We start from the raw sequence: 124,153 nt of genomic DNA, 5'->3' as shown, positions 1-124,153 counted from the left end.
TTGAGTCTTTAAATTAAAGAGAATCTTTTAGAGTTATAATAAAAAAAAGAGGCCGGCCGAGTCAGTCAACGATTAAGGATGGCTCAGTGTGTGTGTGATTATGATCTCATATCAAATGTGAAATTATAAATTTAATTCTTTTTATCTTACTTAGTTGTTAATTATCTCTTCTTAAAAAATCAATAAAGAAAAAAATGATCATCCGAAGACTAGACATTTTATAAAGAAAAAAACACAAATTATTAATATATATATTTTTATTTTTTTTACTAATCTATCTCTAAGTATAAAATTAATATCTATCGATGAGTCTCAAATTAAAAATATCGAACTCATCAATGGGTTCAATTTCGTGATGGGTTTGATTTTGACTTCCTTGATAAGTTAATTTTTTGGAAAATAACATTTTCAGAACAAATTTAGAATAAAATTTAGTTAAAAAAATAAAAGAGACGATGATATCTCATCTTGTCTATTCGTTATTATTTTTATTTTTTTCTCTCTATATATTAGAATTCACTCGTCTTACACCAATTGTTGATGACTTTCAGTTAGAACTCACACTCGTAGTGTTGTAGTCAACCAGTTGGGACCATCAATGGCAATGAGTTTCGATTGACATTTTTTTTTATTTTTGATTATTTTTTTATTTAAACTTAATTATTATTTAATTAAAAATTTCAGATTAATTTGATGAAACTAATAATGAAGATAGTGTATTCATCAAAAACTAAATTATAAGAATTAGTAAAATTATTTATAAATTTTATGAGTGTCTTAATTAATAACTTAAACTACGAAAAATCTAAGCACATTTGACCTTTATAAAAAAAAAGTTTAATACCACTCAAATGCATTCTCTTTCAATTGAGGACAATAATTTCAAGTTGTCTTAAATTTTCTTACCAAATAATGTTATAAGTTGTGATTGATGACAATATCATTCATTATATAACATCATTATATAACATCTGTTCATTAGAGGATACTAAAGAAAGCATGTGTTATTGTCTCCTCCATCTATCTCTCTTCTAATAAGAATGACATTTTCATCGGTTATGATTCCTATCATTATTCTCGTTAAGTAGTTAATAAATTTTAATGAAAAATTAATAATATTATTAATGATGGTCAATGCATATTAATGATAATTAAATTGTGTTATTTTTTTGAATAAAAAGGCATAATTCTTTTTAAGTATTAAAAATAGAGAATAATGACTAACATTTTAATGTCTCACATATTTGTTATAAAAAGTTATTTGTACACTTAAATTTGACATTTGTGGTGATACTTTATATTGATATTTTATATTATGTATTATATTAATGTAGAATATTAATAAATATATCAAATTTAAGTGTCTATGTAAGCACCCCCGCCCGGATATCCCCAACCACCCGGACTACCCGAACGGGAGCTCCTACGGGAGGAGAAAAGTAATAAACACAGAGATAAAGACCACCCCGGCATGCATACACAAAAATAAGAACAACGGAAGCAAAGCTCAAGACATGCATGCATTACGGGTAACCCCGCTAACACAGCGGACACAACATAAGTAAAAGAATACAAACTCCTGTGCCGACACACACGAGACTCGAGAAAAGACCTGGCACAGTACGAAATAATAGAGTAAATTCTACTTAGACATCAGAGTGGATAAGGATTGACGAGACTGCCTGTACACCACACCGACTCGGCCGTTAAAGCTGACTCCCTTGCTATGGCCCACGCTGCCACTACCTGGAATGATGGAAAGCAAGGTGAGTCGAGAGACTCAGCAAGCATAAAGAAGAAAAGGCTGAAGGCTACACAAAACCAAAAATCTCATCCCAGAATAAACCCCCAGGTACACACAAGCCATGAGACGCTACAACACAACAGCTCAATAGCATAACAAAATAAAAGCACATACCGGTCCTTGGGGCCCACATAAGACACTTGGCACCCAAGTCCCATACCAACATGTCGTTGCCCTGAAAGGCAACAAATGTCTCCACAAACCTGCGCGCGCTGTCCCAGGCCGGTACTCCCATCACCTGTATCCGTCGGTACTCCCGACAACCGAGCCAAAGGCTCCCTCGGAACGATACTCCCGTTCGAAAACTAAATACTACCAGTATTCATGCAATGCACATAGAAATGCAATGGCGTAGTAAGCATCAACGTGATACAAGGCGCCCATACATCCAGGCATCAGGCCATGCTCCGCTCACATAGTAAACCACACGCCATGCATATGCTCGAGCTAGATGCAACCTAACCAAACTAGAATGTCCGTGTCCAAGCATTCTCAATAAATGGATATCCCAATATGCATCCCGTACCCATGCGCATATCAAATCATGAACAGTAATACAATGTATCTAATCATGCAGTAAATCACATACCGACAGAGCTAGTCAGCAGTGCCCGGCACCGGTCAACGGCCAGTGACTAGGGGTATCCACCCGACGGTCCACATCAGGGCCGTACCATAGTCTACTCCAACGTCACCAACAACCGACCCCTGCCCTACTGCTCGATAGCTCTAACCGAACCATAAATAAATCCGAGAAAAAGCTATAAATAAACCCGATAAAATCATAAATAAATCCGCCCGTCTAGGAACCTAATTCCCAGGCTGGTTCGGCATCATTCCCAAAGGGAGTGGGGGCGATACAAACCCCCATAAGCTCACAACAAATAAAACTCTAGAAGCCTCGGATTTAATTTAAATTAAAACAAATTAATAAGAATAACAAATAAGGTTAGGAGCCGAATTAGAGTAAGGGAGAGAATAAAGTACAGGAAATCACTTGGTGTTTCACGGGAATTAAAGATCAGGAAGAGAGGGTTAAGAGCTTGCCTTTACATGGCCGTTCCTTGCTTTTCTTACGCACCCGCTGTGAAGTAAAACATTCGCTGGTAATAAATAAAATCGCGGCTTTAATTAAATAAATCTATCGTGTAATATAATTAATTTAGCCGTTTAAAATCTCACGTAAGCGCACCACAATTAAAATTTCAACGAGTCTCATATTTATTTTAAATTAAATCACGCTAATAAAATCCTCGAAGTCAGCTTAATAAATTAAATTTAAATCAAACGACTCAAATTTTCATAATTAATAAACGAGTCGAAACAGACGAAAGGAGGGTATAAAATACGAGAAATCACAGGGTTTCTCACGGGAATTAAAGAACACGAGGAAAGGATTAGGAGCTTGCCTGAAACTAGCTGATTCCGACCTCTCTCAGGCTCCCGAGGCAAATTAAATCATTTCCTAGCAAATAACACAACCGGGACCCAAATTAATTAATTTTAATAGCAAAAAATTTATAATTTAAACATGACATGCTTCGACTAATTTTTACTCACGTACCTGATCACTTCCTCTGCCGAAAAATTCCAAAATCCTTTATTTTTCATATTTTTCCTCTTCTTTTATTTTCTTCTTCTTCTTCGCCCGCGCCCACTGCTCCAGCGCCTTCTCCTTCTCCTTCTTCTCTTCTTCTTTCCTTTCTTCTTCCTTTTCTTCTTTCTTTTCGTCTTCTTCCTTTCTTCTTCTCCTTCTTCTTCTTTCTTTCTTCCCCGCGACTGCTACCTCCTTCTTCTTCTTCCTGCAACCAGCACACCAGTGGCGCGGCTGAGCTCCACCGGCCGCCGCCTCGACCAGCGCCGCCTTGCTGCCATGGCCGAGCTTAGCAAAGCTCGACCAACTTCTCTCCCTCTCGAGCTCTCTCTCTCCATCTCAATCTCTCGGCTCCCCCTGCTCTCTCACAAATCCTCTCTCTCTCTTTAGATTTCAAATATCAAAGTAATGGAGGAAGCTTCCTGAAAGCTCACGAGCACCGCCATACTTATTAAACAAATTAATTTAATTTAATTTATTATTATAGTTATATAATTATCTCTATTATTTTTATTATCATTTTCAATTTCTTTTTTCTTGGGATATTACAGTCTAAATAACATTTTAGTAATTCTAATTTAGAATAAAATGTAATTAAACAAATTAAATTGAATGAATTAATTTATAATTTAATCAAAGAGGTGAATAATTAGTTAAAAAATCAAAGCCAATTAAATTGATTTGTTCGGCTGAGAGGCTTTTGAAATAGTCAATTGGATTGACTAAGGGAAGAGACATAAAGGCACGTGAGCAAAGAATTAATTTATTAATAAAAGGGGTAATTAATTGATTGAAAAGTGAAGGCCAATTAAATTGATTGGAAAATTGATTTTCGGCTGAGGTACTGGTGTGTGAGATTTGTGTTGCAGATAAATATAAATATTACTATTATTATTATTATTATTATTATATGAAAAAAGAGCAATTTTTTTTCCAAATTATTTAAGACAAATTATACATATTTCTCGCACCATTTCTTATGAGTCTAGTAGGCCAGCCCAATCGTCCAAAGCCTAATAGGCCCAGACAAACTTGTTAGGAAAGCTCATACGTTGTTGAAATTCGAGCTCAAATCGCGGAATCAAGTGAGCTCCCAACAAAACTTCCAACGAGTTCTCAACGATATACCCAACGAGCTGCCAACAATGCTTCTAACTCGTTGGCCTAATCGTTCAGCTCGCCGGTCAAACTATTCAGCTCGCATAACAACATTTTTGCTGAATAACTAGAGGTAAGTACTCACTTACTTTTGTAAGGCAAATCGGATCTCTGGTAATACGGAGCCCACTCCTGATTTTATGGAGATGATAAAGACATCTTGTCTCCCATGATATCATCTCTACACTTTTGTATTTTATGTAATTGTAAATATTCCTCACTATATAAATAGGGGTCAAGAATACCATTGTAGGAGAGAGAAAAATGATAATAATATACTTTTACTCTTCCGAAATATCCAAAGAACAATCGTAAAGTAGGCATCATTATGGTCGAACCACGTAAAAACCTCATGCATACTTTCTATTCTATTCCTGCTCCTTGCATTTGGAGTTATTTACTCATTGCGGGCCAATAAATCACGATTGGCTGATTCTGAATGTTGATATATTTTAATTTATTTATTATTAAATTAAAAAAATTCAGATTAATTTAATGAAGCTAATAATGAAGATAGTGTATTCGTCAAAAACTAAATTATAAGGATTAGTAAAAGTATTTATAAATTTAATGTCTTGATTAATAACTTAAACTATGAAAAATCTAAGCACATTTGACCTTTATAAAAAAAAATTAATACCACTCAAACAATAGTTTTAACTAAATAGATTATCTTTCAATTGAGGATAATGAATTTCAAGTTGGGTTAAATTTTCTTACTGACTAATATTACGAGTTATGATTGATGATAGTATCATTAGTTATATGACGTCTTCTCATTAAATGAGAGGTGAAGGAAAAGTATGTGCTATTATCTCATTTACTTATCATCTCCTTCAATGAGATGGTACCGTCATCCGTTATAACTCCTTTCATCACTCTTTGTTACTTGGATTATCTCACTTTAAGTAATCAATAAATTTTAATGAAAAATTAATGATATTATTAATGATGGTCAATGCATATTAATGATAATTAAATTGTATTGTTTTTTGAATAAAAAAACATAATTCTTTTTAAGTATTTGTTATAGAAAAATTATTTATACACTTAAATTTGACGTAGTGATACTTTATATTGATATTTTATATTATGTATTATATTAATATAGAATATTAATAAATATATCAAATTTAAGTGTCTAGATAGTATTTTAGTAATTTTGATTTAGAATAAAAATGTAATTAAACAAAAGAATGAGAATAAAATATTTGAATGGTTTAAATATATATATATATATATATATTTTTGGGGGGAGGGGGGGAGACATAAAGTGAATTTATTATTTTCTTAATGCCAGCCAGCACGGCAAAAGGGAGTGTTAAAGTAATGGCTGTTTAATAAATATTATATTCTCTGTAGGACACACACAGCACTAACGCAATTAAAGTGGAACTTTTTTTTAATTAGCTTTAATAATTCATCTATTCTGTTTTAGGAAACAGAAAATGAAAACGTGAAAAAATATGTAAATAAAAAAATATAGAGATTTTTTTTATAAATATAATTTTTAATAAATAAAATAATAAAAATATTTATTTAATTTAAAAATAAATATAAATTTTATAATATATTTAAATAAATATAAACATAAAATTTATTATTCATAAACTATGATTTATTAATTAAAAATAAATAATATCTTAAAAAAATAATAAAACATAATACGAGTAATAAATTAAAAAAAAATCAAATATAACCTGATTAGAGACAAAAAAATTTCTGTTTCTAACATATTTGTGTATAAAAATGTGTAATGTTCTAAAATAATCTCTTTAAAAATATTTTTTTTTGATGTTTTTTAACATTTGGATATTGAAAACATTTGGAAAATTGTAAAACTAGGTCCCCAAGTGTTTCATAATTAGAAACAACCTTCAAACTTGGGATCACTGTTATTGCGCAGCCTCTGTTACTTGTGCTTTTGATTTCGATAGAAAAGGTAAGTCATAGGTATGAGGGTTTGTCTCACTGTGTAAAACGAGAATCGAACTCATGACCCATCAATGTGAACTCGATATGTCGTTTATTCGACCGCTCGACCTATGTTTTAGAGGCAACAACCCTCAAACTTAATATTACTAATTGTTCAAGTATTTTTTTTATTTTTTAAAATATCCTTCCTACATTTTATTTAAAAAACAATATTTAAAGAATTTTTTTAATCTGAATATATAATTTTCATGTCATGATAAAATAAGTAAATTTATCATTATACCAACCCAGATAATTAATTAAAATTTTAATGTCAATGGGACTTCTCTAGTTGTGAAATAAACAATCATTACATGTAATTAAAGATTTTAATTAATTTTAATATTACCAACTGATTTCCTCTCCAAGGTATTTGCTGTAATTTGTGAAAGCAATCAAGGGCAAATTAGGCATAGAAATTGCCTGGTTCATTCCTGGCCTGGCCCTGGTTGTGGCTTTTCTTAACATTAACAGTAATATACACATAAATATTTGTTATGTCGGATTTCCGCATTATCTGTTGCCCACACACACTCTCTCTCTCTCCCCCCACTAAGGCCACGACTGGACCACGCGATTCTTCCATTCTTCCCTCCAATTGCATGCTCCCCGAATTGAAAAGAAAATTTATGGGGTTTGGGTTTCCATCTCCCAATGAAGCATCCCTTCTTTGATTAATCACTGTCAACAAGTTCCAGTTTCACAACCCTCTTGGTGGAAAGTCGACGAGATTTATGAACTGATTGAATTTCTGAGCTTAGTTAGCTTTATTTCTTGGTGAAACACCCACTCTCCATCTGTCAAATGTCCAGGGGAAAACCACGCGAAACCCGAAGTTTTTATTGATCTGTAGATGAATCAGTTTTGTTTGCAATCGATTTATTTCTTTCTTCTAGACCCCACAGGCAGCTTTCAATCTCCATTTTCGCACCTCTCTACAATCGATCCTCTTTCCGTATTAAACGTGGCCCAAACCCCTCAGAACCGTGACCCACTTGCAGTTCTTGGCATCTTCTCTCTCTCGTCATCTCCTCTTCCGAGCTCTGACCCCTTTCCTTCCCCAAAACCCATCTCCCAGTGGTTGGGAACAATCCGACAATCTTCAGCACAATGACCCAGTTGGAGTTTTTCAAGAAATTCAAGCGCTCAGCCCCTCCCGAGCCATCACTGCGCATTCTTGTTTTCTTCCTATTCTCTATTTGCTTCATTCTCTGCTTCTTTTACTTTGATTATCGAGTTGTAACCAGAGGGTTCAGCTCCCTCGCCCACTCGGGCTATGTTGCGTTGTTTGGCTTTAATGAAACCGCTGTTTCGATCAGCGAGTTCAGCCTGCCGGAGTTTCTGGAAAAGGGCGGCGATGGCTGCGATTTGTTTGAAGGTAACTGGGTTTGGGATGATAGTTATCCTCTGTATCGCTCTGAAGATTGCTTGTTTGTAGACCAAGGCTTTCGGTGTTCTGAGAATGGCCGGCCTGATAATTTCTACACCAAGTGGCGTTGGCAACCCAAAAATTGCAACTTACCCAGGTTTAATTTTTGTTTTATTACCTTTTTATATGTAGATAGATGGATAGTTAACTTGATTAACTTGTAAACATACTCACTTTGTAAAAACCTTTGGAGTTTCTTTTATATTAAATTAAAGGCTCTCTGAACTTTTATTGATTTAAAATATGGGCAGAACGTGTTAATTTGTTGAAGCAGAAAAATAGTATGAGCTTAATTTCTAGTTTTGGTCTTGCTACTAGTTGAATGCGTTTTCAGTGCCCTTCCCTTGTTTGCTTTCCCTTCTATTTTTGAGTCAGTGTGGCGTTTCACCCATTGGGTTCGTCCCGAAATCCTAGCATACAGTTTCCAAATGTTGAATTGTGTGGTTAGGATGTTTGTCTATGCGTATTCGTTTGTTAATATATGCTCATCAAAGAAAGAATTTTAGTAGTCAGACCAATGGTGTTTTCAATCTAACCCATGCTTTTTCAAAGCGGACAAATTTTATATTGCATGTTCCATTTTATATAATGAATCCGATGAAAGATGTTGAAATTTTGTGCCGTTTTCCTCAAATGGAACTAGATGAGCTTATCAACTCTTCTTAAATCTAAGTTGGCTTGCTTCTTGGTTTAATTTGGTACTGGTGCAATTGGTTGACATATTTCTGTTTCCATGCATCTTGCTAAAGTCTTCAAGTGTGCATTTAGAATTCCCTCATTTAAAGATAAGTTGATAACTGAAGTTTCCTTCACATTTCGTTATATTTTCAATATGTTGGAAGGTCCTCTCCCAACCCTTATAAATTGGAGAGTCTCGTGCACTAGGAAGGCCCTATAGTGATTATTGTTACACATGCATATCTGGAATTCTTCATACACTGTTTTGTAATTTAAGGCTGGGATTGGTTAAATGTTTAGAGAGAGATGTTTCTTATTGTCAGTTCTCCTACTCTGAAAGCAGATTTGATGCAAAGAACATGCTGGAAAGGCTGCGGAACCGCCGACTTGTGTTTGTTGGTGACTCTATTGGGAGAAATCAATGGGAGTCCCTTCTTTGCATGCTTTCTCCTGGGGTTCATGATAACACTTCTATTTTTGAAATTAATGGAAATCCAATTACAAAGCACACGGGTTCCTTGGTGTTCGTGTTTAGGGATTTCAACTGCACAATTGAGTACTACCGATCTCCATATCTAGTTCAGCAGGTTCGGGCACCGGCTGGTGCTCCAGCAAAGGTGAAGACCACTTTGAAACTGGATCAGTTGGATTGGAGCTCCACACAGTGGAAAGGAGCAGATGTGCTGGTTTTCAATGCGGGGCATTGGTGGAATTACGAGAAAACCATAAGAGGGTAATATAATCTTTGTGGCATTCTTTACTTGGGGTTAGTTCATTCATGCATATGTACTGTTTTCACATTTTCATTCTTGTTCACCGAGGGAAACTTAGGTATATTGATCTAGAGATGGCAATTGGGCCGGAGTCAGCAGCTGTTGACCAGGTTTGCGGTGGGGATTGGGGATTCCGTGAATTTGTTTGTATCATAGTCAGGATAAAAGTTCATATATGCTTCCTCTCTCTCTCTCTCTATATATATATATATATATTGAATAATATAAGAATAGTGTTACCGTGTTATGACAAGTTGTAAATTATTTTTATGGAGTTGTAAACGTTATTTATACTCATGACACTATGGTTTATTTCTGCAGTTATTTTAACTTTATTTATATTGATGACACTATGATTTACTTTTATTGGTTTAATGGAATCATTGTAAACTTTGTTTATTGAAAATCTTGAGTGGTTTTGATTTCTTTTAATTGATTTGAATGGTTTTTGAACTTAACTTTTATGATTATCTTATAAGTTTTTTTAGATTTTACTGTTTATTGTTAGGTGTTATAACATAAAATCGATTATGATATTTGATCTTTTATGGTTTTGTCAGACATTGTTTTTTTTTTTTTTTTTTTGTTTTATGAAATTGATGATGAAAAATCTAGATCTTATTTTTTTTTTGAATTATTATTTGGTGATGATTGTTTTAAGGACAAATTCAGGGATCCTTGCTCCACATTGGGGCGGGGATGGGACTTGTAATTTATTTCCCCCAATGGCATGGGGCAAATGGATATTAGTGTTGCCCAAACCTGTAGGCATAGGGGCAGGGTCAAAGGTTATTTGACCAGAGTTGGGTCAGGTTTAGGAAATCCCTGGTTAAGTTTCAATCGGGGTCGGGGGGGGGGGGGGGGGGGTGATAATATTTAACATCCCTACCCCGCCCCAAACTCTCTTTCTCTATATATATGTGTATATTATATTTATAAATAAATATATAATCTATTCTATTAAACATAAAAAATATATAACAATATAAAAGAATATTATCTATTATATGTGTGTGTGTGTGTGCGTGCGCGCATGAATATATAGATTTGGGGTTTGGGGCACGCTACCCTGCCCTGCCAAATCTTATGAGGGAATGGGTTTGGGGTGCCACGACCTTGCCCCGCGCCCCGCTGGGGCAGGGAATGGGGTAAAACCTTTGCCCTGCCGGGGTATAGGGCGGAGTATTGGGGTTGGGGACAGGGTAGGCCTGGCCCGCCCCATTGCCAACCCTAATGAGTATGGGGTATCGGGGTCAAGGGGGGCGGGGTGAGCTAAACTCATCCCCGCCTTGCCCCATTGCCATTCTGATTCAGATTTGTTTGCATGAAAGGATGGAGTTACTGTGATTTCAAAATACAAATTTTCACTAGTAATGAGTACTTGTTTGTGGTAGAAATCATTAATTGAAAGCTATGATCTATGCTCGCTAATGTTCAAATCTAGAATACAAATTTATGGCTAGTCTATCTGAAAATTGATTGTATTTAGCTACTTAATGTTGACAATTTTAGAAGTGATAAGTGCTTTACTTATGTATTCTCATTTCTATTTAGAGCCTCTATCCCTCTTGATACTGTCTGTTCTTAATGTTCTCTAGAGCTGGACTTTGCCTAAATTAATGAACCTTGTGCCTGATAGTTGGATTCATTCACCTTATAGGGGTTGCTACTTTCAAGAAGGGAAGGAAGTGAAGATGGAAATGAGCATAGAGAGTGCATTTCAGAGGTCAATCGAGACATTGATTCAGTGGATAGACAATGAAGTAAACTTGAGCAAAACCCAGGTCATCTTTCGGAGCTATGCCCCTGTACACTTCAGGTTTGTCCGGTCATAGTTACTTTTGATACTTCATTCAGTAATTGTCACTGCACCCCCACAACAATTGGCCTCTCTGAGAAGTTGAAAGTTTAGTAAGATGTAACCTATGCATCCACATCTCACTATTTAAGTTTACTTACCAGTATAGTCCTCTTTAATATAATGCAAGAATTTTGGAAAGAGATCCTTGACTTTCTAGAGCTGTTAACTGGGAAAGTGAAAAATATCCTGCAGAATAAATGATCATGTTGGACCAGAGAAAATGAAATGGCTATATGGGTTTTATGTATTCTGATTGACTGACTGTTACATATAATATCTGCAACTGTCATATTCTTTATTGTCCTCCATGATGGATATCAATTTTATGGATGGTTTTACAGCTTTATGTACGTTCTCTCTTATTTGAGCTCACATTAGGAACATAGTGGTATCTTCTAACATTAGGGAGAAGAAACAAGTAAAAGACAATTATGTATATTTTGTCCAACTGATCATGATGTGTGGAGACAGATATTAACATGAGACTGCTACTCATGTATGATCTTTGCGTTGATTTTGAATTTCTATTGTAGGAGCTCAAGAAACCTTCCACAAAAGCAATATTTTGTGGTCGTTACACAACTAAAAGGAATATAACTGCTACTCTCTGAGGCATTGATATCTGTAGGAGGGAATTATCTGTTATCATATCTATGTTGAATACTGATCTTATGAGATGCTTATCGACATATAATGGAGACTTTAACTTATGCATGACTTTGCCTCTAATTTTATGTTATTTCAAAGAAATATCAGTCAATATTTGGACAATGCATCAAATATTTAACTTGTCTTGTGATTGAGACTGGTATTTTTGGTGTGGTGTTTGGAGAAATATAATAAATTCCATTAGTTTTTCATAGTTTGAAAGGGTCCTTTAATAATTTGAGAATTAGAATAGCTGTTAATAGTTTGAAAGGGTCCCTTCTGACCACTTTATTCCATTGATTGCGAGGGACTATTCTTTCTCTTTTTATGTTGTTTTGTGCAATTCATTGAAGATTTAAACATGTATGTGGATAAATGATTCTTTTGCATAGAGTGTGCCCCTTTCTATAATTCCTTTTACTATGATTTTATTAATCAAAAAAGAAAAAAAAAGAATTATAATTGCAAGATCAAAGCTTGTCAAGTTTGGTTTTGAGTTTCCTTCCACATAAATACACATTATATGTTAGATAAAGGTAAATTGCACTCATATCTACTGTGGTTTGTGCCATTTCCATGGATAACCTTTGTGGTTTAAAATTGTCTCTTGGGGTCCTTGTAGTTTTCTTTTTCTTTTTTTTTTTTTTGTTTGGACACTCTTTCCATTAGTTTTCTACATGGATGACACCAGTACTTTGAAGAGAGAGAGAGAGAGAGAGAGAGAGAGAGAGATCTTCTTCTTCATCTATTCAACAACTGACTTCTAAAGATCTCTTCATCTTTCTAATACTATACATAAATGCATACATATATATATAAATCACACACGATGGTCATGACCCTGGTGTTCAGCCCTTGTGCAGCACCCCCACCTCTTTGAGGCTGAGGGGAGGAGCCAGCCTTACCCCTTGAATGACGAGCACTATAACATGCAAATAGGCATCCTGATGGCAACATAAAGGTGAAATAATAAATGAATTACTTAGAGAAGTTTGATCTGATGCCAATGAAGATGAATTAAGGGAGGTATGACCTTGTGCTTAAGGAGTCAAAGTTATGTGAATGACATGGAATAGTGTGGATTCAGTCTTGGTGAGTTGCTGAAGTATTTCAACTCTCTAACTGATGGGGAAATACTCAAAAAAGTGAAATCACTAAGCTACCCCTAAAGATCAACCAATCTCATCCAACCACGTGTCTGACAAGTAATAGAGAGATGACATGTGTTCCTTCAGCCAATTCAGCTTTGAAGGATAGGCATTAGAATCTAACTTCCAGATCCTAATCCTAGAGAATTCGAGCTCGACATTATCTCTATCTGGTTTGATGAACTCTTTGCCAGCCTTAGATAACCAAGCATGGGAGTATTGGAGATAACTCCAAATATCTCGGCTTATTTCATCTTCAAAGAATTCGAGCCTGTCATTATCTCTATTTGGTTTGATGAACTCTCTGCTAACTGTAGATAACCGAGCATGGGAGTATTGGAGATAACTCCAAATATCTCAGCTCACTTTATCTTCAGAGATTCAAGCTCGGTGTTATCTCTATCTAGTCTGTTGGATTCGCATCTAGTTCAAGGTAATCGAGCCTGGGGATCTTGGATATGACTCTTAAGTATCTCGGCTCACTTTGCGTATGTATAAAAGTCAGCACCTCCACATGTAAAGGAACGAACTTAGAGTGGTCATTACACATTTATTATACTAATTTGAGCATCAAAGGCCATACTGGGATATCCAATCCTGCCATTTCTTATAGGTGCTCACATTGAGGCAAAGCTATGGTGATGGATCCTTTACCATCATCACTAACAATTGTTAATGTAGATAAAATATTTAGCACCATGCACACAGAAATTGAACTTGTTTCTATGCCCTCATTTCTGTCTTCGCCAACAAGATGTTTTCTTTTACTGATGAAGTCACTGGCTCTGACAGGGGTGGGGACTGGAAGACTGGTGGTAGCTGTCACCTAGATACGCTACCGGAACTGGGCTCATTGCCTGTTTCAGCCCAGACGTTGGTTCACTTGAAGATTGTTGCTGATGTCTTATCAGAATGTTCAAACAAGTCGCAGATGAAGAAAGCGGTTTTGTTGAACGTGACGTATATGACATCACAAAGAAAGGATGGACATTCGTCTGTGTATTATTTAGGGTCCAAAAGTGGACCAGCTCCTCTCCACCGACAAGACTGTAGCCACTGGTGCTTGCCTGGTGTCCCTGATTCATGGAATGAGCTTCTCTATGCACTCTTCCTCAAGTGGGAGTACAGGAGGGCACAAAATTTCAGAGAGATTTCTCAAGCTCCAGTGTGATTGGTGATGGGAGAGCCCCATTGATCTTGTCAGCATGTCTTATGGGAGGTTATAGTGCCTGGTTAGATTGTGGCTCTTCTGCGGTCCATACATCTCTAGTTCTCCATGATCCGATCTTGTTTGCCACATCATTTTGCAGCTTCTGCTGAGAAAGGGGTGTGAAGTAGTGGAAGTTGAGGGGTTAAAGAAGCAGTTTTGCCCTTTGTGCAAATGTGAGGTCTTCTGTAGATTATTTAACAGCTTTATTGGAGATGCAATTAACAGAGATGGTGTAGAAATTCATGTTGTTAGATTTCCACTATTGCCAAATGCCAGCAGTTAGTTCTGCAAAGGCAAATGAAGTCGTGGGGCATTTGAATAGATTGAGTTTCTGAAGCAAATTCCATAGTGACAGGAGATACAAAGATACTGTTTGATTCTTGTTATCACATACTCTCATTCATACAGGCGTTAATATCAAAATATTGAGCAATCCTTGACATTCTCAACTGTATTTTTATATATGAAGTGATGTCATTATTATTTGTTTTTGTTCATACCACATCCATGAGAAAGCAAGACTGTAACATTATGATTATTGGGGTGTATTGGTTGCTAGTATACCATGTAAATTGTACAATAAGTTGAAGGATTGTTTCTATCTTTGGCCCATTTATATGGCAAGAATGCAGAACAAGCATTCAAAGTCTATCTTGCCCTATGTGATGTGTTAAAAGTTGACGACAAGTTGTTAAGATGGAGCTCTGAGGTACCCCACCAACACTGACCCTTGTAGTTTATAAACAAAAATTGTGAGATAGATGCTGAGGAACCTTTTCATTGTCTTGGGTCTGTGCTGCAATGGTAATATTCTCAGGGAATTAATTATGCCCATTTTTCTGTCAACATCAATAATTCTTTGCTATTTATGTTTCCTAATTTGAACTTTTTTAAGTATTATTTTAGTAGGTTTAACAATTGGTGAGCTAGAACTTAATAACTGACTCCACATGGTGGGATTAATGCTTGATATGTTGTTTTATTATTTTAGTAGGTTTCTTTATTTTGCATAATTTGAGTTTAAGTTTGAAGCCCTTGTTACCTGATGGTAGGGAATGTGTAAAAGTTTTATAAAGAAATCTTCTCTGCCCCTAAATCTCATTGCTGCAATGAGGATTGTTAGAGAACTCTGTACCATGTGTGCATTTTTTGCCTGGCAGAGCTGGAGGTAACTTGGTTTTCTTCTTGGGAAATCAACATAAAACATTACTGCAGGTACCTACAGATTGTGCAAGATTTAGTTATTCTTTTTTGATAAATAAGATACGATTATGCTTTACTTTTTCTGATTTTAGTGTATTATTTTTCTCATTGTCCAATTTTAATTCCCCTCATTGAGTTTATATTTCAATTTTACAGGTTTATTTCTGATTCATGTCTAGAAGCTAAAAAGAATTTTGGATCCCGTGAGACACTAATGATGGATGATAGCAAATGTATGGCATTAACCTTTCTACAGGTGATCAATGATATTTTATTGAAAACATGTTGTTTCCTTCTCATGGATCATTTATATTTTGATTCTCATATGGATTTAGCTAGCAAACCCTATTTCCCTAGACCTGGTTGGTGTTTCCCATTGCAGGATAATAAGCCGTTATTCACCAACATGAAAAATTGTCTCCAAGCATTCAACAATTGAAGAGCTTTAATTGGGAAGCAAACAGTTAATGAAAGGAAGGAACAAAATTTCATCGTAACAAGGTAGCTTATGCTTCCGTGTTTTATCGTGATTAGCAAAATTATTTCTACTACCTCTCAGGGAGACTAACCAGGTGGTCATCAAACAGGTACTGCTCATAGCTGAACTGTACAAACATGAGTGCAGAGTGAACTGCAATCTGGAAATGGAGATTTTAACAGTTTCTTAGGCAGGTGCTGCAATATGAACTGGATTTTTTTTTTATAATTTCATAAAGCATGGATATAGGCTGGTCTCTAGAATATGTGTTAAAGGTGGTTTGGGTATGTGAGATGATGATAAGTAGACACTCCTAAGGATAGTGGATGGAATGGCCAAGCTTGTAGCAAAAAAGTTAAAGACGGATACAATAACCTCTTACAAAAGATGTGCTTACGGATCAAGATGATTACAAGCTAAATCCATGCAGCCAACCTACCTCGGATTAAGGTTTGGTGTTTAAGCATGGCTATAAGCAAGCATTGGGCAATGAATGGATACCATCGCTACAGGTCTTTTTATTGGATTAACCCCGTAGTTGCTGAGGGTTCGCATGCTGATATTTGGATTGCATGGACCACTTAAACCTGGCAATTCATTTATAGAAGCAATCATCTTCGTAGGAAAAGCCGTCTTTGTTTCTTTGTTTTCCTTGCTCTCTCTTTCCAATGAGAGTATTTCATACTCAACTGGTAATCTAGGTTCTCGCATTGGTTCCCGCAACGGTGTGGGGACTCTAGTTATGAGTTCTTCTCTATTTGATTTTTTTATATTGGCGTTTCTCTTGTTTTTTATTGTGTAACCTCTTTATTTATCTAATGTAGTCTATTTGGGACAAATTATTTAAAAGATTTTAATAAGAGCCCATCCCAAATGTAACTGAAAGCCACAAGCTACATGAGAAAGTGATGGTGGTGAAGCACCAAACGATGTCGTGCAGCTTTGCTGAGTGGATGGTTGCATGTGGCAACTGCAAGTTGCCATGTGACACCTGTTGAATGGTAACATGCAGCAACCATCAGCTATTCCTTTGAGACGCCCGATTGTCTTTTTCTCGATTGCTCTCTCTACCTGTTTGCCTTTCTGTTGGAATAATTGATCGTGTTGCACGATCTGATCTCAGCCGTTCATCCAAGCTTTATGAGATGCAATCCCAGCCATCCATTGACGTTTTTAATCTCACTCTTCGGGATATGAATCGTCGGACAAAAAGAAAGAAAAGAAAAGGGGGGGAAAGAAAGAGAAAGATCGAGAGGGTTTTCGCCTTGGCTTTGGGCTAGGGTTTTTTGGTGGGTTTCTCTTCCGCATTCTCTGTAATTGCTCTTTATAGATTTATTTTGTTCTCTGGTTCGATAAGATTCGCCTCTAATCTGTATTAGTGATTTTGGGGCATTTTTGTTAGCGAATCATTGTTGTACAGAGAGTATTTGTGAGGGTTTGAGGGTGTAATCTCCGATTTATCTCTTTAGTGCAATGAGCTATTCTCACCAGAGCTTAATGTGGACGTAGCCTTATTTTAGGTGAATCACGGTAAAAATCATTGTCTCCCTTTCTTGTTTCGTTTCTGTTTTCATTTCATCTGTGTATGTTTGTTATTGTACTTCCTGTCTTTGCTATCTTCAATATGTGATTGAACGTATACTGTTATTACCCTAAAGTTTGTGTTATCAGTTCTCAATAGTGGTATCAGAGCCATGTTAAGATTGGCTCTTAGGGTTTTGTAAGTTCAATCGATTTTTCTTTCAAATCTTGGGTTGTCGTCAGTTTGTGGGTGGTCTAGGGTTTTTGAGAGTGCTTGTTAGCAAGTGTTTGTTGTGTTGGTCTCCGTCAGTGTTTAGAGCCCCTTAGGTTACCTTCGTGCAAGGTGAAGATAATGTCTCCCCGATTTGAAATCGGTATATTTGATAGTAAAGGAAACTTCAGAAGTTGGAAAAAGAAAATGAGTGTTTCTCTCTCATCATAAAGTGCTGATAGCACTTGAGGCGGATGATCGAAAATGGTCCGCTGATCAACTTGCAAGAATCGATGAGATCAGAGAGGAAGCCTTTAATCTGATCTTCATTCATTTTGGTGACAATGTAATTCGAAAGGTAGATGGTATGTCTAATCCTCTAGACCTCTGGAATAAGTTAGATTCATTGTTTTCTGTTATAATTGCACTTAATTTAGTTTACTTGAAAGGCATGCTGTTTAACTTTAAAATGAATACATCTAAGTTAATGGATGAGAACATAGACGAATTTACTAGGCTTGCATTATTACTTAGAGGTACTAATCAAGCATTAGGTGACACTAGTGAAGTTATGATTATGTTAAATTCATTACTTGATGACTATGAGGTTGTTAAGCATGCATTGAGATATATTGGCATTGTACCTAGTATGGATCTTGTAATTTCGGGCATTAAGGCTAGGGAACTGGAGTTAAGTACATCTAAAAAATTAGGAAATAATTTGTTTGTAAAAGGTAAGAATGAGAAAAAACACTTTATAAGTAACATTGATTAATCTGGTAGGTCAAGGCAAAAGGGTAAAAAGAAAGATAAGAAGGGTAGGCAAAAATGGAAATGCTATCACTATGGAAAAGAGGGACACATTAAAAAGTATTGCCATGATTTTATCAGAAAACAAAAACAAGGGGGAAATACTAATACAACTGCTAACAACTCAAATTGCTAACAACTCAAATTGCTTGGCTGAAGTACTTACTGTTTCTGATTTTTCTGTTGATAATGAATGGATTATGGATTGGGGTTGCTCTTTTCATATGTGTCCTAATATTGATTGGTTTCAAAATTTTAACAAAGACACTGGAATTGTGTACATGGGTAACAACTATTCCTGTAGTGTTAAAGGCATAGGTAATATATCTCTTAAATTGCATGACAACAAAACTAGAACCTTAACTGATGTAAGATATGTTCCTGGCTTGAAAAGAAACTTGATATCTCTTGGCACTTTAGATGAGCTAGAGTTTTCTTAGAGAGCAGAAAATGGGTCTATGCATGTGTTTAAAGGAGATGAATTAATCCTAACGGGTGTTAAGAAAAATGAATTATATGTTTTGAATGGTTGTTATTTTTCCTCTGTTAATATGTATTCTGCATGGATTGCTAAAATCGATAAGACAGAATTATGGCACCTGAGACTTGACCATATGAGCCTGAAAGGTCTTCAAGCACTGTCTAACCAAGGTTACCTTGGATCAGTGCCTGTTGGATCCCTCGATTTTTGTGAGCCATGTGTTCTAGGAAAGCAACACAGGTTGAATTTCCATAAAGAAACTCACCTAACGAAGGTATGCCTAGAATATATTCATGTAGACTTGTGGGGGCTTTCTCAGGTCCCTACTCACGGGGGTAACAGGTATTTTCTATCTATAGTAGATGATTTCACTAGGAAGGTCTGCGTTTTTCTATTAAAATCTAAAGATCAAACTCTAGAGAAGTTTAAAACTTGGAAGAACATAGTTGAAAATCAAATAGATAGAAAGATTAAAGTCTTAAGAACAGACAGTGGTCTGGAATTCTGTAACAAGGAATTTGATGAATTTTGCAATACCCAGGGAATACTTAGGCATAGAACTGTTAGGTATACACCCCAGTAAAATGGGGTAGCTGAAAGAATAAATCGAACCCTACTTGAAAAAGTTAGGTGCCTTTAGCATGCCTAAGTTCTTTCAACTGCTGCCCATTTAGTAAACAAAAGTCCTTCAACTGCCCTGAGGAAATATGGACTGGTAGGAAATTAAATCTTAATTACCTTAGAATGTTTGGTTGTGAAGCTTATACTCACAAGTCATAAGGTAAATTAGAACCTAGGTCCACTAAGTGTGTGTTTGTTGGTTACCAAGAAGGGACCAAAGGCTTTAGATTATGGGAAAGACAATCTGGTGGTGTCATATTTAATGAAGCCATTTTCCCTTGTAAAATTCAAAACATAGAAGAAACCAACATTCTAAGAAAATCAAATGATTATGTTATCTTAGGAGTGTCTCAAATTGAGGTAGAGCAAGCTGCAGGAAATAACAACTTGCCAGCTGCTCCCACTGCAATAGAACCTGATCTAGAAGGTGTGCCCTTGCCTATGTCTAATGAGAATCACACCTCTGATCATGATGATGATCAAGAGGAACAAGAAGATGACCCTGACATTGAGGTGGAGTATCATGGCTCACCTCAAGATTTCAGTGACTATTGGCTAGTCCGTGATAGGAGCAGGAGGGTTACTAGATCTCCTGCAAGGTATGCCTATTCAGACCTAGTTTATTGTGCCCTAGTTGCAGGGATAGAATTAAGGAGTGGTGAGTGAGCCTTCCACTTATGAGGAGGCTGTCAGCTCCAGGGAATGCACAAAGTGGCAGCAGGCTATAGATGAGGAAATGACCTCTCTTAAAGCTAATGGTACTTGGAAATTGGTCCCTCGACCACAGAAACAAAAACTGATCCAGTGTAAATAGTTGTACAAATTAAAGGAATGTATGTCTCTTACTAACCCAATTAAGTATAAAACAAGATTAGTGGCTAAGGGGTTCACTCAGAGGGTGGGCATAGACTACACTGAAATTCTCTCCTGTAGTTACATTTAAAACAATCCGCATGATACTTGCTGTTGTTGTTCAATTTGATTTTGAACTAGAATAATTAGACGTTAAAACAACATTCTTGCATGGAGACTTAGAGGAAAAAATTTATATGGTTCAACCTACTGGATATATTGACTCTGATAAGTCAGAGCATGTTTGTTTACTGAAAAAATTCTTATATGGCCTAAAGCAATCTCCGAGACAATAGTATAAAAAATTTGATAATTTTATTCTAGGGATTGGGTTTATTAGGAGTTGATATGATAACTATTTTTATTTTATTCTCTCTAATATCCCTGTTTACCTATTGTTATATGTGAATGATATCCTGTTAATTAGCAAGTCTAAGTCTAAGATCAATGAATTAAAACAAATGCTCAACACAAACTTTGATATGAAAGACTTAGGGTTACCTAAGAAAATTTTAGGAATGATAATAGAGAGGGATAGAGGCAACTTCAGCTTAAAGGTTCATCAAAATGACTATTTAATGAAAGCTGTTAAAAAATTTGATATGCACAATTGCAAGTCAATGAGTGTTCCATTAGCCGGACATTTTGTCCTAACTAAATCTCAAAGCCCAACATCTAACTCAGAAATTATTAAAATGGAAAATATTCCATATGTTAATGCAATTGGAACCATTATGTATGCCATGATTAGTACTAGACCTGATCTAGCTTATGCTATTTCCTCCCTTAGTAGATTCATGTCAAATCCTGGTAAACCTCATTGGGATGCACTTAAATATTTACTAAAACATATAAATGGTTCTGTAAATATTGGACTGAGCTATAAGAAAAGATATAATACTCTTGATCTTGTTAGGTATGTAGATTCTGACTTTGCAGGTGAAAAAGGCACTCGAAAGTCCACTACAGCTCTGTTTTTCACCTTGTGTGGAAACTTCATCAGCTGGAAATCACAGTTGCAGCCTTTGGTTGCGCTGTCTTCTACTGAGGTTGAGTATGTAGCAGTGACCAATACTTTCAAAGAGGCTGTGTGGCTTCAAGGCCTTATTTAGGAGATCCACCTGCTTCAAAGCAAGGTGGCGGTGTATTCAGACAACCAAAGTGTGATTCATTTGTCCAAGAATCCAGTCTACCATGAACGCACAAAACACATGGATGTCATGTATTATTATGTTAAGAGATTTAGTAGCTAATGATACTATAATTATACTGAAGGTGCTTACAAAAAACAACCCAGTAGATATGGGTACAAAGGTACTAACTGTAACAAAGTTCAAGCATTGCTTGAACTTGTTGCATGTGGGTATTGGTTGATCAGATCAGCCAGAGCTGTGAAGGTGAGAATTGTAGCATGTTGCACTGTGTGAGAATTTTGGGGGTTCACCTATGGTTTGATGCTTCAAGGTGGAGATTGATGGTGGTGAAGCACCAACGATGTCGTGTGGCTTTGTTGAGTGGATGGCCATGTGTGGCAACCGCAGGTTGCCATGTGGCACCTGTTGGATGGTAACACGCGGCAACCATCAGCTGTTCCTTTGAGGTGCCCGATTGTCCTTTTCTCGATTGCTTTGTCTGCCCGTTTGCCTTTCTGTTGGAATAATCGATCGTGTTGCATGATCTGATCTCAGTTGTTCATCCAAGCTTTATGAGATGCAATCCCAGCTATCCATCGACGTTTTTAATCTCACTCATTCGGATATGAACCATCAGATGAAAAGAAAGAAAAGAAAATGAGGGAAAGAAAGAGAAAGATCGAGAGGGTTTTCGCCTTGGCTTCAAGCTAGGGTTTTTTTGTGGGTTTCTCTTCCTCATTCTCTGTAATTGCTCTGTATAGATTTATTTTGTTCTCTGGTTCAATAGGATTCGCCTATAATCTGTATTAGTGATTTTGAGGCATTTTTGTTAGCGAATCATTGTTGTACAGAGAGTATTTGTGAGGGTTTGAGGATGTAATCTCCGATTTATCTCTTTAGTGTAGTGAGTTCTTCTCATCAGAGCTCAACGTGAACGTAACCTTATTTTGGGTGAACCACGGTAAAAATCCTTGTCTCCCTTTGTTGTTTCGTTTCATTTTTGTGTATGTTTGTTATCGTGCTTCCTATCTTTGCTATTTTCAATCTATGATTGAACATATACTGATATTACCCTAAGGTTTATCTTGTCAGTTCTCAACAGAAAGATTTGGAAATTAAGTTTGGTGGTGAACTAAGATAGATGTCAATCCTGGTTTTTGGCGGTGGAGCCTATCGCACTTCCACCATATCATCAATACACACACCAATATTGACACCGAAGGCAATTTGGTTATCATCCCCCCATAGCTTCTCCCTATCCCAAATAATTCTTTTAGTGATCATTCCTCAAACTCCCTTGAGTACTCATTGTGCGTTTAGACCTAAATTGGATCAATAACCTGCCAATAGATGTCTTCTACAGTTCTAATGCACCATTCTGTTATTTCTTTATGTCATTGAAAAATAAAAGGATACTTTGAGCTTGTTTTGTTAATGTCTCGAACCTGATCTATTGAATGTAAGGCGCTTTTGTTTAGCTGCACCTGGCAGTTTTGTTTGAAGAAGGGGGAGACTGCATGGTATTCACTGGTACCTCGATGCAACTGTCAGGAGTTGATTTTTGTACAAAAGCAGAACATGTAGTTGTATTCTACTACTTGAAATTAGAGCAGTCCAGAAACAAGAGAGTTATCTGTGTGTGGTACCAATGCAAACGTTGATTCTTTTCAGGAGTAGAAAGTAACTCTCGAGTCGGAGAGGTAGTAACAATGGTCAATTACTTGCAGAGGCAGTTGCTTGTTTATACATTCTACGATTTGGTACATTTTACCCTGTATATCAAATGCTGAATTTTGAATCTTCCTAAGATAATATAATGTCCATTGTTCTTGCCTTATCTCTTTTGGTGCATAATATTCTCTTTGAAGAGTCAAAGAGCCCTTCTTTTTCTTTTTGGTATGTATTTATAGTTATCATGCCATAAAATGGCTCTGAATTTACAGCATATATCATCCAATGCTATAAATTTGTATATTTGCCCAAATATCTTTTGTCATGTCAAAAAAAAAAAAAAACAAAAAAAAAAAAAAAAAACAAAAAACGAAGGGCTCCAACAGTGGCAGCAAATGCTCAAAATGTTTTAAGTTAAGCTACTTGGTCTGAAAACCAGCAACTTCCCCAAGTTCTTCAACCTTTGTTGCTAATAATTCAACCTTTTTAACCATCTCCATCATTAAGAACACAGAGCTGGCCGCAGCAAGTCCACCATGGTCATCTGCTTCTAGCTTGTAAGGAGAACTGACCCGGCTAAGCTCTAGTTTCATTGACTGCAATTTTGGTGCTATCAGCGCTTTGGGCTTGCACCTTTCCATCTTCATGATACTCTCTCCAAGCTCTCTCAGAATCCATCCGAGCAGCGACCCTACTGCCTCACATGGTTCTTGAATTGACTGTCTTAAAGCTGAGGAAGGCTGTTGATGAAATTTGAATAAATGTTAACCATAATATTATATATCCATCAAAAAGTGTGTAGGCGTCTGATCCAGACCTGTAAAGATGATTGAAGACACCCTTCCAGCGCAATAATGGAAATAGCAAGCTCTCTAAGAACATTGCCAATTTCTAGGTACTTGTCCCAGGGATAGAAAAGTCCAAATCTTCCATGCCAAGGTTCCCATCTAGCAAAGTTCGCCTGAAGGATACAACCCGACCCTTGTAAGCTACTCAGTTGAGATCCTTATCATTGATTAAAAGAGGCTTATAATTATGAAGCAACCATTAGGGGTTCAAATTCTTTATACATAAATAGTTCCAGTGCTGTTATACAAATCTTTTACTCATTTAGCTTGTGTGGCATAATGAGCTAACAAGAATATACCAGTGATTCCTCGTTGGCCTTTGAATATAACAATGATTTGCAACTGGTGAATTGGGCACTGCACTGGCTTTCCTTCTCATCGACTGGTTTGAAATACTCTTCCAGGCATCCTACATTGATCAGCAAAAGTGTTGCAGATTATTGCTCTACTTTCTACTTCAAAGATGTACAATATTTGATTATTTTAAGTTGAAAAGTGGAGAAAGATGATCAATTTTTTGGAAAAATTAAATGAAAAGAATTATCAATTCTTGAAGTTATTCAGAAGCTTCAAACTAGATTCCGATCTTTTGCATATGACTAAAGCTTAAGAATTTGAGGTTCTTATTTTTCTTGAAAGCGTTGAAGATGTGAATCAAAAATCTTCACTTAATTGAGGACTTACCTTCAACACAGGAAGCAAGCTTTTCGAACTTGGAGGCCAAAGAGTTATGAAGCTCATCACTAGCCCAGATGGGGAACAGGAGCAAACTTGTGAAGATGCAGATAGTGAACCCCATACCGATAGTTGAGAGCCGTTCACGGGCTAGATTCATGATCTTTTCAGCTCGCAAACCAGATACCACTACCAGGTTGAAGGTAAGAATGAAAATCAAGGCTGCATATTCGTATCTCCTTTTAATGGTTGGAACGTATCGGAAGTATGCTGCAGCTGCACCTGCTCGTGATGAATATTATTTTATTTTGTTAGATTAGTATTTAGTAATGATATTGCCGTTGGGTGATGGTGTTGTTTGCACTACATGCACGACATATTAGGGATAAAAAAATAAGTCTAAGGTGTACAATGATTCAGAGAAGCTGTTAACTTGTTGAATCTTTACAGTCCAAAGCTCAAGCACTAACGAATTCTCAAATTAGAGTTGGAAGTAACCCTTTTAGATTCTCACTGCATGTTGAGATTGTAAAAGTATCATGCTATAAGTTCACTTCACCGAAATTATCTGAATTTCATGTTCTGAGTTCTGACCAGTGCTGCAGGCTGTAGACCTAATAGTCGTAGCCTCCAATTGTAGAATTGAGGCCAAGATGGACAGACTCTGAGACAGTTTGGTAGGTCTTAAGAGTAGGTATATCAGGAAATTGATTTAAAACTTCTCTTTAGTTCTCCAAATTTTGTTAAGGGTTTATGTTACCGTCGTCTGTTTATTGGAAGGCATGCAGGTCTAATGTGCAATTCACAAACAAGCTTAGGAAGAGAAGAAAATTATGTAAAGAGACAGATTATAGATGATTGACATGTACTTACCAAAAACGAACACAGAAGTGCCAACAACAACTACATTGCCAATTCCACCAACTACATCAGCCAAAATTGCCGCCAAACATCCTAGTCCACCACCCAATATTGTCCCAATTCCGCGATTCAAACCTTTGCTAATTGTAGCACCTGATATGCACGTTATAAACCAAAACCAATCAAGTTAACACATTACTAAAACAAGAAAAAGGAACTTCCGGAGCTGAACCATTTTAGTAAGTGGTTATAGAGGTGAGAAACCTGCAGTGAATTCGAAGATCACGACGACAGTCATGATAGCCCACATTGCATTTTCCCCAACTTGCTTGTACACTGGATCAAGGAGATACAGAAGTGAAACCAAAACCAGGGCAATTCCAACTTTGACACTGTGAATGATTCTTCTCGCATCATGCCTAGCTACCAGAGAAGAAACACTAGACAGAACAGCAAATTGAGATTTCTTATTCTGCTTAGGAGTCGTCCTTTCATCTGGTATAGTAACTATTACTGCACTCATGCTTAAATGTTTCCTTTTAACTCTTTCTCTTTTTGTCTTGATTCACGCATTTCTGAGGAAGTTGAGTTGGAGATGAAACTATTATATACTAGGCGACATCCCGTGAGATACAGGAAGTGGGTAGGATATAGGCATACATCCTATAGGATGAAGTGGCCACCTGCCCTTTGCTTTTCTAGCCATCGGTTTGTCCAAAAAAAGAGAAGCAAAAAAATATCACATATCACATATTTTTCATATGTACTTATAATCATCACCTAAAATTTGAATTAATTTGTGAGCTTATGTGATCCCAGTGGAACACACACTTGCCATTGCAGTTGGCAACACCTCAAATGCAAATGCTTATTGTTGATGGTGATCACCTATTGTGGGTTCAACTGTAGATCAAGGACCTAGAATGCTGCCTCTTATCTCACTCCTAGGTACGGTCGACTACAGTACTAATGTATCAAATAATCCCACGATATTGGTTCGTGACAAACCGAGTTTATTTTTTTGCTGATAAAGATACCGTCGTCCGACCTATAACTCCACTATACTATTCACTATCATTGCCTATCTTGTCATCTTTTGTGGAGGGATAAAGTGGTCTTAGTGTCAATTTTGTGACTTGGTTCAGTAGGTGATCATCTATTAATTTAATGTCAAACAATTCCATCTTGCTTGTTCCCATTCATGCATATTCCTCAAAAACACTAAAAATAACATGGCACTGGCAATTAATTCGAAATATCGAGTCAAAAACAGTAGGTGTTCTTGTTTGCATAAAACGTTTACAGACAGGCATATTATTCCATATAAAATTATTATTACTATTATTATTATTTTGGCCCGGGGGGTGGGGTATGGCGCTATTCATTGTTATATGCAGTGCCGATATGCATTGTTATGGCAATTTAGAATTTAGCTTCAACATTCGTATGAGAATTGAGCTCTAAATTTTGGCAGCCCCAGCCCCAACCAATAATAATTCAGATAAATGTACCATGGAACGAGTTTAAAAGAAAAGATAAGAAACGGGTAATAATAGGATGGACAAGTTGAAACCATTAATAGTTGTTAGTGCGATCTATCATATTAGGCCACCATTAGCTGTCTGTAACGTGAGCTTGTTGGCCTCTAAGGTTGATATATATTTTATAAATTCCTGACTGTTCCTGATTAATGTGTTTAAGTCTTTAATATATTCCAATCCCATTCTTAGAGCACCCTTTGAATATCTTTTAATAAGCAATAGCAATATATATAACAATAATATTGGGTGCAAATGCACTGTTTTCTGCAATTTGACTTTCAAACATAATTAACTTGGATGGATCCATTAATTCTGTTGGGTTGTAATATTTCTGAACGCAGAGGTCCATTCTTCTGCGAGTTTGATTTATCTTTTGGTGAACATGGATGTGGTTCATCAAGTCTTTGGATAAGTGGAGAGAGCATGAATGTGAATGTTGTTTAAATTACTCAAGAACTTTCGTTTTTCTCACCATGTTTGAGCTCGTGAGTGGACATCAATTCAGACATCATGTATCCTCTTTCATCTCGTCCATGACTGACAGGAGCCTAGACGTTCGCATGATGAATTATCAAGGATATTATCTTGTTTCCGGTCTGTAGTGTGAGTGGGGTGGAAGCCTTCTCACAGATCTGTATGCTACCATTAGGTTAACTCATCGAGTCTTATTTTGTTTTTAGAATTTCATTTTGCTAACCGTCTATCCTCAAGTTAACATATTGAGTCTTAATCTCATTACATGTGATTTGCTATATAATTATTATTTTTTAATTTATCAATCATCCCAAACTTATATATGGCCACATTTTTATCTTTACTATGTGATAATAATTAATATGATTATAACCATTTCCTTATATTTATTTGACATGAAGATGAAGTTCGTCAACTCCATTTGCACGTACGAGTCACAACGTCACTCTAGTCTACCAAGCCCTATAACTTAATACCACCCAAGGAACAAGAGAAAGATAGTGGTTGAAAAATAAATAAAGATGGTGATTGAAAAATAGATAAAAATACTCACAAAATATTTTTGAATAATAAAATGATGATCGTCATGGTTAATAATTATTATTTTTAACTAACAAAGTAATGACCGTCACTCTTAATGATCATTATTTTTAACAAAGACTAATATTCACCAAAAACGAATCGAAAGACTTATTTCAACAAAGTAGTGAATCAATGTTTATCATATCGATAATAATGGATGATCATGTATAAGTTAAAGAAACTATAAATGCCTATAAAAACTCTGCAAGGCAACGACAGTATATAAATCATGGCTCTAACCAATCACCTTCTCTTCTTGCTGTTAAGCCTTTTATCTTATCTTCTTTTTCACCATTTCGTGATCGTGGTCTATGTCATAGCCTCCTCAAACCTACCTCGAGATGTCGTTGAGGAGAGAGGGTTGGTCTCCTCCTGACGATTGTCCTGGAAGTGGTACTTAACCTGGTGGGGGGGGTGAGGGAGGGGTGTTGGAATTTAGAAGAGGGCGTAGTGATTGCTGGGTCTGACTGACTGGCTGACTGACCACATACTATAATAACATGCTTTGAACTAAAAAGGCGAATGAAGAAGAGGCGACCATCGCATTCCTATCGTACGAAGTTTGTTGCTTATTCTGTGCAGAGCCCTCTTTGCAATGATGATGTGCTCTTACACTTGACACTACCCACTAGGAATTGACCCAAACCTGCCCAGCCTCCGCCCCCGCTCCCGCAACGAACCCATATATATATATATTTTTAAAAGATTGTGTCGCAAATCGTAGCCTCGCCTTTGCTTTGCTTTGTTTGTTAAGTCAGTCCCACCATCACCATCAGCATCCCCGCCATCACCATCGCCATCACCATCACATTTCCAAAAGCCAAGTGGAACGCCCAGAAATGTGCCCCCTCATTAGTGCTTTCCTTTCGGCAACTCTTCTTCCCCAATTACCAGATGCTTGGAAGCCACTGTTCTCGGATTTCTTTTATTCTTCCATTCAATTCTTCGCCAAATCAGGTTGTTCAGGCATAATTCAGTGGCTTAAGGAGGGACCCGCTTAATGAAATCTTGATTAAATGGCAAAATAGAGATTCCACCTCAACCGTGTGTAATTTTTTTTTTACTTTTTTAAGTGATTGCTCGGAGGAGAGAGTTCGAAAAACTCTTAAAGGTCTGTGTAACCTTTTGTTATTATTGGTTGAATTTAATGAGTAAAAAGGTAAGTTATTAGGAGAAGCTTTTTCCTTATGCTTTGGTAAAACTTACTCATTTTGTATTCATCGAAATTTCTTTATTTTTTTTTGGGGAGAGGTGGGGAGATTATTATGCACGGAATAATCTCGAGGGTGTCGTTTTGATATTTTTAAAATATTTCATGTATCAAAACATTTGAAAATACTAAAACAACATTTCTAAGTTGTTTACATAATTTTAAAAATATTTTAAAATTATTTCGTAATATTAAGAAAATATCATAAACGCGTTTCTATTCATGAAGAGATTAGATATGAAAAAAATTCTCTCTCTAACTAGGTTTATTTTTAGATTGAATAGTTATTTTTATAATTTTTTACATTAAAATTTATATTTATAAAAAGGTCTCATAATGTTTTATTTACAAGTGTTTATTTTTTATAAAAAATATTATTTTTTTACTTTTGCTTTGTATTATTTTCATTCTCGTATCAGCTGGGGAAAGGTTCATAGAAATTCCTTGGCAATTTGTGCTTACTAGGGGTTTGAAGTCTAAATTTAAATATTAAGATAATTATATCTTAATTAGTCTCTTTATATATATGTCTAGGCCTATAAGTTTCTTTTAAGTTTATACCATTTTTACATTAGTTGGAGGATAATGATATTAATATTTTAAAATATTTTTATTTTTATTATAAATTTGAAAGGTTTTTCAAAATTTTTGGGGCTAATAATAATAATTTTTTTATTTTTAGTATATACTAAAGGGATTTTTTTAAAAAAAAAATTAAGACGTGAGCTCTATCATAAGTTTGTTTCTGCTACTTATATTATATCAATGTAATAAAAGTTAATTGTTATCGGTAATAAATGATGTTTTTTAGATAATAATAACATTATTATATTTTGTTAATAATATTATATTAAAGATTGAACATAATTTATTTACAAATTTTTTAAATTCGGTAATAAAAATCAAATGACGGGTTCAATTTTATACCAATTGAAAATTCGAATTAAATAAAAAAAATTTAGAATTGGCATTCAAAATGAGCAAATAAAACTAACCTAAAAGCAACCAAACCATAAGATGTGTTATTCATTAGGTTTGCCATCAAATTACATGGAGGCATACTTGTAGAATAATTGTCTAGCCTTTAAGACAAAGATGCTAGCAATAACTTTATATAAAATCAAGCCACTCATCCATACAAAAATGTTTCTTATGGATTCATTTCAAGATAATTTTATATGTTAATTATGGGAACTGTTATAAAGTTTAAAATGACTCAACTCTAAAAGTTAGATTTCAAGATAAAGAAGACGTAATAGAAATTTGGCTCGTCTTAAGCTCCCTGATCAATTGCAACTCTAAAACTGAGTTTAGGGCTAATAACTAGTCCTTTTGGCTTATTAACATATTCCATCTCAATCGATCACCTAATCTCATTTTAATCATTCTCCCAATATGGACCACCTATATAAAGACACAATATCTGATAAAGTGAAGTATGTCATTTAAATATTCCAAAAATGGGTTTGGGCTAATAATTAGACTTTCTGGCCTATTTAACAGATTCTATCTCAATCGACCACGGAGCCTTATCTTAATTATTCTCTTAGCATGGACCATTTATATAAAGACACATAATTCGATAAGTGAAGTTTGTTATTTATTGTATTTTTATTGCATTACTATTGTGTCATTTTTGAGTAAGGTAACTAATTTAAACATTATAAAATCTATCGGGTGAGAAGACACCGCCCCTCCTTTTTTCTACAAGAAAAGCTAACTTAGGACGTGCCTCAATTCAAAAATTGTGAGGACAAACCTGAAATTTGAAGAGCACAAAAAATATACGATCAAATCGGGTGCCAATAGTGAACAAAGATGTTAGCAATAACTCTATATAAAATCAAGCCACTCATCCATACGAAAATGTTATTCATGGATTCATTTTAAGATAGTTTTATATATTAAAATTATGTGTTGATTATGGGTACTGTTATAAAATTTAGAACAAGTCAACTCTAAAAGTTGGACTTCAAGACAAAGAAGACGCATGATGAATTTGGCTCGCCTTAAGGTCCCTAAGTTGCAACTCTAAAAATGGGTTCAATAACTAGTCTTTTTGGCCTATTTAACAGATTTCATCTCAATCGATCACGTAATTTCATCTTAATCATTCTCTCAACATGGAACACTTATATAAAGACAAAACATCTAATAGGTAAAGTGTGTCATTTATTGTACTTTATTATATTATTATTGTGTCATTTTTTAATAAAATAATTAACTTAAATATTGTAAAATCTACCGGGCGAGAAGACACCGCCCTCGTAGAAAAGCTAACTTAAGGTGTGACAAGATTTAAAGATTGTGAAGACAATCTTAAATTTGAAGAGCACATAAAATTAAAGTATACAATCAAATTGTGGTGCTAATGGTGATTGGCGTGTGGTACTATGGTTGTAACTGGGGAAGTTTCATTAGCACATAAATTAATCTCTTCTTTTTAGCCCTTTTAATTTTATGATCAACGAAGGAGCAACTAATAAACTTATCCTCCTATCAAAATGATGCCATCACAAAGGGTTTCTTAATTAAAGACTAGTAAGCAAAAGTTCACATATATATATGTATCAATGGTAATTATCTTGGTTTAGTTATTGTGAGTGGTTTAGGTTTAGCACGGTCTCGATCACTTTTTTTTTTAGTGTGTCTTCATGTTTTAATCCATCTTTCTTTTAATATATATCTAAACTTATCTACAACCTAATTATCTAGAAATTAATTATTCCCCACTTTTTTATTAATTGTCTTTTATTTTAAGTAAAAAAAAATTATGCGCATTGTGACGGTTAGAGGTTTTAGTATATTTTTAAAAAATATATAAACAAAATTTTATTGATTTTATGATGTTCATAGGTTAAATAATATAAAATTGACTTGCAAACTCAAATTACCCAATGCCTTTTTATTTTTTTGTTACATAAAAAATTACAAAAAAAATATTCATACATTAAAAGGTATAGAAAAAGGTATGAAAAGATCCAAACCCACCAATCTTATTATTATTATCATAAAGGGCAAATCACTACCAACTATGATGTATTATCAAATTGATTTTACAATCTTAATTAATTTTAAGATTATAATCATATTATCATATGGTAATAATGGAGCCATAGTATTTCTAGTTCGAATTTTTTTAGTCTAGAAGCTTTGATATGTTTGGTGAGTGATTGATGCCAAATACAACTTGCGTTGGCAATGCCACATGGGTAGGGCAGGCTTTCTCATGCTTGGCCTCAAAATTCAATAATTCACTTCATATCTTGCCTTGTATCATGTTGTACATCACTATTCATCCCATATCTTGCTTTAATTATAATATCTCTTTATTATTGACGATGCTACGTAAATTTATCATGCATCTTTAAATTTTTTATTTTTGACTTAAAAGTTTTTAAAATTTTTATTTTTTGCCTGATCGGTATCCATTTTTTTTTGAAAAGTTAAGACTTATTTGACAAAAATAAAAATTTAAGAGACATCCATGCCAAATACATGATATTTAGAGAATATTTAAGTGGAAAACTTAAAATTTAAGAAATGTATGATTAATTTATTTAATTCTATTAACAACATAAGAGTGTTGTGACTAATTTTAAAAAGATAAAAATTAATTAATTCATTATAAAATTAAAATGATGCTCAAATTAAATAATTAATTCAAATTTAGAGGAGTATGTCATTAATCTTTTAATTTTATAAAAGTATAATTAAAATGCAAAAATAAAAAAAAGGGAGAATACTAGTGGATCCATGCACGTTGTTCAAAACGCGTGTGTACAGCGGCCGACATGTCAAGCATCAGCTGTCACGTGTCAAAATCAGGTCGCCTGATTCCAGACATATGTTTCTTTGAAATGGAATGACGTGACATATAATGATTGGCTGTAAATAAAGAAATATTAGATTATTATAAATATTAAATGAAAATATTATTAAAAAATTAATTAAATCCTTAATGAGTTTAGGAATTCAAGACGTTTTTGCTTTCGTGGTCGGATCGCAGATGAATCCGAATATGCAGCGTGAAAACTGGAGACTCTATAACGAATGATCGTTCGGGCGAGGGCCCCGCCGGAGGCGCCATCCATCGTCATCGTCGAAAAGCAGAGATTTTGAATTTTGAGTGAAGAATTGGGCGCTTGGCTCGTTCGTTCGTCGGCTTGGGTTGGGGTTCCCCCACCCGGTAGTGCTTTCGTACGGCGAGGACGGTCGAGGATTGTCCACCAGAAGCAATCCCCACCTTCTTCTTTCTCTCCTTTTATATTAACACGCCTCTTTACTGTTCTCTCCTTTTCGCTAATTAAAATCATCTTTGATGCGTGCAAGGCTCATGCGGTGTTGCCACGTGTTGTTGTATTATCATACCAGCGTGAGGTTATTTTTATAGTATTTTAATTTTAATATTTGTTATTTAATTTTTAATATTAATTAAAAGACGAGACTCAATTAAAAACCCAATGAGTCTACTAATTATTATCTTAAACCGCCGCTCTTAACTTGGTAAATTAATATGTTATATTTGACCTTAAAAATTAAGAGGTCAATTTTAAGGTAACTCTATATTTAAAAAAAAAGTATCATTGACTAGCTCACATTGCACTCGCTTTTCAAGATTTATATTTGAAATCTTTGAGTGATGGTTTGAGTGGGTTGATTGGAGTAAAATATAAAAAAAATGTTATTAAAATTTTATTTTTACGTTCAGAATTAATCATGAGTCATACTTTTATGCTTAAAACTCGTCAAAAAAAATATATAAATGAGCTATGAGGAGCTTATGGAGTAAGACATCTCACATTTGCCCTATTGCTTCTAACATTTGTCTTTTGTCCCTCTTTTGACTTCTTTTTTTTTTTTTAGTTTAAATATTAAAATAATTCTCAATAATTTTTAAGATCGTCTTCACTATTTTTTTTTTTTTTTTGGTCTTACATAAGGCTCAAAAGGCTTGGTAATTAGCTTATGTCACAGCGACATTAGTTATTAAATTATGTGTTTCCCCAACTATATTAGTGGTCCTTCTTTTTCATCGTCAATTTTTATTTAATTTTATTTATTTATATTTCATTAAATTATTTTATAAAAAGAAAGACAAAGACATGGGTTCGATCATGAAGTAAAATCACAATTAATTAAACATATCTCATGCGATGTGAGCCAGCCTCCAAGTGTTTAGGTATGTATTATATATGGAAGCTGAAAACCATAAATAATAATTTATTGAAAAGGAAAGAAAAATAAAGATGCCAGGCCAGTGTGAGAAATGGTGGTGTTCGTAAGTGGGAAGGCCACTAAAGTGATGAAGCTCTCTCTCTCTCTCTCTCTCTTCCAGCAACATATTATGATCCATGGAAGAAGCCAAAAGTAAAATGGGGAATGAGTTGGTGGCAAAGTCGTGGATGCACCACCATCTCCTATCTCCCAGTGTTAATTTTTGAGATAAGTTAGGTTTTTGTCTTCGTGCACTTCCTTCTGTTCCTCTTTCATTTCTTCTGCCTTGTTTACTTCTTGCCTAACTAATTCCCTTTAGTCCACACGTTATCATGACCTTTCCTCCCCAAATATGCTAACAACACGAGTAAATATTTAATATCATTGTGATGTTACATCATTGTATGTGTCATGTTCCAATTGTATCTTCTTGTATATAAATATGACTTTGAATAAAGGTAAAATTTTGTTTCTGTTATTAAACTTATTCGCTGATTTGTATTTAAAATCCATATAACCGAGATGAAAATGTTTTTCAAATATTTAAGAGTTTTTTGAGAAGTTTCGTTACGTTTGAAAATATATTTTTGTAATCTTTTTATTTGTTATTTATTTAAATTGGTCGCACAACTTATATATACCTATCGACATTGTAAACTAAACTAAGATAATATAATACAGAACCTTAATCTGTTGCCCGCATTGAAAGTTTATGTGGATGTCACGTGGATCAGCCAATCAATCTAGAAAGCCTAGCTGATCTGCTCAAGGATTGGGTGGGGAAAGGAAAAAGAAGGAACCGGAAGCAACAGAATTAATCAACTTTTTACATGTATGCCTTTGAGCTAAACGGTGTCGTCCTATTACGTTTATTTCAATTATTTTATTACGTTTTATATTCTTTGTTTTTAAATGCGCATTTTAGGAAAAAAGTATAAATAATCTATTAACAAAGAGAAAGCACGTGAATAGTTTGATGAACCTGATTTTCTCATCTCTCACCTCTGTAATTCTCCTTCTTCTCTCATCTTCTTCTGGATTCTTCTATTATTCGCTATAGTTCCTGCATTCTCAATATAATTGCCAGTTGGGTAGTGAAATTCCCGCTGAGTTTGGAGGTTGCAGTGTTGATTTGTGTGAGTGAGTTGTGTATAATCTTGTCAATTGTAACAATTGGTATTAGAGCGGTTCAAATCTGATCGAGTTATGGAGACTAGAAGCAAGGCCATGGAAGAACACTTTAAGAAATATGATAAAGAGATCAATGAATTGGAAGTAGCCTTCCAGGATGTGAAGAATTCTGTGAAGGCTATAGATGAAAGAATAGTTGGGAGATTGGATATTGTTGTGCCACGGAAAAATGGGAGGAATAAGAAAATGAGAAATGAAAGAATTTTTCGACTCGTCGAGAAATCGCTAGCCGCTAGCCATAAGGCGTCTAGGTCATAGTAGCAAAGGCTAGCCGTTGGGCTGCCTTGCGGCAAACGCTGGTCGCAAGGCCGAGCTGCCTCGCAGCAGCCTTGCCGCGGGGACAAGTTTCCCCACGGCAGCCTTGGCCGCGAGGTAACAGCTTGTCGCGAGGCCCAGCTACCTCACGGCAAGCGCTGGCCGCGAGGCCGAGTTGCCTCGCGACAGCATTTGTCGCGGGGCTCGGCTGTCGCGCTACAGCCTTTGCTGCGAGGCCGGGCTACCTAGCGGTAGCATTTGCCGCGAGGCCTAGCTGCCTCGCAATAGCCTTTACCGTGAGGCCCAGCCACCTCGCGACAATCTTTGCTGCGAGGTGCAGCCGTGGTAGACAGCCACAAGCCTCCTTGAGATGGCTCCATGGCAGCCTCCTCCTTTTCGTTTCAATCCATTCGGTAGCCGCCAAGTGTTGGCACCAGCCACCCTTGAGAATCTTGCCCTACAAATACCCAGCTACAAGACATTGAGGAGGACTTCCAATTTTTGGTAAAATCTAGACACTTTGAATGCACTTTTACTACTTTCGTGAATATTGGGATTCAAGACTGACTTTGGCATTCGAAGGTCTTTGCGGGGGAAGATTCCTGCGAGCCTTCTAACCCATTTTTTGAGCATCAATAGGGTCAAAAGCTTGCGGCGAGACCTCGCAGCGAAGGAAAAAGCTTGCAGCGAGACCTCGTGGCGAAGGCAAAAGCTTGCGGCGAGACCTAACAACGAAGGCTAAAGCTTGCAGTGACACCTAGCGGTGAAGGCTAAAGCTTGCGATGAGATCTTGTGGCGAAGGTAAAAAGCTTGCGGCGAGACCTAGCAGCTAATGCAAAACCTTGTGGCGAGAGCTAGTGGCGAAGCCTTGTGGCAAGAGCTAGTGGCGAAAGCTTGTGGCAAAAGCTAGTAGAGAGAGTTAGTGGCAAGAGCTAGTGGCGAATCCTTGTGGCAAGCATCCTAGCGACAAACTCTCTTGAGGCGACATCTCTTACGACAACCTAACTTCACCCCACCCCGAGCTTGAGTGGACCCCATATCATAAATTTTAATTGTTGTATTTTGGCAACAACAGATACAATCGAAGGAGCCATAGTGAAAATGAATAAGAGAATGGCTGATATGACAGATAAATTTGTACTCTCACTGATGGCCCAAATGGCTAATGGGAAAGGGAATGGAAAAGAGAAGATGGAAGAAATATCCAGTTCACCCTTCTCTGGGACTGGAATTTTGGCTGCAGCTCCTGGTAATTCTTATTACACCTTTAGCAGATATGATGGTAGGATGAATATTAAACTACCCAAAACAGATTTCTCTTATTTTAATGGGGAGGGGCCTAGGGAATGGTTGCGAAAAGCCAGAAAATATTTTCAAATTCATCAAGTGCCTGATGACTTGAGAGTTGGCATAGTTGAGATGTACTTAAGGGGCAAAGCAAACATATGGTTTCATAGTTTTATAGCTAGTCATCCTAGTGCTAGCTGGGGAGTGTTTGCAACGGAGGTGTGTAAGAGGTTTGCGGAGACCATGGGAGAAGAAGTAATTGAGACCTTTAGTAAAATCAAACAAAAAGGTGGAGTGAGTGAGTATCAGGAGTTGTTTGAGGAATTAAAGGCACAAGTCATGATGGCTCTACCCCACTGACCTGAGAGCTACTACATATCAATTTTCACCAGTGGACTCAGGGAGGAAATCAAGTCTATGGTGAAGATAATGAAACCCCACTCATTAGCCCAAGCCTTTGAGATTGCCTTTCTATAAGAATCAACCATCCATGCCTTATCCAAAAATTCCAGACTTAAGAAGCCAACCCTGTAATACCCAAGAATTTCAAAAGGACTCAAGAGTAAAATATATTGGGGTAAAAGTAAAATTTCAGATAAATTGAGGGTATAAGGGTAATTTCTTATCGCTATGAATGATCGAATCAACTGTAGGGAGTGCCTTGGAACTGAGATATCTAAGGAAAATGTTACAGTATTGATGAGCATATCGAGAAATAATTTTTAGCATCGAGAGAGATTGAATCAAGAACAATTTTTGATACAACTAAAATGCAGCTGCGATTTAGACTGCAAAATCGAATTATCGTAGGGGACTTTCAGGAAGTTAACGAAAGCTTAAAGGGGCTTCGATTTTTCATAAGAAACAACCCTTCAGCAGTTTTAGGAATAAACAAAAAAGGTTTACCACCAAAATAAAGATTCGGGCCTAAGTGCAGTTTTTCGAAATTTCTAGAGGGAGATCGAAACGATATTTTTTCAGAATCTTCGGGGGTCAAATGAAAGTTTTAGGACTTGAGGAACTTAAATGCAATTATGCAAAGTTGAGGGGTTGTGTAAAAATGGGTCAAAGTAAGAAAGCCAAAGTTGAGGGGCCAAAATACAATTTCAAGAAAAATCCCCAAGCAGCCATGGCCGACCAGCCATCATTTAGCCTAATTTGGCCACGGGAGACTCAAGGAAGTGGCTGGGGGGGAGGGGGGGCTTAGGGTAGGCCAAGACAAGCTTCTTGGCCAACAAAACGGCCAAAATGGCGTTGAAATCGGGCCAACTTTTGGCCGAAAGTGGTCAAAAGTTTGGCTATTAATAATCGAGTTTTGGGTTGCTTTTGGTGGGTTTGGAACTCATTAAGGGCAATAGGAGACATCGGATGCCTTGGTTTGCTAGAGATTCGTCGTTTAGAGGTTTTTGGCTTCAAATCGAGGCCTTTTTCAAACAAATTGAGAGACAAAACCACGGGGCTTTTGTTGCCCATGGCCTGAGGAAGCTTTTTGGAGAATTTGAGCTATTTTGGATGAGGTTTGGTAGGGTTTTGAGGCCTCGCCAGAGTCGGGAAGCGGTCCACCTGGCCGAGCTTTTGGTCGGTCCGTTGACGGGCTTCCAGTGCTTCATTCGAGCTTTAAGATAAGCCAAATGGATCGACTGGATGAGGTAATCAAACTGGTGGAGAGAACCAGAAGCTCCGGTGTGTTGGAGCTAGAGAAGAAGGCCGGCGAGTGGCCTTTACTCGTAGTTTTCATGCGCAGAAGCCTGGCCGGACCTTCGGGTGGCGTGTGAGGGCGAGTTCAGCTAAGGAAAAATCGGAAAAAAAATCCCAAAAATCCTAGAAAAATGTGATCTAGGTGTTTGTACAAAAAGATTTGGATTTGACCTTCCTAATGTCTCAATTTTCTGACTGACCAGCCTCATTTTGGGTGAAATCGAAGCAACGAGATAAGATCAGTAATTTTCTTTTGAAGTTCATAGGTTATCATAAATTGTTGTAAAAAGATATTTGAGAAAATAGTTCTGAGGGTATTTATTCGAATTTTTAGAAAGGAAAATGGGAGAAAATTAAGGAAAATAGGAAGAAATTAGAATATTGAGATATTTTGTGATAAATATCATTTATAGGATTGTTGTGCTCGAGAAATAGTTATTGGTGCAACTTTTGGAGTTTGGCATGAAAATTGAGGCCGTGCACGCAAATTGAGGTAATATGCGTTTCTTGAGATATTTCAAACTTCATGCCAAGGTGAGTGGTTTTAACCCAAGAACTTATATTTATGATATGATTGCTATATTATGCATGCTATTATGAATGTTATGATCATTTTGTCATATTGCATGAAAAGTCGTGATTTGCATGGCACGATTTTATTGGCATATTGATATACGTGCATGGGATTGAGATGTCTCCCTGATAGTGTAGCCGTAATTCTCCAAGGGTAATTGATGGAATAACGTTAGGATTATCTTGTCAGAGGTGCCAAGATTCTTCCTAAAATTTCGTGCTAGGCTTGTGGGCCAGGGAAGTTACACTAGGACAAATGTTTGTTCATGTTATTTGTAACATTATGTATCGAACAATAGGAAGGACCGGAACAACTTACCCTGATGAGTTTACGCGAACTTCCCAAGGGGTCACCCATTTTTGAGCTTCCCCAACTCAAGCATGCTTAACCCACGAGTTCCTTGCCTACATTCAGCCCAAAAGGTATCCAACTGGTGTTGTTTCCTTTCTTACTTATCCTCGATATATACTACTATTCTTTGGGCTCTTAGGGTATTACATTCTCCTCCTTTAAGCACATGATGTCCTCGTTATGCGACCTTACAACTGGTCCCAGATCTTCTCCCCTTTGAGGGCTGCCATCTTAGAAGCCTGCCAAAAGTCGCTCCTTGTATAGGCCCTCGAGCCCTAGCGCCACTCCTCGCCCTTATCGGACCACCTTCATCAATGGTCGACTCTGATACCACCTGTAATATCCCGCATTGAGCAATAGGAAGGACTATAACAACTTACTTTGATGGGCCTACATGAATTTCTCAGGGGGTCACCCATCTTTGAGCTTCTCCAGCTCAAGCACGCTTAACCCAAGAGTTTCTTGCCTACATTCAGCTCAAAAAGTATCTAGCTAGTGTTGTTTCCTTCCTTATTTATTTTCGATATATACTACTATTCTCTGGGCTCTTGGGGTATTACATTATTGCATCATGCGTTTATATATATATTTTTGGACCCTCACTAGAAGTTTCATCTTCTAATTAGGTTATACCCCTGGAACATTTAAACTTTCTAGTTAGGATTTGCAGCTATGGCAAGGGGATGATTGATGACGTGGCCGATAGGTTCAGTGAGTTGTTCTGGTAGATGCTCATTCGTGAGGACTCAAGATATGTTTTTAGTCATGGTTAGAAGATTATATTATATTTAAGATCATGTATAATTGTTACGATTTAATGTATTTTTGAGGAATTGTCAGATTGTATCTAAGGTGCTCATTTGTTATCTCTTAATGATAAGTCTCCATGTATTTAAGTATTTGATGATACGATGGTACAGATTCTTATGTTATGATTAAACCAAATTTGATTATGTACCATATCAGGTTTCGATTTTAAGCTTCCGCATTTGTGATGATTACCCGTCTTAGCTTATTGATTCTTATTCTGGTATGCTGAGAAGGTAAAACGGGATTGTCGAGAAATAATTTATATATAAAAAAAAATTCTCGAAATCCCTAAATTATTTAATGTTCGGAAAAGCGGAGCGTTACAAACCCTACCTCTAAAAACTTACTCCTCTTAGAAACCAAACTTCCCATACACTCAGAACTTCAACACTGCCTAAAAACCAAATCCCAACAGCTTACCAAACCCAACAAATAAATACAAAACCATTACCCCAATTGATATTCATACCAAAAAAGCCTAGGACTGTGCTTTAGGTGTGATAAGAAATACACACCAGATCATGTTTGCAAGAACATAATGCTGAATTTCATCGTCGTAGATGAGGAGGATAATGGAAAAGAACCGAAAGTAGGGGAAGAAGGTTCTAATGATGAGAATGACACTAATGAGTTGATGCAAATTTCTGTGAATGCTTTGTGGGGAAATACTAAGCATAAGTGCATCAGAATACAAGGAAGAGTGAAGGGTATGAGGGTGTCAATTTTGATTGATAGTGGAAGCACACATAGCTTCATTGATGAGAAATTAGTGAAATCATTAGGGTATGAGATCAAAAGGGATAACCCTATGATTGTAAGAGTGGCCAATGGTGAAAAACTGGAGAACATGGTTATGTACCAGCCCATCTGCTGGCAGATGCAAAAATATGAGTTCCAATTTCAGTTGAGAACTCTAAACTTGGGGGGAAATGACATGGTGTTAGGGATCAACTGGCTGAGCCAATTACTTGTGATTTTGTAGAGGGCCATATGAGTTTCAAATATAAAGGAGAAACGGTGACCTTCAGGAGGGAAAATAGTAGCAGCATTGCAATGATGACTAGTGTAGAGTTAGAAACTTGGTTGAAGGACTAGGAATGTGGCATAATAGCTCAACTATATTCAATAGTGAAAGAAGAGTTAACAGATGTACTTGAAGAAATCAAAACAATTCTAGACGAATTTGAAGATGTTTTTTAAACTCCAACAGGCTTACCCCCTGAAAGGTGCCATGAGCATCAGATTGTACTTAAGGAAGGGGCACAACCTTTTATGTGCTTTTGTACAAAAAATTGAAGTAGAAAGACTAGTACAGGAGATGCTGGACTCAGGGATCATCTAAGTTAGTAGCAGCCCCTTTGCTTCTCCTATTTTACTGGTTAAGAAAAAAGATGGTACTTGGAGGTTTTGTGTTGATTATAGACAATTAAACCAATTAACCATCAAGGACAAATATTCAATGCCAATGATAGATGAATTATTTGATGAATTAAATGGGGCTAAGTGTTTTTCTAAGATAGACCTTAGGGCTGGATATCATCATATCATGGTGAAAAAGGAGGATGTGTATAAAACATCTTTTAGGACTCACCAGGGGTTGTATGAATTTAAGGTTATGCCTTTTGGGCTGACCAATGCCCCTGCCACTTTTCAAAGTTTAATGAAGAAGGTTTTCCAAAGTTATTTGAGGAAGTTTGTTTTGGTGTTTTTTGATGATATACTGGTGTACAGTCTAGATGTTGAGAGCCATTGCAACCATCTAAGGACAAGGGTGCTGAAAGAGAATCAACTGTTTGCCAAGCTCAGTAAATGTAATTTTGGGCAGTCACAAGTTGAGTATTTGGGCCATATTATTAACCAACATGAAGTGTCTACTGATCCTAAGAAAATAAAAGCTATGCAAAACTAGCCAAGTCCCAAGAACTTGAAGCAGCTCAGGGGTTTTTTGGGGCTCACTGGATATTATAGAAAATTTGTTAAGGGTTATGGATCGTTGGCTAAGCCTCTGACGGATTTACTAAAGAAATATGGTTTTGTTTGGAGTGAGACTGTTGAATCAACCTTTAACCATCTCAAAATGACCATGAGCACAACCCTTATACTAGCTATACCTAACTTTGATTGCCCTTTCATAGGGGAAATTGATGCATGCTATGGTGGTTTAGGGGCTGTTTTGATGCAGAACGGAAAACCTATAGCCTATTACAGTACAACCATTAGCCCTATAAAATTGGGACTATCCATATATGAGAAGGAATTGTTGGCTTTCGTGTCTGCAGTTAGTAAATGGAGACATTATTTAGAGGGGCTTCATTTTGTAATTAAAACTGATCATCAGTCTCTCAAGTTGCTCCTTGAGCAGAGAATCACCACTCTTTTGCAGCAAAAGTGGTTGACCAAACTGATAGGGCTTGATTATGATATCCAGTATAAGAAAGGGACTGAGAATTGTATTGCAGATGCCTTTTCCAGGAGGTTTGTGATTTTTGAGGAATGCAATGCTGTTATAACACAAATTCCAGCTAAGGTACAGGAGGCTATAGAAAGTTATGAGGGGGACCAGGTTGCTAGTAACATTATCCAATCACTAACCTTGGATTCTAATGCAGCTACCGATTATAAATATCACAATGGAGTTCTGAGGTACAAAGGGAAATTATACAATGGGGCTAGTGGTGGAATCAAACGAAAGCTTATACAATGCATACATGATTCGCAAGAAGAGGGTCACTCAGGGATACATGCAAGCATCCACAGAGCCAAGCATCAATTTTACTGGCTTGGAATGACCCAAGACGTTAAGAAAATAGTGCTGCAATGTGAAGTCTATCAAAGGTGTAAGGATGAGCATATACTATACCCTGACTTACTCCAACCTTTACCAGAACCCACCCAACCATGGAGTCATATCTCTATGGATTTCATTGAAGGCTTACCTTCCTCTGAGGGAAAAACAGTTATACTAGTGATCGTGGACAGGCTTACTAAATATGGCCACTTTGTACCGCTATAACACCCTTACATAGCCAAGAAGATAGCACAAATTTTCTTGGACAACATTGGTAAATTACATGGAATTCCTCAGAGTATTGTTTCAGATAGAGATAAAGTGTTCACTAGTATCTTTTGGTCAGATTTATTCAAATTTTTGGGGACTAAACTACAAATGAGCTTAGCCTACCATCCTCAAACGGATGGCCAGATTGAAAGGCTCAATTAGTGCTTGGAATTATACTTGAGATGTATGTCTTATGCTCAGCTTAAGACATAGATTAAGTGGCTATCATTAACAGAGTGGTGGTACAATACCACTCATCATACTGCCATCCAAAGAACCCCTTTTGAAGCCTTGTATGGGTTTCTTTCACCTCATTTGGCATTTGGGCCTTATTAGCAGACAAAAGTAGCCTCAGTTGAAGAAGTATTATAGGAAAGGTATCAGATGGATAAGAAACTTAAGGAGAGTCTGGCACAAACACGATCTAGAATGAAGTTCTATGCAGACAAAAAGAGAACATAAATAGAATTCCAAGTAGGAGAATGAGTGTATTTGAGGTTGCACCCTTATTAGCAACAGTCCTTGGCCAAAAGAGTGAATTACAAACTCAGTCCCAGATTCTATAGCCCATATGAAATCACATAAAAGATTAGAATAGTGGCTTATAGATTAGCCCTCCTTGAGGCAGCTAAAATCCACCCCGTTTTTCATGTTTCTCTTCTCAAGAAGAAAATATGGGACTGTTGACATTTGGAATTGGTCGATCGTGATTCGTTGGTCCGCACTAGTGTAATGAATCTGAGAGGGAGAGAATGGGTTATCTGGTTCGATTTGTTGACCTGCCAGTCGATCCCTGCAAACTACTCCAATGCTCTAGTGAGTAAACGAGTAAGTAAATGCAGAGTATCAGCAAGTTGGAAGAAAAAAACATACTAGGGCTCTTGGAAAAGCTGGTTGATATATGGGAGGAGGAGATGTTCTCCTGCATGTGCCGTACGTCTGCAGGTGATGGGACAGAATATCCGGCGCCGACGAAAATGCCCATGCAGTAGCAAGATGCCGATGGGACCCTCATTAATGTGGATGGGATTTGTCATTAATGAGGATGAGATCTAAGGTGGAAGTGCAGAAATCCAGATGCAACTGTAATGATGTTGTTGTAAGGGGCCAGGATGGGACTGCCCCTAGCCCACTAATATTCTCTGGCGCATGACTTTCTCATTATGCTACCTAATTGGCTAGGTTGACGAACTGCAAGAGTCATTGGATCTCGCTCGAAGTGTAGTTGGGAGCTCGCTCGAATAGGCCGGCAAGCTAAAGGCATTGTTGGGAGCTCGCTTGGCCTTGCGATCCGAGCTTGGACTCCAGAAATGTGCTAGCTTGTTTCGACGAATTCAGCTCGAGGTCTACTGGGCCTCACGCGATTGGGCGGGTCTGCTAAGTTGAGCCCAGTCCATAAGAAGTAGAGCGGGAAATACCCGTAACATGAACCAAGCAGTAAAAGTGGCTGAACTTCCCATTACAGATCCAAGCTAGGACACATAATTTTACCCTTAGAAAATCTTAAAAACAAAGGACTTACTTAAAAGGAGGGGCAAGGTGATCTTATGGCTGATTAAATGGAAGAATCGTAGTCTTGAAAAATCCACTTGGGAATAAGCTGAAGAAATATTGAAGAAATTTCCAAACTTCGAACCTTGGGGACAAGGTTATGGTAAGGGGGAGGGATGTCACGTGGATCAGCCAATCAATCTGAAAAGCCCAGCTGATCTGCTCAAGGATTGAGTGGGGAAAGGAAAGAGAAGGAACCAGAAACAGTAGAATTAATCAACTTTTGACACATATGCCTTCGAGCTAAACGGTGCCGTCCTATTACGTTTATTTCAACTATTGTATTACGTTTTATATTCTTTATTTTCAAATGTGTCTTTTAGGAAAAAGTATAAATAGTCTGTTAGTAAAGAGAAAGCACGTGAATAGTTTGATGAACCTAATTTTCTCATCTCTCGCCTTTATAATTCTCCTCCTTCTCTCATCTTTTTCTGGGTTCTTTTATTATTCGCTATAGTTCTTGCATTCTCAATACAATTACCAACTATGTAGTGAATTTTTCGTTGGGTTTCGAGGTTGTGGTGTTGATTTGTGTGCGTGGATTATGCATAATCTTGTCAATTGTGATAGTGGAGTAAAGCAAGGTGCATGGGACCCAAGTTGGTCCCCACAATTGGGCCCCACACCTATCTATCTATTACCATGTCAGTGACGACTAACTTATCAATTTTCATACAATACATTTCAATATTTCTTTCTCAACTCTATTCTTTCAAGTCTCTAACAAAAAAACGCTACATAGCTTAGATAACTTCAAAGCTAACTATGCACTAGTAAGAGAAAATATATATATTTTTAGGCTTCCGCCCAATGGGCAGCCTCTATCTATGTTTAATGGGTTGTAGCCCCACCCAAAATATTCACTTTAATTGTGGGCCTAAGTTTGGTTGACATGGCCCAGTTATGATGTGGGCGGGCTAAAACTAATCTATTGGGCCGTTAATTCGGCCCAATGAATATAGTTCAAGGCAAAGTCCATTGATTCTGTGCAAACAAAATTCTAATTGTTAATAGGGCCCGCTTATAAACAATCAGTTGTGTACACTTTTCGGGTTTTAAAATGGCTTCTTTAACCATCTTACGTGCTTTGTTTAGCAATAAGAAACAACGAAATTTGGAAATATTATTTAGGAGTTCAAAGGTTTGAAATTATTGGTTTGTCTCATAAGCTCGTAATAAAATGTGGTACATAGATTAGTGTTGATTTCTTACCTTCATATATAAAAACGAGAATCTAAATTAAATATTTTTTTAAAAAAATAAAATATCTCGTAATCACCTTAAAAATTGTTAATTTATTAGTCATTTTATTTTCTTTTTTTCAACCCAATAAAAAAAACTTCGAATTTGCAAGAATCCACCAAGATGGTACACGAAGTAGGTAATGGGGAAGGCTAAATTTACAAGCTCGAGTTATAAAGTGTCATTTTTACCATCTTTTGGGGTTTAATTGTATTATTATTATGATCGTACGGTTCATGAATTTATCAAAAAAATTTAAAGTCTATAATTTTATCAAAAAGGGCTTGCGGTGACAGGGACTTTAAATTGTAAGAATGGCAGTTAGGACTAGGAGGAGAGGGCAGTGGGTACGATACGAGGGTGAGAGTTGAATTAGGTGGAGCATGGCATGGGGCGTCACCAGCCATTCATCATGCACACAATCCACCTACCACAATGACCATTTTCAATTAGTTAGGTTTCACGAAAAGAAACTCTTGTGTCATGGATAAAAGCCTATTATAGGGTCAAGTAAGCCTAAAAATTCAAAATATCTTTTTAAGTTAAAAGGTATAAATTTTTTATATGCGAAAGGTCACACAAAGTGTGCAAACACGATAAGTGCGACGTTTAAAAATCCTTTTGAATACTCCAAGAAGATGATAGATAATTATCCATAGCAAATTTTAAATTCTAAAATGGTTATAAAATATTTGGATAAGTATTATCTCTAAAAAGGATAAGATAAATATCATCTATCAAGATAAACGGTATCTGTAATTCTGTTACATTTTAAATCGCTCCGTATTTCTAAATAGGCAGGTATGCATTCTTGAAAGGGAATGACGTATTTGATACTATTTCAATACAGTTTCTTTCATTATACTCAATATCTAACTGAAACGTCGGAGTGTTTGAGCGGGGACCTCTCCGCGCCCTCTGACTGTTTTCTTATTTTTGCAGGTTCAGGCGGATTGAAGACGACGTTTCCATTCTACAAATTTATTATTGTATCTATGTCACAACAGGAACAAAGAGAAATAAATATGATATATGAAATAAAAATAAATAATATTTTATAAAAATATAAAAATAGAAATACATAAATAAAGAATATAGATTTCTTATAAATATAATTTTTAATATAAAAATTATAAAATATAATTATTTAATCAAATATAAACATAAATTCTAATATCTATTAAAGTAACTATATATATAAATTATTTATATTTCTAACGAAGTCATCGGGATAGCATAGAAGGAATTGTTTTTGTTTCTAAGGTGGTTGAAGAACATAAATGTGTTTTCAAATTGAAAATGTATTTTTAATATTTTTCAATATTGGGATATGGTTTCAAAACGTTTTCAAAATTACAAAAACGATTCCAAAATATTTTTTTGATATTTCTTGACATTTCAAGGTAGGAAACGTTTCGAAAATGCCGAAACAACACTGTTCCTTTGGTGTTTCCCAAGAAAAGTACCGAGGCCAAGAATGACCTAATTAATGGGTCAAGGTCATTTGTGACTCTAAGAGTGCGTTTGGTATAGAAGAAATTTTTAAATTTTTGAGAATGTTAAGTTGAGAATTTATATTCTTATATTTAGTATTTTTTAAAAAAATAATCTTAAAAAAATAACATTCTCAAAATTTATTTTTAATCTATTTTTTCACAAAAAGATTTTCATGGGAGTTAGAAATCTTGGATTCCCATAAATTTGAAAAAAAAATTAATAAATAGAAAATTTAAAACACTCGTTATGTACTCTCTTATAACCCCACGATCCTTTCATGATTATTTTTGTCATAACTTATTTTTTATAAATATATATATATAATATATATGTTTGTATGAATAATATATACACGTATTCATACAAATATATATTATGTATATATATACACATATACATAATAAAAAATGACATTTTTAACTTTCTAAAAAATTGTGAGTTCTAATATTTTATATATTAGAAAGAATATATTATTTTTAAATAAAAAATTAAATAAGGATAATTTTGAAAGAAAAAACATAGATTTTTAGGAATGTAGTATTTAAACCAAATATAAGAATGTAAAATTTTTAAAAAAAATACTCGCAATTTCTGAGAATGTTTAAATTTAAGCAAATATATAATTACATAAATTCTGAGAATTTTTTATTCTCAAGAATATTTTCAGGAATTATAAATTTCAAGAATTTAAAATTTTCTTCCGTACCAAATGCCCCCTAAATAAAATATATATCTGTCAACTGAATTGAATTTTAAGTATTATTAATAATATTTATCTTAACATATACTTCATATGATAATTTTAGCATTAATCATTACCAAAATGAAAATGTTATATACACACACAGGCATAAACCTTGTATGGAAATTCCTATCAAATATTAGTTTTCTTATCATTTATTTTGGATAAAATTACTAAAAGGACATTTAATTTTTATGGTGTTTTCGAATTTAAATTTTTTCAAGATGGATATCTAAATTTCTATTTTGTTTGTCGGATTTAATTAATGTTAATTATCAATTAGTAATATGATTATCACCTAAGCTCGCAGAGATAAATTTAGGGATGCTTTATAAAAGAAGAGAGAGGGGCTTCTGAAGGTAGTGTTTAATGAAAGGTAGCGGCCTAGAGGTGTCAAAAGGGCCGGACGGGCCGGGCTTTGGCCCGGCCCGTTACTGTTCATACGGGCCGGGCCGAGCCCGGCCCCCATTGGAGGGCCGGGCTGGGCCAAAGAAATTGGGCCCACGGCCCGGCCCGGCCCGTGGCCCGTTGGGCCCTTATGGGCCGGGCCCATGAGGCCCTTATGGGCTAGTAAGGCCCTTACTCATTTTTTTTTTAATTTTGTTATTCTTAGGTAATTATTGATATTGGATGCTAAAAAATTTAATTTCGCAATATATATAAATAATAACCATCAATTAATTTATTTAAAATTTTTAAGTTAAATTTTTTATATATTTAAATTATAAATAAACATTCTCCTTTTTATATGTACATTATTTTTCATATCAATTCACAACAAAAATTATAAGGCATATAGAATTTTGAAATATAAAATAATGAAATAATATTTAAAACTTAAGAATTAAGATAGAAAATATTTAAAAAAAACAAATTAATTTTTATATATGTATTATTTTGATATTTATATATGTATATATTATATGTATTATTTTTTAAAAAATTATTTAAAAAAAAAAAGGCCGGGCCCACCGGGCCCGGCCCACTAGGCCCTGTGGGCTAAGGGCCCGGCCCGGCCCTCTAGCCCACGGGCTGGCCCGACCCAGCCCGGCCCGGCCCTTTTGTAGGGGGGCCGTGGGCCGGGCCGGGCCCTATCAATTATAAAAGGGCCCGGGCCCGGCCCGGCCCGTTTAAAAAGCCCGTGGGCTGACTCGGGCCGGGCCGGGCCGGGCCGGGCCGGCCCTTTTGACACCTATAGGTAGCGCCTAATAAGGCCAACAACTATAGCCCATCGTAGGTAGTGTACACTCAATTGCTGCATTTAAAGTACTGATTGAAGTACCAGTAGTCGCGTGCATGACATGTCACAGTATGAGTACGTACGTATTTAACGACAATCAATATTAACCTGCAAATAGTTACTACGAGCATGTGCCGAGACTGAGCCTACCTTCCCTTGCGGTAAGGATAGGCATTGGGATTTTTTAGATTTTAGATTTTAATTTTTTTCTAACATGTTATTAGATTTAGTTGCTTATGAAATGTACCTATAAAAACAATTTCGCCGCTGGCTGGCACACTGCCTTGAGGCAATCCCAGTCTCCTATTGTTAGGAAATAGCAACATTTTAGTTAAATAAATAAAAAATTAAATAGATTAAAATTATCGATTTAGTTTAATTTTAATTATAGATCGATTTATTTCAATTTTTGAATTTGAGAATTATGGTTATTTCGATTTAATTTTATCTTTATTTAAAAAAAAACTGAAATAACATAATTTTGTTTCAATTTCTAATTTAAGGGTTTTGCTAATGTTAATGGGCATTTAATGAATTTTATTTTGTGTGTCATATGCTTCCAGATAAAATAATTGATTATATTATATTTTTATTTTAAATTATTTTTATTAATTAGTAGTAAATAATCTTATTTTATAACATTTATCAAATTAATTAAATTATTTTAGAATTAAAAATAATATATAATAAATTTATTTTCATTTAAAAATAAAATTTATATACCATACATTAGCTGTTTGGTCGAAGCATACATGTATTGGTTGGGAAACAAGTGGCTCCCCTCACCAGTCCTGGCAGATCCCAACTCCCAGTCGTCGTCCAGTCGCCACCTAACCCCCGCCGCCTCCCCACCCCCCCCCCCCCTCTCTCTCTCTCCTGCGTCCGAAAAAGCACGTGAGTGCGTGCATGAGATTGATTTGACGTCCGCTTGGGATTTAATTTTAATTTTTTTTAATTATAACAAAATAAATTTTTTGTACGTGATTTTTACCCGAAATTATTGATATTGTCTTATATTTATATTTAATCAATATTTATATAATTTTATATTTATATTTTATTATTGAATTTTGAAAATGCACGTGTCACCTTTTTAAGATTAGCTTAATAAGATTGAACATTTAAGGTTTGAATTTAGAATTATTGTGTTAATAATGTAAAATTGCATATATATATATATATATAAAAGATAAAATTTACGTGATTTGACAAATAATGCTTAAGTTCATAGCAACACTATTTATAAATGAAATTAAAAAATAAAATTTTTATTTATAGACAAAAATAAGTAAGACTCTTGTGTCTTCTTGACATAGACATTACGAATTAAATTAATTTTTATATTTTTAATATTAATATATTAAAAATTAAAAAATATAGTCTTGTTTGAATTTCATCCATAGTCTCTGAAAAGGTGGGGTTATTTAAAATTTTAAAAAATATATTTAAAAATTTATATTATAGCATTTAATATCTGGTTATAATTATGGTGGGGTGATTAATTTCAAAATAGTTTTGTCTTTGAATTTTAAACGTGACACGTCACATGGTACAACTAGCTAGACTGTGAAATGATATGATATTTGGTATAGATTAATAGATTTAATTTAAAAATATTTATTAGGGACATTTTGAAAATACAAAAGCCGTAAAGAGAAAGTATGAAAACTAAATGAAGTTTCAGCATAATAGATAAAATAGAAGACATATATATCACATTTGAGACTGGTCGATGTTTAAGTCAATTAAGAGTTAAATAGAGATGTAATTAGAGCTATGAGAATTATGTGGATGGATCATTCATTTGATCCTCTCTTAGAGTGGGTGTTTTATATCTTTTGGGTGAAGATAGTAATAAACGGTGACCTGCCAGCTTGCTCTTGTTGCAAAAGGTTATTTGATTCTTTCTTTTTTAATTATGCAAGTTAGGAATGTAGTTGAATTAACCATTATTATTACATCCATATATAGTTGTTATCTTAACCTTAGATTAAGGAGGTGTAGAGATATATTGACTGGATGCGACATTACCGTCTACTTATGTGTTTAAAAATATCTTAGATAATGTTGGAGACATATACATGGCAGGAATATTGAGATATATAGCAAGACTAAATTAATATTATAAAAAATATAATACAACAGAAATAACTACTATGGTAATAAACAACAACAAACCAAGATTTTGGTAGTAAGCAATGAACTGAAAACGAACGAATAGCAAGAGTGACGAAGCAGCAATCAAGGCACGCCGATGTATTGTTTTGAAGATAGATTTCGCCTTGCACAGATTACGAGAACACTGCAGTGACCGTCTTAATAAGATACAATGATCATTATGGCTAAATTACAACCACGGACAATCGAATCTGTTAGAACTCAAATGTGGATATATGATTTTTCACTCTTTAAACGTTCGGATGAAGATGGAAGAACACACAGAAGACGCACTAGGGAGCTATATATATATATAGGCGAACTTTGACACCAAAACAAAAAATTGAGTGTCGAGAATTTCACAAAAATTCAACAAACCAGTTGTAGTAAAATTTGGAGTCGTTGTGAAAAATTAACAAATCGGTTAGAGCAAAATCCAAAAAGTTGTTTGGATTAAAAATGAAATAAAATTAAAATTATTAAATAAATTTATAACAAAAATATATATATTTTTTATATATATTATCGCAACACACTGACCAACTAGACGGACAATGACGGGAACGACATACTTGTATGGACAAGGGTTCGCCCGCTTATAAAATCTAAATGACACTTATAGTTCATACCCAAAAAAACAAATGAAAGGTATTTAAATGTTATGCAATCTCACTATCTTCCGATGTGAGATTCTGCATTTCAAACCCCCCCCCCCCCAAGCACTTACATTCACACTACACTCGTAATAAAGAACAGATAAAAGTTTATATGGATAGGCTTTCGGAATTTACTTCGTTTGAGATTGTAATGCGAGCTTGACCTCGACTGAAGTGTACTTGGACTTGTATTTCCCGTAGGGTATCCTTCTCCTTGGTCTGGTTACCTAGGCTTCCTTCCCCCACGAGCTCGATCAAAGTCAGTTTTCAATTTGGAGTCCATTTTGACTTATTATTATTCAAAGCTCACACAAACTATTTCACGACTGATTATGGCTATGGGTGACAATTAATGATTATACTTTTAATTATTGCTATTATTTATTAGTGTATTTAGTGTTGATGTGCGTACCACAATTATATATATATATAATATAGGTACGTTAAGAGAAGGGCTGGTAGGAAGGTTTGGAAGTAATGAACGGTGGCGCGATGGTTGTGAAGTGTAATTAGCCGTGGGCTTGATGTCGTGACCAGCCGGGCATCCATCTACCTACCACCACACTACTTTCCTCTTATGTCTCCCACTTCATCCACATTGAAAACTAACTTTAAGCCCCCCAAAGGCATAGATCAACGGCTGTTATTTTTTGGCACTCAAGTTTCGTGTTTGATCTCTGATTAGAAAAGAAAACTCAACAGTCAAGAATTATTTTTAAAATTAAAAAAATATCAAGTCGCCCTCACGTTAACAGAGAGAGACTAGGAATAGAAACTTGTCACTGGGTTTCCTGATTTATATCTCCTGCTGAAATCATGGAGCCGAGCAATAGGGGGCGCTCGTGATGGTGCGTTAACCAAAAAAAAAAAAAAAATCGACTTTAATCAGTGGGTCATTAATTAAGATATGAGATAAAAAAATATTATATAAAAATATTTTTTTATTATATTTATTTGATAACCCACTGATAAAAAGTTACATGACTTTTTATTTGAGATTTTACAAATAAATTTATTTAAAATTTTATATATAAGAAAAAGTAACTTATATGTCCTATATCTTAAAAAACCCTCATTTATTCTAAAAAAATTAAAAAATAGTTTAATAGAAATATTAAAATACTTTACAATTTTATCTTAATCATTTTATATATTGTTTCAAAAAATATTTTAATTTTATCTTGTTCATTTTAACCAACGTTGCTTTAAAAAAAAGTAAAACGTCATCACATTATCAGGGGTATTTATTATATTTATTTTAAAATAATTTTATTAATTAATTAAATGATTCAAGAATGATGTGTTTATTATTAATTAATAAATTTATTGAAAAATTAAAAGTAATGTAAAATAAATACACATTATTCAAAAATAAAATACACTCTTTTACCCCTTTATTCAATATTAAATTGAGTAATAGGTTAAGTGAGAGGAGGGTGGTGTGGTGTGGTGTGGTGTAGGATAAGAATAAATGATTTAATGATGTATAATGCTAACTGTAATTTATTTAAGTAGTGTTTGTTAAAATAAGTAAAATAAGATTAAAATATTTTTTAAATTAAAATATGAAATGATCAAGATAAGAATGAAAAGTATTTTAAAATTTTTATTAGACTATTTATTAAATTTTTTCGAATGTATTGAGGGATATATGGGCCATTTTTTTATTTGTATTGTCAGATAAGTTTAACATATATAATGAAAAATATTTTTATTTAAAATGATTTAAATATATCACTTTTTTCAATTCATACATTAGTTAATAAAATATAAAATTTATCTTAATTTATTTCTCTTCTTTTAAATAAATTTATTTAAAAAATCTCAAATAAGAAGTGAAGTGACAATTTTTTTTAAGAATTGTAAGATAAATTTAATAAATATAATAAAAATATTTTTATTTAATATATTTTTCTCATCTTATTTTTTCAATTCATATCTTTATTTACGTTACCAAACACTACTTAAAAAAAAAAAATAATAATAATGGCTCATCCCATCTGCCCGGAAAGGTTCCAACGTCCAGTCAGTCAGACAGGCCTTCGGCTAAAAAGCACGTGCGAGCATTCATGAGATGAGATGAGATCGATTTGGCATAATTTCAACTAAGGAGAATATACGGTTGTATTATATTTTATTTTATTATTTTCGTTTAAAATCTGTTGTGTGGTTTTTAATTATTATTATGTAATTAATCCAACAAAAAGATATGATTTAATCTGTTCTTTAAGATAAATATAATTATATAATCTTTGTGGCATAAAATAGAGCAATTGTAAATTGAAAACATGAATGAATTATATATATAAACATCATTGAGTGAATAAATAAATTGAATAATTTAATTTGGGGGGGTTGAATATTGAAATAATTAAATGAATGCATGTGCTCCAAATCTTTGTTGGATATGAAATGAGGATTATTTGTATCAAAATGGAAAGATTCCCTGAAGTGAACTAAAATCATAAGAACATTACTCATATTTTGATATGATTTTTGATGAATTTTTTAAAAATAAAAAAAAATAATGTGATGAGCGAAATTAATATTTTCCACTCGCAACCGAACCAACGAACCGTCGTCGAGCAAATGAGGAAATGAAAGGTAGGATAGATGGATGGATGGACCGCAGAGAGAGAGAGAGAGAGAGAAACAGTTTGGTAGAGCGACCAGTCAAACTCAGCCCCCCCACCAATGCCATGAATTTCCACCCAATCACTCTCCCTCCCCTTCCCCCCTCAAGCCCTAATATCTCTCTCTCTCTCTCTCTCGATCCCTACCAATTCCAAATCGGATCCCGAAGCTGACGACCATTCTTTCACTTCTATCGTCCCTCTTTAAACACGCAATGCAATCTCTCGGGTAGAAGGAACAAAACATTCAATCAATCCTCGAACTCATCATCATCTACCTTTTCTTTCTCACCTGCAAGTCTGCACTGCTCACCGAACTCTCTCTCTCTGGGTCTACTCGTCTCCTTCTCAAAACCATCTCTTTTTGATCAGTTGATTAGAGGATTTTTATTTTCAATTTTTGACTCACATGCTTCGATATAGACCTTGTCCGTTCGTTCACGTATATATTGTATCTCACCTTAAGACCTGACCTTTTTTTTCTTCTTCTTTTCCGTTCCGGGATTCTTGAGGTGGGATTGTTCCCGGGAAGTTCGATAGAAGTAGGGCTGGATGTTGTTTGTAAAGTCAAATTAGTTAAGGTCATCTGGTGGTGACAGCTAGCAGAGCGGCGTAGATGGCCGCTCCGCCTAGTTCCCGCCTTCAAGCTATGCTTCAGGCGGCTGTTCAGACGGTGCAATGGACTTACAGTCTCTTCTGGCAGATGTGCCCTCAACAAGGGTACGTAAATCCAACCGAACCCGTCATCAAAACCTAAAAATTTCTTCGAATTAATTAACTAAATTTCTTGATGATGGTTTAGGATTTTAGTATGGGGAGATGGGTACTACAATGGAGCTATCAAGACTCGGAAGACGATACAGCCAATGGAGGTGACGGCGGAGGAGGCCTCACTGCAGAGAAGCCAGCAACTGAGGGAGCTCTACGACTCACTCTCCGCCGGAGAGTCCAACCAGCAAACTCGGAGGCCTTGCGCCGCCCTCTCGCCGGAGGACTTAACGGAATCCGAGTGGTTCTATCTCATGTGTGTCTCCTTCACTTTTCCTCCTGGTGTCGGGTAAGCAAATTCCATCTCTCTTTCCAATTATTAGCTTTCTTTCGTCAGCGAATTTAACAGCGGCTACGTTTTCTTCTTTCGTGCCACTGCTCATTTGCTCTCTGCCCTCCAAATTATGAAAGAACATCTCTTTCTTGGCCAGTTTCCTCTATCAGTGGAGCTCAGTGTCATATCCTGCCGTTAGCACACAACCGTTCCCTTCTGTTTCACTCTCTCTCTTTCTCTTGGACTCTGTTGCTAGAAATTTAATTACCTTCCCAGGATAGATACACATTCATTGACGTCTGCATGCAATTGTGTCCTTCCCCCATAACAAAACTAAAACTATTAAACGATGTTACCCACAACATTTTCATAACCTAAGTAATTAACAAATATATACATATGCAAATAACAAAAACCCCAAGAAAAAGAAATGGTTCGAACTGTACTGAATACTGATCCCTTCTGTGACGCGCATACACACACACACACAGATATATATATATATATAGATAGATAGATAGATAGATAGAGAGAGAGAGACACACACATATATGTATATATATAGAGAGAGAGAGAGAGACTTTTACTGGACTTGTGCACAGAATTCAGAATTTGCCATAAAAATGAAGGGGCAAGAAAAAGAAAGGGAGGTTAGTGTGTGAAAGTGGAAGTGAGAAGGGGAGAGGTGGTTGTGGGAATGAATTAATCAATGAAATGGCAATGATAGTGGAGTAACAAAACAACAACAACAACTGTGTAAGAAGAAGTGGTCTGAGTAGGTGAAGGCATGGCGGTGGAGAGGCCAGATTGCCAGGTTCTTGAAAGATCAATGTCTTTCTTTCTTTCTGGTTTGTTAAATTTTGTTTGGTTCCTTAGTGAAGGGGGTGGCCAGGCCTGTCGTTGCCCCTGATTCAAGCTACATAAATTGCCTTTACAACGTCTTCGGTGAAAGGCCAGCCGTCTACACCTCCGTTTCCAGTGCCTCCTAGATTCCTGTGCTGCCAAAACACGTTTTCACTTTCTGTCTCGTGGTTTTCGTATCGCCAATTGGATGTGTCCCAAAATGTTACTCTTTTAACAACAGCATTTGATAAAATAAATACGATAAGATTATATTAAAATAAAAATATTTTAAATTTTTTATTAGAGTATTTATTAAATTTTTTAAAATATATTAAAGGTATATAAATTATTCTGTAAGGTTTAAGATAAATTTATTTAAAAATTTTAAATAAAAAATAATTTTATCTGAAATACTTATTATATATCAATTTTTTTAATCTATATCTTGATTAACAAAATATAAAAATTTAAAATTTTGTTATACATTTATTATTTATTATTAATTATTCACAGTGATAATCAATAAATAATTATTAATTATCATGTAAAATATTATGAAAAATTAAGTAAACTATATTTAACACAATAAACTTGAAGTTTAACTTAATTAGATGTGACATGAACATGTGTAAGAATTTATAATGAATACTCTTGTGATTTTTGTTTTCCTCTTACATGCATGGAAAAGATTTACTTAAGCAAGTCATGATTTACTTATTTTGTTATTTGTTTTTGCTGAAGTGAGTGCTTTCTTTTTGTTTGACCCTAAGTTGTGTAATGGCCAGAGTTATGTGATATAATTTTTTTTTTGTAAATAAAAATTTTATAAAATAAAAAATCAACGCCGAAGCGACTATAAATGAAGGCTAAGGCAACGAATCATGCTAGATATATACTCATTTTGTATATCTTGGGCTACATAAGGGGGTATTATGATCAAAATACCCTGAGCCTCACATGCGCCTCACGCGCCTCTATGCGTCTTATGAGGGATTTTTTTGTCATAATACCCCCTTATGTAGTCTAAGATATATAAATTAGGTGTACCAATAGTATTTTTCTAAGGCAAATTCCGGACCATTAAAAATCAAGAATAAACACCAACAATCACTCTCTGTACCAAAGAAAAATAGAAATATAAACAAAGATAAAAGAAAAAAATAATAATTAAAAACATCTAAAATAGACCTGACTAATATGCTGAAATGATCACCATGAATGTGATTGTACTTTTTAAGACGCGGAAAGTAATGTTTGTAATTAAGCTTAAATTTCAACGGTACAACTGTAATATACTCAAGAAAATTTAAGGGAAATCACACCTACAGAAACAAAAAACAGCATAGTAATCATCTCCATAATAACATTAACCCTTTTGCCTCATCTCTTAGATAACTTTGATGACTTTAGCCCTTTAATTCACTGTTCCCGTTTAATATAATTTCTACCCTTTTTATTGCAAGAGCTTAATTTCTAGCTTGGTAGAGGATCTTTTAAGAAAGGAGTTAATTTTCATATATATATATATATATATAATTCATGCTCCATTTATCATGACTTTATAGCACATGCAGATCAGGAAGCAGCTCTCATTCAATGAATTAGTTCAGAATGATATAAGATTTGATTGTTTTGGGACAAATGAATAGACTTTTCATTTAGAAAAAGTCTTATGCGAACAGTACACAATAATTTCTTTCAACACAATTGAGACTATACATAGAATGATGAATCGTTTATTTACAAAAGAAGATAGATTTTATATAGAGATTTTATTTTCATCCCAATATTCAATATTGTTATATCATTCATTAAAAAGGATTGAGTGCCCTTAAATTTCACTGTTTACAACTCACAAGCAGACTGCATATATGTTGGATCAATTGACTGATTGGCTGATGAAATTTTGGCAACGTGGAACGCCTTATACCTCTCTCTAAAGAAAAGAAAACTAGTTCTTATATGTGCATATATATATATATATAAGTAGACAATTTTGGGAAAAGAAAATAAAAAGTAGCAAGAACAAACAAACTAAATTAAGTAACAATTTCTTCAAATTAGAAATTCCAAGTGTAATGCCTGGACACTAGGAACACCATTCTGATTATAGGGTTACTAACTTACTATAGCTACCTGCTTTAGTTATCACGGGCTTAAACAACTCCTATTAATACACACAGAGAGGTGTTCAGTGGCGATTTCTACCTACATTGCAGGCTGCGACCTTTAGTAGCCATCTTAATTAGCTCCTTTCATCGGGTTGTATAGGCTAACTTGTTTAGTTCTTTCTTTTTTCTCTTCTGGTCTTTCTGTCTTGTATGCTTTTCATGGATTAAGCAGTTTCTTACTTGTTGCCAATATTGGGATATTCCGAAGAAGGTTTTTGGGTTCTTGTTTATGTTTTTGTGGGTCTTTTATATATCTTTGTTCTTGTTGTGGGCTTTAAGAATTAAAAAAAATAAATTAAGAGGTGTTTTGGGGTGGCGGGGTACATGATAAAAAAATTCTTCGTTATATATATTTTTCTTCCTTTGTTTCTACTAATTGAACCCATTAATTAAATTGATATGCAATTCCTCCTTAGATCTAACTTTAATATATTTGGTGATTCTGGTGATTATGAAGATTACCGGGAAAAGCATATTCAAAGAGACAACACGTTTGGCTGACTGGGGCCAACGAGGTCGACAGCAAAGTCTTCTCTCGAGCCATTCTCGCCAAGGTGTGCATCATCAATCTCCCACTAATTTCGCTATCTTCCAAACATTAACATTTCACGAGTTCACATGCAATATTATATATATATGCGCGGCGTGCTTCTTTCTCCCGCATACATATATACACACACGTACGCTTAAGCTTAACTAACCTCCTATACTGTCTGGCATGTTTTCAACATGGCTGCACCATGCAGAGCGCTCGCGTTCAGGTACCCTTTTCTCCATCCATTCTCTTTCTTGCTCCCGGCCCGTGAAACTATCTAAGCGTTCTTCAACTTTTGATCCCATCTTTTGTCCACTAATTTGACGCACATTTCTGTCGTTATGTTGCAGACCGTAGTGTGTATTCCCCTACTAGACGGCGTTGTTGAACTCGGCACCACTGAGAGGGTAATGATAAAAGAAACTTTCACTTTTTGAATAATATTGAAATTTGGTTCTCTCCAATGGTGGGACAGTTCTTGATCCGAAGAGTTAAAAAAAGGGTAGTGATTGGATATACTATAGTAATGGATTATTTATTTATATAACTATTTAATAAATATTTATAATATATCTTATGCCTATATCTTTTGAAATATGACAGTAAGTAGTGTTGAGTCCCTCCACACGCCTATAATTACGAAATAAGGAGCAGCAAAAGAAAATTTTGCCCATTTCGTTTTCGTTTTGGATCAGAGAAGTTTACAGCAGGTTCAAGATGGATACACTTAACAGAGGGTAAAACCCACGTGCCATTATTGCAGGTTCAAGAAGATATTGGATTCGTACAATACGTCAAGAACTTCTTCGTCGACCACCACCCTCCTCAGCCACCCAAGCCGGCGCTCTCCGAGCACTCCACCTCGAATCCCGCCACCTCATCCGAGCTTGCTCGGTTCCACTCGTCGCCTCTGTTGCCGGCAATGTACGCGCCGGTGGACCCTCCGGCCGATGCCAATCAAATGGAGCAGGAGGAAGAAGAGGACGAAGAAGAAGAAGAAGAAGAAGAAGAAGAAGAAGAAGAAGACGACGAGGACGATGAAGAGGAAGAAGAGCAAGAAGGAGGCGAGTCGGAATCGGAAGCCAACACAGGTCCCAACAGCCGCCTTTCCGGAGGTCAGAACCCTCACGCTCTTTCCCAGGGCGTCGGCGCGGCAGAGGCTGAGCCTAGTGAGCTGATGCAACTCGAGATGTCGGAGGATATCCGGTTCGGCTCGCCGGACGACGCCTCAAATAACTTGGACTCGGATTTTCAGTTGCTAGCCGCGAGCCAAGCTGGAAACCCAACTGACCATCAGGGCCGAGCTGACTCTTACCGGGCCGAGTCCACTCGTAGATGGCCTGTCATAGTACATGATCCTTTGAGCACTACTAGTCTTCAACCGCCATCTTCAGGTATGAACGTTAGTAGCTTTGTGAATTCTCTTTGAGTTTGTAAACTAGAGCATTTTAATCATTCCGGCAGCCATGGCGATGACGTAACTTAGGAACATATTAACTTTAGAATAATACTATTCTGCCCAAATTCGTTGACGTGCATATGACTAAAAATATTAAAAAATAAAAATATCTTTATCTTAAAATTAGTGCTCCAAATAAAAGTCGGGTAAACTTCATCATCAATGAAGCCCACCCAAACTAAACGGGCACCCGCCCAGCAGCGGGCGGCTGCTGGGAGGACTTCAATCAAAATGAAGTCCGTTGCAGAATTCAATTTGATTATATTTTATATTATAATATTAATTTTAATTTAAGTTAATTTTTAGATTATAATTGTAATTATTTTTTTATTTTAATTTTAATAATAGTGTGTTTGGCAGATTTTATCTTAAATGAAATCCGCCAAACCTTGATTGAGCGGGTTTCATTCCGTTCGATTATTCTGCGTCAACCGTTCGGGTACTGTAGCACGACCTTTAATTTTAACTCTCTTTTAAGTTATTATTATTAAAATAAGATAAAACACAAGTATTGTTTGTTTTCACATAATAATACAAATTAACTTTATAATGAACTTCTAATTTCCCAATAATAATTAATTAATATTCATAAGCAATGTGATTGTTTATGTTCGAATGTCGTCATTAATTAAATATATTATCGTTTGTTCTCGCGGGGCTGATATGAATTCGTTAAATTTGCACAGGAGAGCCTGCACTAGAGAATTTGACGCACGAGGACACGCACTACTCTCAAACAGTATCCACCATTCTCCAACACATATCGAGCCGATGGTCGGAATCCTCGTCGTCGGCCACCGGCTACCTCATGTTCTCGTCGCAATCGGCGTTCTCTAAATGGACAGGTCGGCCCGCCGACCACCATTTCCATGTCCCCATCGACGGAGCTTCTCAGTGGCTTCTCAAGTCTATTCTCTTCAGCGTTCCCTTCCTCCACTCCAAGAACCGCGACGACAATTCTCCGAAATCGCGCTACACCACCGATTCAGCCTCTCGGTTCCGGAAGGGCACGCCGCAGGACGAGCTCAGCGCGAATCACGTCCTCGCCGAGCGACGCCGTAGAGAGAAGCTCAACGAGCGGTTCATCATACTGAGATCGTTGGTGCCATTCGTGACTAAAATGGATAAGGCCTCGATTTTAGGGGACACGATTGAGTACGTGAAGCAGCTGCGGAGCAAGATCCAAGATCTTGAGGCTAGTGCACGGCAGATGGAGATGGATCAACGGTCACAGAGGACGAACAGTTTGAGTTTGAAGGAGCCGAGGAGTGGAGTCACGGCGGTGACGGATCGGTCGCGAAGCGGAGGTCCACCATCCGGATCGGATAAAAGGAAGTTGAGGATTGTGGAGGGGACCGGCGGTGCCGTCAAGCCAAAGGCTGTGAATTCTCCGTCGCCGCCGCCTCCTCCTCCCCCGCCGCCTCCGCCGCAGCCGGTGCCGGGAGTGACCAAGCAAGTACAGGTGTCGATAATCGAGAGCGATGCGTTGGTGGAGTTGCAGTGTCCGCACAGGGAAGGACTGTTGCTGGATGTGATGGTGGTGCTGCGGGAGGTCCGGTTGGAGGTAACCGCCGTCCAATCGTCGTTGACGAACGGTATGTTTGTCGCCGAGTTGAGGGCTAAGGTACGATCTTTCTTTCCATCTCCACCGTTCAATACAGTAATAGGATGGATCGATCCAATGATCTGTTAGAAAATGAGAGCCCATGGGCCTCTTAATATGTGAAGCCCATCCGAGATAACCCGTACTTTTTTGGGCTCGACCCAAGAGCCCACTAACCCGAATTAGAATCAAACAAGTAGCGGCCCTTTTATATTATTATATTATATATATATATATATATATTGTGCTAATATAGTATTATTTTTTTGGTAATTTGATGATGCTCAGGTGAGGGAAAATGTTGGTGGGAAGAAACCAAGTATTGTGGAGGTGAAGAGGGCGATACATCAGATAATACATTAAGACTGACTCTCGACCTGACCGGACTTATATTTTCTAGTCAGGTAGATCTTGTGTATATGCAAACTTGTTGATGATCTAAATAGAGAGAATTCAACTTCAAACCATTGCCAACCCGCTAGTTGATTATTTAACGTAGCTGTCTATATTTATTGTTTATCGGATAAACAAGTCTGTAAATGACCAGCTGTCTGTAGTAATAAATAAATAGGATTTTATGCCTGCCTGCCAGATCTAGCCAAAGCCACCAGCCAGAGCAAACAAACACAGCTTTGGTTCCACAATTTGAATTCCAGTCCAGGCTCTACTACTACTGCTTACCTTTATATCCAGTGCGGAAACGTATAATAAAACAATTTTATCCGATTTTTTTTGCACAAAATTGTTCATTTCATTTGGTATCCATAAGGATGGATATGGGCCGTCCCGACGGGCCCAATACATTAATCCTTTTGGACTGGGCCTGGCCAGTGGGCACCAACTCATTAAGCAGTGCTAAAGTCGCCGTTTGGTCTTTAATTCAAATCAAACCCCACAGGCAGGAGTAGGACTCGGTGAAGTAAAAGAAAAAGTTTGTAATTTACGTAATCTTATTAATTTAATTTCAGTTAATATTTTTTCAATTATACTGTCGTATAATTATAATGATCTCACCATTAACATTTGTAATAGAAACAAAAATAATATTTTTTATATAATTATATTATATTACTCACAACAAAACAAAGTATTAGAAAGATGATTAAACTATGTAATTTCTGAATTTTGTCTCTAATTTGGCTATAAAACAATCGTGTTGTTAATTTTTAATAATAATAATATATTATATAGTAATTACAATTTTCTTTTTAACTTAATTATTATTATTTTCCTGATTCCGGTTTAACTGGGGAAGACACTGAATGAAGTGGCTTGCTTACAACTGGAGACTACTACTATAAGATTTTGAGGTCAGACCCTGTAATTTGATGCATAGCAGCAGATGGGATTGCTTCACAGATATCACCTTCTTCTCTTTCTGCTTCTACATGCCATTTGCTTGCTCGCTCATCAGGTCAAATCTCTAGGTAATCTCCCCCCCCTCTGTGTGTGTGTGTGTGTGTGTGTGTGTGTGTGTGTGCCTTGTCTGCTGTTTGTGCAATCTGTGTTTAGAAAATCGGTTTTCTTTCTGCTTTTCGGGAGCCAGAATATTTGCACCAGTAGTTGAATGTTTATTTGACCTAAACAAGACAAGATCTGAACAGAAAGCTAAAGAAGAGGGAATCCAATCTCGTTTATTTCACCTATTGTTGAATCCCGTCTTGCTTTGATCTTTGGCCCAATCAATCACGTTTGGCATGATTCTCGTGGTCGTGGTCAATGACGCTTGGATTCGGAGCAGCTATAGAAGGTTTTGAGGGAAAGTAGTGAAACTGGTTCTAACGCATAAGTTTATCTTCTTGTTCCAGAACTAAATTCAACGTGCAATGAAGTATAATGCTGTTCTCGGGTAACAAGAGACATTTTGTAGAGCCTTTTTGGTTAGATAAGCAATTATTTATATTTGAAGTTGTCACAATTGTGGATTAGGAAATCATGTGTCAGCACATTTTCACCATCTCCTGGTTGATGAAGTCAGATGGCCTAGCTGTGGCTTGTGATTCTTCTGAATAGATCTGAGGATCTCAGAATCTGGACATTCCCAAGTGAAAGGATAAACAAACACATATCAATGTTCTCAGCTACCATAAACCTTCAACTAGTGTTCTTATGCAATTTATTCAATGACTATCCATTGATTGGCTTAGGCACATAGAAATTGTATCTTCTTTTTTTTTTTCTTTTTTTTTTGGGTCCTTTTTGGCTCTGCAATTGCATTTATCTTTTTGTAAATAATCTATCTTTATCTCTTGTATAGGCTTATCACTTGTATTTTTATAAATAGCTCTATATGACAGCCATAAAAACTATTCAAATCAATACAAAGTTTATTATGTTGAGTCGAGTCCCTTGTTTTGTCTGACATGGTATCAAAGCCTTCCTTTGATCTCTGATTTTTGGATCACCTTTGTGTAGATCAATTCTCTCTTTATCTTTGATATTTGGATAAACTTTTTATTGATCAATTCTCTACAACAACATACCAAGCCTTTACCCGCTATGTGGGGTGTTGATGAATCTCTGTTCTCTGAAAATTTGGCTGTACTTTGTGCCACTCTTCAACTCTCGTCAGTACAATCCATGGATCAACTTGATGATCTCTTTGTCAAAGCTCATTTATCCGGGCGCATTGATGCATTATTGGCATACTCAATTTATTCTCTCTTAACCAACTTAAGTTTGAGGAGGAATATTAAGATTTGAACCAAATCAAATTTGAATTAGGCTTATCTCCCATCAGGATTTTTCGAGTTCAACTCTTGATTGCATTTATCTCTTGTACAGGCTTATCACTTGTATTTTTTCCCTATAAACAGCTCTGTATTACACTCATATAAATAATTCAAAGCAATATAGAGTTTATTGGTTTGAGTCCCATGTTTCTTCCAACAAAACTAATTAAGCTTATTCTTTTCATACTGCAAAATTAGCATATTTATGTACCCTGTACCACAACCTGAAACGAACCATATTTCTGGTAACTATGATGCTGTTATACAAGAAACATAAAAGTACAAATGAGAATATTTATAATAAAGCTAGAGTAACTCCTATTGAAGATAAGATACATAATACATGACTAAGATGGCTTGATAGTGTGACAAGAAAACCAATAGAGGCTCTTGTGGGGAGAATGAATGGAATGGAACAAGTATTCAGTGCAAAGAGATAGAGAAAGACCAAGAAAAACTTAGGAGAAAAACTTAGGAGAAGACTCTTATGTATCATGAGTTATAAGGATCTTATAACAGATACAGTTTAGGTAGAAATGACTATTGAGCTAGAATTCATGTAGTTATAAGGCTTCATATGCTGTTGTAGACAAAAAGTTAAATGTCTATCTTTCAATCCCATTGTGAATTTCTTCACTCTTTTCTTGCCATTTGATTATATTTCTATCATGAAACTACCTTGGTTGTCTTCAAGTGACTACTAGTGCTTAGAAAGAGATCAAACCTTTTCTGTTGCACAGTTTCTTGAACCATAATTTGCCGAATGAATTACTATCTCTATATGCATAGATAAGTTGAACCTTTGTTCTGATGTAGAAAGTGATTACAATGCAGTGGTGCAGAACATTTGTTCTGATGTAGATACCTGTTTTCCATATATCAGGAACTGGAAAGTTATTTACTTATGTTTTAGTTTCAATATTGAACATGGCGGAACCACAAGAAAGCCAATTTTTCTGGGATTTATTTATTTGTGTGCTGTCAGCAGCATTTTGCAAATGCATAGGCTCACAACATTTGTAATTAACAGCATAAAGGATGGACGATATGTGCAACCAGAATTTGGGCCAAAACTAATCCTAGAACTTCTGCCGAAGAAATTTTTTTGTTTAAGAAAGAAACAATAACAAAACAAATACCTCTGCAAACAACATTATTTAGAAGTTTCCTTCCCCACCTACTCTTGATCCTCCGAGATGGTTAATGTATTTTCTTTGTGCTTGTGGCTTCCATTGGATGCTTCTGCTGAAGAAATTTTTTTGTTTAAGAAAGAAACAATAACAAAACAAATACCTCTGCAAACAACATTATTTAGAAGTTTCCTTCCCCACCTACTCTTGATCCTCCGAGATGGTTAATGTATTTTCTTCGTGCTTGTGGCTTCCACTGGATGCAATGAATTCGTTTTATCTATCATTTCTTATAATTGTCAATTTTCTTTTGATCTTCACAGAGTTATCATATTGACATAACCATATCCAAACATAATTTGCTGCAGATGAGAAGGATCTGCTTCGAGGATTAAATAGTTATCGAGCATCCTTAAACTTGAGCGCCCTTGCGGACATCAATAATGCAAATTGTTTTGCTTATGAAGTAGCAAATCAGCTCAAGAATCAGCCATGTTCAAATACCACAGGTGCAGACACTGTTCCTGGCATGGAACCTCAGTTTTCCAACTATCCAGACCTACTCGCCAAATGCCACCTGAACATCACCGACACCAGAGACGGGAGCCTAATGCCGGCTTGTGTTCCCAAGTTGGTCCCAGACCTTGTGCTCTCAAACTATACAAAAACCCAGTACTCACAGTATCTTAATGACAGCACTTACACTGGAGCAGGGATCGGTTCAGAAGGGGACTGGGTGGTTGTCATGTTAACCACAAACACCGTTGGAGGAAGCTTCACCCCTGCTGTGAATGCAGCAAGTTCAGTTTCTAGTACCGGTTTCCCACAAAACTTGATACCTTTGATGTTGGCCTTCATTATTCTTGTGCTTCTCTGCTGAGTCAGTTGAGAGTCAAGATCCTATCTGATTACTCCTTGATTCTCGCTGTGTATTTTTGACTTGTTGCTTTCATAGGTCAGGCTATTAGTTAGGTAGATTGCTATATTTTATCTTGAACAAAGTAGGACAACCTAAGTAGGATTCCTTAGGTTTAACGAGTTTTTAGGAAAAAATATCAATCATACTCTTGTATTGATTTATGAATCCTATATTTATACAAGTATGTTGTTGATCTACTTTACAAGAGATTAGAACTTTATCTAATTTTAAATACAGTACAGATATACAACTACTAGGATAACTATTGTACCTTATCTCTATTTTTTTGGTATATTATCTTTATAATTTCGGCTTTTATGATTTCTCTTGTTATTTAGGAGCCTCTTCTTCTTTATCACCTCAATCTTCAAGCTTTCCTCATCTCTATCTTCTATCTTTTGGCAGCACGTTTGTTGATGTATCTCCCTGTTATCATGCATTTATCCTATGCTATCTTTATCACAAGGTAGCTTATCTTCTTGCTCGCCATTCGAATTTCCAACACCCCTCTCAAGCTGGTAAATACAGATATACAACTACTAGGATAACTATTGTACCTTATCTCTATTATTTTGGTATATTATCTTTATAATTTCGGCTCTTATGATTTCTCCTGTTATTTAGGAGCCTTTTCTTCTTTATCACCTCAATCTTCAAGCTCTCCTCATCTCTATCTTCTGGCAGCACGTCTGTTGATGTATCTCCTTGTTATCATGCATTTATCCTATGCTATATTTATCACAAGGTAGCTTATCTTCTTGCTCACCATTCGAATTTTCAACACCTCCCTCTAGCTGGTAAATAGATATCTCTCATTTCCAGCTTGTTAATCAGTGGTTTTAAATCCTAGTCTTAACATGGCCTTGGTAAGGACATCTGCTTCTTGATTTTCTATAGGAACATAGGTTAATTTGATTCCTCCTTTAATTTCCCTTTGTATAAAGTTTCTATCAATCCTGACATGCTTTATCTTGTTATGCTGTATGGGATTAGTAACAATGCGTATAGCTAACTTGTTGTCACTATACAACTTTGTTGGTAATGTTAGAGGCATTTTCATATCTTTCATTAGCCTTACCAACTAAATCAATTCACAAATACCTTGGCAATTGTCCTAAACTCCACTCCTACACTGCTTTGTGCCACCACTGTTTGTTTCTTACTCCTCTAAGTTATTAAATTTCTCCATAGTTTAGTGCAAAAAACCTAATGTTGACCGACTATCTATCACTGATCCTGCCCAATCAGCATAGCCTTTAGCCCCTTTTCCATCAGCTTTCTTGAACAATAACCTTTTCCCTGGTGTCCCCTTTAAGTATCTTAAAATGTGGTAAGCTGCATTTAAATGTTGTTGAGTAGGTGAGTGCATGAATTGGCTCACAATGCTCACGTCATAAGTAATATCCGGATGAGTGAGAGAGATATAGATTAACCTTCCAACTAACCTTTGATATCTTTCTTTATCGACGGGAGGATCATTATCCTTTATAAGACATTTCCAATTCTTTTCTAAAGGTGTGTACCTTGGTTTACAACCTAGCATGCCTATATCTTTTAGAAGATCTAGGGTATATATACTTTCTTTAAGAAATTAGGATACCTCGTTTGCTTCTCACCACGTCCATTCCCAAGAAGTACTTCATAGTTCCTAGGTCTTTAACCTTAAATTCTTCTTTTAATCTCTATTTTAGTGTTGCAATTTCCTGAGTATCATCACCAGTAATGATTATATCATCCACATATACAATTAGGATGCACCTATTTTCATTAACTGTACATTTAGTAAAGAGTTTGTGATCTACTTTTCCTTGTGTATTCCCAAACTTAGTGATTGTAGAGTTGAATTTCTTGAACCATATGCTTGGAGATTGTTTTACCCCATAAAGAGATCTATATAAGTTAGAAGAGGATATTTGGTGTGTAATATGGCTTGAGAATCACTCACAGCCTTCTTGATTATATTTATTTATAAGAAACTCAATCAACTCCCTTAATTTTAGGGATTGATTGATCTAAATACATCAAGTAGTATCTTCTAAATACGGCAAGTAATTAGCTAATTGTAAGGAATATTTATAGAAAATATTAATGCATATCAACACTTTGCCTCAAGCTGGTGCATATATGTCATATGCATCTAGCTTGTTACATATATATGACACTCTCAATCACCTAAGAAATTTAGTAAAAATATTCGCCAATTGATCACTAGAGTTCACAAAGGAAGTAGTGACTTCTCCAAATTGAATTTTCTCACGAATGAAGTGACAATCAATCTCTATATGTTTGGTCCACTCATGAAATACTGGATTGGAAGTAATATGTAAGGCTACTTGATTATCACATATGAGCTTCATTGGGCCTATTTTGCATAACTTTAATTCTTAAAGCAATTGTTTCAACCAAACAAGCTCACACGTGGCAAGAGCAATGGCTCGATATTTTGTTTCTGCATTTAACCTGGCGACCACAGTTTTTTTTCTTTTCCAAGATATGAGATTCCCCCCCCCCCCCCAATGAGAACATAGTACCCAGAAGTAGATCTTGTATCACTCAGAGAGCCTGCCCAAATATCAGTATATGCCATAATATCGGTATGGCCCTTATCTTCATAAACTAAGCCTTTGTCAGGGGAGCCTTTAATATACCTCAGGATTCGAATTACTACATCCCAATGACTGTCATAGGGAGAATTGAGAAGCTGACTTATAGTGCTAACAGCAAAAGATATATCTGGCCTAGTCATAATGAGGTAATTTAGCTTTCCCACCAGCCTTCGATATCTGTTAGGGTCTGAATAGGGCTCCCTTTAATCCGATAGAAGTTTAACATTTGGATCCATGAGAGTATCAATTGGTTTGCAATTTAGCATTCCAGTTTCTTCCAAGATATCAAGAATATACTTCCTCTAAGTAATGGCAATGCCTGTTTTTTATTGGGCTACTTTGATCCCAAGAAAATAACGCAGTCGTCCCAAGTCCTTAGTTTGAAAATGTTGAAATAAGTGTTGTTTAAAACCTTTAATGCTTTCATGATCATCTCCTGTAATAACAATATCGTCCACATAGACCACAAGATAGATACATTGATTTGAAGACGAGTGTATCTAAAACATAGAGTGATCTACCTTACCACAAATCATGCCAAACTGCTGTATAACTTTACTGAACCTACCAAACCATGCCCGGGGGGACTATTTAAGACCATAGAGAGACTTATGCAATCGACAAAGAAAACCTAACTCCCCATGAGCAACAAACCCAAGTGGTTGCTCCATGTAGATTTCTTCCTCCAAGTGACCATGCAAGAAGACATTTTTAATATCCAATTAATGAATAGGCCAATGATGCATGGCAACCATAGAGAGGAAAAGATGAACAAATGCCATCTTGGTAATCGGGGAGAAGGTATCACCATAATCAAGGTCAAAGATTTGTGTATAGCCTTTAGCCACAAGGCGAGCTTTCAGGCGGTCGATATGGCAATCAGGGCCTATTTTGACAGTAAATATCCAATGACAACCAATTGTAGACTTCCCAGGAGGGGATGGAATAAGAGTCCATGTGTGATTGGAATCCAAGGCTTCCATCTCATCAATCATAGCCTTTCGCCAACCTGGATGAGAAAGTGCTCCCTAGACAATTTTAGGAATAAAAATGGACGATAAGGCAAACACAAAGGCATAATAGGATGATGATAAACAATGATACCTAAGGAAATTATAGATGGGATGAGGATTACGAGTAGAGCGTGTACCTTTACGAAGAGCAATGAGCAGGTCGGCGGAAGGCTCAAGCAGGTTCAGAGTAGGTGGAGATACTGGAGCAGAAGATGAATCAGGTGGGCTTGGAGAAAGAACAACCTCTAAACATAGATGTTGTGACCGACATTGATAGGTGATAATTGGGCAAGGTGAGGACTGTCTTGGTGGAGTTGAGGATTTAGGTAAAAGGGGATTTGAAGGAGTAAAGACAGGTAGACAAGGCAAGGAATTGGTAAGAGCTGAGAGACGGAGTCAGATTCCACTAGTGAGGTGAAGTAAGGAGTACTCTCAAAGAAGGTGACATCTGCAAACATGTAAATTCGATGTGTGGAAGGAGAATAACACTGATGCCCTTTTTGAACTCGAGAATACCCAATAAAGACACAATTGATAGCATGAGCTGACAATTTATCAAGACCTGGAGAGAGATTATGTACAAAACACGTAGAATAAAAAATATGAGGGGGAACAATGTAAAGGGGCCCCTGAGAAAATAAAAGAGAATAAGGTACTTTGTTATTTAATACAAAAGATGGCATGCGATTTATTAAGTAGCCAACAGTGAAGAAAACATCACCTCAAAACTTTAAACGAGCATTAGCATGCAATAAAAAAATGTGAGCAGTTTCAATAATGTGACGATGCTTCCTCTCTGTTATGCCATTTTGTTGTGGAGTGTGTGGATAAGTGGATTGATGAACTATGTCGTGAGATGTCATAAAAGAATTGAAAGAAGTAGAAAAATATTATTTTACATTGTCATTCCTTAAAATGCGAATAAGATGTCCAAACTGAGTTAAAATTTCATTGCAAAAGTTATGAAATATAGTAAATAACTTTGAACGTTCTTTCACTATAAATATCCAAGTGCATTTGGAAAAGTCATCTATGAAAGTAACAAAGTACCGATAACCTAAGACTGAACTAACACAACTAGGACCCCAAACATCAGTATGAACAATGTCAAATGGTGCTTTATTAGATTGACCTTTGCTTGGAAGCGATGCCCGAACATGTTTTGCAAGCTAACACGACTCACACTCTAAGGATTGTAAATGAGAGAGATGAGGGACCATCTTCTTTAGCTTATCTAGACTCGGATGACCCAGACGATGGTGGAATAGACTAAGAGACTCCGTGACAACACATATGGTAGAGGATGAAGGCTGTAGATAATAAAGTCCACATGATTCAAATCATACACCAATCGTTTGTCTCGTACTCCAATCTTGTATAAGAAATGAATCAGCAGTAAAGGTTATAGAGCAGTTAAGAGTGCAAGTAAGTTGACTAACATAAATTAAATTAAAAGGACAACCAGGTATAAGAAGAACATAATTTAAAGATAGAGATGAGATTGGTTTGGTTTGACCAACGCAAGTGGCCTTAGCTTTAGAACCATCGGTAATGGTGATCTGATGTGGTGTCTTGGGAGATAATAAATTTGAGAAAAGGGAAGGATTGCCGGCTATCTGATCGGAAGCACCAAAGTTCAAAATCTAGGAACCAGCACCCTTGGAAGAGGACTAAGAGGCGTCGACGAGTCAGACGGGACCGACAACATGGCGTTCTGGCAATGGGAAGGCAGCGTGTGGCTCTCACACGCCGACAGGAGAGGAGGCGTGTGACGGCACGTGGAGGGTTTTTCGACGACGAGACTTCGATAGGTTAGCCAAAATCACTGGGGTAGACAACCAGGACCTTTACTTGGACAATTGAAGGTGTTTGGGTAGCAGATCTAGCCTTGGGCAGAGGCTAGTCGTGCGTGAGAGATAAGAGAGACTGGCTGCTGGAGATTTTGCAACCCCAAGACGAACTAACTTTGATACCAAGTTAGAATAGGATATTTGGTGTGTAATATGGCTTGAGAATCACTCACAGCCTTCTTGATTATATATATTTACAAGAAACTTAATCAACTCCCTTAATTTTAGAGATTGACTGATATAAACACAACAAATAGTATCATCTAAATATGATAAGTAATTAGCTAATTACAAGGAATATTTTTAGGAAATATTAACGCATATCAACAGTTTGCATACTTTGCTTGCCTTAACTTCTTCTTCAAACCCAGGTGGTATTCTCATGTATACCTTTTCTTCCAATTCCCTATTTAGGAAGGCATTTTTAATATCAAACTGGAACAATTTCCAATCCAAATTTACAGTAATAGATAGCAGTGCCCTTATGGAGTTTAGTTTTGCTACTTGAGTAAATGTCTCCTCATAGTCTATCCCATAATTTTGAGAGTATCCTTGGGCTATGATTGCACTCTCACCCTGCAATTAAAACACAATAAAAACACAATAAAATTTATATATATATTTTTTATTTTGGTGAGAGGTTTATACTCATTAGGGTAGAAGTGCAATTGTAGTCCAAATTTAAATTTGTATTTTCTGGATGAGTCCAGGTAGTCCACTGAGAGATTTATTTATAGCGAAAGAAAAAGAATGCCACACACACGCACACGCATTTGGACGAATTGACAACAAGATTTTTTATGGATTTTCAGATAACGGATACTAGGAAATAAAGAAAGGCAGAAGTTGAAATAAACATTGAATGTGAAAATATGAAATTAGATAGCACTTGAGTTAAGACAATTTCACACCAACCCGTTGATTCCCAATTTTTAGCAGAGAAGATTAGCAACATTAATTTAATTTCAGATATGAGGGTTTTTTATTAAATGCAATTAGAGATGATGATAGTTCTAGTTTAAGCAATCCCCATACATGATACGCGGGATTCTAATTTAAGCAACTACCATAAATTCAATTGCAATTAATACACAAAATAACTAAATTAATCATCCGGGTTTGGGTATGATAGCGTTTCCAGTTCTAGTAACTCCATATGTGGCATGAAAGCTCTAAGTTAGGTTTATGCTCCAATCCAAATCTAGTGATTTTTCAATAATTAACACACACTCATACTGACATTTAAATTAATGTCACTCATTTAAAGCGCAACTTTTTTTTAGAAATCATTGGTGTTGGACACTGTCCTTGCCTTAATCCAAGATTGGATTTAGTCACTCATCTTTATTTGAAAATTAATTGACGGGAATTTAAATGGCATAATTTAAATAACAGAATTTAATTGACAAGAATTAAAACAGTAGAAATTAACCAGCCATTTAGGTGGTGGATAATAAAAAGACATGAATTAAAAATTATAGAAATTTAATGGCATAAACTAACCGGTCATTTAGGCGGTGGTTAATAAAGTAATAATAAATAACATGAGAATTCAAGAGAAGAAAGATCACAAGAGAGAGAAGAAGAGATAATAAGAGCAATTCTTAAAGAAAAAAACTCTAAGAACATAACTAAGCTTTCATTCAAGAATAATAACCCCCTCACAAATGCACCCAAGTGAGCTATTTATAGCCCACAAGATGCAATACAAATCACATAATACAACTAGACATAATTATATCTAATGGGCACTCACAAAACATTCACCTAACTAGTGGAAGAAAATTAGCTAAAAGATAAAAAATACAAAAGACTTTAGGTGGTGAAATACCCATAAGAATACAAAAGACTTTAGGTGGTAAAGCACTCATAAAAATACAAAACAAAGAAAAGTCTTCTACAAGTTGGGCTTTGTTGCGCCTTTGATTGGTCTTGGGCCTTTGGTTGGTCTTGGGCCTTTCTTATGTTGGATTCTATTTGATAGTTAGGCCAAGTGCACTTGAAACATCATTTAGACTCCATAATTGGCTCTTGAATTTGAGCAACAATAATGGGTAATCCAACGTTTTCGATTTATGCCCCTAATTAATTATAGAAGTCAGCTTCCTTACTTCATCCTAAAATAATATGTAATGTGAATAATTATTTATTTTAAGTATAAATATAAAGCCAAAATGGGGATATAATTCATTAAAATTTAGAAAATATTGACCCCTCATCAGGCTACTAACCTTGCTTTATACCTATCTATGCTACCATTTGATCTGTATTTGATAATGAAAACCCATTTGCAGCCTATAATCTTTTTGTCTTTGGGGGGTTCAACAATGTCCCATGTGAGATTTCCAATCAAGGTTTTGATTTCCTCCATCACAACTTCCTTCCACTTGGGATCTTTTAGAGCTTCTTGAACATTTCAAGGGACAACCACTTTATCAACCGTTATGGTGAAGGCCTTGAATTGTACAAATAATTTGGAGTATGTTAGGTAATTGGAGATAGGATACTTAATGCATGACCTCGCCCATTTTCGGATGGCGATAGGAAGATCTAGATCACTGTGACTTGTAGCATGCTCCTCACTCGTTGGACCATCCTCTAGTTCTAACAATTGGTTGAGTTGAGGAGCAGGACACTTGGGTCTTCTTGAATAGACTTTTATAGCATTTTCTTAACATAATTCTCCCCCTAGATTAGTCATCATTAGCTTAACTTGTTGGTGGACTAACAAGGTGGATGAGTTAATGTTGGTTGATTCAATAAGTATTGGTTGAGAATGATCACTTGCATCTGTGGGAGGTAGGTCTATATTTTGAAAGGTCGGGGGAATAAGAATTGATACTGTGGGATCCCATTGACTTTCCTCTCTTTGTAACAAATTCTTTGAATAATAGGATTCATTCTCAACAAATGTTACATCACAAGAAACAAAGAATTTTTTTGATAGTGGATAGTAACATTTGTATCTTCTTATCTTTGGGGGATTCAACAATGTCCTATGTGAGATTTCCAATCAAGGTTTTGATTTCCTCCATCACAACTTCCTTCCACTTGGGATCTTTTAGAGCTTCTTGAACATTTCAAGGGACAACCACTTTATCAACCATTGTGGTGAATGCCTTGAATTGTGCAGATAATTTGGAGTATGTTAGGTAATTGGAGATAGGATACTTAGTGCATGACCTTGCCCCTTTCCGTATGGAAATAGGAATATCTAGATCACTGTGACTTGTAGCATGCTCCTCACTTGTTAGACCATCCTCTAATTCTAACAATTGGTTGAGTTGAGGAGCAGGACACTTGGGTCTTCTTGAATAGACTTTTATAGCCTTTTCTTAACATAATTCTCCCCCTAGATTAGTCATCATTGGCTCAACTTGTTGGTGGACTAGTAAGGTGGATGAGTTAATATTGATTGATTCAATAAGTATTGGTTGAGAATGATCACTTGCATATGTGGGAGGTAGGTCTATATTTTGAAAGGCCGGGGGAATAAGAACTGATACTGTGGGATCCCAATGACTTTCCTCTCTTTGTAATAAATTCTTTGAATAATAGGATTCATTCTCAACAAATGTCACATCACAAGAAACAAAAAAAATTTGTGATAGTGGACAATAACATTTGTATCATTTTTGGGTAGGAGAATATCCAATAAAGATGCATTTGAGGGCTTTTGATTCAAGTTTGTGATGGTTAGGGCTGGTTTGATAGACATATATGATGCAGCCAAAGACTTTAGGGGAACTTATTGATCAAATAACAGGCTGTTAGAACCATTTCTCCCCAATACCTATTGGGAGTGGAACTAGTGATCATTAGAGATCTAGTCATTTTAAGTAAATGGTGATTTTTCCTCTCAGTTACCCTATTTTATTGAGGTGTATAGGGGCTAGTGCTTTGATAAAAAATCTCATGAGTGGTAAGGTATTGTGTAAAGGAATGAGAAAAATACTCACGACCATTATTCGTCCTAAGAATGCAAATAAAAGAGTGAAACACATTATGAATCAATTTATGGAAGCTTTGAAAGATAGCACTAACTTCAAATTTTTCTTTCATGAGATACACCCAACATATATACTCTCGTATGCTCATCAATAAAAATGACAAACCATCGGGCACCAGTCAAGTTTGAAACTCCTGTAAGGCCCCAAATATCACTATGAATCAAGTAAAATGGTTTAGAAGGAAAGTAGGGATGAGATGGATAAGGGCTATGTGTTTGTTTTGCAAGGATGCAATTTTCACATTGAAGAACTACTCTGTCTTTATTGATGAATAAATCTGGGTACAAACGTTTCAAATATGAAAAACTAGGATGACCAAGCTTTTTACGCCATAACAAGATATTATAATTAGAATTAACTGTAAGAGAAAGTTTATGAATGAACTGATCAGGAGGAGACTCGTTGTTTGAAATCCAATATAGTCCATCATTTTTCTCAGCATTGTCAATCGTCTTCCTCGATGATCAGTCCTGAAAGATACGATGAGAGGAAAGAAAAGTTACAGTGCAGTCTATATCCTTTGTTAGTTTGCTGACAAATAGCAAGTTACATTTCAAATTTGGCACATATAATACGGTTTTAAGTTGCAATCCAGCTACACACACATTCTCTTGCCCCATAGCAGCAGACAAGTTACCATCTGCCATTAACATTGTTAACTTCTTATCTCTAGGTTGTAATTGAGACTGAAATTGCTGAAATATAGTGGTTGATCCTGTCATATGGTCAGATGCATTAGTGTCTACAATCTAGCATCTTCTATTTATTTTTCTAGAAGGTAGAGAGTATTTCATATTACCTCTTTGAGCCATAGATGTTGAGGAGTTAGTTGGCAAGTTGTCTGGATCTTTTGCTAGATGAGTATCATTTAATAACCTCTATAGGAACTGCACCTATTCATTAGTTAGAGTCATATTTATACCTTCTTCAAGTGTAAGGGGAGCTACAACTGATGTTGTGTAGGCTAGCCTTTCTTTCTCTCTTTTATTCTTTGGCTTCCAATTTATTAGTTTCCCATGTAACTTCCAATAAGTCTTTTTTGTGTGATAGGACTTATTGCAATGTGTACACCATGGCTTGTCCCTAGAATAATCCTCCTTTGTTGTTGTTGTAAGAGTAGAGCTTACATTAGGGTTTGTTGCCGTGAGCATTACCTGTTTCTTTCTCTATTCTCTTCTTACCTTTGCAAACACTTCCCGTAGAGAGGGAAAAGGTTTGGTACCAAATAGGCATCCACGGACTTCATCTAGGTCTGAATTAAGGCCCAGAAAGAAATAAAAAATTCTTTCCTTCTCTAACATCTTGCTATATTTTAGGCTGTCCATAGTGCACTCCCAGCTTGGATCATAAAAGAGATCAATCTCCTACCAAAGTTCTAGCAATGTATTATAGTATTTGGTCACACTAACATTATCTTGTTTTGTGGTTCGAATTGCTGATTGAATCTCAAAACACTGGGTTGTGTTTTTGAGATCAGAGTATATCTCTTGGATATCATCCCACACCTCCTTAGCAGTCTTGTAGAAGAGATATGTTCGACTAATCTTTGGCTCTATTGAGTTGATGAGTCATGCCATGATAATTGAATTTTCTACCTCCCATCTTTAATAATTAGTATTGTCTTTTGGTGGTGTTAGAACAGTCACAAATAAGTAGGCATACTTACCTTTGCCTTCAATTACCAACATAATCGATTTAAACCTCTCTCAGAAGTTCCTGCCATTCAATCGATGTTGTGTAATCTACAAGGTGTGGCTATCGGATGAGAGAGGAACACCTGGAATCATTATTGTTTGAGGGCTTGGACTAAGAGACAATTCTGCAGTTGTGTGGGTTGCATTCTCTTGGTTTAAGGCGACCATGATTTCTAATAGTTCAAGCTAGGATCAATCTAGCTCTGATACCATGAACAAAGTAGGACGACCTAAGTAGGATTCCTTAGGTTTAATGAGTTTTAGGAAAAAATATCAATCATACTCTTGTATTGAATTATGAATCCTATATTTATACAAGTATGTTGCTGATCTACTTTACAAGAGATTAGAACTCTATCTAACTTTGAATACGGTACAGATATACAGCTACCAAGATAACTATTGTACCTTATCTCTATTATTTTGGTATATTATCTCTATAATCTCGGCTCATATGATTTCTCTTGTTATTTAGGAGCTTCTTTTTCTTTATCACCTCAATCTTTAAGCTCTCCTCATCTCTATCTTCCGGCAACACATTTGTTAATGTATCTCCTTGTTGTCATGTGTTTATCCTATGTTATCTTTATCACAAGGTAGCTTATCTTCTTGCTCACCATTCAAATTTCCAACATATCTTTCCCTTTGTGTATAAATTAGCTATTGTACATTTAATCAAATACACAAAAAATACTTCTTCAGAGGAAATCTTATATGGTATCAGAGCTTGTATCTGCACATACCCAAAGAAAATCCACCATCAAGTTGCCGCCACCTTTTCTTTTCTCCACCACGATCATAAAGCATCATAGTGGGCACTGCCCCACCTTTTCTCACATTTTCCACCACCATCATAGTGCATCATAGTGAGCATTGACGCCCCAACTCAATTTTCTAAATCAATTCTCTATTTCAAAAAAGTAAAGTCCATTGATTTTTCTCTTTGAGGTTCAGCTACGGAAAGAAAAGTAGTTTGTCTCAAAAGCCTTGCTAGCTACATCTTCTTTTAGATCTACGTCGTTGCCCAAAGAGGCTCAACACTATCGCTTTCGGCCCCCCTGCAACTCAAACCTCAATCGCTGTAAGCGAATAGGAGCATCGAAGGTTGTTGTGCACAGAAATTACAGAAGAAGAAGACAAACCACTGTGCAGGTTATTGAAAGTCGATCGTCACACCACCATCGGAGTCGCCCACCATCGCTTTCCTCATTCACAATCGCCATTGACAGTTGTAGATCCTTTAGATATGCTCTATTTCTAGTTACCCTACTCAAATTTGCATCACCATCGCCAGATTCGACCAACATTGCTCTGTCTGCCATCGACTACTTCGTCGTCCTTCATCCATTGAACCTGAGGCCTTCGCTAGATTTGAAATTTTTATCGACCGTCCCTCCCGTCGCTGCAACCACCAACAACTCCAAATCTGGCCATAGTCATGATCATTTCTTGCTGGATCTGCGCCATCACCGATCACCCAGATCCACGTCCTCGTTATCGTTCTTCTTCACCTAGATCCGACCACTGTTGTCGCCGCCAACATCGCCACCGCTCAAATTCAGCCTCGCCTTGCTCAGATTTGGCGGCACTTCGCTCAAATCTGGTCGCCACCGCTCAAATCTGACTCACCCACAGTCATTTCGAACCTTGCAATTTTCAGATCTCGTCATTTCAAATATGAATCGTCGCAAGCATTTTCGATTTAGAGCTATGAAATCTCCATAGCCCACTTAACTCCAAGTATTCATTCCTTTTAGCTTCCATGGCAAAGAAGGATGAAACTTCAAAGGCAAGTACATCTCCTTCTAACATGGACGATGATCCAAGCGATCTCTTTTATCTCCATCACTCTGAGCAACCAGGTTTGGTTCTTGTGCCTCAACAATTGACACAGAACAACTATTCTCTTTGGAGCCATGCCATGCTTATGGCTCTCACCACCAAGAACAAGGATAGTTTTATAGACGGATCCATCACAGAACCCTCAGCAACATCCACCAAAGAACATAAACAATGGATTCATTGCAATCTTCTCATCAAATGTTGGATCCTCAACACCATTTCACCTAATATTGCTCAAAGTGTGATGTATAATGACAGTGCATCCAAGATCTAGCTGGAACTGAAATAACGTTTTTCTCATGCGAATAGTGTGCATCTTTTTCATGTTGACTAAGAGATTCATGAGTACGTTCAAGGAGACATGAGTATCTGTGACTACTACACCAAATTAAAGGGCATGTGGGATGTACGTGATGCTCTAAGTCCTTTTTCCATCTATTACTAGTGACATGGCAAGACAGTTGCAGGACTACCAACAAATACAATGCATTATTCAATTCCTTATGAAACTCAACCCCGTTTATGCCAGAGCTCGAGGACAAATCTTACCCATGGATCCCTTGTCGCTTGTGAATAAGGTATTTTCTCTCATCATTCAAGATGAAAAATAGTGAAATGTTTAGTCACAGGTGATTGGGAAACACCAGATGCAATTGCCTTTGTTGTCAAACATGGACCACTAAATTCCAACATGAATTACTCACTAAGAAATCCACATCTCAAATGTGATCGTTGCAACCTTATTGGACATACCACTGAAAATTATCGCTAACATCTTAGGTGCGATCATTGTGGTTACAAAGGCCATACCATCGAGATCTATTACAAGCTCAAATGCTCAAGGGGATAAGAAAGGTCCCTCAAACGATTTTCCCAAAACTCATCATGCAGACTCTAAATCTGACAAAACTGAAACAACCCCTTCCTCCTACAGTCTCATTGCTGAACAATATCGTAACCTCCTTGAACTCATTGCTCGAACAAAATCGATTAGTGTTGCCAATCAAGTATCAACAGTGAGCAACCTTTTAGGTATCACTTTCGCTCTCCCATATATGGTAAAGGCATTCGATGGATCTTTGACACCTGAGCCACTGATCACATGGTTTGTTCCCCTTATTTTTTCACCAATAATATACATGTGACCAACCATTACATCTATTTACCAAATTATGCTCTTGCTCAAGTCACACATATAGGGACAATTCAATTTTATAGTAAACTGGTTCTTTATAATGTGCTTTGTGTTCCTTCCTTTAAAATTTGATATTTGTGGCCAAATTGACTCAAACCTCTTCATGTTATGCAACATTTACCAGCAACATTTGTTTTGTGTAGGACCAACATTCAGGGAAGACGATTGGGACGGGAACTGAGCAAGTTGGACTCTATTACTTGGATAAGTTGAAGTATGCTAAGTGTCATGCCTTCATTGCCGCCACCACTTCCATAAATCCTTGTCTTTTGCACCAACGTCTTAGTCATCTCTCAAATAAAAGCCAACAAGTGATGAAGGGTCAATGTTTCCTAAATCTTAATGAATTATATCCCCATTTTGGATTTATATTTATGCTTAAAATAAATAATTATTCGCATTACATATTATTTCAGGATGAAGCAAGGAAGTTGACTTCTACAATTAATTAAGGGCATAAATCGAAGACGTTGGATTACCCATTATTGTTGCTCAAATTCAAGACTCAATTATGGAGTCTAGAGGATGTTTCAAGTGCACTTGGCCTAACTATCAAATGGAATCCAACATAAGAAAGACCCAAGACCAACCAAAGGCCCAAGACCAATCAAAGGCTCAACAAAGCTCAACTTATAGAAGACTTTTCTTTGTTTTATATTTTTATGAGTGTTTTACCACCTAAAGTCTTTTGTATTCTTATGAGTATTCCACCACCTAAAGTCTTTTGTATTTTTTTTCTTTTAGCTAATTTTCTTTCACTAGTTAGGTGAATATTTTATGAGTGTCCATTAGATATAATTATGTTAGTTGTATAATTTTAAATTGTGTGATTTGTATTGCATCTTGTGGGCTATAAATAGCTCACTTGGGTGCATTTGTGAGGAGGTTATTATTCTTGAATAAAAGCTTAGTTATGTTCTTAGAGTTTTTCTTTGAGAATTGCTCTTGTTCTCTCTTGTGATCTTTCTTCTTTTCTTTTTTCTCTTGAATTCTCATGTTATTTATTATTACTTTATTATCCACCACTTAAATGGCCGGTTAGTTTATGTCATTAAATTTTTACAATTTTTAATTCACGTCTTTTTATTATCCACCGCCTAAATGGCAGGTTAATTTCTACTGTTTTAATTCCTGTCATTTAAATTACGCCATTTAAATTCTTGTCAATTAATTCTTAAATGAAGATGAGTAGCTAAATCCAATCTTGGGTTAAGGCAAGGACAGTGTCCAACGCTAATGATACCCAAAGAAAGCTGCGCTTTAAATAAGTGACATTAATTTAAATGTCAGTATGAGTGTGTATTAATTATTGAGAAATCACTAGGTTTGGATTGGAGTGTAAGCCTAACTTAGAGCTTTCATGCAACGTATAGGAGTTACTAGAATTGGAAACGCTATCATACCCAAACTCGGATGATTAATTTAGTTATTTTGTGTATTAATTACAATCGAATTTATGGTAGTTGCTTAAACTAGAATCCCGCATATCATGTATGAGGATTGTTTAAACTAGAACTATCATCACCTCTAATTGCATTTAATAACAAACACTCATTACTGAAATTAAATTAATGTTGCTAATCTTTTTTGATAAAAATTGGTGATCAGAGGATTGGTGCTGAAATTGTCTTAACTCAAGTGTTATTCAATTTCATATTTTCACATTCAGTGTTTATTTTAACTTATGCTTTGCTTTATTTCCTAGCATCCGTTATCTGAAAATTCACAAAAAATTCATGTTGCCAATTCATCTAGATACGCGCGCGTGTGTGTGACATTCTTTTTCTTTTGCCATAAATTAAATCTCTCAGTGGACGATCTGAACTCATTCAGAAAATACAAATTTAAATTTGAACTACAACTACACTCGTATACTGACGAGTATATACCTCTCACCAAAATAAAAAATATATATAAAGTTTTATTGTGTTTTTATTATGTTTTAATTGCAGGGTGAGAGTGCAGTCAGCAAACCACTTCTTTATGTTCAAACTCTATCAAAATCGGTTTTGTCAATGATTGTTCTAGTTATCCACTTGCCAAACAAACTAGACAACCTTTTCCACCTAGTTCCATTAACACAAAATCTTGTTTTGAGTTGATTCATATTGACGTTTGGGGTGATTACCATGTCCCAAGTTTACAAAAAGCAAAATACTTTCTTACTATCGTAGATAATTTTTCTCGGTGCTCATGGGTTTATCTCTTGCTTACCAAATCTGAAGCTAGAAATTGTTTACTTACCTTTATAAACTTTGTTGAAACCCAATTTGATTCTCGCATCAAAATCATTCGTAGTGACAATGGCCTTAAATTTGTCATTCCAAACACATATCATGCTAAGGAAATTATTCACCAAACTAGCTATGTCTTAACCCTACAACAAAATGGTGTTGTTGAACGTAAACATCAACATTTTCTCAATGTAGCTTATGCCTTACCTTTCCAAGCCAACCTTCCCAAAACCTTTTGGGGTGATGTTATTCTAACCGCCACTTATCTAGTTAATTGTACCCCCACCCCTGTTCTTCATGGAAAAACACCATTTGATGTAGTCTTTCACAAAACACCCACTTATTATCATTTACGTGTTTTTAGTTATCTATGTTTTGCCTCTAACCATCGCCACAAACTAAGCAAATTTGATGCTCGTTCTCTCCGATGCATCTTTCTTGGCTACCTTTATGGTACCAAAGGTTATTGAGTATATGATTTAGCCACCAGAAAAATCTTCCTTTCCCAAGATGTCCTTTTTGTTGAACATGTTTTCCCTTATGCTTTTGCTGCTCCCATCTCCACTTTACCAACATACGCAATCTTTCTCGTTACGGGCCTTACAAATTCAACCATTATCATCGCAGTGCTTGCTAATCTGAACCCGCTTGCTACGGCGCTACCCATCCAAATCAACCTGCCACACCACTATCTTTACCTACCACAATGCCTTCAGCCCGGTCTGCTCCCCACCTGATCTCACTTGGTGAGCAGCCAGCTTTGCCCAGTGCCATTCCTTCAGGCCTGATCCTCCCATCTGCACCTCTAATTACAAATGTGGCGACTTTTGACCCTGCCACTGCGACTCTTCCTGATGTCCCACATGATTCTCCTACATTCGACACCTGACTTAAATGACCCATATGAGCACCCAACTACCTTCAATAGTACCATGTAGAAACTTCTTTGCCTACTTATTCCCTATTGTCATCTCACTTAGTGTTGACTGTAGCCATAGGTATTCCTCACCCCTTATCTCATATTCTTATTTATGATAGACTTTCTCTCATCCATCATGTAAGAACCCATATTTTCACGGAGTTACCACGTAATTTAAGTAAGTTTAGAATACCGAAAAAATTGACTTGATAGCAATTATAAGTACCAAATCGACTGCAGAGAGTGCCTAAGAGTCGAGATATCTGAGGAAAATGATACGATTTTGGCGAACATTTCAAGGCATGATTTATGGTATCAGAAGAAATTACATTCGAAACGATTTCTGGTACAACTAAAATACAGTTGCCTTTTAGGCTGCAAAAACTGAATTGTCGTAAACGACTTTTGGGAAGTCAATGAAAGCTTGAGGGGGCTTCATTTTTTCATAAGGAACAACCCTTCAGTAGTTTTAGGAAGAAACAGATGGGTTTAAAACCAAAACGAAGATTCGGGCCTAAGTGCAATTTTTTGAAATTATCAGAGGGAGGTCGAAATGACATTTTTCCAGAATTTTTGGAGGTCAAATGGATGTTTTAGGACTTGAGGGTCTTAAGTAAAATAAAGGAAAGTTCAGGGGCAATGAGAAATGGGCCAAAATGAGAAAACCAAAGTTTGAGGGGCCTAAAGTGCAATTTTAAGAAACTTCCAAAGCAACAATGGCTGACCAGCCATTCCATTAGCCAATTGGCCACGAGGAAACCACAAACAATGATCAGGGATGTCTTTGGGTCAAATCATGGCCGACAATAACCACCATGGTGGCCGAATTTGAAAAAAAAAATGATTGAATTATTGGCCGATTTGGTTGTTACCTGCAAGTGGGATTTTTAGTCGATTGTGGCCGCTTGAATGTCGATCTAGGGCAGGCATATGCTCTAAGGCTCATGGGCTTGCTGATACCGGGCATTTGAAGCATCGAAGATGCCTATAAATAAGCATACATGAAGGTCAAAAATGGGGAGGGTTGGAGCTCAAAATCGGGGCTGTTTTTGAATAAATTGAGAGTCACAATTAAGGGGATTTTGTTGCCTATCACTTGAGGAGCAAATCTAGGGATTTTGAAGGATTTTAATTAAGGTTTGCTAGGGTTTCAAAGGTCGCCAGAAATTGGAGGCGATAGCTTCGGCCGAGACTTCGAGCTCCCGTTTGAGGAACTTCCGGTGCTCCTTTTGATCTCCAAGATAGTCCATCTAGATCGACTGAAGAAGAGCAAAAAGATGGTATCGAAATCCAAGTTTTTCGGTGTACCGTCGCTGGGGAAGACAACTAGCGCGTGAGCCACACACGCCGGTCTTCACGCACCACTAGTCGCCCTAGGCGCGTGCGTTGTCCAAAAAATTTGAAAAAAATCTTAGAGAAAATAGAAAAATATTTTATGGGGGTTTGTGCAAAAAGATTGGGTTTTGGCCTTCCCGATGTCTCGATTTTCGTATCGACCAATCTCGTTTTGCGTACAAATGAGGGTTTAAGGTAAGTCCAGTAATTTTCCTTTAATGTTCTTAGACTTTAATGAATTGTTGTAGAAAAATATTGGAGAAAATAGACACGAAACTATTTATTTGAATTTTTAGAAGGGAAAATGGAAGAAAATAGAAAGAAAATGCAAAAAATTATGAAAAAATAGGTTTTAATACTTTTTTAAATAAATATGGTGAATAGAGTGCTTTGAGGCTTAAGTTGAAGTGATTTGTGCAAATTTTGAGGTTGACACGCAAATCGATGTGATGCACGTATTTCGAGGCAAACGCGTGAGTATTAAGGTAGCCCATTCAGCTTAAGAAAGTAAGTGATATTTCCCAACTGGACCAAGTGTTATGATCATATCATGTTGTCATGCTTTGTTATGAGTATGTCATGTAGATTGCATTTTAGATGTTTTGATTTATGAAATATGCATATGAGTATGATGAGATTCACAGTCATACGTTGCATGGGTTTGAGATTAGGTACTGGATCCGTTACTTTATCAAGGGTGCACCCATACACCTCGGTCTGGCAGGGAGACTGGAAAAATTGCGAGTAATCTTAAGGTGCAGTCGACCCAAACATAAGAGTTATGATGTTATGTGCATTGCATACATACACGAGCATTAAATATTTTGTTTCCCTTACTTAGATGATTCATCATCTAACTTGGGATTTTCCCCTGGAATATTCAAACATTCCAGATGGAGATTGTAGCAGAAACGAGGATGAATGAGGCATGAAATGACACTTAGCAAAGTGCATGATGAGTTGTAATGTTAGTTGAAAACTTATGTTATGTAGCTCATGTATTTAAATTCTACTATTTCGAATTCTGAACATTTTGAGGAATGATGATGTAGAACCCTATTTAGGGTTAATGTTAGTTGAAAACTTATGTTATGTATTAAGACATGCTGAGAAATTTATGTTCCCGTGATGTAAGCACTGAATTATGATTAATGTTATAAAGTTAGGTTCGATTCTAACTTCTGCATTTGATATTTATGATGATTCTCCTTGGAGATGAATGAATGGAGCTTTTGGGATATACTTAAGGAGTGATATGATTTAGCAATGGTTTTTTTTAATAAAAAAAAAAAAATTATCCCAGAATTGTCCTGAGTTATAACGCGCTCGGAAAACATGGCGTTACACATCGTGCTTTCAGCACTTCCATTTCAATTGTCAAAGAACCTACCTCCTTTACCCAGGGCATCAAAGATCCTAAATGGCGTCTTGTAATGGTTGAAGAACTACATGCTCTCCATGATAATGGCACCTGGTATCTTCAATCTTTGCCTCCCAACAAGAAACTCACAGGTTGCAAATGGGTCTACAAGACCAAATTTAATCTTGATGGCATTATCAAGGGTTATAAAGCACGCTTGGTTGCAAAAGGTTATAATCAGATTGAAGGTTTAGATTATCGTGAGACTTTTGCCCCTGTTGCCAAGCTTGTTACTGTTCGTTGACTCTTTGTTGTTGCATCTTCCATGAATTGGCATCTTCGACAACTAAACGTCAACAATGTTTTCTTCCATGGCGATCTGGAGAAAGGTGTCTACATGTGATTACCTCCTGGTTTTAGACGAAATGGAGAGACACGTGTACACAAGCTTCACAAATCTTTGTATGGGCTTAAGCAAGCTTCCCGTCAATGGTTCATCAAGCTATCCAAAATCTTTACCCATGTGGACTTCATACAATTCAAATCATATCACTCCTTATTCATTCGACACCATGGTACTTCCTTTATTGCCCTGATTGTCTATGTGGATTACATCATTCTGGCAAGCAATAATCTCCAAGAAATTGAAAAAATTAAAGTTCATCTCATGCAGCAATTTAAGCTTAAGGATCTTAGTAACTTGAAATATTTTCTATGCATCGAGATATTTCGATCGAAACAAAGAATTGCTATTTCACAAAGGAAATATACACTTGAAATATTAGAAGACATGGGGTACTTGGTTGTGAAGCCCGACGATTCTCCATTAGAGCAGAATTTTTCTCTTAGCAAGGAAGAAGGCGATTATATTAAAGATCCCTCCTCTTTTCAAAGACTTGTTAAGCGATTGATTTACTTAACCATCACAAGGCCAAACTTGGCCTATCCCGTTCATATTCTCAATCAATTTATGGACAAGCCTTGTGTTCCACACCTAGAAGTAGCATAACGAGTTCTACACTACATCAAGAAAACACACAGACAACATATCTTTCTTTCATCTGCAAGTTTATTGCAGTTGAATGCCTTTTGTGATGCGAATTGGGCTCGATATCAAGACACGAAAATCAACCACAAGCTACTATGTTTTTATTGGAAATTCCCTTATTTCTTGGAAAACAAATAAGCAAGCTACTGTCTCATGTTCAAGTGCAGAGGCGGAATATTATTCCATGGCATTTGTTTGTTGTGTGGTCACTTAGCCCCAAAACATTTTATATAATGTTGGAATAAAGCATTCACGACCGATTAAGCTATTCTTTGATAATCAAGTTGCTCTACACATAGCTTCCAATCCAGTATTTTATGAACGGATAAGACACATAGAAATTAATTGTCACCTTATTCGAGAAAAGGTATAAGTTGGGATAGTCAAGACTTATCATATATCGACAACAAAACAACTAACCGTTATCTTCACTAAATTATCAAGTGTGTCACAGTTTTTAAATCTTGTCGACAAGTTAGGAACTATTAACATCTATTCTAACTTGAGGGGGAATGTTGAGAGTTAAGATCTTATCTAATTACTCATTGATTCTCTCTATATATTTTTGAATTATTGCTTTCATAGGTTAGGCTATTAGTTAGGTAGATTGCTATATTTTATCTCTCTCTTTGTGTATACAAAATTATTCCTTCAAAGGAAATCTTCCACAAAAATTATTACTTCAGAGGAAATCTTACAGAGTCTACTTCAGGTTCAACCCACTAATTCTTTTCCATTGATTTGATTATTGTTAGTTGAAGACTGACTTGGATGTTTAACACCTTCTGAAATGTCAAATGTAATGTATAACCTCTGTCACTGTGCTCCTCCTACAATCTTCTGCACTCTAGACAATTTTGTGGAAGTTTTTGAGACTTAGGCTGATGCTGATTATTTAGGGAGCTAAATAGTGAGAAAAGTTGTGGAATTTAGTTCAGGCATCTGGTGAGGGTAGGCCACTTTGGTTCATTTCATGTCATTGTTCTTTTGGGTTTATGTAATTTCAAAATTTTAAATATTTGTATTGACTGAAAACCTAATTTATTCCTTCTCTTTGGTACAACACAGCCAGTCTAGCTCATTGTAGGCGGGTGTTAGCTCGATTATGCTCTTCCACTTAATCGATCCTCAGAAGATTGGAATTTTTCCCATTCATTATGCAATTATGCACAAAATTTATTCTCTCTCGCTTTTGCTCCGCAATTTCAAAATACAAACAAATGTGAGATTATTGGTTTCAATATAGAATTCAAACAATACAACGTAAATAAAAGATGGCAGCCTTATGGTACACGTTTACCCTGCTGATATTATCATGTCAATGCTGTAATTATTTAAATTACACCCTATTAAATAAATTATTAACTTATCAGAACATATGATAAAAAGCAGAAATTAACGTCAACATGACTGGATATTATGTCTATATATATATATATGATAAGATTAATATATAGCTTGCATTTCATTGTCTAGTAAGTCCATTCTTTTGGAAGAAATATTTCTGGAGTAGTACTGCGGCTTTGTGAGATGACACAGCGTTGGGCTGATGCATCCTTTGCCCTTTTATTGCTTTTGCCGCTGCAAGCTGTAGTTTGTGCATCATTCATTGTATCTGCAGATAAAAGAGGGCGCCATTCATTGCAATGCGATGAGAACTCAAAATCAAATGTTAAAGACCGTGGGAGACAGCTAGGTGGAATTATATGTCATGTCAATTCTCATGACTTGTTGGAAAATGCAAAGAGAAAAGAAAATAAGCTATTTTTATTTTATGAATAATAAAAAGGATAAAAAAGAAACGTTTTTAAAACTTTTATGAAATGTTGTAAAGGTGATTAGCAAATTTAATTAAGCTTAGGGCCAAAGAAAGAGAGGAAATTAATAAACAACCTCGCGCGGATTTGAATTGCAGTTGGAGTTCGTGGACGTTGAGATGGAGAGCCTGGACGACGCGGGAAGGGAGGAGAATGGGAGAGCAAGCTGCATGCATGACATTTGGTAATTAACATAACATGGAATTTGCTTTGAATTTACTCAATAGTTGAAATTAAGCTGATAAACTGCATGAAGTTTTCAAGGTTCCATAGATTAAAAAAAAAAAAAAAAATAGTACATGGTCTTTTGCTGAAGTCGGCGCCGTCTCTCCTGGGAAGAAAAACCCCGGTGCCGGAAGATGGTTTTCGGCCGGAATCCAGAAAAATAGCTTGCATTCCAGGTCCACCCACTGCCCAGTTTTTTATGGGTTGTCTGCCTCTATGGCGGAGTTTCAAGCTCGGTGACTGCAGTTGTTGATAAACTTATCGCATATTTATCACGATGACTTTATTTATAGAATTATTTTGTGTAAAAATTAAATAGCAGGTGAATGCAGTGAAATGTGTGAAAGATTTAAAAATGCTGAGGAATTTTTCAGGTAATTCAAAAAAAAATGAAAATAATAGTTGCGTATCACTCGTGGTCTTTGTTGTTTGTAAATTTAAATGGAATCTACAATTCTTAATTTATCTATTTTAAACCTTCCAATTTTCATATGAGAAAAATTAATGCTAAATAAATCATACAAAGTTTATGAACTATATGATGAAAGAAAAAAAAAAAATACTTAAGTGGTCAACAATATTTTCTCAATTATTATATCACAATATAGTTTTTTAACATTCATTGATAAATATTTCGATTAATTACATTTATTTTGATTTCAATTACTTAAATGAAATAAATTAAAAGTTCAAGGTTTACGTGGAAAAATCCAGTGAATGGGGGTGTGATTTGGGCCTAAGAATAAAAAAGAATATTAAGCTACTCCATTATCCATTCCTCTTCTATTTTTTGTTGTGAACTATGTAATGTAAATAAAAACTTAAAATATTTTTAATTAAAATAACGTCACGATTTCGATTTTGATTATTTTAAAATAAATAACTCGTTAAAGTAATTTGTATTTAGAATTTTATCATCACGCCACTTCTCTGGAGATTTCTGATTGAAAAGAGCATTTCCTTTTGTTTTGGATTCCATTTTCATCCAGGTTTTATTGCCATCTTTCATCAGATCACCTATTATGTGTATAATAAATACATTAACAATCATATACTCGATGATGATCAGAAAGTGAAGAAGGAAAAGAGATTAGAAGAAGCAAGTACCGGTTGAAGCGGCGCCGGGATTGAGGTTAGACGACGATAATCTTCTGGTTGCCTCTGTTTTCTCAAGTTCTATTCGCAGAGAAAAAAGAAAAGTCAGAGAGATTCGCCAAGCCGTCGTTGCAACGGAAATCAAATAGGAAGAAACAGGAGCAATTAATAATCAATGAACTTATTTGAAGTTGAAAATTATGAACAGCGAACCTGTGAATCGCCTGCTTCATCGTCAAGAACGTGCGAGGGAAGCCACAGCATTCCTTCTTCAAAGCTATCTTCAGCCATTGAAGTCCTCTTCCAACTTTGAGAGGGAGGGAGAGAGAGACAGAGAGGACAATATTCTGTTGTATTCGTCTTCTGGCTCTGAGATACAACTTCAAACCTGCAACTTAACTAATTTATAGCTACGTGGAGAAACGGTTGGGCCTGGAAATTGACCCTAATTTTCTACAGGAATTGCGCACTATGCCACTCGAATTGCGATTGCGAAAAATATCTTTTTTTAAGCAAAATATGTGAATTTATAAAAAAGAAAAAAAAAGAAATTATCTCACAATACCGCAAGTGATGTTTTAGCACTTACAAACTATTTTAGTAATGAGCCGCCAATCTAATTTTAAATAATATTTTGAGTTATTATTATTATTATTATTATTAAGTAGTTTCTAGTATTATATTAGTGATATTTTATTTCCCAAAATAAGAATCCAACCACTCTATGACAGGTAACATTAGAATCAATTTTGTGCATTTCAAAATTTGTGTTAACTTGTTAGGTTATCCATTTAAGGATATCCCAACTGTTTGATTGATTCATTGATTATATGCTGCAAAATGTAACAACACATTCCTGAATTTTGAATTTTGGATATTCACGCAAGGAACACCCAAGAACATGCAAAACCAAGTCGTGCTCATTTAGCCTTTAAAATTTTGCTGAGGAGAGAACTTTGGCAATTAATTTTAATTTTATTGTTAAATTATGAATACAACAATTACAAATCTTAGTTTAGCGGTCACGTGAATTCTTATGAAAGAGTGACAAATGTAGAAAAGATCCTAAAAAAGAAAATGGTGAGGACAGAGGTTAAGAGATGTGGATGGGTTGGGTTGGGTTGGGTTTTGGTGAACCCCTCCTTCCCAAATTGCAGCCAGCCCTTCACGTAAGGCTTCTCTGCTCCAAATATAACCCCCTCCATTCCATTCATTTTATTTTTCTTTCGTCTTACTATGGCATAGGGACAGATGCGGTACAATAATATGTGGCTATTTTGGACCTGCCTTGGGGCTGTTTGCTCCTAACCACCGTACCAACCCACCAACGCCTTGAAATGTTCAAGTTTGCTTTAGGAAAGTGGGTCCCTGTTCCCGGACACCTGCCATTTTTAGATGGAATATGAGATAAAATGTTTGGCTAACGAGGCTGTTAACAGACTAGAACTGGACCACTGATCATTTCAGCCCTAGCCACCTGAGATTTGGGGTGGGTGTGTGTGTGTGTGTGTGTGTGTTTGGGTTAGTTGGGGCACTGCTTCCACGTTGAGGTTTTCTGAAGTAACCCAAAAAGGAACATATCATTTCAACCCACAATTTTATACTTCAAGAGCTGAAGTTTTGGTAAACCAATCTACAGAAACTCTTTGAGCCCCATATATTCACGACAAACTACTAAGGTGAAGAGAGATCACTATGTTAATTGAGTAAGATCTCCAAGTTGTTAAACAATACAAAGACCAGAGAAGTTATCAATGATTGGGGGCTGCGTTCCATCGACGAGGCCAAACAAGAGTAATCCATGGGGTGAAAATGAAAATTTAACTCATGAAAAGTGAAAATAGTGTCAATATACCCACAAAGAAGTTACATCCCATCCTCAGCTCCTGATGTGGCCCTAAAAATGCCAAAGGGAGGAGCTTCACCAACTAATTCTGTTCTCTAAAGCATGCCGCTTGATTGTACAACCATCAGATGTAGGAATTTGCTTGCAGTCTGAGAAGTTTATACAAGCTTTCTTGCCCGTCATTGCTGCCAAAGTTTTAGCTAAAGGCGTCTTAATCTGCCACTGCTTCCCAAAAGCCCTGTGTATGTTGTGAACAGGTTTCTACGCACAATCGATAACTTTGTTTATCTATAAGTTGCCCAGAAAACCAGATCAAGCACTTATCTTGCCTATAAATCAAGCCCCGCTTCTAAAACACATATAATCTCATCTTAGCTGAGGAATGGGGCATAAATTCTGAAATGCAAGCGCATGAAAAAGTGATGCGTTTAAGAAAAACAGCTTGAAACTTCAGCTACACGCATTTTACTGGTTAATTTAATAAGCTTATCAGTCTCATCGTCCAGCTGAACGTTGTCCTTGTTCATTCGTTCTGCAACTATAAGTGGCATTTTACCAGCTTTGACATAAGTTCGAAGAAGCAAGTTATAGACCTTTGTACTCACATGGCCAGCATTCCTAACAGTCTCCAGGAACTGCTCTGCCCCCTCAACATTACCTTGCTCTTCAAGCGTCCTAAATACTCCTTGAATGATCTTCTCATCAGGCCTCCATTTCTTCACACTGCCGACAGCTTTCTTGAAACAATCTAAAACCAAATCGGTCTGCTTTTGTTTCAAATAAGCCCATGTAAGAAGCTCCCATGTGGTGTAACTGGGTTTGACGCCATTTTGAACCATCCTATTGTAAAAATTTTCAGCCATTTCCATCTGGTTTTTGTTGATGTAAGCTGCAAGAAGTAAATTTGCTACCCTAGAATCACCAGTGCTAGAAACGGATTCCCACTCAGTATAAAGATTCTCAGCTTCTTCAAACTCCTTGAGCTTTAGGAGGGAAGATATCATGCAATTATACTCAGCATCATTCATTTGACGGAAGGTTGATTTCATTTTTTCCCATATCCGGTGGGCCTCCTCCTTATTTCCCATGTTTGCATGGAGACTGATGAGGGAGGAATAAGCAGCTCGAACTTTACGAGAAGTCTTCTTCTCCATTTCCTTTAATTGGGATGCTGCTTTTTCAAGCAGTGATTTTCTTATGTATAGGCTAGCCAACGTGCTATATGTTACCCAATCTGGATCTACTTTTGCCTTTTTCAGCTCAAGAAAGACCTTTTCTGCTGTTTCAACATCATTCTGTGAGGCACAGAAGGTTAGCCACAGATTGTAAGTGACCACATCTGGTAAAGTGTTCTTCTTTAATTTCTGAATCACTCCGGGTATCTTGTCAAATTGCCCATTTGATATGTAGAGGGACATCATGTGATTATAAGCGAGGGGGCACTTCAAGATACCAGTTCTTGACATTTTCTCCATAAGAGCTTCAGCTTTAGAGGATTCATTATGCTGGACATAGGTATGGAGTAGGGAAGTGCAGGCAGACTGGCCTTTCAACCGGTCAGGAAGATCCTCAAAAAACTTTTCTGCACTATTTAAGCCACGAACTTTTGCAATCAAGTCCAAATGGATGGCGTAATCTCCTGGTTGCAGCTTGATGTCACCTTGTATTTTCATCCACTCACATATCTGCATCAGTACCCAAATTTGAGCCTTCAAACCATTATCTTATGTAATGAAAGATGTATTTTCAGTATTCTAAATCCAAAACCAAGGTTAACAAAAATGAGATATAGTAATCTTTAATTGCAAAAAGAAAAAAAAAAAGAGAGAAGAAAAACCTTCCACTTCAAATGTTAAAACATAGAAAATCTCCAAATTATGATCTGTGAGTCAGACAAAGGTTCAGACTACACTTGTGATTCTCAACCACAATATTCCAGTTTTGCGCTCCTAGTATCCATATCCAATACAAGATTACACTTCAAAGGTTAAAACATATGAATCCATAGAACAACACCAACTACTAGCCCCTCATGGTCGAATGTTAACCGGAAACATTCAATTCAACAGCAATCACCTTCCGATACTTCAAATTACAGCAATTATCTTCGAGAATACATGTATTCATCACAAACAAGTGGAAAAAAAAAAAAAAAAACAGTAGAGTAAAATAGATACATAAGGACCAGCAACAGAGAGAGCGGCCATACCTCTAGAGCGTGCTTGTAGCGCTTGCCCTTCCGAAGCTCGCGGACGATCCGGTTGAGCTCGTACTTGCGGACAATGTGCCCCTCCTCTTTCCATTTGCGTATAGTGATGACGGCGCTACGCTTCGCGTAAACCAGACTTAGAAGCCGTCGACCAAGGGTGTCGCGGCCGGAACTGCTCGCGGCGGTTCCGGAAGGTTCGACTGAGGTTAAGTGCTTCGCTGCCGCTTCGACTGACAAATAGCGCGCCGCCCCGATGGTTGCGACGATTCTACGGACCAGCATCTTCCAGAGACTTCGCAACGCCCTCTGCGAGCAGTGAATGGCGTCAAGCGACGAGAACGCACCCAATAAGGATGGGCCTGGGATTTTTTATCTTGAAACAAAATAGAAGCCCAGTGGACCTGTCTATGGAACCATGCCCAAGAAGGGTCCAAGAATTTTGAAGGGATCTGAACTAAAAGGAATTAATTCGCCCAAAGAGCACAAGAACCCAAGCCCAAGAAGAGTCATCCAAGGAACTAATTTTAGAAAAAATTAGGTTTTCTTGAAATAATTTTGAAAATTAGTTTTAGAAATTTGACATAGAACATTCAAAGAAGCCTCCAAAACTATTCGTTTTCAAATAAATGCATCTATTTAAATAATATTTGGTCAAGGTTTAGATTTAAATTTAAGATTTTATCTACTCTCATTATCTCAACAATTAAATTAAGTTAATTAGAAAAAGTAAAATATAAAAATTATTTTAGATAAAAGTGTTTTTTATTATGTGTGTTAAATTTATCTGACAACCTTAAAAAATAAGTCATGTAAGTTCTTATTTGGGATTATCCAAATAAATTTATCTCTTTTCCTCCACATAAATTTATTTTAGATCTTATAGATAAGAAAAAATAATTTATATGCTCTCACTACGTTCTAACAAATTTAACAAATAATTTGATAAAAAATTTAAAATATTTTTCGGACTTATCTTTACCATTTCATATCTTGATTCTAAAAATATTATAACCTTATTTTGATACATTTTTATCTTGCTCATTTTAAAAAACGATGTCATAACAAATGATAGTTTGGGATATTTTTTCTTGGGAATTGGGATATAAGAAGAGAAAGAAAGACTAATACTAAAATATTATTTCTTTTAATTATTTGTTAAGTAAAAAGATAGAAATATAACCTCTCACTGTGTTTATTTCAATTAATTAGAGGGAGCTTGGCTTACCAATTTGACCACTTATAAGTTATTCATTTAGTTTATAAGTTATATGACTTATTTTATTATAAGTTTGTTAAAATTTTAGAAATTTAAATACTACCGAAGTTATAAGTTATTTTAACAACTTATTCCTATGTTGTTTGGCTTACCATTTTTTTTAGTAGAATTTAAGTAATTGAGCTTTTAAATTGTGTAAAGATTAAAAATTAGGTAGCGTTTAAACTGATAATATATTTGCATAAATATACTTTTAAGTTATCAATTAATAGTTATGTGTTTGGTTTGAAATAACTGATAAACAATCAGAATTTAATAAAAAGACGAAAATATATATGTTATTAAATAATACAAATAAAATTAATAAAAATATTATTTTTTAATAAAAATTCTAAATATATTAATTCAATATACATTAATATTAATATATATATGTTATATATAGAGAAAGAGTGAACGCAATCATAGAGGAATGAAAAAGGTAATGGTAAGCGGAGGCGACAGACAACAATAGTGACCAGAGATGGGTTTGACAACAATGAGATCTAAGAAATGACAGAGAGATAAAGAATGATATAGATTGTAAATGTATGTTTTGTTTTAAGGTAAATGCATAATTCAATCTGTCAATGCAATAGGCTTCTAGTAGCATTTTTGGAAAAATTAGGGAGAGGGAGGAGTTTTGCCAAACGCTAGTGAATGAGTTTTTAAACTACATAGCGTTTAAGTTGTTGAATGTTGCCAAACACTTCGAAAAATAAATTACACAGTTTATAAGGTTAATCAATAGTTTATAAGTAACCGAACTGGTAAGCCAAACACCTTCTTAATAAGCTTTTCCCCATGCGCTTTTCTAAATAAGCTTTTGGTAGCTTATTTCGCTAACCAATTAAATGACCAATTTGTCCTTAAACAACTTCTTAATTTCTAACATCTACCCATTTCTTCATCTCTATACCTTCTTTGTCGCCACCTCCCTCTAGCTCCTTTGTTGTCGTTGTCATTGCAACCTTCAACTTCAGCCATTGTTGTCAACTACCACCCCTAAACCCATCCCCATCCCATTAGCCACTGTTTCCAGGCCCATATTCATCGGTTGCTACCTCTAACCTCCATCGTCGCCTTTTTTATGTCTGTCATTGTTGTCGCATTAACGTGTAATTATAATAATTGATCGGTTATAGATCAATTTATAATTTATTTATATTAAAAATTAATATTGTTATGGAGCTTATTTATATTATTCAACAATATTTTTATTTTAATCTTTCTGTTAAATTTTAATAGTTTATCAGTTTTTTCAAACTAAATACTTAATTATATAAAATGACAATTTAAATTATATTTATATAAATACGTTACCAATTTAAACACTATTCAACTTTTAAATTTTACATAACTTATAAGTAGAAAAACTAAAAAAAAAAAAAAAAAGCCAAACAGCCCCTCCCTCTTTTACTTCACTAAAATTTTGTTAATAATAATAGTTATTATTCTGTTCATTTAAATCTATCAATCATATGAGTAACATAAAATTACTCAAATAATAATGATGTTAAAATTAGATTGACAATCTCGTCCTCGCATGATCATATTTCCAAATCTCCGCCAAACATCTTTTTAAACTAGCGGCCCATAATTCTTTCTGCTGCCGGGATTATTCGTGGCATGGCAAACTTGCCGTCGACACGTCGTGCGGCCTTGGCAGAGTCGCGCATATACCGGAGCCGTGAAATTTGTAGCCACTGCGTGGGGACAACGCGGCCAGGCCTCCGGCGGGCCCGCCGCATGTCCCCGGAGACATGTCCCACAATCAAATCTATTATTTACTTAATTACGTTTGGCCGCAACCTGGAGTCGGAAGATCCGTGTGCCGTGATTGGCTGCCGGGGACTTGGCTCCGGACCAATCGGCGCGGCGCAAAGTGAATCAAAGTCAGATTCTCACAGACAGACACCCAAAAAGAAAGAAAGAAAGGAAGGAAGAAAGAAAGAAAGCTGGAGCAAGTTGATTGAACGTGGAGGAAACCCATGATGACCAATCCATGACCCAAGAATCCAGGGGCTGCGTCAGCCTCACCACTCAACTAAATCTATCTGAATTTGGTTTTTCTTCTTGATTGGAAGTTGACTCGTTACTCTCTTCGGCCTGCATAATTTGATTAGACATTTCTAACGATTATTTAATCCCACTTTTTTTTTTTTTTAATGCTTTTTAGGGAGAGGGGGGGTTTGTCTGTTTGTTTTGGGTTTTGTTTTGCGCTATTCTCTCTCTATTTTTTTTTTTTTTTTTTTCTGCGTTGCTAAGAGAGCAATGTGTACTGTTGGCAGGAAACGCGGTTGGAGGACAAAGGCGATCCCTTGAGATCTTGTGGGCAGGCCAAGTGGACGATTTTCTCACCCTTTTGCTTTACTTTTTGGACGCACAGAAGACGAACGAATCGACGTGAAAGCCTACCACTGTGCCAAACGTCCAGAAATTACACTATTGCGGATCTCCTTTGATTCAGCCCATCACTCCCCACCCCCCCAATAATAATTTCTTCGGGTCATACCCTCACGCCCAATCCCGCTTGGTCAATCACATATTTCTTAGAACTTGCAAATCATATAGCGTTTGGACGTGAGAAATTAAACCCGCAATCTTAAAAATCTTCATGGGTTTTGCAATTACAGAGTTATTAATGTTTTCTTTTTTTCTTTTTTCTTTTTTTTGGGGGTAACGGATGCATGCAAAGCAAAGCAATGCAATGCAATGCAAGTAGTTAACGAGGCTAACCGAAAAGGGGGAACCCAGGGCTAATGATCGAAGGGGAGAAAGAATAAGAGAGGAGGCAACATGCAAGAAAAGGGGTGTGAGTGTTGTGCCAAATAGTCTATAGACATATTAATAATTAGAGGACATGAAGACAAGAATCTAATGATTTCCAGAAGCCCGACTAGATTTCCAGAATCCTAATCGTTGTTCTGGAGTGGGTCCCTCTTTGATCCCCCTTTGCATCTCTCCCCTCCCCTTTGTCATTTCTCGTCCTTTGGATCAGGTTAACTTTGCTACAACCATGGAACCACACTAGATTGGATATCAATTCAGGAGATTCATCTCTTATCTAGATAAACAGTATTACTCTATTATTTGTATAATTTGAGATTCATCTCTTATCTAGATAAATAGTTTTTTTTTTTTTGTTTTTGTCTCATGTTCTCAAACCTTATTTATTTAAAATAATTTAAGAAAAGTAACCATTTATACCTAACTATTAAGACAAATTTGTTTAGTACCCATTATTATTCTTACAAATAACTGAAATAAGTATAATTATTTAAAATATTAAATCAATCAACCCATCCAACAGATAAGAAAGAGAGAATGTTGAAGTCAGAAGGCTACGTGGAATTCCACCATTTCATGTGGGCCCCAGTCTGGTTTATGGTCCTCAACTCAATCTGGACTTCCTATTATTAAGGCCAACGTATAAAGTATTATTATTATCATTATTTAATAAAATATTAAATTTTCTGTCGTGTTATACCCAGTCAAATTATTATCATATTATTGGGTTGACATAAAGTATCACACTGCACACTCAAGAAGGGCGAATTAAGTGTTTTTCAAAAATTATTAAAAATTTAAAATTTTTTGCTTGAGATGAGATTTTAGTGAGTTAAAATATAAAATATAAATTACTTTAATTTTTTATTAAAAAAATTTTGATCCATTAAAAATATAAATAATTAAAAATAAAAACATCTTACTAAACTCGATAAGCTCTCTAATACACAAGATATGAATTAAAAGAAAAATACAATCAAGAAGATGTGAGAGTTAATATTCTCAGTTACAATATCTCTCAAGCAAAATACACAAAGACTAAAAGATAAGACAATTGAAATATGTAGTATTTTGAGAGAGAAAATGAAAACTTAAGCACTAATAAGAAGAATGAATATAATAGTAATCTCTTGACATTTTATTTTCATTCATTAGCCTTCTCAAAATTTGAAAAAAAAAAAAAAAAAACTAACCTTTAAAGAAATATGCGATGAAAACGATCGACAAGTTCTTAAAAATGATCAATCAATTTTATGTAGTAATTATCGACCAAGACTAGTTGAGAGTTTGCATACGATCATTCTACAAAGTTGAAAAGTCTATCAATATCTTAAGGACAAACAGTCGACCAGTTTGAGAAAAATGATCAACAATTTGATGTTCAAGCATGGATTTGAAATTCAAATGTTATAGGGTCAACTTTGATGGATCAAATATAAAAAAATTATTTTTATAATAATTTTTTTTTAAATATCAAGATTTTATTTTGACATTAAATAATTTTTAGTATGATGCTTAATTATAGATATTAAAATAATTTAATTGTACCTATAAAAACTTATTTAATAAAAAATAAATACAAATATCAAATAAAAAATTTTATCATCAAAATAATACCAAAGAGCAAAATACCACATATTACGTGTAAATCTAAATGTAATACATAATAGCATTTCTCATAAGAAACAGGATGAGGCCGATGACATGAAGATCCAACTAGCCCCGACAATGGAGCACGAGGGGCCACAGATGCACACGTGGAGGGAAACCGAGTAGAAGAGCTGTAACACAAGTGGGAGTACCACTCAAGGATTGCCTGGGAGAATTAGAATAACATGCTGGCGCCGAGAGGCCGCCACCACAAGCACGCATATACCCATTAATTGACAAGGTGACAACAATATTGATGATGTGGTGGTCGACCATTCTCTTCTGTCTCTGTCAAAACACTTGCAATGGAGGTGAGGACTTGTTCTTTTGGTTCATCTCCAACGATCAAGTCAGATTATCAAATTAAGAATCCAAAAATCATTCCCACGAGAATTAAAGAGTTCGATCCCTTATCTCCTTCTGCCCCTTTTCTTTTATCCTCGTGTTGAGATAAGGATTCTTGAGAGATCCTTGGGATCTCTATCTCGTTTTTCTCAAAATCTTATTGATAGCAATTTCATAATCGTAACCGCTTCTGAAGAGTTCGAGGCGGCTCCTACCTCCGTGATCCTTGGCGGGACAGTCCATCCCAAGAAGTTTGGAGAGTCCTTGCGGAGTAACGGACCGACTAGTGTCGTGATATGTGTCCGTCACGTGTCCCTTTTTGATTCGGGCAAGATGACATTAGCGGGTTATCTCCTCTTGGACACGGAGCCCGGAGCCTATGGTTACTTTTTATGGGATATTATAGTAATTAAATATTCGAGGTGATGGTTATTCCCCTCATCAAATATATATATATATATATATAAAATAAATAAATATTTTTGTGATATTAATAATTTTAATAACAATAATAAAAACGTATAGCAAGAGTCATTAAATATTATATTATTTGATGGTATTTTATTTTATGATGTAACATGATTTAATTAACATGGATGGTCTACTCTTTATGATAAGTATGAAGTTGTGGAGTTCTTCGGACGACCGCAAGCTAAATATGTTTTATGCTATTTAATATTTAATTTTAATTAAAAAAAAAGTGAGAAGGAGTGGTGGGGCTATTTAGTTAGGAATTTGGATGGATGGGAGTTTGGGTGTTGTGTGTGGTTAGTGATGAAAACGATGACACAAATAGACCCAACAAAACACAGCTTTTCAGTTTTTATTTATGATTTATCCATCTGCTTACTTGTTATTATTAATTTTCCAAAAAATATTATATAAATAAAAGATAGAGAAAGTTAATTATAAAGTGAATTAATTAATTAATTAATTACGCCAGAAGTTCATGAAATTTTGGTGCAAAAATATTATTAAATTAATAGTATAAAAATTGCATATCTATATGGCTCTAACAACAAGTGTTCCTTACAGAAGAAACTGCCTTTTATTTATTTATTTATTTATTTATTTATTTATATGATAAAATGAATATGAATCACAGGAGAAGTGATTCAATGTGACATGGAAGCAAACGATTTTGACACTCTTTTTGACTTTTAAACGACAAAGTCACGAGAGGCCACCAAAGCCTACATTTTTATCAGAAAACGCTTCGCCACCCATGATTCGTCGCTTTCTTCCTTAATATGAAATTAGGATCGTAGAGAGTTGGTGAACAAGCTCGACAATAGTATACTTTTATTATTATTATTTTAATATTATTTTTTAAATAGACACATTTAGAAACGCCTTTCTTTTCATAATTGACAAACAATAATTCTATTTGGTAGAGATGAAAAAAATTTATCTCTATGCTTGATTTCGGGTTTAATCCGAAATCTTCTTCCTTTTTTTTTTTTTTCTCCATTCATTGATTTGTGAAACATTTGTTAATCCTAGGTCAAATCTCAACCACCTTCACCATCTATTTTCCTTGCTTTCAATGTTGCCACCATCGCCTTCACCATAAGTCTCCCTTACCATTGATGTCTTATTCTCACTTTCAACGCCATTTTTGTCGTATCCACCATCCATTTCCATCATTGTCAACACCATCCTTCTCCACCATTCTTGCCTTCTGTACCATCCATCTGCTTCGTCGTTTGATGCCTCCTTTTTGTTATTTTCACTATCTTCACTATTATCTATCTACGTAGTTGCTTTATTTTCTTTTAAGTGGACTGCAGGTTTCTTTATTAATCATCTACTGACAAGTTCGAGCTTAGTTTATTAAAATCTCGTTTATTATATTAAATGAGATGATTTGAACTTAGGCTCGTTTAAAATAATAAATGAGTTGTTAGCGAGTCAAGTTCAATCACAATAAATTCTTAACCAATTTGAGCTCAAATAGAATTTTGAACTCGAGTTCAGCTCATTCTTAACTTTTTCCTGACCAGTTGCGTTTGAACAAAGTAAAACTTAACTCAATTACAATCTTACTATAAATCCCCAACCCTAGCATTATGTTTAAGCAAAACTCACCCATTTCACATAATCAAAATGCTTCAATTATTTTCAATTGGTTTTTTAATCTATAAAAAGGATACCGTTCTCTTGATAAAAATATTATCTCAACATTAACACTCAACAAGAATAATACATGATTCGTGATATGGATTTGAATAATTTCACGACGGAGGATCAATTAAGTCTCTTGAGTGAGAAAAATTACTTAAAGAAAGGACTCAAAACATGAGATTCTATGTCGCTTAACTGTGGCCATGACATGTTTGGAACTAGTCATGGGTGGGGTGATGGGAGGTGTGAGGGGTTTGTTTATGCTCAGAAGAAACCTTAGACGTATGGAAGCCCAAACTCCACGCTGGGACACTGCCCTCCTCTTTTTAGGGAATGTTACCCACTTGGCCGTTGCATCCATTTCACATGCCCACCAAAAGCGTCGTACCCAATTGCCCCTTTGCTTTTACCATCTTGCCCCTCCCTCTCCCGCAAACCCCCAAATCATCCCAGTTCCCAAACTCTCTGATGGGAAGCACATGGTGCTCGCCATGAGCTCCGTGCGTGTTATCACCATCAGCCCAGCCCTACTCGTCTCGACAGTCACCGCACATGCCTACATCGTACCATTTCCCCCACCTCGCTCCACTTTATACTTTTGTATTACGTTGTTAATGTGTTAGTAACTTCATCATAATATTTCGTCGTGTGTGGGAGAAAGCATTGTAGATGATACTGGAGAGACCTTTTTATCTGAAGGTACGCACGAGTGGGGGAAATACAGTACGATAATCCATTAAGAAAAATCATTGAGTGGAGTCCGAATACAGTACAGAGAGAAACAGATAAGGGAGAGAGATGCCCAACATATAACCATAATAACTACCATCTTCCAAACCCTCCCATTGGCAATGAAAGTGACAACATCAAACAGTAATCATTATAATAATAATAATATGGCACCCAATGCTATCTATCTATCTATCTATCTATATATATATATATATAGAGAGAGAGAGAGAGAGAGTATATATATATATTATATATATCCTAAGAAGTGGCGACCCAGACTGGCCCCCAAGGTGACATCTCCTTGTTCCTTCCTCCACCTTCCTTGCACCTGCTCGGCCTCGCAACCTCTCCGACCCCGATTCCGCTCTCCTCAACTTCGTCGTCATCAGTGGCATCATCATTAGCCTCTTGATCGTAATCCTCGTCATTATATTCCTTTGCATGTTCTTCAACAACTTCCTGGTCGTTCCAGCTCATGCGACTCTGCTTCTGCGTGAGCAAGCTGAGCCGGAGACGGCCGTCGGCTCTCTCGGCCTGGAAGAGTGAGTTGCCTGAGGAAACCGTGACGGCCTTCATCACAAGCCGGCCTCCTTCCCGAATTGGCCTCACCTTCACGCTGTCGAAGCCGCTGATGGAGGTCAGCGGCGGGGGGAAGCTCCGGCTCGGGCTCAGGCCCTGCTTCGCCCCGAATTCCCTCGATTTCGAGCGAACGATGTGGGAATGGGAATCGATAGAGAAGTCGTCGGAGCTTTGGCTAATGTGGCTCCCGGTCTCGCTCCCCAAGCTCTCGGTGCACATCTCTAAGCTCTTCTTGCTCAGAGTGGAAGAGGATCGCTTAACGAGAGGGTGGACGTAGATTTTATCGTTGTTTTCGGGCAATTCTCTGGAAATCTGGGGCGTTTTGGAGAGGGCTTGAAAGAAGCTCCAGCCGCCCAGATCGCCATTGCTGTTTTTGGCGATTTCTTCTTCGTTATTGCGAGGGTTTTCTTGGGCTTCGTCCTGTTGCCTTGACGGAGAATTGTGGGGCTTTTGAGGCCATGGGAAGGATTGGGAAAGGTTGGATTTTGGCGAGGCGAATTTGGTCCTGAGAACGAGAGGAGGCTCCACACAGGAGATTTGAAGGCCCTGACACGCAATTGTTGAGGACATATCGTTCGTTGTCTGTGAAAAAGATCGACGTTTTTTTTTTCCTTTTTAAGGAAATTGAAAATAGTGGAAACAAGGGAAACGAATTGATGTGAACTGAAAATGCAACAACGTTGGAGCTTGGAGAGATCAGAGGGAGAAGGTGAAGCTCAGAGCTAGGAATTAGCAAGAGCCCATGTCGTGAGGAAATTGAGAGAGAAATAGAGACAGAGAGAGAAAGAGAGAAAGAAAGAGAGAGGGGAATGGAGAAAACATGAGAGAAAGGTGGAAGGAGCTGGGTGGAATTTATAGAGGGGGCCAAATGGAGGGGTCCGCTTCCAGGCACAGGGCACTTTTGAATCTCGTGAATTATTGTAATACCTTTACTACTCTCTCCACAGATACACAAAATCAAGGACGAAAAAAAGATGCCGCCAGGCGGAGTGGTGCATGACTAATATATCAATATCAATTTGATAGTTGAGACTTTGATTTTTATTTTATATAAGAGTTAAAAATTTAATTTATGATTTATCTCTTCTAACATAGTTGAAGACACGAATATCAAGAGTCACACAAAAAAAATCATCCCAAGAACACAAAAAAGATAAAACCAAAGCTACACATGTGATTATCTCTCATAAGTATTGGAGGTTGGATTATCATGTTACGTATTATAATACGGGACTCTTGACTTACCTTTCTTTTTTTTTATAGCTTTTAAGTTATTTAATTTTTAAATTATATAAAATTTAAAAGTTGAGTAGTGTTTAAACTGATAATATGTTTAGATAAATATATTTTTAAATTACCAATTAATAATTATATATTTGGTTTAAAAGAGCTAATAAGTTATCAACTTGATAAAAGGATCGAAATAGGTGTGGTGTTGAATAATATAAAATTTTACCATTAGATGTTAATAAATTATACATAATTATTAAAAATATATTAATATAATATTATTATATGTATTATATATGTTATATGTATATATATATGTGTGTGTTTATTGTTGTTTTATATATATATATATATACATACATACATACACACAGATAATTGTAGCGGGAAGGAGAAGCATAGGAGGAGGAAATGAGGGTGGGGACAACGACGGGCAACGACCGATGGGGCGACGGAGGAGAAGTTGAAGTAGATAGGGGTGATAACCGATGGAGACAGTGGCCGATGGGGGCAGCAGCCAATGGGGGCAATGACCAACAGGAAATGACTAGTAAGAGCAATGGCGATGGCCAATAGTGGCGACCGAAAAAGCTAGGGTGACAAGCAATGAGAGGCAAAGGTTAAAGAAGAAAGGCATGGTTAGAAATTAGTAAAAAGAATGAGAGTAAAATAGTAAAATGATCGATTAACACAACTTATAAATTAACAACATTTTGCAAAATCTCACCCCAGTAGCTTTTGTAAAACATTGTGGTAGTAATGTATAAGTATTTAGTTTAAATGCTGGTGAGGTGCACCCAAACAAGCCTTTAACATCCCTTACTCACATCCAAACACATACACCATGCAGATCGGCTTCAATTCTCTTGAATCTGGGGAAAATTCTTGAGAACCAGACAGGTTTATGGACAGACTTACAGAATGGGAGTTAAAAAACTAAAACGACATCGCCCATATTGCATTGCACTTTTTTTAATATAATGTGGACTATGATATTTTAGTCTTTAGCCCCTATTTTATAAGTCTATCTGGCCCTGTAGAAAAACTCTGAATCTTGTAGCTTTGTTTCTTGTGGGGACCACCAAAAGGATGCTTCGTCCAACATAACAGTCCTGGACATATAACAGCGCCCAATAGTTGGATCACAACACTTCCCACCTTTCATTAGATCATCAAACTTCGTTCGTTGGTTGTTCTTTTGGAACCAAAACATAGCACACACAACCAAAGACTTGGAAGTGGCTTATAGTTGGTTTGGTCTTCCACAACTTTTGATGCGGTGGAATCAATCCCAATTTTGCTTGAGGAAGCCTACTAATTACATGAGCTATTATTGTCTTCATGTATTTTGCCCAGAATTTCAATGACACATTTTCGTCTTGCAGCATGTTTCGACATGTCTAAGCGAGATGTTTATTCTTTTGCTTTGTTACACTATTTTGTTTGAAAGTGTATGAATAGTTTAAATGTCAGTATATATAATTTTCTTGTAAGATGCCTTATTATTTTGCCCGCGTCAAGTAATATAACATTTGTAAGCTCGCGTCAGACAACATAATAGCGCTATTCTTATAAGTACGTACCTTGAGAATTCTTCTAAAATATACTCAACCATTATTCATGTGTAGGCACCAAGTTTTCTTCCAAACTTCCCCTTCGACCTTTTCTTTAAAATTTTTAAACATTTCCAAAGTTTTAGATTTTCTTTCATAAAAAATACCCACACTTACCTTGAGTAATCATCGATGAGAGATATCATCTAGTGAGCTCCTCCAATTGCTTGACTCTTTCGAATACATCTGAGTGTACCAGCTCCTTGGCCCCAAAACTTTTGATTCTTGATATGGCAATTCATGCTCTTCAAATAGTGTCTCCTTTAATCTCTGGCTTGGGAGGACCTTTGGCATGGATTTATTTGTTATCACCTTTAATTTGAGATAGCTTACATGACTCAGCCTTGCATGTCATAAATATGTTGTGTTGTTTTCACTTATTGTGTTATTTTCGTTAAAATAATGTTTCGAGTCATGATTGATAATTGTATCATCATTTATATAGTATCTTTTCATTGGAGGAGGCTATGGAAATCATGTGTTATTGTCTCTTTTGCCTAATACCTCCTCTAATGAGAATACGACACATAACTGATACACTGTCACAGTTATCTAGAGTTGATAATTGTGTAACGAAAAATAGATTCTTCTTCATTCCCCAAACATGGAAGTCGTTTTGCACTACTTGTACTTTCTGAGAGTTGGTTCGTGGGATGATTACAGTAGTTCTAATTAATGTGCTTAATTGGTAGACTTGTATCATCTGCAGTCACCACCACTCTATTGCCTTTGTACGTTGTCTTATTCAATAACCTTTGCTTCATCACTGTCATGTGACTTGCAGCTCTCGAATCGACTATGCAATTTCTATTGTAATCGACATGTCTTGATTAATGGCTGTCAAGACAACTATATATATCTGCTGGGGCTTCGATCTTTGTCTCGAACTCCTCAAGGTTGTCTTTTGTCTTCCTTACGTTCTATCATTACACATGAACCCTAAACATCCCATTCTTCTTCACTGTAGTCTTCTACCTCCTTCCGTGTTGGAACAACATTTCCTTCAACAAAGACTTTCTTACATTTACAGTCGACTCTAGCAAAATGGCCTTGCTTGCCGCAGTTGAAACACTCGCCATTATTACGCCTGTAGCTGCTAGAATGCCTGTCTTCCAATCCTTCACAATTTCGAGTGGTGTAGTTCACAGTCCCATACTGCACAGACGAAGAGATGGGGGCAATATCTTGAAAGAAGGCCTGGAGAAGGAAATATAGGGAGAGAAACTTTTTTGGAAAAGGAGCATGCAAAGAAGCATTATCCGGAGAAGAAGAAGAAGAAGATGAATTATATAGGAATAGAAGATTATGGAGAAAGAGAATTGCTTCAAAACAGGGTGTTGTAACCTAATCTATGGGGATGGAAGGTTCTCTCGAAGGAAGTATTATTCTCCGGGAAGAGCAAGTCTTCCCCAAAAAAGACACTTTTTCGAGTAACCCAAAATCACTATTCTCCTCTAGACAGAAGCATGAGATTTTTCTCAGACAAAAACTTGCTACTTCTCCTGGCTTACAGACTGAGTTCCTTGCCTGACTCTATATCTCAATATTTAGGTTTTTCGTTTTATAGCCTCTAATTGTTATATTTCCAGCAACGACAAGGAGAAAACTATTTAAATTAAGATATAAAATTGTTATATACATTGTAAGTATTTAAATGTAATGATTGATTGAATTAAAGATTTAACAGACACGAGCAGAGGTGGGGGATGTCTCACCCCCGCATAGGACTCGCACCTTTTTCTCAATTTGTTGGCGTCAGATAACATGGAGGAGGGGGGGGGGGGGGGGGGGGGGGGGGGGTGTTAGACAAAGAAGCAAGTTAAAGAGAATTTTGGCGACGTTTTCAACCCAACCACCGAACCGAAGGGGTGACGCGTGAAATCCATTATCGGACGTAGCTTTACGCTTTAAAGCAAACAACAACCTGCCGGCCAACACTCGTTGAATTCTTCGACTCCATATAATAATTATAAAAAAAAAACCATGATTAATTAAAACATGTGCTTTTGAGCAGCATATGATTAATTAAGACAAGTGCTTGTGCTTTTGAGCTGCATATGATTAATTAAACCCAAGTGCTTTTGAGCTGCATATAGCCCCGACCCTACCTTGTTCATTATTCTTTTTGGCTCAACAGTTGTGGCCATGGAATCGTACGGACTGTAACCAGCTCCAAGATCGACACCTGTGAGAAGTTGTGAGATTCTTACTTATATTAAAAATTATTTTCTAACTCCCTGTAATGAATACGAAAGTTGTAGAACATTAACAAAACCAGCGGCAAGCCACTTATTGTGATGAATAAAAAATGCTTTTTGCATTTTTAATATTTTACTAATATTACAAAAATAGTTATATCAAGTTTCTTAAAATTACAAAAATAGTCCATAAATATTTCTTAAAATTTTAAAAATACCAAAACAAAACTAGTGAGAAATTTCTGTCCGTCAAGAATGGCAGAGAGCCTGAGCAAAGCAAGGCATCACGAATGGGATCATCAGAAGCAATGTGGGTAGTGACGGTGAAATGGATGGGGCCAAGGCCGTAGGGAACCTTCACCACCATTAATTAGTTTCTTTAAACGGCAACCTCTCTTCTAGCTTTTGCCCTTCTGGGAGACGCATGTAAATTAACCCCACAATATATATCAATTATAAACGCTTGCCTTTCTTTCTTTCTTCATATGTGAGATAATGTGCAGGCCTTGAGTTATCCATCTATTTGGGGAAGCACTTGATGGGTAAAAAAAAAATGAGCTCTTGTCCCTTTTTTTTTTTTCATTTAGATATTTAAATTTTTGATCGTTTTGTATTTCTTCAAATTTTTTATTATTTTAATTACCCTTAAAATAATAAAAAATTCAAAAATACAATTGATTCGAAATTATAAGATTAGGAGCGTAATTAAAATGATAAAAAATTTAAATGTTTAAATAAAAAAAACATATAAATATGTATTTTGTCCTGAAATATATGTATGCATGCATGTGTGTGTGTATGCCATTACTCTACACAAATATCTGATAGGTGCAAATTCTATTTTGAAGTGCTATTATTCTTTACTGGACACTTTGACAAAGAACTGAAATTATAGGACAACACAACACCGCTACCAAACCTTAAATTAGCACCGAAAAGCAAACTCAAATTACATAAATTTTAACTCGACAAGTACGTCATTTTATGGCATCTATCATAAAACCATTAAATTAAGGCTTCACCGACAGAGTGATTTTGAAAAATCTTTCACAATTTCCCACCTTTTGATAAGACCAATCCTCCACCCCCCCCTAAAAAAAAAAAAAAAAAAAAACTATTTTGCTAAAGAAGACTCGTCAAAAAGTTTAGCATGTTTTGGCACGTGAGCTTGCCACGTTTGCGTTTGTGACATTCAACAGAATGGTGAACACCTCATCTTTCTGTTGTTTGCCAAGTAAAGGAGAGAAACACATGCATAAAACTTCCTAAAACAGTTCATTTAGGCCTCCCTTTCCCATGGTATCTGATTGGTCTCTTATGTAATTGTTCTTCAACACCATCAAATTTCATCCTTTCAATAAAATGACCTATCAGCTTAAGAACAATTCCTAACAGATTCATCTGGAAATGCCTCCATCCTGCATGAATCAAACAAAATCAGCCAAAACTTTGAAGTTCAACCGTATAAGAGTACAAGTATACATGAACCAAGTACATTCCCATATACGAACAATCATAGTTTTCCGGGCTATACTCAAATTCAAAAAAAAGTTAGGCATATTTGGATTTTTAGTGCGGGAGGGTTCTCACTTTGTAAATTCGGCACTAATTATATCAAAAACTATGTCTATTTGATTAGCCAAACAAAAAAAAAAAAAGTCTACTTTAATCATTTGACACCCTATAAGATTCGATTGGTCATCATATTTTGGGAATATGTTCTCATATAATGGCAAGCAATATCCTGGCCGTTTACATAATAACAATAAATACAGCATTAAGCAGTCTCCTCCTCTAAATCATGTCTTTCAGACCACTACAATTTAAGCAGCTTATACTTGATATTGCAAGATGTGGGGGTGGGGCAAATTAAAGAAAAATGAAAAGACATGGCATCTTCTCTTATAACAATGTAGTCCAGAAACCATGAATGTTCTAGTAGAGGTGAGGGGAATTAAAAATTAAAGCCACTAACTAATGGTCTTTTGAAGGCACTAATCATACAACTCTAATTAGAAGGTCAAAAAGCCTAATCTGCTAGCCAAGAATACTTGTCCCCCTAATAAAACACTCTCTCTCCCCACCCTAACCACCGAATTTGCCTTGGAAATCCATCTTTTTGTTCTTCTTTTTTCTCCTCGGATTGGAAACCTAAGAAAAGTAGCCCATAGAAAAAAGTATCCAATACCCCGGTTGTCATCTCTGTTGCTTTCCCCAACTAGAAACCCTAAAATTTAGGTCAGATTGTTTTTGTCTACCGCTAATTATCATGTAATAAACTAGTAACATAGTTGCTATATAGACTTGCAGGAGAAGATAAAGACTAAGATTGTGGCTTAAAAGGCAAGAAAGACGCAGTCTGACTCTAACATAAAGAGTAAGATTGTGGCTTACAAAAAGCAAACAAGACGCAGTTAACACCTTTTGGCCATGTTAGTGTCTTATCTCTTTTTCTGTTCCAAAGTTTGTGCTCTCTTTGATATGAGAAAAAGATGGCAAAAAGCCCCTACAAAAACCATGCAAACATGTCAGCACACTAAAGGCTGTTTCACAATTAATAACGGATTTTTAACCAAAGTAAGAACTCTGCCAAGAGACAAAACTTTATGAACGGAATGTAAATATTTTGGTTCCAACTTTATGCAAAGTTTTCCCACTCTAAACAGGTCGGTGTCAACTAATAAATTTGATTGTTATCATTGATACTCTCACTACAACAGCCATGACAATTATTGCACTACTATTATGACAGCTGAATTTAGACACCTTCCATTCTTGGAGAACCATATTTCAAAGGGGTTTAAGCCATTGAACAAACCTGGAAAGGAATATCTGCTAAAGTATGGCTACCTGATTCAAAATTCAAAACAAGCACCGTAAATCCTTTTTCCGGCAGCAAATACATTAAACTCTGCACAAAATGAGAGGATCATTGCATATCAGTAGTAAATGAAATGTTCATCATTAGAAGGTAGAAGGGAGGTAGGACAGAACCTTTACATTGATGTTGCAAATCCAGCACTTCAAGAACAAGTATTAAACACAATATATTATGAACATAAACATAAAGAAACAAGGCCATCAAAAAACTTCTCACCTGCATTTTGCCCTAAAGAAGTTGAAAATTGTTCTCTATTGTGGCATGTGGAGGAGTCCATAAGATAACCACATCTTTGGAGAGACCAAAATCATGCCATTACAAATTGTCCCTATTTCACTCCTTGCATTCTGAGTGAAATAGCTCCAAGCATATCATCAACAGCTCAGAAGTGATAACACCATCCCCCATCCAAAAAAGATGTAATTTTTAAAACCCACAGAACAAATGGAGATACAAGATTGTAAGACATTTTATCTAAAATTTACCCCAAAAAAGGAATAAAAAGAGATGATTTGTACACTAATTACAAGGTGTTAAAAAACAAAAAGAAAAGGAAAATGAAAAGGCTAAGAAAACAGAAGTCTCAAAATGAATTGAAATAAATCTAACTACCAATCTGGTCAGTTCTGCAATCAGTTTGAAATAGGGGAAAAAATAAAATGATCAACAAGACATTCCCAAAATGTTTGTTAAAGGTTGCAGGATATTCCCAAAATATAAGCACAAATTCACCTTTACAGGCGTGAACAAATGCACAATCACACCACCATATGATCTTCATGCACAACAGCCAAATGCCAGATATTTATGAAAATATATATATATAAAGAACAATGCTTGTTACAACTTCACACCTCCCTTTTGCATCCATCACTGATTGATGCCTCAACAACTATTAATATTGTGAGGTACATGGAGATTTTGGATTTCAATCCGTAATATTTCAAGTTCTTTTTCAATATTCGTTAGTTTCTTTTGTGTCTCCAAAAGTTCATCTAATCTATGCTGTGCCAAATCTTGATATGGCTTGCCAATGAGTTCTACAAAATTTTCCAGATTCTGAGTTGCTTCAAAAAGATCCTTCTTCATTGCCTCTTCTAGCTCTAGTGCCAAGGCATCAACTGTCCTTTTCACTTTATCTACCATTTTTCGTCTACGGGCTGGGAAATTCGAAACTGCCAAGAAACTGTATCAAAGCACAGGCTCAGAGAGATATAGACAGCATATAAATTTTGCAGGGTACATGTTACAATGTGGAAACATAAATAATGTCATTTGAAATTTGAGATATAAAGAAATTTGTAGTAAAAGTGGGAGGAAAAGACCAAAGAAAACTTAGTGCATACCCATAAATATGACAGAAAATATAACAGCTTTAAAAGGATAAAGGCAACCCCAACTAGTGAGGAAAGGCTTGTGATTGTTGCTGTTATTGCTGCTGTTGTTGTAGTGTGATGTACAACTCCCTTATAGGGGGGTCTCTGCTTTTTAAGGCCTGAGGGACGGTCATTTTTGTACGTGGCCATACCTTTGCTTTGGAACTCCCACGATACTTAAATAATTTGGCAATCAAAGCCTGCTTGAAGTTCTAGAACTTTTCATTTTTCAGAAATAATAGAACGGACTTAGAAACTTGTGCAGGAAAAAAAAATCCAATAAGCTTATCGTTAATATTCAAAGGTTTTCAAACAGGCATCATGACCAAATTATATTGTCTTCATTTTCCATATGATAGAAGTGCATGTTGACTTAGTGTTCCACCTTCTCTTATTAAGGAAAAATAACAAAAAGTAAGTTTTCACTTCACACGGCACCAAAATGACCAACCAATCTAGCAGTTCATTCTGCAAATGTTAGATTAGGTAGTTCTGGTGACAATTGTCTTTAAGTTCATTACTATTGAGAGAGACTTATGAAGGATCATACAGAATTCAAGGTGGATCAATGCCAACAATGAATTGGGGCGGGGGGCAATACAATTCGCTATGCGAGAACAGAAAACAAGGCTGCAACTGTAAAGAGCAAACAGGAACAAAAAAATGGAAACTTCAAAATAAGGAGAATTATACCCTACCCGCCAGCAGAACAAAGGCCAAGAGCAAGAAGATCCTCTACAGTGGTTGGCAGCACTGATGTGAGAAGTGATGCAGATAGACCAGCTGCTCCTAAACCACCAAAGGTACTCAAGAACTGAAAATAAAAGAAAAGAGATTCATTATCGCCATGGCCATTGACTAGTTTAGTTTTAGATGTACAAGTTTATCACACCGGAAAATAGATGAAAAATGACCTAAATATGATGAAACTTGAGATGGTTTGAAACCACTCAAACAATGGTAATTATGCCTTCTAAGACAATTCTATTCCATGCTCAATTGATCAACATAGCAGGAAAACAGAAACGAAAAATTAAAAAAAAAATCTTGGGGATTCATCCGATATGGATCCCATTCCAGCAATCATAGGTTACTATTTTTCATTTATTTTCCATTGCCTTTGGATAACTTAGCAATTTCATTAATATTTAATTCATAAAGAAGCTGATATTGCAAGCTCCATTGTCAATACCTCAATTTTAGTTATTTTGGAGGTTGGAAAGTATCTAACTGAACTAAAAACTGCTAACATCTTCCCTGATCTTACAAATCAACAACAAACAACAGAAGAGAATTTGGAAATCAAAATTGCATTAAATAGGGATCTCTCCTCTGCCCCTCATCCCTGCTCCTCTACCAACACCAAACACATCTGCGCTCCCCCCCCCCCCCCCCCCCCCCCAACCAACCGATCAAAAGAAAGAAGAAAAAAAATAAACAAAGGTAACTCTTAACAGATTCCTCTCCAACAAACTCTGACATTCCCCATTCAATCCCATGTTTCAGCCCATTAGAAATGGCACCAGGCAGCCAGTACAACTTTACAAACGAAAGTTCAAATGAAACAACTAGATAGATAATGAATCAACTTCCTGCAAGGCATTATATTAATCATGCAAAGAATTTCAAGCCCACCACTTCACGAATTTCTTGCTCAAACCGTTCAGAAGCAGCAGCAGCATTGAAGTTCTCTATGACTTTTGCACCCTTTTCATATTTTCTCATCAGCAACTCGCCAGTTACCAAATGTGCATGTTTTTGAGGATCAGCAATTGAAGGCCATCTTTTCTCAAGAGATTCCTTATACAACCTTCCTTCACGAGCATTGCTTGACTGCAACCATGTCATATATTCCCCAAGTAGTTTCTATATGCCAACACAATATTCAAAAAATGTATAGAAAAAGTTAGATCTAACCACCCACAAAGATCTGCAGAGGAAATAGCAGTACCAAAATAACCAAAAGGGATCTCTTATGATGCAACTAGTAAACACAGCTCATTAGCCAACCCCTACAAGAACTCATAGGCATTAAAACATACTGAAACACTGGCTAATCTCACAATGTCCTGAATAAAGAACTCAAGTAACACAATAGCATGTGGAACTTTCATGATAAATACTCATATATGACAATTGATACATGTAAATGCATATAGGTAGTAGATTTTGTGAGTAATTTTTTTCTGAACATTGCAAGAAAGACATAACTTCCAAATCACCCGAAGTGCTGGTATGTCTTAAACAATATCTTGGATGACTTTTCACTAAAAGGAAATGCATTACAACAAAAACAAGTGTTTTTTTGTTTATTCTAACTTCTAAGTTGGCCAAGTGTTTCTTGTTTCTGGATCCAAGCAGAGCAAAGTGATCGCATGTCACATCTTTTCTTGGGGAGGGGGAAGCATCACTTAGAATGGAGCAACTGAGTATCACTAGATGGTTGGGGATAAAGGGGCTCCTGTAGTATAGAAAGGGTATATTCGGAATTTTAATTGTAGGGGTCAGACCTTGCTGGAGACAACACAAGTTTGTAGCGATACCTAATTGCCGCTCATACGGACATATCTATGTCAAAATCAAGGCTAGGGTAATTATTGATAACAGTATAAAAATTACTATAAAACTGAGAGCACGCAAAATGGCCAGGATCAATTGACAACTTTGTAATGAAAGAAAAAGTTACACACAAATGGCTTTTTCCTGATTCACATAACAGAAATGGCATCTTCATGTCACCAAAAATGGAAGAGCTAGAAAAACTGTTGGAGAAGATAAAAAGAAAAAGAGAAATAATTTCAAGCTGTAAACGGGTAGATAAGGAGATAAGAAGATGAATTAAGATGATAAAAGATTAGAAGAGTTCAAACTAAGAAGATAAAGGAAAGGAAGAATAAAGCTGTTCCAAAACCAGATAAGGAAGTCCTAGTTCAAATAAATTCTAATCTGGAATATATTGTTGTAATCTATTCCTGTATTTTAGGAGGATTTTTCAGGGGATTGTGTGTATATAGTGCATCTCTCGGATCAATGAAAGCATGGAAGTGCATTTTTTTATCAACTTCCAACATTCCTTTTATTCTTCATAGTATTAGAGCCACGTCCCCTTCTTCCCTACGACCTGTAGGCTCCTTTAAGTACACGTCATGGCTGAAACTCAATCAACTAGTGAAGCATCTACTACCATACCTCCTCCAACGAAGAATGCACAAGTTCCAGCTACTCCGATGGCTCTTGACAGCCATTCCCTCCAGATTACTCAGCACAAACTGAATGGAACCAATTTTAGAGAATGGTCCCAATCAGTTTTGCTGGTAGTTCAGGGAAAAGGCAAGGCTGGTTATTTGACAGGTGCAGTTTCTAAGCCTAACACAGACTCAGCAATCTATGATGTTTGGGAGGCAGAAAACTCTATTGTCATGGCCTGGTTTATTAAGTCCATGGAGCCAAAGATTGGAAGAACTTACCTATTCTACAAGACAGCCTAGGAAATTTGAGAAGCTGTGCAAGAAATATATTCAGACATGGAAAACACTGCCCAATGTTTTCAGATTCAATCTACCATTTGGACAACTAGGCAAGGTACTAGTTTTGTTACTGAATATTACAACACTAACAAAATTGCGGCAGGAAATGGACCTATTTTATGAAATCACATGGGGAGTGTTCTTCTAAAGATGGAAGAAAGTATGACAAGATGATAGAAAAGGAGAGTGTTTGACTTCCTACACAGCCTTAGCTCTGATCTTGATGAAATAGAAGCTGATTACTTGGAACCAAACCTTTTCCATCAATAAGAGAAGTTTTTGCAGAAGTCAGGCAAGAAGAAAGCAGGAACAAGGTAATGCTAAACTCATTAGGAACTTCCAATTCTGATGTATACACACAAACATCAACCTTGGTCTCTTCAAGGATGGAAACACCTAACACATCTAGAGGAGAGTCCAGAAAGATAAACAATAGCGTGACCACTGCAATAAGCCATATCACACGAATTTTGGCCTAAACAGCTTAGAGATTAGATGATTAAATGCAATAAAGAATACCAAAACCAGTTAAAAATTGTATCACATACTTGTCTCATTATCTGCAGAAATTGAAAGATTCTTTAAAACTAGACAATACAAGAACATTTATACACTAACAGGGTATGTTCCTCTTACAATTAGATCAAATATGCACACTAATTGAGATGTAAGGTATAAACAAACATGTTCATAAATTATCTTTTTGTCCAAAACCTATATCTGGAAATTATGGAAGCATATATAGCTTACAAGCACATAGAGGTGTTAGTTTTGATATCAAAGCACAACACATGCTGAACAGCTAAAAGCCATGCACTTACTTGTGCATCAGAAAGTGCAGGACCAATAATGTTATTTTGGACATTTGAAGTGGCTGGCATTGGAGCAGATTTCTCTTTGAAAGCATATGAAGCAACAAGATCAAGATTCGATAATTGTAAGGTTGATTCTATAACCTTGAAAATGCGTGCTTGTGTACTATCAATCTGCATTTTCAACATAAAAATAATTAAATGAGTGCAGGAAAAGATGAACAAATTAATTGAATGCTATTGTCAGAGATAAGAAATTGGTCAAGTGGATTAGATAGCAGAAGCTCACATCTAGCTTAATAGGCATCAGATTTTAAGAAACTTACAAGTGATAAAGTCTGTCTCTTCCAAGAAATGTTTGCACTTTCCATCTTCATTGCGTAATCCTTCACACTGCCAACTAGTTCATTTATTGAGATCAAGTCCTTTTTGGCATGCTGACACTTTTCTATCACAATCTTCTGACAAGCAGAGAGTAGTTGCTCTGCGATTCCAATAGGTGTCTCAAGCTTGAGTCTTATCCTTTCAATCCCCATACTTGTCGACCCATCTAGAAAATCATACAAGAACTTTTCAAGTTCATAGAAGCTACTGATTCCCCATTCAGGATTAGTGACATATAGCTCTCCAGTCTCTTTTCCAGCAAAATAGGTAGAGGAAAGTTTTGCTTCAAGAGCAGAACGTGCAGATACAGGATACACTGTAACATGTTCTGCATTCAGCAATTTCTGTGTATTTTCCTTTATGAAAGAAATAGCTTCTTCGAGCTGCGTTAAATCATATACAAGAATTGTATATCAGGAGAAGTTCACTTGAAGAAGCACAACAGTGTATATGAAAATAGCCCATGTGTATTGTACCATGCAGACACTAACGCTCATCACTCCCCAGATGTGCTGAACAAGTGCCAAAACTTATCCTATTTTTAGCAAGTTCTCAATAATCTGACACAAGTCATCATGGGTGCACACATGAAACACATCTTAAGTGTAATATCCTAGTATTTTGAGAATAATAATAATTAAAGATTATGGGTGAGATTTAGTGGAAAATAATTAAAAAATGTGATAAAATAATTAAAGATAATGGGTAAAATAATTGAGAAATGTAGGAGATAAAGTAGGGCGTGGACAAATAATTAAAGATAATGGGTGAAATAATTGAGAAATATGGGAGACAAAATTAGGTGTGAACAAATAATTAAACATTATAGGTGAGATTTAGTGAAAAATAATTAAAAAATGTGATAAAATAATTAAAGATAGTGAATCACTACAATTATGCTAAGCTTAATTAAACCTTCTATAAATAGAGAAAACTTGAAAGGTTGAAGGACTTAAATTAGAAATAGAAAGGTTATAAGAAAGAAAGATTTGAAAGTGACAGAGAAATTTGAAAAAGAGAACGAAAGAAAATAATAAAAAAATATATATAAAGAAAAATACCAAAAATTCCTAGAAAAATCCTATAGGTTGGATTTAGTAGTTCGTGTGAAAATTTGTGATAGAAGACATTGTTAGATACGCAAACCAAGGCTTCGTCGCAGTAGAGAAGAATATTGAATCGCTCCGTGGGAATGTGAGTTATCTTCGAAAATTTCTTCAAAAATTCCAAAAATATGAGAATAATATTTCAGAATTTTTGATGATGAAATTGGAAGAGAAATGTATGATTGGTATTTATTATGGATTTTTGAGGCAATAGATGCTTGAAAATCAAAGAGAAAATGAGAAATAAATAAAACATAGATTTTGAAAATTATGAGAAAATTTCTAGGGCTTAGGAATATTGTTTTAGGAATTATTGTGAAAAGAAATTGAAAAAATTTTATGAGGAAGTATTTATTTCATAATCTAGAGGAAATAATAGGAAGAAATGGGAGAAATTAAGAAAATTAGAGAAAATTAAAAATCTGATTTTCTTAAGTAATTATGATGCCTAGGGTACGTCAAGGTTTATAATTGAGTACGATTGGAAGTTCGACGCGAATTTTGAGGCAAAATTACGCTAGGGGCAAAATTGTCTTTTTGCAAGATAAGTGGTACTTCCCAACTAGATTTAATTTTATGAAAATGCTTGGTTTGTAAGTGGTTCTACCCAAAACCTAATTTTAAGTAAATGATTTTATCATGTTGTCATATCTTGATGTGAATATGTTCATGTAGATTGTATTTACATGTATTGATAATGAAATATGCATATGTACAAGATAATATTATTGATCATGCATTCGCATAAAGGTTTGAAAATACGAGTCGAGACCGCTGCTCTACCAAGGGTGCACCCATACACCTCGGCCTGGTAATGAGGTTGTAAAAATGGGGAGTAGCAATAAGGTACAATCAGCTCAAACCGAAATGATATGAAAAAGGACATTTTGCATTCATGCACGAAATATGTTTATTGTTCCCTTACTTAGATGATTCATCATCTAACTTGGGTTTTGCCCCTAGAATATTCAAACGTTCCAGATAAAAATTATAACAGAAACGAGAATGAATGAGGCATGAAATGGCACTTAGCAAAGTGCACAATGAATTGAATGTATGTTATGTAGCCCATGTATTTAAGTTCTACTACTTCGAATTCTGAACGTTTTGAGGAATGATGATGTAGAATCTTATTTATGGAAAATGAGGATGTAAGAATTAATCTATGATTAATATTAAGATGTTAGGTTCAATTCTAGCTTCCGCACTTAATGTTTATGTTTATTCTCTTTCGAGATAAATGTATGAAAATTTTAGGATGGATAAGAGCAATGATATGGTTTAATTGTAATTTTAAATAGAAAAAAATTTCTTATCCCAAAATTGTCCTAAGTTATAACGTGCTCAGAATACGGGGCGTTACATTAAGTTTAAAGAAATAACCTAGAATGTGGAAAGTGATTTTTCCTAGTTTTCCATAACATATACTAAGAATGAAGGAGTTTTTTTTTTTTAATGCATAGACAGGAAACATAAATCAATCCATGACTGACCCTTCAGCATCATATCCTCACTTCACCAAAAAATTGTCAGTGTCTATCCTTGACATATCTATGTTCTTGTCCAAACTTTTTCTATTCATTTAAAAACCTTAGGTAGGACAAATTGCCCTCTTACAACAAAAGATCCTTTTAAATAACATTAATAGTTAAAACCAACAATTGCACAATCAAACCTCGTCAGTATTCCGATAGATATCAGCTTTATTCAGAACAAACACGACTTTTTTCTTCCACTGCTGGGTGTAACGAAGAAAAGCAACCTGGAACACCACGAGTGAAGGTAACTTTATAAAAGGAATAATAAAACATGTTCCATTTACAAGTCCAAAATGCAACATTGCATAACATATTATAATAAGAGAACAAAGTTTTAGTTAATGCATAAGAGGAGGGCAATATAGGGAATAATGTAAATCAGTTCAAAATAAATAAGGCATTAGCATCTAAATGCACAGAAGGATGACATTTTGGTTGGCATGGGACTACAATGATTGTTGAAATATTTATTTCAATCATCTACAACATCAGGACATTGATTTTACTCTGTTTTCTTTTTGACATTTTTTTCTATTTCTTGAAAAACAAAATGATGTATCAATAATATGGTAATGCCCTAAATGCCCACCAAAATGAACTTCAATTCAAGCCTGCTACTGTTAGTAGCATATTGGCATATTGACTTTCATTTTTTTTGTTCTTTTTGTAACATCTTGCGAATAAAATGGTTTAGTAAGGAATAATATGTCATTCAAACAACTTTTTGACGTTTATATCAAGATTCAAGGCATTATACACTGAACCAAATATTATGTCAGGATCTCACTAGGATCCTCAACAGCACACACAGACTACCAAAGCATCAAGGACTTAATTAAGATCTCATTTCTCAACAGAAAACAAACAAGAAACCCTAAAACTATTTTAGCACACATCAACACTAATCCTTCATCTCTACTATCTAGAAAACTTCTAGAAGATTCTTACCTCACTTTCAGTTAATGGCCGGTCAGCAGATATAACAAAAAGAAGCAAATCTGCACGGGGAACAAATTCCTCAGTCAGGCGTTGCTGTCGTTGCAGAATCACATTCGTTCCAGGTGTATCAACAATTATCATCTGATTAAACATATTAAAATCAATTAGCTAAGAGTTTATATAAGAAAATTGCTGCTAGCTGCAGGATGAAACTAAAATATGAAAGCAGATAAACAGATCTGGAAACATAATATAAGAGGTATAAATATCCAGGAAACTTGTATATCACTACAACCACTTCCTGACCCGGCCTTTTCTTTTATTGGATGCTCACAATTTCTGCCAGCCACCCGCCCCCAAAAATAAATAAATAAATAAAACATGCACACACACAAAACAAGAAAAAGAGAAGACATTACACGCACATGAACATAGAGAGTATGAACTGATCTGCAAAGATCAAACTGGCAAAGTTCAATTCAGGAATTCATCAACAGATTGTGTCTATATCTTTCCCTTTCTGGTCCATGTAGTATTCAAATTAGGTTAGGTTAATCGGTGCATTCAATCTACAGCTGTATTCTGCATCTGCAAACATATTAACCATCCTTGCTATAGTTTAATGGTGTCACTGTATCCCTCCCTATTATGTGCATCCTCACTGAGTTACTTCACCAATAATTAACTCACATCTTACATTCAACAATATAAAGACAACTATGGTATAGGTAATA

At 36.0% G+C, this 124,153-nt stretch overlaps 9 protein-coding genes across 11 annotated transcripts in view; 3 read left to right on the top strand and 6 right to left on the bottom strand.

The window, feature by feature from the left end:
* The first annotated feature begins 7,037 nt into the window (after positions 1-7,037).
* Positions 7,038-25,064, top strand: LOC127786965 (protein trichome birefringence-like 10). Of its 2 annotated transcripts, XR_008020087.1 has the most exons (7): positions 7,038-8,056; positions 8,981-9,370; positions 11,071-11,229; positions 15,330-15,492; positions 15,637-15,736; positions 15,863-15,981; positions 16,068-25,064. XR_008020087.1 is itself a non-coding variant. In XM_052314775.1 (4 exons), the coding sequence occupies exons 1-4, from the start codon at positions 7,641-7,643 to the stop codon at positions 14,236-14,238; spliced, it is 1,344 nt and encodes a 447-aa protein (XP_052170735.1). In that variant the 5' UTR covers positions 7,038-7,640; the 3' UTR covers positions 14,239-14,889. The 2 variants fall into 2 exon arrangements, 1 of the variants encoding a protein (XP_052170735.1); XM_052314775.1 differs by lacking the exons at positions 15,330-15,492; positions 15,637-15,736; positions 15,863-15,981; positions 16,068-25,064 and adding an exon at positions 13,860-14,889.
* LOC127786967 (aluminum-activated malate transporter 8-like) lies at positions 23,678-26,292 on the bottom strand. The gene is made up of 6 exons (XM_052314776.1): positions 25,907-26,292; positions 25,655-25,795; positions 24,791-25,063; positions 24,406-24,515; positions 24,076-24,219; positions 23,678-23,998 (listed from the first exon to the last, which is right to left on the bottom strand). The coding sequence occupies exons 1-6, from the start codon at positions 26,163-26,165 to the stop codon at positions 23,678-23,680; spliced, it is 1,248 nt and encodes a 415-aa protein (XP_052170736.1). The 5' UTR covers positions 26,166-26,292.
* A 29,421-nt stretch (positions 26,293-55,713) lies between these two features.
* LOC127786723 (transcription factor BHLH42) lies at positions 55,714-63,847 on the top strand. Its single transcript, XM_052314341.1, has 8 exons — positions 55,714-56,328; positions 56,411-56,665; positions 60,122-60,218; positions 60,411-60,425; positions 60,550-60,606; positions 60,963-61,593; positions 62,345-63,282; positions 63,550-63,847. The coding sequence occupies exons 1-8, from the start codon at positions 56,225-56,227 to the stop codon at positions 63,622-63,624; spliced, it is 2,172 nt and encodes a 723-aa protein (XP_052170301.1). The 5' UTR covers positions 55,714-56,224; the 3' UTR covers positions 63,625-63,847.
* Positions 63,550-68,239, top strand: LOC127786724 (uncharacterized GPI-anchored protein At3g06035-like). Its single transcript, XM_052314343.1, has 3 exons — positions 63,550-63,665; positions 64,517-64,688; positions 67,492-68,239. The coding sequence occupies exons 2-3, from the start codon at positions 64,604-64,606 to the stop codon at positions 68,001-68,003; spliced, it is 597 nt and encodes a 198-aa protein (XP_052170303.1). The 5' UTR covers positions 63,550-63,665; positions 64,517-64,603; the 3' UTR covers positions 68,004-68,239.
* Positions 68,240-90,373: 22,134 nt separating this feature from the next.
* Positions 90,374-92,640, bottom strand: LOC127787097 (uncharacterized). Its single transcript, XM_052314957.1, has 5 exons — positions 92,499-92,640; positions 92,298-92,366; positions 91,265-91,430; positions 91,042-91,131; positions 90,374-90,763 (listed from the first exon to the last, which is right to left on the bottom strand). Exons 1-5 carry the CDS (start codon positions 92,574-92,576, stop codon positions 90,621-90,623), a joined length of 546 nt encoding a protein of 181 aa, XP_052170917.1. The 5' UTR covers positions 92,577-92,640; the 3' UTR covers positions 90,374-90,620.
* A 1,320-nt stretch (positions 92,641-93,960) lies between these two features.
* LOC127813887 (pentatricopeptide repeat-containing protein At4g02820, mitochondrial) lies at positions 93,961-96,669 on the bottom strand. The gene is made up of 2 exons (XM_052354994.1): positions 96,341-96,669; positions 93,961-95,816 (listed from the first exon to the last, which is right to left on the bottom strand). The coding sequence occupies exons 1-2, from the start codon at positions 96,620-96,622 to the stop codon at positions 94,560-94,562; spliced, it is 1,539 nt and encodes a 512-aa protein (XP_052210954.1). The 5' UTR covers positions 96,623-96,669; the 3' UTR covers positions 93,961-94,559.
* An 8,554-nt stretch (positions 96,670-105,223) lies between these two features.
* On the bottom strand, positions 105,224-106,631 carry LOC127787041 (protein FANTASTIC FOUR 3). The gene has a single exon (XM_052314884.1). The coding sequence runs from the start codon at positions 106,383-106,385 to the stop codon at positions 105,495-105,497; it is 891 nt and encodes a 296-aa protein (XP_052170844.1). The 5' UTR covers positions 106,386-106,631; the 3' UTR covers positions 105,224-105,494.
* A 4,983-nt stretch (positions 106,632-111,614) lies between these two features.
* LOC127814037 (uncharacterized) lies at positions 111,615-114,393 on the bottom strand. The gene is made up of 4 exons (XM_052355260.1): positions 113,954-114,393; positions 113,675-113,767; positions 113,278-113,362; positions 111,615-112,274 (listed from the first exon to the last, which is right to left on the bottom strand). Exons 1-4 carry the CDS (start codon positions 113,957-113,959, stop codon positions 112,132-112,134), a joined length of 327 nt encoding a protein of 108 aa, XP_052211220.1. The 5' UTR covers positions 113,960-114,393; the 3' UTR covers positions 111,615-112,131.
* Positions 114,394-114,541: 148 nt separating this feature from the next.
* Positions 114,542-124,153, bottom strand: part of LOC127814036 (probable transmembrane GTPase FZO-like, chloroplastic) — a 20,734-nt gene continuing 11,122 nt past the window's right edge. Inside the window, exons 5-11 of one of the 2 annotated variants that reach the window (XM_052355257.1) lie at positions 123,429-123,560; positions 122,618-122,704; positions 119,779-120,219; positions 119,462-119,626; positions 116,749-116,979; positions 115,812-115,927; positions 114,542-114,923 (exon numbers count right to left, since the gene is read on the bottom strand). In XM_052355257.1, coding sequence (XP_052211217.1) covers positions 114,623-114,923; positions 115,812-115,927; positions 116,749-116,979; positions 119,462-119,626; positions 119,779-120,219; positions 122,618-122,704; positions 123,429-123,560 — 1,473 coding nt within the window. In that variant the 3' untranslated portion in view covers positions 114,542-114,622. Of the gene's footprint in view, positions 114,924-115,806; positions 115,928-116,748; positions 116,980-119,461; positions 119,627-119,778; positions 120,220-122,617; positions 122,705-123,428; positions 123,561-124,153 lie in introns of both variants that reach the window. The other variant, XM_052355258.1, reaches the window with a different exon arrangement.

The sequence above is a fragment of the Diospyros lotus genome, chromosome 12 (assembly GCF_014633365.1).
Source record: "Diospyros lotus cultivar Yz01 chromosome 12, ASM1463336v1, whole genome shotgun sequence".
NCBI classification, from domain to species: domain Eukaryota; kingdom Viridiplantae; phylum Streptophyta; class Magnoliopsida; order Ericales; family Ebenaceae; genus Diospyros; species Diospyros lotus.
This window is presented reverse-complemented; position numbering and strand designations above follow the sequence as displayed.

What these genes read in the sequence shown, in the direction of transcription:
- LOC127786965 (XM_052314775.1), top strand. Translation starts at nt 7,641, where the DNA reads ATGACCCAGTTGGAGTTTTTCAAGAAATTCAAGCGCTCAGCCCCTCCC. An exon ending in TACGAGAAAACCATAAGAGG is followed by an intron (nt 9,371 to 11,070) that starts GTAATATAATCT and finishes TTCACCTTATAG; the next exon opens with GGGTTGCTACTTTCAAGAAG. An exon ending in TATGCCCCTGTACACTTCAG is followed by an intron (nt 11,230 to 13,859) that starts GTTTGTCCGGTC and finishes TGGCTCTGACAG; the next exon opens with GGGTGGGGACTGGAAGACTG.
- LOC127786967 (XM_052314776.1), bottom strand. Translation starts at nt 26,165, where the DNA reads ATGAGTGCAGTAATAGTTACTATACCAGATGAAAGGACGACTCCTAAG. An exon ending in CACTTCTGTGTTCGTTTTTG is followed by an intron (nt 25,064 to 25,654) that starts GTAAGTACATGT and finishes CATCACGAGCAG; the next exon opens with GTGCAGCTGCAGCATACTTC. An exon ending in AGGCCAACGAGGAATCACTG is followed by an intron (nt 24,220 to 24,405) that starts GTATATTCTTGT and finishes TGTATCCTTCAG; the next exon opens with GCGAACTTTGCTAGATGGGA.
- LOC127786723 (XM_052314341.1), top strand. Translation starts at nt 56,225, where the DNA reads ATGGCCGCTCCGCCTAGTTCCCGCCTTCAAGCTATGCTTCAGGCGGCT. An exon ending in AACTCGGCACCACTGAGAGG is followed by an intron (nt 60,607 to 60,962) that starts GTAATGATAAAA and finishes CCATTATTGCAG; the next exon opens with GTTCAAGAAGATATTGGATT. An exon ending in TCGCCGAGTTGAGGGCTAAG is followed by an intron (nt 63,283 to 63,549) that starts GTACGATCTTTC and finishes GATGATGCTCAG; the next exon opens with GTGAGGGAAAATGTTGGTGG.
- LOC127786724 (XM_052314343.1), top strand. Translation starts at nt 64,604, where the DNA reads ATGGGATTGCTTCACAGATATCACCTTCTTCTCTTTCTGCTTCTACAT. An exon ending in TCATCAGGTCAAATCTCTAG is followed by an intron (nt 64,689 to 67,491) that starts GTAATCTCCCCC and finishes AATTTGCTGCAG; the next exon opens with ATGAGAAGGATCTGCTTCGA.
- LOC127787097 (XM_052314957.1), bottom strand. Translation starts at nt 92,576, where the DNA reads ATGGCTGAAGATAGCTTTGAAGAAGGAATGCTGTGGCTTCCCTCGCAC. An exon ending in ATGAAGCAGGCGATTCACAG is followed by an intron (nt 92,367 to 92,498) that starts GTTCGCTGTTCA and finishes CTCTGCGAATAG; the next exon opens with AACTTGAGAAAACAGAGGCA. An exon ending in CGACTTCAGCAAAAGACCAT is followed by an intron (nt 91,132 to 91,264) that starts GTACTATTTTTT and finishes TCATGCATGCAG; the next exon opens with CTTGCTCTCCCATTCTCCTC.
- LOC127813887 (XM_052354994.1), bottom strand. Translation starts at nt 96,622, where the DNA reads ATGCTGGTCCGTAGAATCGTCGCAACCATCGGGGCGGCGCGCTATTTG. An exon ending in GCTACAAGCACGCTCTAGAG is followed by an intron (nt 95,817 to 96,340) that starts GTATGGCCGCTC and finishes GTACTGATGCAG; the next exon opens with ATATGTGAGTGGATGAAAAT.
- LOC127787041 (XM_052314884.1), bottom strand. Translation starts at nt 106,385, where the DNA reads ATGTCCTCAACAATTGCGTGTCAGGGCCTTCAAATCTCCTGTGTGGAG.
- LOC127814037 (XM_052355260.1), bottom strand. An exon ending in TAGCAGATATTCCTTTCCAG is followed by an intron (nt 113,363 to 113,674) that starts GTTTGTTCAATG and finishes TGGTTTTTGTAG; the next exon opens with GGGCTTTTTGCCATCTTTTT. An exon ending in GACACTAACATGGCCAAAAG is followed by an intron (nt 112,275 to 113,277) that starts GTGTTAACTGCG and finishes TGATTCATGCAG; the next exon opens with GATGGAGGCATTTCCAGATG.